The sequence below is a fragment of the Vigna angularis genome, chromosome 6 (genome assembly GCF_016808095.1).
Source record: "Vigna angularis cultivar LongXiaoDou No.4 chromosome 6, ASM1680809v1, whole genome shotgun sequence".
Taxonomy (NCBI): domain Eukaryota; kingdom Viridiplantae; phylum Streptophyta; class Magnoliopsida; order Fabales; family Fabaceae; genus Vigna; species Vigna angularis.
The window spans coordinates 684,978-829,156 of NC_068975.1; the positions used below are offsets into that span (position 1 = coordinate 684,978).

Below are 144,179 nucleotides of genomic sequence, written 5' to 3' on the forward strand. Positions count from 1 at the left end.
CCGTGAATTTAGGGTTTCTTCCCTCCACTCCTTTCTCCACCACGACACTCAGAGTCATGTGCCGCCGTCTCCTTCTTCCTCCCCTCTCCCTCTCCTCCCCACAAAACCCACCAGCTTTCCAAGCACGCCTCTCCCTCCCACTCCGATTCCGTCGGCTCCCACCTCCATTTCCACTCCAACTCCGATGATCTCTCTCCAAAATCTTATTTCTCTGGTTATTCCATAGCAAGATCAGATTAAATGATAAAGATTAGTGTTTCGTGTTTAATGGAATGGAGATAAAGCATTTTCTTTCATGGAATTGATTAAACTTGGGATTGTAGTTGGTAAATGAATCTTATCTGATATGTTAACTCTGTTTTGTTTCTGTTCTTTTTTCGATTTTGTTTCACCGGTCTTTATCCCCATTAAAGACCTTGCCAACTACAACGATCTCTCCATTGAGGCGTACCTCTGAGAACGTAGATCTTGATCCTGTATCAATTTGTTGCTCGCAATGTATGCAGAACTGCGAGCGAGAAGTAGCACAAATGTTGAAAGAAACTGAGAAATCAGATATTGAACTCAAATCAAAGGCAAGAAGAAAATCATGTACTGTTTGTGGGTCCTGACAGAATTGGCAAGAAGAAAATCCTCACTGCAAATGGTTTGCCAGAGGACCTCAGGTACCTCTCCAAGGATGTGAGAGAAGAAACCCTAAATTCAAGATTGGCGGAGGTGGAAGAAAAAGATGATGTGTCAAGCATTTTTTTTTTAAAATTCAAAATTGACACGTCACCATGCCACGTAAGAGAAAAATGAACAACTCATCAAGTTTAGTCCAGAGGAGCAGTTTCATCGTTAAATATTTAACGCCGTGACAAAAAAGGATTAAATTGGACACTTTTTTCACAACTTGGGATCATATTGAACTTTTTAAAAAAGGTAGGACGAACTTGAACATTTCCCTTATAAAGAGGGACAAAAAGAGGTATTAAGCCTATTGTATTTTGAAATACTCTTATGGGTGTTTAAAGTTTTAAATTATAGTCATTTTGGGATGAGTGTAACCTTAAGACTTTATTTGCAAGTGTTTTTCTAACTGTTCTATTATATTAAAATATGGACTACTATATTATATAATTTTTATATAATCTAGGATGTTACAACGACCTCACAAAAATTATGTGATTACAAAATAATACAAGAAAATATGAAAAATAATATAGGAGCACCTTTATCTCTAGAGGCAGACTTTGCCTTCATCATTCCTGTAACAAAAAACAAATTTACAAAGCCAAGCGCAAATATTTTAATTTGAACCATGGGCGTGTGGTGACCGACCATAAATCTCTCCATATGTGTTTCGTTTTGATCGACAAACGATAGAAACTGCAACTATATTTGTATAGGGTGCAAAACATTGATGCATGACTAAAAAAAAGGGTGCAAGAAGACAAAAACTTCATATCATCCGAAAGGGTTTCCTCCTACCTAGAAATTGTTTAGGGGGTAACAATAGTTGACAACCTACTACCACTCAACTGCTAATCTGAATTTGAGAAGCCAAAAGTAGTTCCCTCAATAGTAAAATTCCCAAATCCTTGAAATGCACTAAAATTATCTTCCATCACAACCACACCATATTTTGATGGCTCGTCCACCTACACAAGTAAATGAAAAAATTATGTTGGATTCTCCAATTTCAAATGTACAGTCTCTCATGTAAAAAATGATATTTACTTTTTGTCAAATATCTTACCTTTGTCCATATGAACTATAGTCTGAGTGATGTAAGTGGGTAAGAATTTGAAACAGATGTTCATATTCGTTTATGGATGTCGGTATCCGTTGAAGGCCAAACGAATATCCGACTTCCGTTATGCACGAACCACCATCGGATCGAACCACCACCGCCACGAATCGCCATGAATCACCAACGCACCACCAACACAGAGAATAAAGAATGAAAAAAAGTCGAAAATAGGGAATAGTGTTAATGGAAAATGGTGTTAACGGATGTGAAAATGAAGAGAAAGAGAGAAAGTGAAAGTAAAAGTGGGAATGGAGGGTGGTAGGTGCGGGCTTGCGAGAGAGAAAGAGTGAAAGTGAAAAGGGATTAAAGTTTTAAAAAATAAATTAAAATTTGGAAAAAATTAGAGAGGTATAGGGATAAAATGGAGTGGTAGAGGAAGTAACACTCAAGTTCATAAATTCATAATGATACAATCCCAAAGAAATTCATAGTCCTGTGGCAAGTGCGAATAAAATTATAGATTTTAGAAGATCTGAAATTTAATACAAATTCTACAAATAACTAGTTAATTAAAATTGTCTTGAATAAAAAAAAATGCATTTAAAACCTAATTACTATGGAATATTGGATAACTAATTTAATGCAGTCCGTAATAATTTTATTTTTTATACTTTTGGTCTGTATTAACAAAATTTTAAAATTGGTTTCTAAAAATATATATTTATATTTCGTCTCTATCATTATTTTTTAATTAATTATTTAATTATTTTTAGATCTGTTTTGGTTACTGGATTTCTTTTATTATAATAACGTATATGTTTTCGATCACATTGTGGCATATTATGTAAAAATACAAAGGACAAAAATTAAATACAAAATAAAAAAAATTAGAGATGCAAATCAACAAAATTTCATCGCCCCAAATAAAACACTTTTAAATTTTTTAACGACAAAAAACTATTATATATCTGTCCTTTCAAAACATATAAATAGGTAAATGTAATTTCAATAATACATAACTTATATATCATGAACTGATGAAGAAGAGTCAAAGTTGTTTGGTATTATTCTTGTGTTTAAGACTAGACACTCGTTAAAAGACAAAAGCTATGACAATTAAACATTGGTTGAAATCGAAAGAGACTCTTCAAACTTTAGTGAAAAGAACATGATTTAAGTTAAGGACTTAGAACAACATTAACCTCAGCCAATGGTTTTATCTCATCACCATAGCCATTGTTAAGGTCCATAGAGAAGTTATCATGTTGCATTGCCTCAACATGTATGACACTATTCACAAGGGAACTCATGGTTTCTCCTCCATTTTCAGCAATAGGTTTAACCTTGTGGGCTTGGCTTATGCTGATGTTGTTTTCTATTTTCTCCAAGTTTTGATCAATCAAGTTTGAAATATCATTAAGATCAATCATTCTTGAATTGTCAAAGTTGTTATTAGCATTGAGGTATTGAAACATGAGAAGGGTCACCTCTTTCTTCCTTATTTCATTCCTTAGTTTTCTCAGTTGTGCTTGTGCTTTGATGATCCTTTGCCTCAAAAAGCTCTCCTGACACAACCTTTTTTTGCCTTTCTCCAGTTCAGACACTGTCCTAAGCCTAGAAAGCACACTTTGGACTGCCCTATCAGATGGCCAAACCTCTGGTTGAGGATTATCTGGAGTATAAATTATAGCACATGCTTCAATCCCACAAAGAATGTTGATTTCGTTAATCTTCTTCACTAAGCCTGTTTAGAAACATTTCAAAATCCATGATCACAAACAACAGAAGCTGATAAAAATTTCATTAAAAGGAAAAATAATACATCGTACGAGGGAATTTAGATTCTCAAGTACATTTTTTTTTGTATTATTCATCTACTCAGTCTTCAAAATACACATTTTTAATATACCAATGCTAGTGAATTTTGAAAACTCAATAGAAGAACAATAAAAAAAAAATTAGCCGATAATTATAAGATTAACAATACATAATTCAAAAGAATTAAAGAAAGAACATTTGCAAACCATTTTTCCTTTTGTTTAATGTTGTCTTCCTCTTTGAATCATTCTTTATGTATGTTAGATCCACCTTCTTCCTCGTCATGACAATGGCAAAAACAAAAAAGAAAGAATGAAATTTTGGAAATGTTAATTCAATGTGTGTCTTTCATTCTAAATGTTGTTTTATTTATACATATAAATTAGAGGTGTAACTTGATTGAATTTATGGAAAGTCTAGTAAAGAGATTTATTTTGTACTTACATGCCAAATTTGTGCATTGACTTAACAGAAAAATAAATAATTAAATCCATATATATATAATAATTAATTAGAAAGATTTACAATAAAATATTGTTTAAATGACTTACTATAAGAAGAACAGGAATTAAATATGAGATTTTTTTTATTGTCTTCTTGAGAAGATAACATATAAATTAAAAAATATAATTAATATGCTTTATATATATGTTGAAGGTTAAACAATCATTTAATCTTTGAAAGATGTATTGTCGTATTAATCTTGAAAGTAAGAAAATTGAAATAACTGCAATTCTGTAACTTTACTCCCTAATCTTAGCTACTTATAATTTAACTTTACTCCTTAAGAATTTAAATAAACATGATCATTTTTATACTCCCTAAATAAGCTAGTTTTATCGTATCATGTTTTTTTTTCTTTAATTTTAAATTAATGTTTTTTTATCGGCAAATTAAATTAATGTGATTATTAACTTTACACTTTGAAGGATTTTCCTTTTAGTTTTCTTCGATACAGAGACTAATGTCACAAAGCCATAAAAATTCGGGAACCTATTTGTTATTATCTCCCTCTCATCTGATGTGCTTGTATCTTAAATTAGCATTATTGTAAGTACAGAATGGAAGAGATAGTAATTATAACTATTATATTATTATTTATGAATTAGTTCCTATCATTTTTTAAATACCTAAAGCAAGTTTTGTGTTATATCTAATAAATAAATTTAATCAATAAAAGAAGGGAAAAGTGATTTAGTTTCTAAATTTGTAAAATAATACTATTTAGTCCAAAAATTTGCAGCTTAATGTTAAATTAGGCTTTAAAATTCAAATTATTGTCATTATTAATGGTTTCTGGAAATTTAACAACAGAAAATCATTTTTACACTTTTTTGCATATGCTAGGACTAAATAATAATTTTTTTTCATTTAGGAACTAAATTGTTTTAGGAATGAAAATGACCATTTACCTAAAATTAAATGTTGAAACATATACATTTTAGGATGGGAATTAAAATATATTTTTTTATTTAGTTTATATAATTGTGTTCAAAGAATTTAAATATACAATTAATGGACTATTATTTTACATATAATTTGACTGTTCTCTAAATATTTAATAAAAAATAATAATTAATTAATTAATAATTCATTATATAGAATTTGTGTTAATTGCATTAAAATAGCATTTTTAAATAGAAAAGTTTCTAATTGACCTCTAATGATGACAACGAGAATTCACAAACGATAACGGTGATTTTTTTTTTTGTCTATAAAGTGAGGCTATGTATGCATAAAGGTGTTATTTTGTGGAAGAGTGTTAAATTATTTCTTATAATCTCTTGATGTTGAGTTCATAATATTTTATGTGGCACTTAATTACATAAATTTTGCAGAAAACTAGGTATAATGAATGATGTAAAAAGAACACTTAAAGTTATTTTGTGATAATAAAACTGAAATAAAATATATTATATGATTTTTATCTACAATTTTAAACAGAGATATCACAACTAACTACGGTAAGAATATTTATAAGTTGTTCTTTAGATAAGATATTTAGCAATTTTAGAACGTTTTTACTTGGTTTTTTTTTTCTGGATGAAAAATTATCAAACTTCTCATGCTTGTACAATCATGTTGAAGAGGTTGTGAGTAATGTCACACACAACTATATATTATCACAATATAATTGAATGAGTTACATATGTGCATATTTTAAATATTGAAGTAGTGTAAGCCACAAACCTTGACAGAGTCTAGGAATCATTCTTCTAATTTCAATTTTTATACTAGATGTAGGTAATGTGTTACTTACTTGTCCATGTAACAAGATTTATTCCTACAAAATATAAAGTATTCAAAGGTTGATGTTTTATCATCATCAAGAGCACTTCTCCAATTTATATTAGTATAAACCATAATATCTTTGTAGATTGTGTTCTTCTCGAACAAAAAAGAGGAGCTTTTATATATTAATCTCCTTTTACAAGTTGATGAATCCATATTTATGCTCTCATTTATTCTTTAATATTAGATTCTTAATTGGTTTTTTACTTTAAAAGAATATTTTAATTATGATTTGTTATAATTGGATTTTTTAGCATGAGATGCAAAAAAATGATAAAAAATAGTTTTTCAGTTGCATAAATGTTCTTTGGATATTTTGAGGTGTGTTAGTACAGTTGCAACTAAGTTGAGCTCATAAAGGTGTATAAATAAATTGGTTAGAGTTTCAAATGAATTATGATTACTATCCACAACAATCACATGATTGATTTGGTTATCAACAAGTTATCACACCTACTATTGCACTTAATATAAGTAAGTTGACTATACATCAACTAAATGATCCCAATATAGATTTTTTTTAAGATATTGGTTTAGCAGAATATTGAAATAATGAGAATGATTAAGGACATGGATCAGAGGTTGCAGAATATGATAGTTGATGTGAACGAATTCATGTTTCAAAGATCAAATCAACAATTAACTATAGAATCACATCACACTGATATGTCTACTTATGGACATATAAATTTTACTAAAGGTTAAGATCAGAGTCAACTACTTCAGGTGTAGGTTTTTGCTCACAAGATGAGATTATGAGGATTACTGATGATCTTGTTAGTCATCATAATACACATGATGATGCTGAAATTGAGTTGAAGTCACACTCCACACATCAAATTTGTTGATGTGAACAATGGAAACAAAATTTCAGTGATGATCTTTGTTGACTTAGCTGCGAAAGAAAAAAATTGGTTGCTAAAACAGGACAACAAATTAGATTTAAATTCATATGATATCATTGTTGATAAAAATTTAAAGATGCGTGCATGTTTATTGTCAATTCTTAGCATAAATAAATTTTTGTATTAAAACTTTAAAATATATGTTTTTAATAAAAAAAATTTTAAAAATAATAAAATTGTACAAGGTGACTTGTACATCATAAAATTAAAGAAAATAAATTTTGACATATGGTCATATTGAGCAAAATGTCATAAAAGTTTTCTTACTCTTCCCAGAAGAAGTTTATAAAAAAGGAGGAGAAACATGATAAGTTTTAAAGCAATGAAATATTTCTAAAATTCATCTAATACTATTTTCTTGTCTAAAGCTTTGTATATGCATGTTATCACAAAAAACTTTAAATTGTATTTTGATCATCATAAAAAGTGGAAAGATAGTTAGCAACAAAGGAGGAATTGAAGTTAAGAATGTTTTGATGATGAATTCAACACATTACAATTGATATATTAGAATAATTTACTGTTCACTTTAAAGTTTTTTTGTAATAAGTCATTTATAGTTATACATTAGACTTAGTTTAGAAAGATACATAGCAAGTTGCATAGACTACTCAAGAAAAATCCTTATTTTAGAAATACTCTTCAATAATCGATTATCACAAGTGGTAGTTGATTATCCTGGTTAATTTCATAATTTCCAAAAAGCCTATAGAATAATCGATTACCACTTGTGTTACTTGATTATCATAGAGAGAAATATTTTTTTGAAAAAGTCTTTGGAATAATCGATTATCACTTATGATAATCGATTATTAATAGTAGTTGCAAAATGACTCTTCAATTTTCTGACCTAACTTTAAAATTTTGGGCCTATATATACTTTGCCTCCACAAATTTCGAACGATTAATTATTTTGGAGAAATTTAGTGTTGTTGCAAAGAAACTCTTTGTGCTTTAAGAAAAGAGCTTGTAAAACCTAGTATTAGTAGAAATAAGTGCTTTCACTGAGTGTGTCTAAGTGAGGGTGCACATCTGTTGTGGATAGGAAAAGTTGTTTATCCTTTGTTTGTCAAAGCAAGTGTTATTCATCTCTTGTATCTTCAAGAGAGGTGTTTTCTAACCTTTACTCTACTATTTGTTGTTGCAAGTTCTAGTTATTTTTAGTGATTAGTTAATCCCTCTTTAGACAGATTAATAACTGAACGTAAGATCTTTTGATTCGAATTAGTATAAAACTATTTGTGTAACTTTCTCTTTTCCTACACTTTTTAACTTTATTATTCTTGTTTAAAGTAATCTACTCTTGTTATAAAATCAATTTATAAACAAAGAATTTTTTCAAAGGCATAAATTTTATTATGTAAACCAATTCACCCTCTCATGATTTTGTTTATGCACAAACATAATATTTCTAATATTACTTGTTGAAGTAACTCAGTGTCTTGCCTAGAGGGTTTTGGATAATGTTACTTGTTGAAATAACTCAACCCTCGCTTGGAGGGCTCTTTGGATAATGTTAATTGTTGAAGTAACTTGGTGCCTCGCCTAAAAGGCTTTATTAATATTGTTACTTGTGGAAGTAACTTAGTGTCTTGCCTATAGGGCTTTATTGATGATGTTACTTGTTTAAGTAACTTGGTGTTTGCCTAGTACGCTTTGTGTAAACAATATACATGAATATGAGTTAAAATGAGGATTTTATTGGAAATTAGGTGTGCATAATTAAAACCTTTCCCAACAAAACATAACTTACAAATAAAATCTAGGAGAAGGAAAAAAAGTAACATATCCTCGACATACGTCTTTAAGTGAAAAATGGTGCATACATCCTTGAAATGTTTAATTGTAAAAGGTATGAGATCAAGCTCGCCCTGTAGGTTATGTGTTGTCGTCTCTAGGAAGTCTCGTCAAGCTCTACTAGATGTTTTATGTCGAGCTAGCTAAGGAATTGTTGAGGACATGGAGTGATGTGTTTGAAAGAACGTCGACTATCATATGGAAGCTTGGCCCTCAAGTCAATTTAGGTCAGCTTTAGTGACCTAGAAATGTTGGTTGACATGATTGCATTACTCCCCTAGGTTTGGCTCTATCTACAGCGAGACAGGTTGCTTGATTATTGTCGGCTCAAGTGGAGGGCTGGTGTTGACCAAATTACTTGGGGAAGTATACAGTGTCATCCTCTGGTTGAGGGCATAATAGGTCCTTGCCTCTTTCGGGTTCGTCTTGGTAGTGATGATTGTCAAATGGTCCTTGACCGGGAATTTCACTACCATGTGCGGGGTGAACACAACGACTTCGAGCTTGTTCAACGTTTTTGTACAACCAGGATGTTGTAGGATGTGCTTGTGTCAACTATGAGGTATTGTACCATCATAGCTCGATGGGCTTTAGGCATTACGAAGGTTGCTAGTTGGTCAATGTACCTTTTGGTATGGACTCATTCTCTAGCGAAATCGAACAAAGGTTTTGGATAGGGTTGAATTACGTTGGTGGGGATGTCCAACTTTGTAAAGGTGCGTTAGAATAGGACATCAACCAAGTTGCCTTGTCTCAGAAATTTTAGGCGTGTACTTGGGAAGCCTAACGTTATTCTCGATTTACGTGTCTATCAAGATGTCCTATGGAATCCTAGGACTTTGACAATGTTTTCCGTGTTGTGGTCCCGTTTTTAGTGGTGGGAACATCCACGAGTTCCTCCGTTTTGCACCAAGTTGACCTGCTCCAGTCTCTTTAAGTTCTAGTTTAAGGGAACCGGTCACAACTTTCACACAAACCTCACCATGTTGGCGAGTTGCACTCTTCTTCGGTATTATGCAAACCTTTTTCCTAGGAGTTAGGCCGAGTTCAGGGAGGTGATTTTTCGTTCTCCAAATCAGTCAACTTCTGTTGGAGTTCTTGAAGGTTCGCTTGATGTTGAGCGCATAGGGCTGCAATTTAGAATCATAACACTTGTGTTGTTCTTCGTTCTCGAAGTAACGTTTGCATATAATATTTAAGAGTTGTCACAGATTTCAGCTTGTTAGAAGTTAGGCTTGACTTCCGCTGGTGACCATGGGAAAGTGAGGCTAGGGAAAAGTTTTAACGAGACCCATACTGAGTGCCAAATATTCTTATGAGGATCCTAAGTGTGGTTCTTTGAATAGGTGGTATGGTCAAGGTGGCTTTGAGGTCTTTGACGAGTTCTTTTGAGGATTGGAATACGGGGAAATATCCATTTGTAAAAGACTCTTCGACGCTCAAGTTAGTAAAAAAGTTTTAGGATTTATAAAAATAGAGTAATAGGTATAAGTGTAATTATTAGAATGATTGAGTATTTCTTGAAGAATAATAGTTGTATTTATATGATTAACATTTGATCTATGTTGAGATAAAATAATATTATTAAAATAATACTTATCTCAAGTAGGTAATAATAACGAAGTGATACCTCAACATAAATAATAACCATAATATCAAATTGAAGAAATTAATTACAATTTCGTGAAAAAATTTAATAGATATATTTTGGATTATTTCAAAATGTATTTTGTACTATTTCAATATTAATTTTAGAAAATTCCAAAATAAAACCTTATTAAATTTAGTCTTTAATATATTTATTTGACAGGTAGAAATTCAATTTCCAGGCACTGAAATTTCTAAACCTATTTCTATCTACGCTTGATATTTGTGAGGAAAGGTACAAGTTGGATTTATGTTTTTTCAAAAGTTTTAGTTGGCGTGGCAATATCATCGAAGAAAAAAGAAAACAATATACAAGCTATCTACCACTTTTTTCTGTCATTTATGGCTTTCCATTAAATGTGAAGCGGAGCACGTGAGAGGATCTTGGTGACTCTATAAGAGGTGGCTATATCTTCCCAAATCACCGTTCCTATTTCCACAGTTGGCCATGGAAGATAACAACAAGGCTTCATCTCCTGCTTCAACAACCGAAGGAAAACCAATACGATGCAAAGGTATGTCATCTTCCGTCGATTTCTTAATGTTTACTTCTCACAAACTCTTCGATTGAGGTTTGATTATCATCAGAGCGTTTTCTGAATTTCTTTTCGTTGCGAAATTGCAGCTGCAGTTGCTAGAAAAGCTCGTGAGCCATTGGTGATTGAAGAGATAACTGTGGCGCCACCATTGCCCAGTGAGGTGCGGATTCGTGTTATCTGTTCCTCTCTCTGCCACAGTGACCTCACTTTTCGGAACCTCCAGGTTGTTTATTATTTCAATTTTAATTGTTTTATTCCAATATATTACATTTTAAATTTTTGTTTCAATAAAATATCTTAATTATTATTAAATAACATTTAATAATGATACTTTTTATCCGATTTCTTTTTTAACTTACGTTAATAATGATCTTTTTTAAAATTATTTTGGATTAATTTGGATTACGTTACAATAAAATTAAGTTGATATTTTAATCATAACTGATGATTTCTGATTACAGTGAAATTAAATCGATGATATTTTAATCATAAATGATTCGATTATATCGGTCAAAATTAATTTAACAATGATTTTTATAAGATTAAACTAATAATATCTTAGTTAAGATGGAGTGATGAGAAAATATGAAAAGAAAAAATAGATAAAACAAAAATAAGTATAGAACTTTTGAAATTCTTACTTTTACCTGAAAATAAAAATTTTATATTCATAAGATTTTAATATTTTAATTTATTTTAAAAAATTATCCATATCACCTATTTTATGTTAAAACATTCCAAAAGATTTTATAAGAGTGAATAATTCTCTATAAATTTTCATCCAAACACTATAAAACTTTGTGATTCCACCCATAAAAACTTATAGAAAATAAAATAAATGAGCTTCTCCATTAATTAAGATTAATTTATAAAAAAGTTTTAAAAAAATTTAAATAAACTATATGAAAGAGGTTCTATAAATAACTTATACATAAATTAATTTGTGAAGAAATTTATTTCAATTTTTTTTTATATTTTTATCTCTTAAATGTGCTTAAGAAGAAACTCGTTTTAACATGTCTAAGCAGATCAGACATTGCAGCTCCAAACTATATGATTTTTGTTTTGTACTTTTGTTTTCTTTTGAAGGTTCCTCCTGCCATTTTTCCAAGGATTCTGGGTCATGAGGCAACTGGGTAAGTTTCTGTAGTTTTTTCACTTTACTATAATGGTTTTATTTACTGAAATTTTATCTTATTTTCCTGAAGATTCAATATTCGTAAATTTTTGCATTGAAATAAACTACTTGAGCTTTATATAGGTGTTCAGTAATAGATTATTTCTGGGAAATAATTTTTTTCTTGAAAAACATGTTACTAAAATTAAAATAAATAATTACTTCTTAAAAAAGCTAACTAATAGGTATTTTGCATTTTGAATAGCAGTAGTTGTTGGTAGATTTGGGCCAACGGCATTCTGATATAGGCACTGGGGGGTTCCTTGTTGTCAGGCTCTGATTCTAACTTTAAGAAGTGGTTTAAATATAATATTAGGTTGTAAAATTGACATGTGAGATAAGTATTATTTGTATAATGTGATTCTATTTAAAGTAAAAATTTATCTTTATTTTCATCATATTTAATAGGTATTAAATATATATTAAATGTTTATCAAATAATGGATATATTTGTATCTACATTTATATTGTTTCACATATTAATTAAATTACTTTTTACAAAATAAAACAAACAAAATCATATCACAGAAAATATGATATTGTCAATACTTTAATGTTAAAAGGAAGCATATTGTACAGGTGTGATAAAACTGTATTGTTTGGCGGTTTTGGTTTGGTTCACGAAAAATGAGTGGATCGGGCTGATTCACCGATAGGAGCAGTTGGGTTGATGGGTCGATTATTTATTTAATTTTTTTTAAAATTTATTTATATGTAAATATTAAAAGTATATTTAATTATATAAATATTTTATAATATTTTTATTGATTAATTAATACTTCTAATAAGATTTATTAAAATAATTATTATATTTACATGTTAAATTATTTTATTATAATTAATATTTAAAATTTAATTTACAACTGTTAATGATTTAAATTACAATATAATTGTATATGTATATTAAATTATGTTTTAATTAAAAAAGTGATTAAAAAATTAGTTTATGTTGACCTATTTTTGACCTACCAATTTGGTAAGCTAGACGAGATGGATTAATGGGTCGACCTAACCCTAACTTGTTTTGCTACCTCTAATATTGTAATACATGTAGATATTTCTGTTCAAATTGAAACAAATTTGAAGAATAACTATAAAAACATATTTATCTATCATTCCTAATGTGTAGTTGGAAAAACTAGAATGAATAGATTTTGTTAAGAAAGTATATTGAAAAGAAAGAAACTAATAGGAAATGTGACAAACTCTCTATGTTTAAAAAACAAAGCATTCAATTGCAAACACAAAAATAACTTTTTTATTATACTAGGTCAATGTAGAGTATATAAATAGATGCATATTGAACCTTATAAGTCAATTTTGTAAGATTAAGCTACACTTAAAATTCATTTATTAACAAGGATAACAATTATTGGTGAGTGTGATAATGGTGAGCGATAAAAACTAGTTACGATTTTAGTCACAATTTTAACAACACTGCCTCTGATTTAAAAATAATTGGTCTCCAAGTCCACCTTGAACTCCCTTTGGTTTGTAGATTTGGCTGTGACTGACTTTGCTATCCCTAATATTATAAGAGTTTAATCAATTGAACACTTGAAATTGAGATATTCTTGTATGAAAAAAGAAACAATAAATAAAAGTATTGAAAAGGAATAAAATAATCAAATGTGTATGTTAGAAACTAATTGATTTAATGAAATTGAGGTTTAGGTATCTCAAATGCAATATTTCATTTGAATGAAGTCAAACAAAGAAAAGAAAATTATAATTGAAATTGTGGTAATAGGAAAAATGCCTTACGAATATGAAAGAATTTTATGAATATTCAATAAGTTAAAGAACACTTAAGAATGAAAATGAAGACTTATGTGACAAAATAAAGTAATAAGGATTACCGGAAAAGAATAAAAAAATAAATTTCTTAGATTACCTTGTAACTTAAAACGGGAGACAAATACGGAAGTGAGTACAAGGATGGAGACGAGATGGAAATTACCCATACTCATTTTTTAATTTTAAAAATTAAGTATTATCTATCTATCTATCTATATATATATATATATATATTCAATCAATATAGAGATTTTTTTTAAAAGTCGAGACAAATTTGAAAAATACCAAAGAAGACAAATTTATCGGTCATCCTAATGTGCAGATGGCACAACAGAATCTGATTTTGTAAAGAAAGTATATTGAAAAGAAAGAAAATAATAGCAGATTCTCATTGTTTAGAAAACATTCATTCAATTTATTAGAGGAGATACACGATTACAAAAGTATTTAATTACCCTATTTTAGACTAATAGATGAATATCAGTCTAGCGGCTCTAATATTATCAGTATGTATGTATATAATTCCTACATATCTACAAAATTCTAATAAGAATATATATAATTATGAAGGAAAGAATTACAGGTCTGATTTTGGTGGCCATCAAGCATGTTAATGGTTCAACAAAACAAGTGAAATACTGATTTACAATGAGTATTTTGTCACTATATATGTTTCTCCATTTGTCTTATGATGGCTGTAAATTAGTGGGTGATTCGATAAGGATCATATAGCGAGTAAAACAACATAGACTCTATCTGATATCATATATTTTAAGTCTAATTTAATTCTACAAAATTGACTTATAAGATGATATTTACATTCACTTATATATTATAAATTGGTATTATTTTTAGTTGATGTGAGATTTTCAAAACAACTCGAAGGCTTAGGAGATGATGATATGCTTAAACTGATTTTGATAAGTTTTTATATGATTACAGGGTTGTGGAAAGTGTAGGGAAGGATGTAACTGAAGTTAGAAAAGGTGATGTGGTTATTACAGTTTTCTTACCAGAATGTGGGGAATGCATAGATTGCAAATCAAGCAAGAGCAACCGTTGTTCTATTTTCCCTTTCAAGGTGTCTCCCTGGATGCCTCGACATGGTACCTCTAGATTCACCGACAAGAATGGAGACATCATAAGCCATTTTCTGTTTATTTCAAGCTTCAGTGAGTACACTGTGGTCGACATTGCCAATATTATCAAGATTGATCCACAAATTCCTCCTGACAGGGCATGCCTTCTTGGATGTGGTGTTTCAACAGGCAAGTTTCTTTCACAATTACTTTATACAAGAACATTTTTTCTTCTCAAAAATACTAACAAATATTTTAAACACATTCTTTATCGTTAGTTGAATTTTAGTCACTTTTATTAATTATTCAAGGGAAAATAACGGCTTTAGTAAAATTAATATTCACATATTTTATTTTTAGTATAATAAGAAAATATTATCATCTTAATATAATAAATTTAATTTTGTTAGTTTTCTTTAAACTTTATTGATGATTAATATAATTGAGTAGGTTTGATAATATAATTGAGTACATGATATATAATAGTTATTAGTGTGTTTATTAATATGAAAATTAATATTAATATATAATTAAGGGAGCTTTTTACCTTTTGTTTATTTTTTTGTAAATTTTAAAAAAGTCTTTTATTCTTTATTTTTAGTTTTTTTGGTTTTGTAAATTTAAAATCTTTACTAATTCCTTTAAGGTTTAATTGTATATTAATATTAATTTTCTTTATATTAAGTACAAGTGAAAATCCTTATGTTATGTGCACGTGGGTTTATTTATTTATAGATAGTAAAGAATAATAAAATTGTTATAACTATTATTGTTATTATTATAATTATAAAGTTAAATATGAATAATTTTTATAATTTTATTGTAATTAATTTTTATTTATTTTATATATAGTTTTATAATTAAAAAATAATTAAATTTTAAAAAACGGATAATTTAAAAAAAACGATTAAATTTAAGAAAAAAGTTAATTAAAAAGAAAAACAGTTTTATAATAAAACAGTAACTCCCAATCATAAGTATCATGATAAAAATAAAACAAAAGGATGAAAAGCCAAAAAAAAGAGAATCTGGGTTTATGATATTACGCATTACTAGCATGGAGTGTAAAGATAAGGTATAACAAAAATATAAATATATAAATATGTCGAGCATAAAGACTAAGCTACCCTTAAGCTGAAATTTAACGTACAACTTTGCCAATAAGCTGAAATGTAATCTCATATTAGCAAATCACACCGATGTTTTATTGAATGTTATAAAATGCTGCTTCCACATGTAGGGGTAGGTGCTGCTTGGAGAACCGCTGGTGTGGAAGCAGGGTCTACAGTAGCCATATTTGGGCTGGGGTCTATTGGATTAGCAGTATGAACTCTTTCAACAATGTTTACTTTTCTTTGTAACTTTGGTTATCTGTGCTAAAATGCTTGTTGCAATTCATTGCCTGCATAGGTTGCAGAGGGAGCAAGACTTTGTGGAGCAACTAAGATTATAGGTGTTGACGTCAATCCAGAAAAATTTGAAATTGGTAATGCACTGTTTGTTTAGTAACATCATAGTAACCATTTATTGTTAACCATGCTCCAATTATTAAGCTACAAAAAAGGAGAAAGAGATGTAAGGGTGCAAAGGATATTGTAGTGACTACTAAGGCTGACTCTTAATTTTTTGAGTCTCAATTTTTTAATTGAGTTATATATATTTATACTACTTTGGTTAATACCAAATGATTTTAAATCTGACAAGGGAAATCCTGGAATGGCTAATCCAAATTTAGTTTCTATCATATATGTTTTTTGTGATTTCTTTCGATGTTGTTCAAGCATGAATTCTGAATTTGATGGGTTTGTTCTTCTCTTTCTATCAGGAAAAAAGTTTGGAGTCACAGATTTTGTCCATGCCGGAGAATGTGGGGACAAACCTGTGAGCCAGGTCTAACCTTTATGCAAACACCAATCTTTATTTTTTGTTGAAATCCCTTTCTCTTTGCATGTGATGAAATGAAAAGATTAAAAGAATTTTCTAATATTGTACTTTATATATATATATATAAGTTCAATGTCTTCACTATTTGATTGCCATTGTATTCAAATGTGGCTGCTAAGCAGGTTATCATAGAGATGACTGGTGGGGGAGCAGATTATTGCTTCGAATGTGTTGGCACGGCATCAGTGGTGCATGAAGCATATGCTTCTTGTAGAAAGGTACATGTTACTTAATGAAAAAAGACTCCTTGGTTTGAAATTGCCAATAATACGAGCTCCACAAATATATACTTCGTGAAAGCATAAGTTGCAAGCTGATGATTTTGTCTTCAGGGTTGGGGAAAAACAATTGTTTTAGGAGTGGACAAGCCAGGAGCCAGGATAAATCTCAGTTCCCATGAGGTCCTTCATGATGGGAAGTGTCTCATGGGATCCTTGTTTGGAGGTCTCAAACCGAAGTCTCATGTACCAATTCTCCTTAAACGTTACGTGGACAAGGTAAAGTATGCAATTGCTTTTATTTCAATTTATAACAACGTTGTCTGTCCCATCAAGATTAATATATATATATATATATATATATATATATATATATATATATATATATATATATATATATATATATATATATATGTATGTATTAGATTAGTGGAAATAATTATGTAAAATTTGTAATGAAAAAATAATGAAATATCAAGCTTTTGGGACATTTCTAGTCTATTAAATTTCTCCCCATATATTGATAGGAATTGCAGTTGGATGAATTTGTCACTCATGAGGTGGAGTTTAAGGACATCAACAAAGCTTTTGATTTATTGAGTACAGGAAAGTGTCTTCGATGTGTGATTTGGATGGGTAAATGAGTACATTGTTAAGCATTCCTAGTCCTTGATGATGTTATGCAACATGCAACATTTATTCCCAGATTTTATGTATTTGATAAAACATATTCAATAAAACAGCTTCTATTTTACTGCACTGCAAATGCACTTGAAGCACCAGTGAAGTAACTAATAGGGGAGGTAATGGTGCTCCTTGTTGCTCCAAAGTGTCTTAGTCTGTATACTCCAGAAACAGAGCCAAATGGTATTTCCCATTCTATTGTAGCTAATCCATGCATGGAACTATTATCTACTTTCCACTTGAAAAACAAGCTTAAATCATCATCATCATATGTAGCAATCCATCTTTCCCCTTGCAGCCTCTCCACTGCAGCAAATGTGCCCTCTGTCAGAAGATCATATCTTGGATTAGAACTCCAGAATGTAGCACTTGGTGTATCTCCCTTCCTAAAATAGCCTCTTTCTGGAAAGGCTATGTCTTCTTTTATGTCACCAAATTCGATTCCTTCAGGAGGTGAGTCTTCAAACGGATCAAGTAATAGACTTATTTGTACAGATGAGAGATCTGGTGGAGAGGGACCTTTTGTAGTGATGTTCTGTCCTTCAGCCATTGCTTGTGCTAGTTTCTTAAATTCTTGGATGTATGCTGACAATGTGTGAGGACCATACAGTGTGGAAGCAGCCTGAGATTATATTATTAATTAGCAATAGTTTAGTTATAGTTTTTCTCAAAGATAAGCCTAAAAGCTATGGTAGTATGTGGTCGGAAAAACTTAAATTTAGGAGTTATTTGACAGTAATGATGAGCAATATTGTTTTAATGATTTAGGAGAGCAAAAGTCAGGAGTTTAGTCTATTATGTTATGGTATTAATGGTATTATTAGTGTCGTGTTTTGTAATAATTGGAGACATTATAGCTTAGAGATGAAAAGCCAAATGTTTGTCCTATAAATTATAATGTTCAGTTGACATGAAATAAGACACATAAAAGTAAATCAGTTTTATATATGAAAAGTGTGATTTGCTAACAAATTGGCATCAGAGCTTGAGAGCCTGAGTGTCTGAGTGAAAAGATTGAGTGTTTGAGAAAGAAATATTGAGATGACTAACCTTGCAAATAGTGTCTCCTTGCCCTAGTTCAACACTGAATGGTAACTGGAGTCTACAAATGAAGGCTCTTCTTTGTAGATGCGTGGGATGTAGTTGAGAATGGGTACCAAGAGCCAATAGACAATGAAGAACAAACAGTTTCCCAGGTTGCTGCATTGAGAAAAATGCGAGTAAAGGACAAAATAGCTATGTACATGTTGTACAGAGCTGTGGATGAGTCCGACTTTGAGAAGATAACAAACGCTACATCTTCAAGAGAAATGTGGGAGATACTAGAGAAGGCATATAAAGGGGATGATCAAGTAAAGCAAGTTCGACTTCAAACTTGTCAATGTTCTGGTGGAAGAGCTTGCTTGAGGCACACGAGCAGCGAAAAAGGAAAGAGAAGTGGGAGCCACTTGATTAAGCACTTCAAGCAAAACTTGATGTGCAGGAAGAAGCTTGGAACACTCAAGGCTGAGGTCCTAGTGAAAGAGGCCGAGAAAGTCAGGGACAAGGAGGTTGAGGCCAAGGTGATTATGAAGATGGCAAAGAGAAGTCCAGTCTGCAGAATTGGTATGGTCGAGGAGAAGGGAGAGGCCAAGGAGGTCAGTCAAACAGCTCAGGAGGTAAGTGCTTTAAATGTGGCAAGTACACCCACTATGCAAATGATTGTAGATCGATTAATTGCTATAATGATGGGAAGGTCGATCACTTAGTGAAGTACTATCAGTCTGAGAGAAAGAAGGAGACAAACTTCCTTATTGAAGAAGTTGAGGAAGAAATAGGGATATTGAGGATGTTGAGGAGATCAGATGTCGATCTTAGTCCGAGTTGTATGATCTCAAGGAGATCGGAAGCCAAGCAAGTTTGAGCTGATGAAACAACTCGGTTTGGTATCTTGATACAGGAGCGAGTAATCATATGTGCGGTGATGAGAATTTGTTCAAAGATCTCTCCAAAGTTGAGATCGGGCATGTATCATTTGGAGATGATTTCAAGGTGGCAGTAAAAGGGCGAGGTACAATCTGGTACCTGCAGAAGAATGGCCGAGTCAGAGCAATTAGAGACATTTACTATGTACCCGATCTCAAGAGCAATATACTAAGCATGGGTCAAATAATGGGGAACGACAACTCAGTCATGAGAAACACCGAGTATTATACTTAAAAGATAAATTTGGCCGCTTGATTGCTAGAACAGAAATAAAGAAGAACAGGATGTAGAAATTGGAGTTGAAGATAGTACGGGAGAAGTGCTTGAAACTCAACGTGAAGGATGAAGCCATGGTGTGACATTTTCATTTCGGCCATTTGCATTTTGGCAGGCTGGTCGAGCTGGCGAAGAAAGGATTGGTGCACGGATTACCAGGTATGGAATTTGACAAAAGGTTTTGTGAGAAGTGTGTACTCTGAAAGCATCCAAGGACAGAGTTTCCAAAGAGAGCCGAGTAGTAAGCAAATGTACAACTCGGATTGGTCTATACCAACCTGTGCGGGTTGATTACCCCTAAATCCTTCATTGGTAAGAGGTACTTTATTTCTTTTGTGGGTGACTTTTCCCGAAAGATGTGGGCATATTTCTTAAGGAAAAAATATGAGGTATTTAAGGTGTTTAAGAAGTTCAAAATGATGGTTGAAAATGAAATTGGTAAGCACATTGAAGTTGTTCGGTCTGACAGGGGAGGCTAGTTCACATCAGTCGAGTTCATGAAGTATTTTGAGGATCACAACATAAAGAGATACTTGACAACTCCGTACTTACCACAACAAAATAGTGTAGTCAAGAGGAAAAATCGAACCATTCTTGATATGGTTTGGACCTTGCTTTAGAGTAAAAGTATGCTAGAGAAGTTCTGGGCAGAAGCAATACAGTGTGCTTTTTATGTACAAAGTAGGTGCCCATATGCTAAGTGAAACGAGAAGACACCACAAGAAGCTTGGAGTAGAAAGAAGTCGAGTGTGACTCACCTTTAAATGTTCAACAACATGGGTCAAGGTCATGTTCCTGTTCAACATAGGACCAAACTTGAAGATAGTAGTAAGAAATATATTTTTATTGGGTATGATGAAAAAGCAAAAGCTTAGAAGCTGTGTAACCTAATAGCAACAAAGGTCATTGTAAGTTGAGATGTTAAAATTGACAAGGAGAATGAATGGAAATGGAATAGCTCGGAGGAGATGTCTACTAGAAGAGGAGCTTGAAAACTAGAAGAGAGAGCTTAGAAACTGAAAGAGGAAGCTTAGAAACTGGTGGTTTTGGGCCTAGAGGAGATGAGCCCTAAGGAGACATGGATTCAGGGTGAAAACTTAGCTTGGAGAGCAAACCTTCTAGAAGTTTGTGAGCCATTGGCTAGAGTGGTCTCCAAGTTGTTCTCTTTTATGAGACACATGCTCTTGCCATATGGAATGCTCCTAATGGAGAGAATTTCTCCTTAGTAGTGATCATGTGTCATATTCCTAATGGAGAAGATTTCTCCTTACTAGTGGTCATGTATCATCCTCCTAATGAAGAGGATTTTACTTTGGTCTCCAAGTTAGAGTATTAGGAATTTGCTTCTACAATTGGAAATACCTTCAAGGTTACCTAAGCTTATTTGACAGTTATTATGAGAAGTAATGTTTTAAGGTTTTAGGAGAGCAAAATCCAGGAGGTTAATGTGTTATGTTTTAGTATAAATGGTCATTATAGTGCTATGTTTGGTAATAATTGGAGACATTATGGCTTCGAGATGAAAAGCCAAATGTTTGTACTATAAATTGTAATGTTGAGTTGACATGAAATAAGACACATAGAAATAAATCAGTTTTATACACAAAAAGTATGATTTGCTAGCAGTATGTGCTGCTTTCTTATGCCTGATTATGGTATAATTCCAGGTTAATAAAGTACTTTGATTAAGTTGATATTATATAGGCTTAAGTAAGTTAGCTTGTTACCACTCATGAAATTTAAGATAGATATTCCTTCACCTCAATTGCTTCTGTTAAATATAATATCTAATAAGTGTTTTGTAACTTGATGAATTTCAATCCACCTGTATTCATCATACCTCGTACCGTTGGTGCTGATATTCTTCAAAAGTAGCAATGTATTGTGAGTAAGTATTTGTAAGTCCTGCTATAACCACATGTGTTTTGTCATTGAATTCTCCATTGCTGCTAGATATTAATGTCTCCTTCACTGCCTCCCTTAACCTTCTGCCAGCCATTGTTGTAAACTCTGTAATACTCAAGAGTTAGAGCGTGTACTTGTGTTTCATTATGTACTTAACAATTATGCAGATCATCTTGAAGCCTGTATTCATATAAAAGAGCAAAGCTTGTTTGGATTCATTTTTCCTAACCACCTACCAGGAAAAAATAGCAAGAAAAACTGAAACAAACTAAGTCGTTGCATAAGTTCAAATGAACTTTTGGAAGAGTTGTATTAGTTTTAGCCAATTAAAACCCAAATTTTGTTTCCTATTCAATCTCAGATTTCACAATTAAAGATTACAAACCTCCTGGTACAGAAAGAATGATCAACTTTCCCAATCTTAGGATTTGAATTGGAAGAATTGCTGGCTGTACCAACATCCAAAATATTCTTGATCAGTACTTTACTATGCAGATAGTTGTTACCCTTATTCACAAAAGTAGCTAACATGTAGTCTTACCGCCCAAGCATAAGGATCAAACATTTCGCCAGTGCTCAGCAAAACTGGCTTTGGGTTTTGGCAGTCCACTTGATATTGACTTGGTTCTTTCAGGGAATCCCTCAAATTCTTCCAAAATGGATTAATCTGAATGAACAAACGGTTCTTATTTAATAGCACATTGGCAAAAAATGAAGAAATAAAATAATCAAGAATAAACGGGGAGGTTTCTAAGTGCTGGCTAAATGTACTTGAAAAGTGAGTCAAATTATACAAGTTATTTGTATTCACGTTCACTTAAAAGTGTCATGTAACTTTAAAAACTTAACATTACTTTTTTGTGTTTTAATCTTAACTATGTATGGTAATATCAAATGGTTACTATTTGATTTTCATTCTTACATTTAAAAAAAGAATAATTCATCTGATATGTCACATTAGTATTTTAATTACCCATTTGAATTCACAACAAAATTATTTTAGCATTAAGTTGTTCATTTTAACTTCTTTAGTTCTTCAACAAGATTCAAAACAATTTTATGATAATTTGGTTGCTTCATAACAATGAACTGAAGAGAACTAATTGTCATGCCATAATTTTGCACTTCCTCAAAAATGTTCTTTGGTTGCAAATTTTCAAGAACCATATTCTCCTTCAATTTTTTTATTAAGTTTATTTTGCTCTATCTTATAGATTCATTGTCAACTAATTTTAAAGACCTTCAATTATTGTAACTCTGATCTCACTTATTTAAAAGTGAAATAATTTGAGTTGTCTACTTACTTGCAAAAACTTGCTCCTTTTTTTTTTCTTTTGTTCAACCGGAAAACTTTTATCTTTCACTAGAAGGTCATTAACTCACTTCCTAATGGATAAAATGTTTTATAGTTTAGTTTTTAAGAAATTAAAGAACAGTTCTTCTCTGTTATTTTTCCCACATTCAATTTACTAGGACTTAGTTCAATTAAAAATAAAACCTATATTTTGCATATGATGCCGTCTCAATGAACACAACTCATTTGCCTTCTATTGTTATGTATTTTCCATTGCCTATAATGACTTTGGATATGTATGTTTCGTCTAGTTCTTAGAAAACGCTATCAATTGTTAGAATTTGCGAGTGGAAGGAAAAGAACAAAGAAATTGTGGAGACAAATGTGAATTTGAATTTCTGAAAGAATCTAATTATTAGTTGTTCAATACAACACATGAGTCTATATTTAAAAGACTTTTAACAAACGAGACAACAATTATTAATAGTTACCAAATAAAGTGTTGGAATAAACTTAAATTTAGGAGTTATCAAATAATTATTAAGAGTGTATTGCATTACGAGAGGAAGAGTCATGAATTTACTCTGTTGTGTTTTACCGTCATTATAAAGTATTATTTGAAATAATTGGAAACATTATGGTCAGTAGATGAAAGACCTATGTTAGTCCTATATATTGTAAGGTTTAAGTGAAATGAAAATACACCAGAAGCATATTCAGAAATATCTAAGTGAGTGCCATTTTCTAACAAATTGGCATCAGAGTTGAGAGAGCTTGAGTGTCCGAGTGAGAAAGAGATAATGAGAGAAAGATGACCATCCTAGCAAACAATATGTCCTTGCTTCAGTTGAAAAAGAAAGTCAACTTTGACAATTGGAGTGTGTAGATGAGAGCCCTTCTTGGATCCCAAGACGTTTGGGATGTTGTAGCGAATGAGTATGAAGAGCTCGCGAAAGATGTAGAGCAGACAGCGGTCCAACTTGCTGCATTAAGAAAATCACGAGTGAATGATCAATCAACCCTACACATATTGTATCGAGTTGTTTATGAGTCTGACTTTGCGAAGATAGTGAGTGTTAAATATTCAAGAGAAGCGTGGAAAATTCTTGAGAAAATTTACAAAGGCGATAACCATGTACAACAAGTTAGACTTCAAACTCTTAGAGGCGAGTTTGAGAGTCTAAGAATGGAGAGTAGAGAACGAGTGGTCGAGTATATATCTCGAGTGGAGGCGATAGTGAATCAACTTAGAAGAAATGGAGAGGAGTTATTTACCAACCGTATTGTGTGGAAGATCCTAAGGTCACTGACTAAGGACTTCAAGAATATTGTGTGTGCAATTAAGGAGTCCAAGGACTTGACATTGCTCTCGGTTGAAGGGCTTACTGGGTCTTAAAAGGCACATGAGCAACGGAGGATAATGTTGTTTGAGCCACTTGATCAGGTACTTCAGGCAAAACTTGACCTGAAGGGAGGTGCTCGGAACACTCAAGGCCGAAGTATGTCTTATTAGGACACCTTTATACTCCCATCCATTATAAGAAACCATTAGTGTTCATTTGCTTGTAAAGATTATATGTTTCTTGGTGGCAAGAAACCTAAGACACACTTAGGTTAGCAAACCAAACACACACAACACTCAATGTCACAAGGGAACAAACTCGATAATTATTCTTATAACCAAGAATGATGTCTGTAAGCATCCAAGGAAGTATTTCTCCCCTCACACAAGATGTAATACTCCTATCAAAACAAAGATACAAAATAGACGTGTCCTGCCTAAGACACTCTTTCCTCCTTATATAGCTAACCCTTCACACATAACACATAACAACCACCCACCTAATTGCCCACCTAACAACTATGTCCTGTTTTTTTTTTTCCTTTCTCCTTACATAACTCCCAAGGTCATATCATTACTCGTCAACCATTGAACAACCTTGTCCTCAAGGTGAAAGTATAGAAATTATTCCCTTATGGTTACCTCGTCCTCCCATGTAGTAGCTTCCAATCCTCCTTCTTGCCACTCAATGAGAACTTGCGACACTAGTTCTTATTATAATTGATTTGTTATCATTTTCAACACTTTGACGGGACAAGAAATTGCCCCTCCCCCTTGTAGATCCTCCAATAATTCCCTTACCACTTGCTATCCCTATTTTATAGCTCTTGTGCCACTGCTTCCACTATTGTTTCTCCTAGCACAAAACGGGTTAGGGATAAAGGAGCTTTCCCACATACCACTTCAAAGGGAGTGCACTTGGTTGAACCTTGGAAGCTGGTGTTATACCAGTATTATGCCCATGGAAGAACATAACTCCAACTTTTAGGCTTTTTGAACTAAAACATCTTAAGTAAGTTTCTAAGGTCCTATTAAGAACCTCTATTTGGTCATCTATTTGTTAAGACAAAATCGTCTATAAAACTTATATGTCTAAATGCTTTCATATGTTTTGAAGTTTAAAAAATAACATTAAACGAAATGGGAAGTTCAAGATGCTATAACTAGAATATAAAGATAACAAAAACATAAGTGTTAGGCTCAAAATCCCTAATTATCTAGTAACATAGGAAAAACCTTAGAAAAACACTTAGGTCTAAACGAGATGATATGTTAAACAATTCCCAAATTAAAGCGTCTGTGAGATTTATGCTAAACACAAAAGCTATATTGTACCAAACAGAAATTTTTTAAACTCTTAAACAAATAAGGATGTTAAAGTGTTGAGAGTATGTTTATGGTAAAGCCTTAAGGGTCTCAAGCAAAATCCCAAAAACATGAAGAAAGTAGAACTACCAAATGCTCTACCTGAAGAAAGCAGAATATCAAAAGCGTTTACACTTCGTCCAATGATGACGTTCTTATATATTCAACGCTTGGTATCTTAGAGAAAAGCTTAAATGATAAAACGCTACCTCAATGGTGGAAAATGTAAAAAACAATTTGTTGTTCTAAACAAGCATTAAATGTCATTAAATGCTCATCGTTCAAAAAAAAAAAAAGTGATAAGAGAAAAGACATATTTTCTGCATGCATATCTACTCTATTTTCTGAAGATCACCTACTACACGCATCCACTTGCTTTATTCTAGATATCAGAAGTGTAAGTTAGAGACAAAGAAGACATTCACGAAATGTTCTCTGCATCAGAAGTCATACCAAGAAAATAGTACAACCTACTTCTAGCAAAGTACTAAGAAAGCAAGGCTCCTCTGACAAGTTGACTTTAACCAACGACTGTTTCACACAACAACACAAAGAAAAGACAAGATTCAAGGAAAAAGCTCAAGTCTAACAGATATCTTTTGAGAAGCCTTTAAATAGAAGAAGATTTGAAGAAAGAATCAAGAAAATAGCTTGAAAAAGAGAATATCAATATCGTCGAGATGGAAAAGTACAAAAAAGATTAAGATCAAAAGAAAATATTTGAGAAGAAGAGAAAAAGAAAAAGTCGAGAAACACTCTCAAGTTTTATTGTAATATTAGCTTACTATTTGTAAGAAGAGAGTAATGAGAGAAACAATTAGCGAGTTTGTAGATAGTATTGTATTGAACATATATCCTTTATGTGAGAGTAATTGTCTAAAAACTTGTAAGCAATCATATTGATTGCAAATTCTGAAGAGAATTCAAACACTTGTTGTGTAACTCAGGGGAGTTAAGGATTACTAGGCAGCATAAAGGGGGATACTAGATTTTCTAGTGGAAACCAAGAGTGGGTGAAACTCAATTAATCTAGGGTAACATGAGTTATTTGCTAACTAGGGATACCAAGAGTGGTAAAGAATACTGCGTAACTAGGAGTGAGTGAAACTGAACTAGGCAGCGTATCAGGGGATACTAGGATTGCCTAAGGATACCAAGAGTGATGAGAATACTCAGTTGTAATCTTGTTGAAGATTATAGTGGAACACTCTAAGGTTAGAGGAGACTGGACGTAGCTCAGTAAGAGTGAACCAGAATAAAAATATCTGTGGATTTACTAATTTACTCTCTCTCAATGCTTATCTTATTAAAACCCGTAGTTGCATTTTCGTTTTAAATACAAAAAGCTTCCTATACTAAACAATTGTTCATTAAAAATGAAGTTTCATCAATATTGCAACGAATATTCTGAATAACACTTGAAAAGAATTTATTGTTTAAAGCCTATCGTAAGGTCGAGCGTTTAACAACTTACGTAAAAATCTTTACACTCGAGGAAAGTGCTATATCAGAAGGATTGTGAAAAAGTTTTCCACTAACACTATTCAACTCTCCCTTTTAGTGTTTTCAAGTACTTCACTATTTCCAAATGGTAGGCAATGGTCATAAGTAATTTATTACCCTAGAGCCTAAACAACTCCTTCCAAAACAAGGTAAAGAAGTTTGGATATTTGTCACTGACTATAGAGGTATACAATGCAATTTTACTATGTCCCTCACAAAAAATTATGCTATAGACCGAGTATGGGAGCTTAATGGGTATAAAAGGACAATATTTACTAAGCATATCCACCATGACCAACACTACGTCATACCCATTGGATTTGGGTAAACTTACAATGAAGTCAATGTTGATTTCCTCCCATACAACTTGTGGAATATGTAGAGGCTGTAATGACCCTTGAGGTGAAGAAACTAAGTACTTATGCTGTTGGTAGACCATACAAGCAGCCACAAAATATGTTAATGCCTTTTTAATCCCTACCCAATATAAGAACTGAGTCACCTTTCTATACGCTCTGAAGACCTTGAAATGCCCTCTTGTGGTAGTCACATAAAACTCTACTATCAGCTTTAGGATCCATGCTGACTAGGCAGATAAGACCAAACTTTCTTTGTAACGAATGTGGTCATGTTCCAATGTGAAAGTTGAGTGAGAACCTGGTCTTCCACCAGATACTTCCTGATTTGTTTATAGAACCAGGTCTCCTTCTACCTCCTTCAAAACAACCTGGAACTCTTGCCAAAAGGGTCTAGAAATCACCCTAAGTTACTTATCCTCCTTCTCATTCTCTTCAACCTTCCTAGACAAGGCATCTACTACCCTGTTGGAGGTCGTAAACTTGTACTCTATCTTAAATTCATACCCCGATAGTTTAGCCAACCAATTTTGTTGGTTTTGGGTGGTACCTCTGTTCCAAAAGGTATCTGAGACTCCTCTGGTCTGTATGAACCAAAAACTTCTAGCCTAATAGGTACAATCTTCAATGTTAGATGGCTAACACCAAAGCCATAAACTCCTTCTCATAATTAGACTTGGAAAGAGAGGATTTTGACAATGATTTATTGAAATAAGCGATAAGCCTCTTATTCTATGATAACACAACTCCCATCCCTCTTTGGGATGCATCACACTCCACATGGAAAGTTTGAGAAAAGTCAGGCAACGCCAATATTGGAGTTGTAGTAATGGCTTCCTTAAGGCCTTGCATGGTCTCCGTGCTTTGTTGTGTCTAGTGAAACTTTCCTTTCTTTAGCAAGTTTGTTAAAGGCTTGACTATTCTTCCGTATAAACCTCCTATAATTCGATAAGGCCTGGGAATCCCCTTCGATCCTTGATGGTTCTAGGAATAGGCCATTCTAACACAACATCCACTTTCTCCATGTCCATCTCTACTCCCTGTCCAGATAGCACATGGCCCAAGTACCTGATTTGTCTCCTCCCAAACTAACATTTCTTCCTATTAGCGAAAAACTACTACTTCCATAGTGCGTGTAACACTTATTTGAGGTGCTCTCTATACTCCTCCCATGACTTACTGTATATTAGTATGTCATCAAAGAAGACCAAAATACAATTCCTTAAATAAGGCTTCAAGACTGTGTTCATCACACACTAAAAAGTAGTTGGGGTATTTGACTGGCCAAAGGGCATGACTAGGAATTCATAATGCCTTTGGTGTGTGCAGAAGGTCCTTTTTTTGGTTGTCCTCTTCTTTCATCCATATTTGATGGTACCCAACCCTTATATATACTTTTGAAAAGAAGTTTGCCCCATGTAGTGCATCCAGCAGCTCCTCTATAATGCATTTTAAGAATTTTTCCGGAATGATTGCCTTGTTTAAGGTCTTATAGTCAATGCAAAACCTCTAGGCTAGAGTAGGGGCAGTTGTTGGACCTATTTATTCCCATTCCCAGGATTTCAGCCACATGCTTCTCTATTTCAGATTTCAAGAGATAAGGATACTGATAAGGCCTCATGTTAATAGGGTTATTCCCGCCTTAATTGGGATTTTATGATCGATATATCTCTTAGGTGGCAATTTTGTGGGCTCTCTAAATATCTCTCCATATTTCCCCAAGACATCTTCAAGTTTTGTGGTTTGGCTGGAGATCAACTATTCCTTCCTTTTCTCCCTTTCTTCCACCTTAGTTTGTCCTAAACTCCAAACCAACGTGATTGAAATTACGAGAAAACACTAGAAGGAGGGGTTGAATAGTGTTTTCGAAAAAAATTTCACAAATGACATTTGACAACCTTGGTAGTGGCTAGATGATTTACACAAATTGTTAGACACTTCTTTTATAAGACGCTATTTAATTTGAATCGTTCAAAGCTAGAGTATTTTTCAAGCGTTTAGCAAGTTTACTATAGTGTTTAAGAAAAACCACTCTTAAGGAAATACAAGACCTTTTATCATTGGTGAACTTTGTACGCAACTGCAGTGTTAATAAATAACGTATTTTTAAAGCTAATGCAACAAACATACAATTGGTTTATACTGGTTCACTCAACTAAGCTATGTCTAGTTCTTCTTCAAGACCTCTTAGAGGGTTCCACTATATTTTCAATAAGGTTACACTTAAGTATTAACACCACTCCTGGTTTTCCTTATTCAATCTTGGTAACACTTGTTACGCTGACTAGAGCTGAGTATCACCCACTCCTGATTGTGTAGTATTCTTCAGCACTCCTGGTATCCTTAGACAATCCTGGTATCTTCCTGATATGTTGCCTAGTTGAGTTTCACCCACTCCTGGTTTCCACTAGACTATCTTGGTATCAACTTGATATGTTGCCTAGTTTATGTTTCACCCACTCATGGTTTCAACTAGACAATCTTGGTATCAAGCTGATACGCTGCCTAGTTTGAGTTTCACCCACTCTCGGTTTCCACTAGACAATACTGGTATCAACCTAGTACATTGCCTAATTTGAGTTCCACTCATTTCTAGTTTCCACTAGACAATTCTGGTATCAACCTGATACGTTGCATAATTTGAGTTTCACCTACTCGTGGTTTCCACTAGACAATCCTGGTAACATCTGTTACTCTACCTAGTAAGTGTTTAACTCAAATGAGTTAATTACCAAGTGTTTGAATTCTCTTCAGAATGTACAATTAACTAGATTGTTTACAAGTCTTAGACGGTAACACTCACAAAGAGGATGTGTTTGCAATACAACTTAATCTAATAGACCTTGTAGATTTTTCTCTCTCCTTACAAATGTAAGCTTATGATTCTATGAAGCTCAATAGTGTATTCTCGAGTATGAATAATATTTTCGTTGCTTTTGAGCTCATTACACATTCTCTTTTCTTCAAGTGATCTTTTCTTTATAGGCTTTATGGGAAAAGATTTGTTAGACAATGCTTGTCTTTGATCTTAAACTCTTTGTAGCCTTTTCATAGGTGGTAGCCATAGGTGGAAGTCAATGTGTTAGAGCAGGTATGTTTTTTGCAGTATTTAATCAAAAGTAGGTTGTACAAACTCTTCAGGACAACTTTTGATAGAGAGAACATTCCATGAATATCTCGTTTGTCTTTAACGTCCACTTTTGACTTGTTCATGATGAAGCAGGTGAATACTTGTAATAGGCATCAACATAATATAGATTAGAAATGCATGCTTGACAGATATGTCCTTTTTCTCATAAATTTCATTTTTTGTAAATGTTGTGCATTTAATGCATTATATTGCATGTTCAAAACAACTTTGTAAATCATTTAAGTGCTTTTGACAAGATACCAAGTATGATTTATAAGGTTTTCATCATTGGATCTTGTATCAAGGTATCATTTAGTCTTTACAAGACATTTAGCTACTAGCGCTTTGTTTAGTGATCTTCGTTTAGTATGAGAGCGCATTTAGGAAAATTATTTCCAACATATTGTTTTGGAGTGTTGTTTACAACTTTAACACGTTTACCAAAACTATTATGTAGCTCATTATTTTGCAAAGCATAGTGAGAGCTCGTTTAGCATTGTTTAGCAAGATATAGCAAGAACACATTTGGCAAGACTCTCATATAACATCTTGACACGTTTACGATGATATCATTTGATAGTGTGTCTATTTTCATAATAACATGTTTACTAAATACTTTTACTTAAACATTCAGATTTCACAACGCTTTTTCATATGACGTCTTTCATTCAACAATATTATTTTTACAGGTTTTATACTTTGCCAAATGCTGATTTCGTTTATCGTTGTTTGTTAAACTTCAAAACATGAAAGTGTTAGACAATCTTGTCTTACCAACGATGTTGAAGCCTGTTTCATTTGATAGATTTTTACGCCTATAATTTTGTTAAGGTTCGCTTAGGCACTTTTATACCCATCATTTCTTGAGTGTATATGTGATTTTAAACATAATGTCTTGACAAGTATATGTAGGCTTTTCCTATTGATCATATGCTTCTTCTCAAGGATACGTCATGTCATTTTAGTGTATCACTTTCGCTATTTAATATTTAAATGTCCGTTATTTGATGTTCATACACTTTTTGTAAGACCGAGAAAATTGTGGTATTAGGAAATAACGTGGTTGTGAGACTTGAGTATTATTGATTGGTAATTGGTGTTTAATACTTAGATGTTTTTAAGAATTATAATTGTTATGTTGATTATTTAAGGTTATTATTGATAAAGTGCAACACATGATTGGTAAGTTATTAAATTGGTGATTTGTGTGTGTTTGTGATATTACCAATATGATGTGTTGATTTGTTGGTGTAAATATTGTTTAGAATGAAACGGATGCGGGTTCAATTCCTAGGGAGAAAAGTTTAAGAGAAACTTAGATTTTAATTGTATTTTTGGGCCTAGGAATAAAAAAGACTTTTTACCTTTATTAAATGGTGCATAAATTATTTTAGGGGTGTGGAAAGTAAAGAATGAAATAAAATCTGAAACTTTAAAGGGTAATTTCGTGAATCTTAGAAGATTTAGTAGTTGTTGAAATTTTAAAAAGAGGTTAAAAGAAAATAAGAGAAGAAATCTTGGTGGTTTTATAGATTAAGTGAGAGATTTTATTTTACTAAAAAAGATAGAGATAGAATAGAAGAAGATAAAAAGAAGAGTAAAAGAGGTCTGGATATTGTTACCCTAGTTCTAAAAAAGAATTGAGAGAGATAAGGGAGAGAAACGATGTTTTATAGGAAAAAACTGGAAGAGCTGCAAAAACCCTTACTGTAGGAGAGGATTTGTGGTGTTTTGGGAGTATAGATAAAGCCCTAGTATTGACCAAGGTATGTAGAAGTTTATCTTTGTTTGTTTTCTTATTTGTTAGTATGATGAATAGGGTTTGCTTTTGATTATCTTGAAAGGTAATGTTATTTTGATGCATGTGGATGTATGTGAATATGTTCTGCATGGTAATATGGTTTATCATTGTTGTGTTGGGTTTTCCCTATGAATGTGTCTAAGGTTTTGTTGGGTTATACCATAATAGCGTTTGACGCCAAGGGAAACAAAGTTATGATAAATGGAGATTTTATCATGCAAATATATGTTATAAAGATGGTATGATAATCATATACAGAGTTTTTAGGTTGTTTGGGTTGAAATTTGCATGATGATGAGTTTTGGATGATTCAAGTGATGTAATGTATGTATTAGGATATATTTATAAAGGTATGTCAGACTTGAATGCGTACATGATGTTTTCGGGGAGTTTCCCTCATGATTTAGGGTTGTTGCATATGTGTTGCAAAATTGAATTTTGTCTAGGATGTGTTTCGATTCGGCAATAATCGATTATCATTAATTATAATCGATTATTTACGCATTGGTTGTGAATTGTGTTTTAGGAATAATCGGTTATTTGGGATGATAATTTATTATCCCTTCTTGCATGATGAATTCTGGTGATTTTTTGTGTAGAACCACTAAGACAATCAATTATCTTAAGTGATAATCGATTATCATAGGGTATTTTGTGTACATGTGTATGTTTCAAGAATAATCGATTATCACTTCAATTATCCTAGTGTATTTTTACTTGAAAAGTGCGTTTTGAAGAAGATTGGACGAGGACCAAGCTTGAGGAGCTGTAAAACGTGATGATAATCAGAGAATGAGATTAATGTTTATGTGTAGGGTCAACTTTCACTTATGATTGAGATTGGAACATGAGTGGGTGTTGGGGTGTACTTGAGTAGGTGATTGATGAACATGAGAGTGGAGGATAAGTCTACTACTTGTACCTAGTAAATCCTAGTGTTATCTGCGGATAGGTGCTTTCTTTTGCCTTGTGTGCACAGAAAGGGTTGTTCGGATATTGAACCTTCCTTGTATGGGGTTGATGGTGTGTTCTTTTTCCTTGTGTGACAGAGGATTACATGTTCCTTAGTTGGATTCCAGGACTACTCGAGCATATCTGCATGAGAACCTATAGATTGATTTGTAGGAGCGACTACAAGCAAGTGAGGTAAGGTACATGAGTGAGACTGATTCTTCCCACTATGGTGTTATGGTACGATGATGCTCATGATGTTTTTCATGCCTGAGATAGTCATGATGGTGATGCTTCATGTGATGCTATGTTGATAGCGATGTTACTGTAATGGTTATAGTAAGTAGTTAGCTTAGGTGCTAATGAATGGATAGACCAAGGGTCTACGTGTGAGATGTTAGTGATGACGTCAAGGTTCAAGGGTCAAGGATCTAAGATTGAAGGTCAAGGATCGAGAATTTAGTAATTCATTATGATTAAGTTGTTATGTTAGAGGATTGGGAATCTTGTTGTATTACAGTTGGGTGTGGGGTGGTTTGTTGGCTCTATCAAGGAGGGGGTTCACCAGGGAGACACAAACACCAATGAGATATGAGCCCAACCACATAAGGGATTGACACCACTCTCTACCCAAAACCTCAAGGAAATGAGTTAATGGGTCTTTCTCCTTTATATAGTGCTCTACTTTCTCATTTCTATCAAATGTGGGACTTGGACTCCACTTGGATTCCCAAAAAATCTCCCCGTCAAGGGTGAGTCCCTTCCAAATATTATATACTCCCATCCCCAGTAGAAGCATTCCGAACCAACCACAACCACGAGTAGTCCTTCGTACCGCCGTTCATCTTAACAGGACTCACTTACCCGAAACCCTTAGCTAGGAAGACTTTCGATATGGGAACCATTATACTCGTCTGAGCCGGTCACCAAGACAAACCATAGGCTTTGATACCACTGTTGGGTCTATCAAGGAAGGGGTTCATCGGGGAGACACAAACACCAATGAGATATGTGTCCAACCACATATGGGATTGACACCACACTCTACCTAAAACCTTAAGGCAATGGGTTAATGGGTCTTTCACCTTTATATAATGCTTTACTTTCTCATTTCTATCTAATGTGAAACTTAGACTCACACATAGATTCTCAATATGATTTATGGTTGATATATATCAATGTGATTATATCTTATTATTATATGATTGTTTTATCGATAGCTTACCCTATACGTGTTTGTGTTTATGTGTTGTGAATAAAATTATTGGTGATGATCATATAATATGTTATACGTGAGCATATGATGTAGCAGATGGTGCTGAGGCATGATAGATTCGAGAGGTGACGGGGGACAGACTTGAAATTTTTATTTAAAGTCACTATTTGATTTTTTTACAATGTAATTGGAGTTATTTTATTTCCTTCATTACTTCCATTGGACAAGTTTTTTTGGAACTATTATGTTTTGAATAAGTTATGCACGCTAAATGTTCAAGTTTTTGAAAGACGTTTTCACGCAATGATAAAGTTTTAACATTTATCAGTTTTTGCATAACTTGTGACACTCTGAAAATTGAGACATTACATTTTTTCTTATGGCCACTCGAGAAATATATCCATGTTCTTTCGGTATGATTACTCAAGATTATTTTGTTTAATTTCGTTTGTTAAACTTCAAAATTAGAGATGCTTTAGATGATATAGTCTAATAGTGATAGCCTCAATCTTTGTTTCTTTCAGTAGCATATCAGGTGTCACCATTTTTTTGGTTAGTGTGGGGTCTCCTCTAATCAGCACCTCCCTTTCGCCCTGACCAAAACTCATAGTTATGTTTTTCTAGTTGATCTTAACTTCCCCTAATGAGGCCAGCCATGTTATTCCCAAAATCAAATCCATACCTCCCAGCTCAAACAACAAGTAGAATCTCTCCTTCACCTTCAAACCTTCCAACAATAATGAGATGTTGCAACAACATCCACCAGTTGTCTTCTTATGTCCATCACCCAAGCAGACTTTGTAAGGAGGGGTTTCCTCTACTACCAGGCCTAACTCGGCCACTAGTTTAGGCGAAATAAAATTGTGGCTGGCTCCATTATATATTAACACCATCACTTGTTTCCCTTTCCCCATCCTTGTAACTTGATAGTATTGGATTGTGTCAAGCCCCCTACTGAAAAAACCGAGAGTTCCATCTTCCTCTGCTCCATTTCTTCCTCCTCTTCCCCTTCACCTTCTTCCTCATCTTACTTATGGCACCTTGAACGTTTCGATTATGGAAACAACACTAATTCCCCCTTGATACCTTCCGGAAGACTGACTATTTCTATTGGTCACTCCTCCTCTTAATCTTGGATCTTGTGTGACCTCCTCCACATCCTTGGCTATCTCCATAGCCCTTAACAACTCCTTAGGATTATGGGGCTTGATTTGGCTCTTAATATCATTATGCAAACCTACAAAGAAGTACTCCAGTAATTGTTCCTCTGTTGAATATATTCTTCCACTGCCCCATTTTGCCTTACAGTAGCCAACTTTTCAATAACAGAGCATCTGTCTCTTCCTCCAAACCTCCAAATCAAGGTTTCTGATAGTTCCTCCCAATAAGGGTTCTTGGTCTTCTTTTTTCAAAATCTGAACCAATGATTGGCTACCCCTAGTCTCATCTTCTCCTTCGTTGAAACATTATGCACTTCAAAGAACTTTTCAGCTCTTGATATCCACCCCACCAGATCTACTCCCTCAAAAATAGATAATTCTACTTTTTTTCATCTAGCTCTTCTGTATTTCTCCCTTTTCTTCCTCTAGATCCTCTTCAAGTTCTTCCTTCCTTCTCATTCTTACCCATTAACCAACCCTTTTCTGCCCTCAGAACTCCTATCCATATTCTTTGATTTCAACATAAGAGCTTTTATCATATCTTTAAGTTGTTGATGATTTTTCTTGGTCTCTTCCCTAATATTATCTATGGCTTTCCCTTGTTCGCTGACCAGCCTCTCCAGCATTCTGATTCTCCCCTCAATTTTCCTCCTTTTTTTTGTGATCCGATAGGTCAAACCAATTGATAAGTTTTTTGGCAGCAGGAAACCCACGACACACTCAGGTTAGCAGATCAACTATACACAACACTCAATCTCAAAAGGAAAAAAACTGTATTATTATTCTTGTAACAAAGAATGATGTTCGTAAGCATCCAAGGTAGCAATTCTCCCCTCACACATGATGTAATACTCTTGTCAAAACAAAGATACAAAACAGACGTGTCCTGTCTAAGACACTCTTCTTTCCTTATATAGCTAACCCCCCACACACAACACACAACAGCCACCCTCCTAACAACTGTTCTGTTTTTTGTTTCCTTTCTCCTTAAAAAAACTCTCAAGGTCATATCAAAAGCATTCATAGATTTTTTCATTGTTATCATGTAAAAAAACCTTGTTCTCTTCTAGATAGGATATTTTTTTTATTGAAATCATTCAGGTAGACAAACTAAGATTTTTTTTTCCACAATCACTCAGTTTTCTAGATTAAACAACATCATACATGTTACAACCTTTAAAAGTAGATTTGTGAAGTATCTAATACATTAACTTTCCTTCATTATAATTGCTTCAAACTCTCTTCAGAAATTTAAAACTAACATCATTTTTATTCTGTCACTTCCTTCAAACCTCATTAACCTAATCTCAAGCTTTCTTAGTAGTTTCGAGAGTAACAATCTTCAAGAATCTTAAGGAAAATATCATCATGTAAAGTTATTTGTATAATGGCAAATGCTCTTCTTTCCTCATTTTGACTTTCGAGTTTTGCTAAAATTATCTTTTCAAGCAACGGAGTTTGAGAACTAACATCTTCCCCTACATACTACAGCGTTAGAAGGTAACCCATTAAACCAGAAGAAACTTCTCAAATTCTAACATCCCCCTCCCCCTTTTGTTACCATTGCTAGAAACCTAGTAACCAATGATCATTGGATTGAAACATATCCTAGAATTATTTTTAATATATATACATATATAATAAAGACACTTACCTTTAAATCTCCTTGTTGAAACCCAAAAGCACCTGGCCCATCTGTAGTGCCTGCTGCAAAACCAGGACCTAGTGCTGCAGGACAAGTTTTAACCACCTTATTACTCTCCAATTCAACTTCAATGTCTGTGAAGTTAAGGTACACATGAAAGTACTCAATCTTCCCTTTCACTTCCTCTGAAGCTGACTGAAACAATTCCACAGCACTTTTGAATTGTCTTTCACCTATGATCTTAGTACTTAATATTTCATCTGGGTACCTGCCCATGCAAACTTATAAGCACAACATTTTCAACAAGGATAGGAACAATCACACAATAGATATCACAAATTTTGAAAGTTATTGGACACTAATTTTTCATGTTGAGTTTACATTAGATTCTTCAAGTCCTAGTAAAAATGTTGTATAATATAGCAAGAAATATTTGAAGTATAAGTGAATAGTCTAACATTGATGTGGTAAATTCATGGAAAGATATAATTCTATTTAAAAGTTGGTTTTCATGAAAAACAAACATTTGTAGATCCTATTTGAATAGATAGACTCATTACCCTGGTCCCCTGCCTACACAAAGTTGGTCATTGCCATTGCATGAAGAATGGTTGAAATCACAAGGCTTTCCAGTATCAATGCAAAATGCTCCTAAAACATTTGGTGACACATCTCCAACATTTGATTGGCAAAATGCTGCAACAAATAAGGATCCATCATTCTTCCTCACCTTGGATGCTTGGCTTGCTTGTTTGCTGCTGTTTTTTCCTCGTGTGGCCTTAATTGATTGTGCCATCTTTACTAGTTGCCCAACATCTGCGTCATGCATTAGTAACAATTCAAGCAACAACTCAAGGGACATTTTTATGAATCAACGCAGTAACCGTAGTTGAATTAATGCTATAAAATTTTAAAATATGTGTTGTTCATAACTCTATTCTTTTTCTATTTAAAACTACATTTTTAGAAAAACTATTTTTTCACATTCTAGTGACTTTAGCGTAATTTCAATCCCTGTATTTTACAAAAGTTCGTTGGTTTTACTTTTTTTCCCATAGTTTTAGTATCTTACTTTTAAATTATTAGAAATTTGATTCTTATATTTTATATAATCTACTATTTTGGTTTTTATATATATATATATATATATATATATATATATATATAAAAATTATTATTGTCACCTATTTTGACAATTTTTAATGGTTTTATAGGTTGAGTTAGTGTAGTTTATTAAGATACTTTGTAAAATCAACCTATATAAGACATGTACCACATAAAAAAATATAGGCTTAAATGCTTACTTCATCCTATGTTAAGAGGTGAATTTTTGTATAGTATCCGGTTTTAAAAATGAAGACATTGGGTTCTCATGTTATGAAAATTGTATGACTTCACTCCTATCCGTTAAGTTGGTAGGAACGACATTAAATATTAATTGATGTGGCAAATTACTTATCCAGCGTGGCAAAAGCACATTTTTTTAGCAATGACAGATATGAAAATATCCTTTAATTTGGATGGTTTATTTTTTAGCAACCACAAAGAAGTCATCTGCCCCCTCTATGCGATTCTAATAGGGATAGTTTGAAGAAATAAGTTGTATGGCACTTCTCATCATTCGTGGTGACTTGAAGGGTAAAGGGAGGCCATTTGGTGTCAAGTCACAAGTGGTGTATACAGGGGTATAAAACCAGTCAGCCTCTTCCGGATTAAGGGTTCGGATAGGGCTAGGGCTAGATAAGAGAAACCAGTGCATAAAGATTTCAGTAGCAAACATATATGGTTGAGGCATCTCGGATCTTTTTGCAGAATTTTCTTATTATACTTACTTGGAAGTTCATATACAAAAACTTTCAACCTTCCCACTAGATCATCTTCCAGCGCTGCTGGAAACAATATTTTACAATCGCACAAAGTGCCGTTAGGGATTTCGGTCGGCGTTCGCGACGACGTGAATCAGTATCACCGTCCTCAAAGGTCGGCGCGGAAACAACAACCACAGTCGGTTCCGTTGAAGAACTAGAAGATTCAGTTCCGGCGTCGCGGTCCACCGTTGGAATCAGATTCGAACAAGCGCGGCGCGTCATCGCCAGCTTCGAGCGACATTTTTCGCTCGGAGAGTTTCGAGCGAAAGAGGTCGTGGGTGATGAGTTCGAATGCAGGGAAAGGAAGCGAAGGAAGACAAAGGGCGAAGGGTTGGGGAAGCGCGGTGAGGGAACTGACGTAGGCGATTCTGAAATTTAGCGAGGTGTATGAACACGCAGAGAGCTCGAAGCTGCAGCAGGTGGTGGAGATGGAGAAGCAGAGGATGAAGTTCGTGAAGGATTAAGAGTTGCAGAGGATGCAGTTTTTCATGAAGACACAACTGGAGATTTCGCAACTCAAGCTTGGAAGAAAATCCCCAATTTATGACCTAAATTTCCTAATGTTTTTATTTCCATGATTAAAAACCTTAATTATTTAATTTTCTCAATTTAAAAACACTTAACATAATCTATTGGCTACCACGTCAACTAATTTAGTCCAACTCATTGCCACGACGACATTTTTTGCACACCTCACATCCACAGTCAATTCATCGTTATTAATTTTAACGTCATTAAATGGATAGGATTGAAGTCATACAATTTTTATAACATAGGGACCCAATGTCTTTATTTTTAAAACTCGATACTAAACTGAAAATCAATTCTTAACATGGGGACAAAGTAAGCATTTAAGCCAAAAATATAATATACATTATTTGTTTTTCTTGCTTTCCCTTTTGTTATATGTATCCGACTTTATCTCGTTATATTTTCCTATTTATAAATACATAACCATATGTGCTTTATTACACATTATGGATTCATTCAATGTTTTTATTCTTTTATTTGATACGGTATATAGAGAGTCATGATTAATCCCTGCCTTTACAATGAATTCACTATTAGTTAGTGTTAATTTTTCTTTTCTCAAACATTGTTTTTAAGTGTTTTTCCATCCTTTATTTCTACCACCACCTAATTTGTTCTCCTTGCCATGTTGTAGCTGTTGATACGGAAAGTTATACATAGCAAAACCCATCTCACATATAAGTTTTTGATGATGAACAAAAGCAATGTTTTATAATTTCTTGCACAACAAATGACAAAACAGTTTATTGATCTTTACTGTGTGTGTGTTTGAACTGATTGGTATATGCATTCATTGCTAACTGCACTGGTGTGATTAGAATGGAAAATGTTTTCAAATTTGCTTAAGTATGAAACTTAACCGATTACATTATTTTCCTAATCGGTTAAAATGTGTTTCTTGTGAAAATCATTTTCTTGAAAAGCCATAACTGCCTATAAAGGTCATATTTGTTTGTTTTTGGCTTATATGATTTACATAATCGATTGCATACGCCATTAAATCTGTTAAATCTGAAGCATATGTAAAACTGTTAAAGCAGAAGGAAAAGCGTAACAGATTACATTATGTGCTTAATCGATTAAACAACATCTAGTTTGACAAATTCTATAAATAGATGTGTTGCACGCTCCTTCAATACGAATTAATGATCTTACAATTTCATAACTGATTTGTTTGTTGAGTATTGAATTGTAGGAGCATGCTAGACTTCTTAGAGAATCAAGATTAAATTCATAAAGATTCTTGCAAGATAATTGTTCTTACACATTATTTATCATATTCTTCACTTGAGGTGTATTCTTGGAGATGTTTATCTACAATCAAGAGGATTGTGCGCCCTGTTGCTGTGAGCCAGGAAGAGAATGTGTATGTTCTGCTTATTAGAGTTGAGATTGCTTTAAGGTTACAGTAGCCATCACCGTCACTAGTGCAACTGCCACAATAGTCGCTACCATCATCGTCATCGACATTAATGTGACACAACCGTTTGGACTGACAACACCATGGTTCTATTAGCCTTAGCCAAGTGACTGTTGTGCTGCAAGAATCGCGACGATCAAAGCTTCGACAAACCTCCACACTCCATTTCATTACTCACCACTACCATCTGACTCATCTCAACACTCTTTTTCTATAGTTGCAGCTTTGTTATGATCGAGTATCATTGTAATATGTCACTATTTTCTAAGTTTTATTTTCTATCCTGGTAAATATTTTTCTCTATGTAGGTGCATATGGCCTCTTCTTTTGTTCCTATCTTGTCTAATCCATCAGAAATTAGAACAATCTATCATTAACGAATTTCTCAAATGGTATAAGGATCGCTAAATCTTCGGTTCCATTACTTTTGTTGCGCACATATGTACATTTTTTGTTAGCCTGACTCATTCCAACTTTCTTGACCCTTGGGTTTTGGACTCAAGTGTCATAGATCACATTACTGGTAATAAATATTTGTTCATTTTCATGTCCAGTTCAAGTTAATTACCTTCTATTACCATGTCCCATGGATCTAGAGTCTCCTCACATAATGTTCGTACTATTCATCTTCTTCTTTCTCTATCTATTGATAATATTTTTTATTTCCTTTACCAAAGATTTTGTTTGTTTATAAGAGTGGAGTTTAAATAAGATAATTGACACTGAATATGAGTCTCATGGTCTTTATCATGACATATGCACATGTTGGTTTAATAATGGATTCTCCCTCTCTTATTCATGCTCAACTAGATCATCCCAGGCTTGTCAAGATGAAAAAACTTGTGAGTCGTGTCAATTAAGAAAACATAATCATAGTTCTTTCCCTAGAAGTTTTTTACAATGTGCTTCATTCCTTTTGTCTTAGTTCATTATGACATTTGGGGGAAAAAGTCTGTTAAGACAAGACCGTTTAGAGAGATAGACCGTCTAGCAACCTAAGTTTTGAAGTTTAACTTTTTCCAACAATATATTCGTCCTAATGCTCTCCATGATTACATCGTTTGATGCTTCTCTAATCAAAGGAACAACCTCACTGAAGAGAAGAGTGAAAGAGGAAGCACAAGCATGAAGATTGAAGATCAATATTACTACTCATTAAGCTTACATCATTTGATGCTCTTCAGCAAAGGAAACAACCTCCAAGTTACAAGACAACACATCATTACACTTATCCTCTCTAGAAGAGTTAATAGAGTTTGTAACTATACAAGTGTCAGATTGTAAATATAATCTCTCTAAGAGAGTTAAACATTTGTACCTTGTAATATCCCATAGTGGATTTGTTGTATGTTCTTAAGAGAACTAAAACACTTACAACCAAAAGTGGGTAAACTCGGTCTAGACAGTTGTCTAAGGATATATCTTGGAGAGGATAAACTCATACTAGACATGTTGTCTATGGGTGCTAGGAAAGGCTAGAATACTCAACCAGGAGTGGGTAACTCGGTCTAGAAAATTGTCTAAGGATAAATCTTGGAGAGGCTAAACTCAGACTAGACGTGTTGTTTATGGGTGTCAGGAGGGGCATATAATACTCAACCAAGAGTGGATTATACTCAGAACCAGGAGTGGTGTAAGAATACTCGAACTAGTTAGGATAAACTAGAGAACTAAGAGTGGTGTAACAATACTTACAACCAGGAGTGGGATAAACTCATGTAATCTTGATAAGATTTTCGTTTATCATCTTCTAAAATCCAAAAAATATCCTTACCCATATTAAATAGATCCATATTAATCCAACTAATTTTTTATAGTTAATTATTTCTTAAATTTATCTTTCTAAAGAATTTCCGAAAGTATATGTTAAAATTTGGTTTACAAAATTTAATTTTGACTATTTTTTCACAAATTATTTTCAAAAAATTATTTTTTATTTTTTTAATAGTGATGGATTATATTCTATTTATAAAAAAAACTTATTATTAGATGAACTTTTATTAAATGAATCAAATTAAATCAAACTTTTAATTTTTCTTTCAATATCAAAATAGATTATTAAATTTCTTTTATATCGTATATTATAATCTGAAACAAAACTTATCTACTCTATTTAACTTGTAATTTGTAATCCCTAAATGATTTTCTTATACAAACAGAGAATTTGTTCACCATGTTTAATACGAGAAGTTTTGTTTAATAATTTTAATTATTGCCATTTTTTATTTAAGATACAAAACTAAAATTAAAATAATTAATATTTTGTTGTTCTGTTAAATAGGTAGTGTAAGGCCTGAAAATATGTGGCAGTTGGGCCTTAGGTTGAGGCAGCCGGGCCCATAAGACTAAGGGCATTATGGTCTTAGGAAGGAACCTTTCAAAATATGAGTTCATTATCTCAGTTTCCCATTCTCTCTCTAAAAAGCTTGCTCTCCCATTTCTCTCTGCCTGCTCTCTACCATTCCCTCACATTTAGTGGTTGCATGTTGGATTAGGTGGTGCTCCAGTGACCACGGCGTAGAGACCTTCGCAACCATCCAAATAGATTTTCATTCTTCAGCGGGTAAGTAGCTCTTCACTGTTCTCCGCTGTTTGGGACCTAGGGCAAGTTGCATGTGCGTAGTGTACCCTCCTTTACGTTTTCCTCATTTCATTCTAGCTCTAAGAGCTGTTCTTAATCACCGCATTGCGGGTTGTAGGGTGCTGTCTAGATTATTCGCGTGTGAGGTACTGTAGTTGCGGGTCTTTGAGCTGAGCAAAGAAGTTTCAAGGTAAGGGGAGCTAGAATACTTTTTTAAATTTCTTGCATGAAGTGTATGTATATTGGATTTTGACTTTGTGCACTGTTTGGAGTTGTATTTTTGCGTTTTGAGTATGTTGTATGGTATGTGTTGATATATGAAATCCATGAAACTGTGTTGAGCTGTTTGGAATTGATTTGGATGAGTTTGAATTGCTATAATTGACCAATTGGAAGTGATTTAAGTGTGAAAAGCTGGTATACTTTAGTTGGGTAGAAAATTTGGGGTTTTAGTAGTTTTTAGGTCATTTTGAGAGGAAGTGAGGTAGTGATTTTGAGTAAATGAGGGTTGCAGTGTTCTTGGACTGTTGGGGCAGCCTAGACAAGTCCATTGTGACTTGTTAGAAGCATAAAAGTGGTCTAAAACATGTGCCAAGTAGTAGAATCGGATTTGGGTCCATAAGTTGTTGAAATTAGTGTTTTAGAGTTAAAATTGAACTTTAATCACTTTAAAATGGTAGTAGGAATGTTTAGAATCATTTAGATAAGTTTAATTAAGTATAAAACAAGAATTAAGGGTGTTAGAAGTTAGTAAAAATGGTTAGGAATGGTTATGTTAGGTGTTGTTCATAATTCTACAGAAATTCTGCAGAATTATGCAGTTTCGCCGAAAGTGAACTGATAAGCGTTCGGCCATGCGCTGTTGAGCGTTCGGTCTCTTAGGTAGCGTTCGGTCTTGATGGTGCTCGGTCTCAGGTAGCGCTCGGTCATATGTAACGTTCGGTCTTAGTGGGTGGTCTTGGTAACGTTCCGTCTTAGTGGGTGGTCTTGGTAACGTTCGGTCTTAGTGGTGGTCTTGATAGCGTTCGGCCAGGGCTCTAGGTGTTCGGACAAGGCTCTAGGTGTTCGGCCAAGGCTCTAAGCGTTCGGCCAAGGCTCTAAGCGTTCGGTCAGGGCTCTAGGTGTTCGGCCAAGGCTCTAAGCGTTCGGCCAAGGCTCTAAGCGTTCGGCCAGGGCTCTAGGTGTTCGGCCAAGGCTCTAAGCATTCGGCCAAGGCTTTAAGCGTTCGGCCAGGGCTCTAGGTGTTCGGCCAAGCTTCTAAGCGTTCGGCCAAGGCTCTAGGTGTTCGGCCAAGGCTCTAAGCATTCGGCCAAGATTCTAAGTGTTCGGCCAAAGCTCATAGTGTTCGGTTCCAGTCTCTTTTGCTCTTGTTTTGGGTTGAATTAAGTGTGTGGGATGATTGGGATGCATAGTATGATCGTGGTAATGTTATTATACTGAAAGTATGTGAATGTATGAGACATGTTTGGTGGTTGAATGTAACAAGTATGTGTAATGGACGTAATTACATGGATCTCAAGGGAGGTCAGATGGTGGTGCCCTATGTGTAATGGACGTAATTCCATGGCCTCAAGGTGAGGATTCATGGTGGTGCCCTCAGTGTTTGGAATGAATGCATGGTAGCTCAGTTTTGGGGGTTTTCCTGACGCTCCAATGGTCTTTCATTCTCAACTAGAGAGGATTGATCCATGTGGTGAGGAGTAGCAGGAGGTCCTAGTCTTGGGTGCTTCCAGTGTGGCCCAAGGTGAGTGATAACGGACTAACCTCGTGAGTGTGGTAGGGTGAAACCCATTGGCAATGGCTTTGCAAAGTAGTAGAGGCCACCACGAGTGCATAACCCGCCATAGCTCGGCAATCATTCTAGTCCGGACGAGTCAAGTGTAAAGTGCAAGAAGTTATGTTGCGTGGTCTATCATATATGCCTTTAATTGCATATTGTGTGTGATTGGTATAACATGATTTTTGTATATCTAGCTCACCCTTGCTTGTGTGTTTGTGTTTGCTTGGGTATGCTTTCTTTTGCAATGATCATCCACTTGGATGTGAGCAGAGGCGGATGAGGTGCCTCTGGAGTAGGCTTTGGAGAAAGACAATGTTGTTGCTTAGTTAATTAGGAATTTAAGTGTTTCCTTATCTTTCAAAACACTCTAGTATGTTAAGTTTTAAATTCTGAAGACCTTTTGAGGATGACTGTAATCCCAATTACTCCTTACTACTTTCCTATATTATGCATGATGACGTCCTTATTATATATGTTTTCTATATAATCGGGATGTTACAAGTAGTCCTGATTTTTATGATTTTTTTATTTATTTTTGTTTATTAATTAAGACTATTATTATTAATAAATGAGTTTGTCTCTAATTTAACTTTATAAAATTAAGTTTTGAAAGATAAAGTTAGCATCTTACAAAAATATATTATGATTTGGTATAATTTATTTAATACTAACTACCATCAATTAAGTTAAGTTAGGAGAGATTACTATCCATATATAATTTTTTAAAAGGGTGTAACAAAATCAACCCAAAAGTGTAAGATACCTTGTACTAAGGAGTTGGTGGTTGAAGATGTGTTTTGAGAAGCAAACCAATCTTCAAAAAGTCTTGCTGCAACACCCTTGTTATCTCCAGTAATGAGCTTGTTTTTATTGCTCATGGAAGTTCCATGTGTTGCAAACCAAGTGAATGCTCCTACACTTTCACCACTTTCTCCATCCACAAACCTCAAAAGAGTCATTTCTGTATCAACATTGAAGGGATATCTTGCTCTCTCATTTGCAGGGTTCTGCAAATATGCACTTGGACTCCTGTTTATGCCCGCATCCTTCACTTCTCCTGTACAAAACAACCAAACCAACATGCAAGAATTTCAAGACACAACATATATATGTGGTTGATAGGGTCAAATCACAAGGCTTTGTAAGTTTGATACTACATGTAAAAGTTCCACACAGATATATTAGGATTCATTTGGTTTCCTTTGGAGATTGCATAATAGGACTTTGTTGCAATAAAAAATAAATTTCTGAACTTTGTAAGACCGAGAAAAATTAGAAGTGTTTATAAATAATATTTATATGAATATATCATAGTTTAAATATGTTGGGTGAGTGCATGTAATATTATATTAATGATTGTTAATTTTATAACGTGGAAGAGTTAGCAAAGGAGTTGAAAAATGGTGTATAATATAATATATGTGGGTATAATAAATGAATATTATATTGGTGTGTGATGTAATTCAAACTTGCTGGTGTTCGTTTTCTGTTATATACAATTACTGTTTTGTCAATAACTATATCCTTTTGTATATAAACATTGTTTACACTCATTACCAATAATGCAGTTTTTCCTCACTTATTATGCTCAGTGTGTGCTCTTTCTTTACCTTCTATTCTCTGTTCTAATAGTGGTATCCAGAGCATAGGTTACAGAGACTTGGGAGTGTGCGTTTTTAGTCCTTCTTCACGGTGACACTGTGGCTGAAGGGTGTGGTTGAGACGTTTGAAGGTGATCAAGAAGACAGTTCTTGGGCAAGAAAGAGAAGGTGTCATGGCTGATATTCCTGCTGCAAGCTTTCCTATTCTCACAGTCAAAACCTGGAGCAAGTGGAGTGCACAAATGAAGGTTTTGTTTCGTTATCAAGGCGTCAGTGCGATTATGGAAGAAAGGGGATATGAGTCTGGTCTTGGTAGTGACACAGAGGAGTGGAAGGAGGAGTTTATGAGGAAAGATGATAAGGCTTTGTTCATCATCCATTAATGCGTGGATGATATACATTTTGAGAAGATTCAAAATGTTGTCATGACGAGAGAGGCTTGGGGCATACTGGTGAGATGCCATGTTGAAGGAGAAAAGATTAAGAAGGTAAAGCTTCAAACGTTGAGGAGACAATACGAACTCTTGCATATGGATGATGGTGATAAGGTGAGTAAGTACTTTAACAAAGTGATGTTAATTGCTAATCAGATGAAAGGCTGCGGTGAAATGATTACTGATCTCATGGTAATTGAGAAGATTATGAGATCACTACCTCAGAAGTTTGATCATATTGTGGTAGCAATCGAGGAGTCAAAAGATCTTAAAAAACTAATGATAGAAGAACTCCAAAGTTCTTTGGAGGCACATGAGATGAAGATGCGTGAAAGAAATCCTATCAAACTTGGTGAGCAGGCTCTAAAAGTTCATCATTTCAAGAGCGATGAGAAAAAGAATATTAAGAAGTGGAAAGGGAAACCAGGAAAAGGAAAATGGAGGAAAGAAAGTAGTAGTGCAGATGAACCAGATGAAAGATTTGATTCAGCAAAGAATAAAAGTAGATTTGAGAAGAATTTGAAGAAGAAAGATAAAAGAAACATTGAGTGTTTCAACTGTCATAAACTCGGGCATTTTGCATATGAGTGTTTTTCAGGCAAAGGTAAGTAGAAGAAGAAGTTTCAAAGCAAAGAAGCTCACCTTGTGCAGGAAGAATCAGACTCGGAGCCATTGACATTAATGGTAATGACAACCACTGATTGTATGGAACCGATAACCAAGAATTGGTATCTTGATTCAGGCTGTTCAAATCACATGACATATAATAGAGATTGGCTGGTTAATTTTGATAGTACAAAGAAAAGTAGAGTCAAATTCGCAGATGGCAGTACCTTGATAGTTGAAGGAATGGGTGATATAATCATCAAACGAAAGAATGGTTCACAGGCAGTTATTTCCAATGTATTGTTTGTCCCTACAGTGAAGTGTAAATCTTCTTAGCATTGGGCAGCTAGTATAAAAGGGATATAATGTAATGATGGGAAACAATGATAGAGTGAAGCTTTTTGACAATCACAAGAAGTTGATTTTGAGAAGCAAAATCTCGAAAAACATAACATTTCAAGTCAGTTTGGAGGCAATTGAAAATCTGCAGTGTTTGGCTACTATAAAGGAAGAAGAGAGTTCGTTGTGGCACCTGCGCTTTGGTCATTTGAATTTCAGATATTTGCAAAGGCTTGTTGAGAAGGATATGGTATCAGGTATGCCAAATATTTCTTTGCCAGATAATGCATGCGATGTGTTTGACAAGCAAGCAAACCAGAAAGCCTTTTCAGACTCAGTTGAAGAAGAGATCAAAGGAGTGTCTTGAAGTAGTACATTCTGTTGTCTATGGTCCAATTGAGGTTCCCTCCTTGACAGGCAACAAGTATTTTCTTGCTTTTGTTGATGAGCATAGCAGAATGATGTGGGTGTATTTGATCAAAGCAAAGAGTGAAGTCTTGGAGTTGTTCAAAAGATATAAAGCTTGCGTAGAAAAGGAGAGTGGTAAGGTGTTGAAAATTCTCAGAACGGATTGAGGGGGAGAATACACCTCACATGCCTTTGAAAGCTATTGTCAAGGCAATGGCATCACGCATGAAGTCACTACACCGTATACACCGCAGCACAATGGCCTGGTGTAGAGAAGAAATCGCACCATCATGAATATGGCAAGATGTCTCATGAAAGAGAAGGAGTTGCCATAGAGTTTTTGGGCAGAAGCGGTGTCGACAGCTATGTATATACTAAACAAGTGTCCTACAGGGAAGGTGGAGGGCAAGGTTCCACTTGAGATCTGGACTGGGAAGAAGCCATCTGTAACGCACTTTAAGGTGTGTGGATCTTTATCATTCAAACATGTTGCGGGTCAAAAGCAGACCAAACTCGAAGGTAAGGGAGAACCGATGGTGTTTATGGGATATCATGTGACTGGAGCGTATAAGTTGTATGATCCAGTCAACAATAAAATAGTGTTGAGTAGAGACGTGGTCGTGTTAGAAAATGAATGTTGGGAATGGAAACACATGCACTCGAGTTTAAAGAACACAAGGTTGCATGGAATTACAGATGAGTCTACATTAAAGAGGATCGAAACAATTACTGAAGGCAGTCCTGATTCCAATGAAACATTGCAGAGACCTAGAAGACAAACGGTAAGGCCATCAAGATTTTCTAACTATGAGATATACTCAGGTGCAGGAATAAATGAAGAAGGAGATGTACTTCACATGGCACTTATGGCTAGCGTGGAACCCGTGGAGGTGGATGAAGCTTTAAAACAATCAGTCTGGAAGGAAGCTATGATTGATGAACTCAAATCAATCGAGAAGAACAAGACGTGGAAGCTTGTTTATTTGCCACCTGGAAAGCGGTGTATCGGTGTGAAGTGGGTTTTCAAGAGAAAACTAAATCCAGACCGCACTGTGTCGAAGTATAAAGCAAGGTTGGTAGCCAAAGGTTTTCTGCAGAAGCAAGGAGTGGATTTTACTGAAGTCTTTGCTCCGGTAGCCAGATTGGAGACCATACGTTTGGTAGTCGCGATTGCCTGTGAACGAAATTGAAAGTTGTTTCAATTGGATGTTAAGTCGACATTTTTGCATGGATCATTGGAGGAAGAAGTGTATGTTTGGCAGCCTCCTGGATTCAGTGAAAGAAACAAAGAGCATATGGTATACAGGCTGCACAAAGCTCTTTACGGTTTGAGACAGGCACCCAGAGCCTGGAATAAGAAGATCAATTCTTATTTGCTTGATCTCCGCTTTGAAAGGTGTATTGTAGAACACGGAGTATACGTTAAAGCCTCAGGTGGAGAATTGGTGATCATTTGCTTGTATGTAGATGATCTCTTAGTGACAGGTTCGAACCTAGAAGATATTTAAGAGTTCAAACGAATGATGTAGACTAAGTTTGAGATAACAGATCTTGACAAACTCAGTTACTTTCTAGGCATGGAATTTGTGCAAACTGTTACTGGTATGATCATGCATCAGCGTAAGTATGTGAAAGACCTGCTTGAGAGGTTTAAAATGAATCAGTGCAACGCTGTAAAGAGTCCATTGGAGGTGAATGTCAAATTAAGAGATGATGATGCAGAGGAGGTAGTAAATGAAACGATGTATAAACAGATGATTGGGTCATTGAGATTTTTGTGCAACAGCAGGCCTGATCTGGTTTTCTGTGTTGGTTTATTAAGCAGATTTATGAATCAGCCCAAGAAGAGTCATATGCTCGCTTTCAGGATACATCTTCTTTCTGAATGAGGCACCTATCTCGTGGTGTTCAAAGAAGCAATCCATAGTTGCATTGTCTAGTTGCGAGGCTGAATACATAGCATGATGCTATGGGGCTTGTCAAGGTGTTTGACTCAGAGAACTGTTGTCAGAATTGAAGGTTATGAGGAAGAATGTCGTGAAGCTGAAGATGGACAATACTTCTGCTATCCACTTAGCAAGGAATCCTGTAAGCCATGGAAGAACTAAACACATAGAAGTGAAATACCACTTCTTAAGGAATATGGTGAATAGGGGGAAAAATGAACTCTCCTATTGTAAAACTGAAGAACAATGGGCAGATTTGTTTACCAAAGTCTTGGCTGGTGACAGGTTTGAGTTTCTGAATAAAGGAGTTGGTGTTGTCTCACTTAATCAGTTTGAATTAAGAAAGAATATTGATGTGTGATGTAATTCAAATTTGTTGTTGTTCGTTTTCTGTTATATACCGTTACTATTTTATCAGTAAGTGTATCCTCTTGTATATAAATATTATTTTTATTCATTACCAATAATGCAGTTTTTTCTCACTTATTCTGTTCAAGGTGTGCTCTTTCTTTACCTTCTATTTTATGTTCTAATATATTATATTAGTGATTGTTAATTTTATAACGTGGAAGAGTTAAAAAGGAGTTGAAAAATGGTGTATATGTGGGTATAATAAATGAATGAAAAATTATATTTAAATGAAATAAAACATTTATAAGGATATAGGTTGAAATTAGAGATGCAGAAAGAAGGTGGCATAATGTGTAACCTATATTCAAATAGATGGAAGCAGGCTTGAGATTGTTGTGAGCTTGAATAATGCTTTGTTCAATTGCATCGGCTATCACATCAAAGGACTGTTTCACAAAACCAAGAGAAGTGACAGAGTAAACCAAATATTGCATGTAACCGCCAGGGCCACCATGTGTGTGAGTCCCACTTATTGCTACATTTTCTTCACTGTACAAATTTCCAAACCTTCAAAATAGTTAACAATGAACAAAAATTATTCATTTCGTTAAAAAAATTTAAAAAAATAAAAAATAAATTAAAAAATTAAAAAAATTAAAATTGTGATAAAAAGGACAGGGTATTTTGGAAGATTTGTAAGGTGTTTCTATAGTTATATTTGGTAGGATGGGGTTACAACTTTTATTTATTTATTATTATTTATATAGATTATATGGGATGGAATACCTTTAGTAATTTACATATAACATATTTTCCTTATTGATAAAAAATTAATTATTTTTCATTCAAACAATGCAGACCTCCTAAAACCGTACCACACAAAAAATTGAAGTAGTAATCTTTCGTTCATTATATAAAAAATAAAATTATGTCTTTTTCCTAATTACAAAAAATAATTACTAATTTTGAAATTCATTTATTGTTACTTGTTTATACCTTTAATTTACTATGAGCTTCATTTATTTTCAGTATAAAAGGTTTAATGGCAAGGGTTAGATCTTGACAAATTAACTAATTGTTTTTTATATATAGAGGGGGTAATAGCGTAACCTCATTTGGTTATACGATCATACAAAATAAATAGTGTATATTTGTGGCCAAAATTTTGTGGTCTCACCTTTGAACCGGTAGACCTAATCGAATCAATGACCTAGTTAAGGGTGTGTTCAATTGGGATTGATTGGGGGAGATGATTTGGGAAAGAGTGATTGAATGGATTTGAGGGAATTTGAGGGTAATTTTTGTTGTGTTTATTTGAGTGGATTTGAAGGTGATTGAGACTGGATTTAGGGGTAAAGTTTGTGAGAATTGGTGTAGGATTTGATTGATGTGACAGTTTTAAAAATTTTGTTTAATTGGTAGAAATTAAAGATTATCAAAATGCCCCTAGATATTAAGGTGATATAAAATGATATTTGTTTATGTTATATTTATTTGTAAAAATGTTTATTAAGAGGAAAAAAATAAAAATAATTATTAAAAATAATTTATAAAAATTAATTCAATTATAATTTAGTAAAATACCCCCAAGTGAACACAGCATTACATAAACCACTGTTATAACAATTTTATTAGACTCAAATATAAATTTCTCAATTATAAAAATGCATAATTTATAACAGTGAACGAAAAATAAGTTGAAGTATTATTTGGGGTTTGTTTTCTTCACTCCTAAACTAATGATTAAAAAAAGAGATTAATTGGATGATTTATGAGTGGTGAAAGAGGTGTATGAATATGTGATTTACTGGTGCTGTGCTGGAATACGTGTGGAGCAGTGAAGATTGAATGAGGACAAATGAGCAGTGGTTCTCGAAAAATTTAAAATGTGAGGGGCACATGGGTAATTCATGCTACTATCCCTCCAAATCTTCTCAACCTAACGGGTGACCAAAAAGAAGTGCATCTCGCAAATCAATCGCGTTACTTGCACGTAAATACCTTCAAGTGAACACGCAATGCATTGCTTTCCATGCTCGATGATATTAGTAAATAGTAAATACTCTTAAAGTGAACACAACCTAAGTGTTAGTTACTATGATGATGCAACTAATGAAGTAATGTATAAAGGGAGTCCAAATTAGTTGGTACCTTGAATTAAGTCTCTGAAGCAGCTTGATAGTTAGAAGCTGAGATGCCATGCAAGCATCAAGATTGACAAAAACAAACCTAGGGCCATCAGGGCTCTCACCCACAATGAAAGTTCTTGCCCTTAGCCTGAAATGAATACCAGCTGTGTTCTGCTCCAAGTTCGCATAACCCATCATGTTCACATCAGCAGCAGGACCAGTCATGTCATAGCTCCCAACCCCAATCAAGTACTCCCCATGCGTCCCTTCCACCCATGACCAACCACACACCAACAAACCCAATGCAACAATTACATGATTTTCAGCCATTTTACTACTACCAACTACTTCCATCGGCTTCATGTTAGTTTCCTTATATGAATCATTAGTAGGTATGAATTTCTTGGATTTAGAGTGCTCTAGCTATATATTTTTGTTTTTTTTGCTTATACTAAGTTTTTCTGTTGGCACTGAGTGTTACTACTTACATAACGACAAATACGGAAGTGAGATTCAAGGCATTCTTTGTCTCTTGCCATGGGATTTGTATGAACTAAGCCGGATGAGCATGCGTACAAGAAGCTATCGAGATAAATGCTTATAATTTTCACATTTTTCATACTTCATGCAAGTACAAGAAGCAACAACCAACCTAAAGAAGGGTATGACAACGTGACCTGTAAATGCACAGTTAAGGAATCTATATTATCTTAGTTAAATTCATTTACTACTTTATGATTAAGATGTGTACTATAACCAAAAGAAGAGAGAAACTAATTCTGCTATTTATAAAACTACTAATACAATAATCAATGAAGAACCAACTTGAATCTTTTAAAAAATACAAGAATACGATCCTCAACAATAGAAAGTTCTAAATCAATCTGTCACATTCTTCACGTATTCTAATAGTATACAAAATCAATTGACCATCTTTACTGAGTGCTATATAATCAAAACATTAGTTGTAACAACAGAATTCAGTGAAGAGTAATACTAAAGCTGAGCATGACTATGATCTAACAAGGAAGCCAAGAGTTAAAAGAGCACAAAATCAAATCATGGAATAACTTGTTCAAGCCACCAAACGCTAACATCATGCCAGCAGAGATAGTAAATTGATAGCTTGAGTGTGAATATCTTCCCTATCGGCATGGTCAGTTTATTGAAAAACTTCGAACAATAATTGAACATAACTGGAAACATCAGTATATGAGAAATTTTATTGCTGCTGTGACCCTGAAGTTGATGTTCCAGTTTCAGCTGGGGCAGTTGCGGCCTGTCCAGACCCTGGCTGTATAGAATGCTGATAAGGATGATTTCTTGCTGATGGCTGTGATGGAGGCCCTGCAGCATTGTATGGAGGTGGATACTGATGATGGTGATAAGGGGGAGCTGGAGGCATATAACCATATGGAGGATAATACTGATGATGATATTGACCAGGTGGAGGAGGCATCAATGAATGGGGATAATGTTGCATCTGCTGCTTTTCCAAACCAGGCTTGTTCTCCCCTGACCCAGAAGGCCCACCAGGAGGAGGACCATCTTGGGATGGAATAAGAGCACCCATTCTTTGAGGATCCATTGATGGGTAGTAGCTTCTTTCCTGCTGAGGAGGTGGAGGATTGTTATAGTAAACCACTCCTTGAGTTTGGTCCTGGTTCTGCTGCTGTGATATAACTGCCCGAGGCAACAATCCGCTGTGAGCTACAGATGCCTGCTGCCTTGCTTGATCAGAACTGTCAGACTCAGGTTTTGATGTCTGAGGCCTGCCCCACATCAGCTTTAACCTTAGGCCCTTAATAACCAATTTGTTGCAGAGTTCTTCTGCTGCTTTCTCTGCACCTTCCCTGGTTGTATATGTTACAAAAGCACAAGCCCGCTGGAGAACCATTTTGATGGATTCAATTTCTCCATGGGCATAGAAGTGATCCCTCAAATCCTGCTCAGTGACCCTAGCATCAAGTCCACCAACATAAAGAGTTTTAATGCTCTCATCCTCAGGAGCCTCCAGAGTGGTCATCTCTCCTGCCTTGCCAAGTAGCTTCAAAGCCACTGGATCATTCACTCTAAACATTTAAAAACAAAAATGGAAAATTAACAAAGTCAAAAGCATGAGGCGATATTTAAAATGTGAACAAATACACAACTATAACATGAGAGTCCGTAGTTACAAGGAAATCAAGCAGAGAAAACTAAGAATAAAATGAACAATAGGTTAACATGAGACTGAAAAAGAATGATCATGAAGGCGAGAATAGCCATTCCATTTCACTAAAAAACACACAACAAAATACATGAGTTTGGCCACATATAGAAGAAAGCTAAAATTCCAATAAATGGCAGTTGGTAATATAGTAATAAATAAAAGCCCCTCACTTACACTCAAATGTTAATGTCAAATAGCGGTTAACATAGCTCCTACAGGCAGAACTATCAAATGGCTTTTGCTGGAATAAAAGTAACATGCAAACTTGTTATCTTAGCTATGCAGCAGATCATCACACATAACCAACATAAAAGAACTAAGTGAATGCCTAATAAACTAACAGCATGAAAAATGCTTGAGTTGCTTCCCAGTGCAAAAGTGACAAACAAAAAAATAAATTGGAATAATAATTAAAAGAGAGACCAAGTAAGTAAGCAAAAAGCAAATAAAGTCATTTATAACCATGCATACCCATAATAACGATCTTTAATATTTTGTTGAGACAACTCCCCAGTAACTGGCATCTCATGTCGATAAGGGCACTCAGCTCCTCTGGTACATTCACCCCTTATGTAGAAACTGCAAATATGTGCTCGGTTCCTCTTGTAATATGGTGTTGTCCTTTGAAGCTTCATGATAGTATCATTTGGGCGTACTTTACCATAAGAGGATTCATAATCTATACCAGCTCTAGCCTGCACCATCCTTTCATTCTTAGTAAAAAGATACCAATCAAGTAATGATCAAAGAGAAGTAAAAAATAGTCAGACTCTTAAAACAATATCATGAAAATTTGAAATTTTCACAGCTGCTGTCAAATGAGTGTGAGAAAATCGGAGTTCTATGGTTGAAGAATTCTGCATTCGAAAAGATAAAAAAATGCCACAATATAACAAAAACCATGTGTTGAATATAGTAAAAAACTATATTTAAATTAATCCCTCTTGTGTAAAATACACATATAGGGTTCTCTATTTATAATAGAAGAAATATGGGCTAAGCCCAAAATACAAATGATAAATAATAACAAACCAACTAAAAGATAAAAGATAATATATCTAACACTCCCCCTCAAGCTGGAGCATACAAATTGTATGAACTAAGCTTGGAATAGATGAACTCAGTGTTAAACTAGATGATTTGTCTTCAAGAGTGTGAGGCAAACATAGATGAACTAACAGCAGCTTGTGAAACTTCAACTTCAAAAGTGGATGAAGGAAAGTAGTGGTGGACAATGACAATCTGCAAGGACTGATTCCCAATCAATGATGGATGAGTGACGGGATCAACAGTGGTAGCTGAAAGCTAAGAGCTACAAAACTGCAGGGACTACACTAAATTCTCATCAATGATGGATGGGTGACGGGATCAACAGTAGTAGCTGAAATCTTACAAAACTGCAGGGACTACACCCATATATATGTGACTTGACTTGCAATGTCTTGGAAACGTACTCCCCCTCAGTGTGAACGGCCCCTCAGCGTGAACGGCGGAAATGTGGAATATCACAGTTGCTGGACCACTAAAACAAAACAAAATATTAAGCTACAATGATGAAACAAAGACATCAAAGATCTAAAGATACGTTGGAGGTCCAAAATTCTTTGCTGGACAACTCCCAAGTGGTGATACTTAGCCGTGTATCACAAGAAGATCGGTCTAAACTCTAGCATCGAACAACGGCAAACAGTGCTAACTCTAGCACCAAACAGCAGCAAACAGTGCTAACTCTAGCACTGAACAGCGGCAAACAGGGCCAAACATCGGGCTAACTCTAGCACCGAAAAGTGGCAAACAGTGCCGAACAGCGGCAAACTAAATGGCGCCGGACAGCGGAAACGGCACCTGGACAGCGATCAATAGTGGCTGGACAGTGGTCAAACGGCGCGGGACAGCGGCAAACGGCATGGCCAGCGGCGATGGTCTGGTTGGCGAGACCGACTCCGATCATCAAGTTGGGCAGCCATGGTGAGGGAGAAACCTTAAAAATTCAAAGTACTCCGATTGATGCAACGACCACAGATCCAGAAAGAGGGCGAAGAGGCGATCACGGCAGTGCTGATCGGCGGCGGAAAGCTCCGGCGACGCGCCGGCACGCGCGACGGCAGCGGCGGCAGCGGCGAATCTTGCGGCGGCGCGTGGCGGCGCGTGGGTGCTCCGATCTCCGAGATCTTTGTGCGACGGTGGTCGCCCGGCCGAGACGATTCCGATGGTGTGGTCGCCGGTCGATTCTGGAACTCCGGCGGCGGCGGCGGCGACGACGGCGGTAGCGGTGGCCGGAGGCGGCGACGGACTGGCCGGAAAGAAGCGGCGGCGACGGTGGAGAGATCTGACTGCACGGTGCTGACTGTGGCACAGATTTAAGAGAAAAAGAAAGAGAGAAGGGTTGCCCACTGAAATTTTAGGGGCTGCCGGCGGCCATGGCGGCCAGCCGCCGGCAGACAGCAGAGACACCAGAAGAAGATCAGAGAACCTGCTCTGATACCATGTTGAATATAGTAAAAAACTATATTTAAATTAATCCCTCTTGTGTAAAATACACATATAGGGTTCTCTATTTATAATAGAAGAAATATGGGCTAAGCCCAAAATACAAATGATAAATAATAACAAACCAACTAAAAGATAAAAGATAATATATCTAACACCATGCAAGTCACAAAAACAACAATTCACGCACAACTACTTATAGATTGACCCTAAACTAATTACTCCTATGATTTTTTTTTAAGGAAAATCTTGACTGGGATCAGATAAGGTAGATAACTTCATGGAGAAACTACACAATTGGAATTCAAATAAACCAGCTCAGAGTTTAAAACTGTCAGAGTTGAACATATATATACACTAGTAAAGTCAATCAGATAAAAAGAGGTAGCTAAAAGGTTTCCGCATGACACAGAAGAGCACACCCAGATTATGAGAAATTTCAAGGATTAACTTAAATGAACAGAAGGTAATTTTTCATCCAAAACAACGATCAACATCTAGCATCTTGATTCTCAAACTAATTGTAGCATCAAAACACCATTATTTTCTAATCAATGATTAGATTCAACTTTAAATATGACCTAATTTAAGGAAAACACACCCTACGGTCATGCTCTTCAGCGAAATACTCCTTATTAACATCACTCTTTGGAATGGCATCATTGGAATCAATACTGAGAGCAGTGTCCCGAACTTGAACTGGTAGTCCATATTCAAGGTCCAGAAGGCACACTTGACAGACATTTTTCAATTTACTGCACGTCTGACAGATCTCAGATTTCTTATATCTTGCATCTCGACCAGGTCTCCATCTGAAAACAGTGAATGGCCGTGTACATATCTTGCACTCCTTGTCATAGTCTGCTTTGGTCTGCACCCAAAGATAAACATAAAAAACAATTAAATATACATATGGACTCCCACAATCTCATCTTCAATAAAAACATGCTGAAATCTGAAAATTATCAATTATGCACGTTCATCAACACTCTCAACATGATTTTTCATAGTAAATCAGGAAATTAACAATTTCACATAATGATAGTTTCGAACTACTCTGATTGAAAAAGTTAGCGTTCCATAGAACCCAATGAAAAAAATTAAAATAATTACTAAGTTTAAATTACCAAACAATGAGTGGACCATGAGAAAACATACTCGTAACTCAGTTTTATTTCTAAGGATCTCAAAATTCTACTAAATCTGAAAGCAGACACAGAAACATAAAATGGATCCTCCATCAAGAAAAAAAAAAGCCCAGTAAGAATTAATCTACAACAACTCAGGATATCAATCTCATAGTGTTGAAAACAGTTCTAGTCAAGGACATTAAGAGACCTAGTGATGGTATAGAGGTCTATTTATACACCTAGAAACCATTAATCTCTACCCCTTATAAGGATAGTGGGCCTTGACTGTCAAGACATGTAAGCTTGTGGGGTTAGACCTCAAACTACCTTCATGGAGATTGTTTCACCAAGGTACACAGACATGTTTTCCTCAAAAAGTGAGATCCAAATTACCATGTACTGAAGCCAACCCACCACATCGGCTGCAATCCGATTACTCCATCTAAGACATCATCCAATGTCAAAGTTGAAGAGAGTCCTAACGGTACAGAAACAAAACCATTGTCCTGGCTCACTATTAACAAAGGTTTAAACTTAACACTTGCCTCTAGAAATCCCCCATCCTCATAATAACAAAACTGCAAGGCGCAACCTAACCTATAACTATTCCACAAATCCACTACTCAATTCTTAATTGCTGATCACATGAGGATCGTCGATATACTAAATCAAACTCAGTTGTTCTTCAGCCTTTCAATAATCACAGTACCATAGCAAGGACAAGGAATTCATAATCATATAATCACCTAAAGGAAAATACCAGTGATGGCCACAATTGATAACCACATAACAATCACTAACCCATTCTATCCTACGAAAACAAAACAGAACCATTCGAATATTTAAAAAAAAAAAAGACAAGGAGATAAGGAAACAAACCATTCGAACGTATGGGCTGTCGCCGAGGCAGGATTCGCAGATAATAGGAAAATCGGAGCGCTCCCAACCGTCGGCTTCGTGGTCTCTGAGCAACCTGTGCGCCATGATTAGGTTAGGGTTTCACAATAACCCCTTCCTCCTTGTGCCAAAATCAAATCAAATACAAAGAAGAAACAAGTAGAAGGAGGAAAGAAGCAATTCAAAATCAAATGAGTATGCGTTTGGGGCCTGTCCACTCCACAGCAGCAAACAGCAAGTGGAGATAAACAGGGTGGATTATACTTCTTTATTTAACATTTGATTATTTGGTTAGCATAATTCATAAATTTGAGATGAGATATTTGATTTTGATATTGTTAGAGGTATTTTATAGGATTTTTTTAAGGAAAATCTCAAACATTTTCATAATAAGATATTATAGCTGACTTAATTAACTTGGTCCACCAAAATTTGAAAAGACTAGAAAATTTTATGTCGCGCAATTAAGTTCTTTAATTTTAAAAAATTATATAATTAAGTCATTTTTATATTAAGCGATAATGTTATGTTTCGGTCTTGATAATGTTTTATATTTAATTTAGTTTTAATATTTGAATTTTTGACTTAATTTAGTTTTTTTAGTGGAATAATGTGGTGATGAAAACTAATTTTAGTTTTTAAAGATATGGTATTAATGGTGAAAAAAATTTAAGGAAGATCCTCATTGCATATTAAGATAACTAAAATGTTATCTAAATGTGATGGTTCAATTTCAAAGAAGAGAAATTCAATTAAGGAAAATTAATAACAAAAGTATTGTAGCTTAATATAGAAAACATCATATGAACCAAAAGAGAAACAAAAATGCACTTAAAGATGACTAGAAGGGAGAGTGAATTAATGTGTTGACATGCCATCTGAAGGGGCATAAAACTCATCAAACTCAAGATAAATTGGATGTTGTTGCCACTTGAGTCCTAGACTAAAGATAAGACTTGAGAGAAGAGTACACTCTCAAGAGAGTTCTCACAAATGGTTAAATATAAGTGTATAATTCTTCAAATATTCAATCCTTTTACAAGTCTAAGAGACCTCCTTTTATAGGTAATGGAAGAGGTCTCTTAGCAAAAACAAAAATCTAAGAACACAAAAGCACATAAAAGAGAAGTGCTCCTAAAATTAGGTCATCTAAAAAGAAGACTCCTTTAGTATGGAGTGTGACCTAACTTGTTCTCCAAGTCTCTCCATGCGTCCTTAACCTTTTAGAAAGGAAGGTCAACTCTAAGCTCTCCAAGTCTTTCAAAGGCACCTCATGTGCATGGTCCAAGCCCAAGTCTATCCTCCACTCGAAGTAGTGTTATCCCTTCCAAAATGATTCTAGTTAATCCTACAAAACAAATATAAAATTCAACAAGTCAAGTCAATCTAATATTAGTCCACAAACTAAATTCAACATAAACAAATGCTAAATAAAGAAAAGGATGATGAATTAAAGGTCTCCATTATTGTCATGCTTCTAGTAATTCTCTTAGGAAGGTTGATGGAAACCCATCTAGGGAGCTAGACCATGAGACATGGCTAGGATAATGGAAAAAGAAGAAAGACTTCAAAGAGCTCTTTTTTATGGAAGATAGTGTTTTAGCTTGTCTTTCTCTTCTCTTAGCATTGTATTTTCTGATTTAATTGATTATGGGATTTACATAATCGATTAAACATAGACAACTTTCTATAGAAACGACAATTTTGACTTTTATAACTTGATTCTTAAGTAGTTATTTGGGGTTGCTTAGGCCCCACTCTTGAATAAGGTTCTTGAAGCTGTTAGATTGATTGCACTTTTCTTCACTTGGGTTAACTCCTCCATTCTATAAATCGAAGTACCCAAGCTTTCTAAATTCAACTTGGAAATAATATAGAGAAATTCTACCAATATTACAGTTCTTCCTTTTAAAGTTCACTAGGATAGTTTTCTTCTAGACTCTCCTAACCTTTTCTTGATGGTTGACACACCCTCCTTCAAGATACACATCCAAACCACTCTTCCAACATATTCCCATTTATCATTTCAAGCTTTCAAATCCAAATGCATCATATCCATGGAGTCTCCTTCAACTTTGTGAAGTGGGTTTCCATCATTTGGCTCCAAAGTTTGTTCCTTCACATGGTCTTGTTCTATCCTTTGGGTCATGTTTCAACATTGATGTTAACTTTTTCAATGAAAATTGCCTTGGTCCACTTTCATCATTTAATTTTAGAGCAAGCCTCTTTTCCATCAAAGGTCCTCCTTTATGCTCTCATGAAGAGTTATAGACTCATTATGTTGTCTCTCTCTAAAATGTAATCAAATTAGTAATTAAACTTAATTACAACTTATATATACATTTTAAAATATATTTTTTTAAAATTTATATAACAAATCACTCCACTTAATTATTGCAATTACTTTTATTTTATACACTTTTAATTTCAATAAAAAATTCCTATTTTTAACTTATAATTTTTTGGGTTAAATATGTGTTTAGTCCCTCAACTATCAAGCGTTTTTGGGTTTAGTCCCTCTACCGAACTTTGATTTATTTTCATCCCTCTCCTTAATGAAAATGTGAGATTTAGTCCTCCATAATCAACGACGTTTATTTTTTTCTTAGGTGGCTAACGGTGTGCCACATCACTTTTCCTTTTTCTAAAACGTGGCAATCCTTCCTTCATGCATCTTCACACTGTGAGGCTTCTCTCCCTCCCTTATTCATCTCCATCATCCCCTTCAATGTCGTCAACAATGTCGTCAACGACACTACCACCAGCACCACGATCACCTTCCTCCCCCACCCCTTAACGTACTCCTCGTCTCCCATGTTGCTTAGGCAGTGATAGCCATTCCTTTCTTCCTGGGTGTAACCTCCATATTTGATTCAAAATCACCACGTTAGCCAAAACTCTAAACCAATGCCCAAATTTAAACACTCAAATAATAATCAATTGATTATGCCGTCCCTAATTAATTAATTTATATATATAATGGGACGATAATCAACATGGTAAATGAGTTGTCGTCTGTGATAATTCAATTTCAGGTGTTTCAATCTAGAATGGATCCATGGTTCTGTCTATAGTTCCAGTGGACATTGGAAAGCCAACTACGAAATTGGAGAAAGCTACAGTTCGAGATGGAACTTGTAGATTAGACAATCCGGTATATGAAACTGTGAAATTTGTTCAGGAGTCTAAGACTGGGAAAATCAGTGATATATAAGTGAAACTTGTAATTTATAAGTTTTAATGAAACTTGTAATTTATAAGTCTAAGACTTGTAATTTTATGTAAATATAAAATGAAACTTGTAATTTATAAGTTTTAATACTTGAAATAATTTAGCTTATTTATAAATTTAATGTGAAAAATACGTTAATGTATAACTTAATATATAATATTTAAAAATTACCAGCGTCATTTTATATTTACATTTTTAATATTTTAAAATTTTTATAAGTTTAAAATAAGGATTTGTTTATTGAAATTAAAAATGTATAAAATAACATTAATTTCAATATTTAGATGGAATGGTTTGATACATAAATTTTAATATATATATATATATATATATATATATATATATATATATATATATATATATATATATATAAGTTGTAATTAAGTTTAATTTTTAATTAGTATCGTTTTGAAGAGGTACAACATTGTTACATTTAAGAAGAAAAAAAAGATTAAAATAGTTAAAATTTCAAATATAAGAACGAAATTGAATATAAAATTGTTATGTAGTACTAGTATTAACATGTGACATTATACGAACATGTAACACAGTTACTATCATGCTACAAAATAATGACCTAACACGTGGTAAAAAAATTAAAAGAAATTAAAGAAAAATACTACACATTGACATGTGAAATGTAAGATCTAGGAAAATAAGAGTTTTAAAAATAAAGTAGTTTTGAGACTTTTGCTTTTTGTTTGGAAATTAGGGTTCTTGAGTGTATATTTTTGTTAGAATATAATTGTTATGTTATTTTTTTATTTTTATATTTTTGTCTAGGAGCAAAATGGTCTTTTACCTTCATTTAATTGGTGTAGAAATTAATTAAGGGGTGGTTTGGTGTTTAGAAACTATAGAAACTCTAAATCAAAGAGACAAAATAGAGGAAGAGAGAAGATTGGCGTTTTGGGAGAAGAAGAGAGAGAGCGACGAGAAACTGTTAGTGTAAAGGAAAATTTGTGGTGTTTTAGGGTTGTAGATAAAGCCTTATGATTGGCAAAGGTATGGGGAAGCTTACCATTGTTTGTTTATGGTTGTATGTTATATGTGTTCTTGATTATCTTGATTGGTAATCCTTGTTTTGATACATGTGTATATGATTATGATTATTTTTTGTTATTGTTGGGTAAGAGTTTGTGTATGAATGAGCATAGAGTTTATGTAATATTTGTGATGAGTTTTCCCTATGAATATATTATGTATGTTTTTTTTTTGTTATCCCAACAAGGTTTTGGTTGCTAAGGGAGAACAAAGTTATGATGCTTGGTGGTCTCTAAATCAAATATATGTTGTAAGTGTTGGGTTATTAGTCTCCCTTCCTATGTGGAGAATAGGCCAAATAATGTGGACCATTATGTATCACTTTGTTTTAGTAGAGATGAGTCATATTAGTAGGGCACATTAAAGTCATTTGAAGAGAGGGAAAAACCAAGTGAGAGAGAAAGGAAGAGAAGAAGTCATTCCTGCATAACATAAAACCTGCACTGGTGTTTTCGTCGTTGTGAGAGGAAACAACCTCGCATCAGCAGCTCTATTTTGGAGAATTTTCATCTTCTTAGTTCTCATTTGTAAGCATTATGTTTAGTTAGTTTGGCTAATTGAAAACCTATTTGGTATTTTTATCGGAGACTATTTTGCACCCTATTATTGGGGGTATAACATGTCAATGATTGGATATGGATGATTCAAGTGATGTATTATATGTGTTTAAGTATGTTTACATGGGCATGTGATGCTTGAATGCATGTGTGATGTGCTAACTATGTTTCCACGTGATCTAGGATTGATGTATGTATGTTTGAATGCTTGAATCATGTCTAAGATGAGTTTTGATTCGGCAATAATCGATTATCATTAGTTATAATCGATTATTTGCACGTTGGGTTTGAGTGTGGTTTCGAGAATAATCGATTATCCCTTCTTGCGTGATGTTTCTGGATAAATTTCACTGAGATAATCGATTGTCTTAAGTGATAATTGATTATCACAGTCCATTTTGGTGAAAAATGGTGAATTTGATGAAGAATGGACGTGAACCAAGCCTGAGGAACTGTGGAACATGATGATAATAAGAGATTGAGGTTAATGGTTATGTTTTGGGTCAGTTTGACTTGTGGTTGAAAGTGGAGGATGAGTGGGTGTTGGGATGTACCTGGGTATGTGATTGATGAACATGAGGGACTTGTTGGGATGTACATGATACTCATGTTTGTCTTTTTATCAAACGAATAACTAAATCCATGTTCCTATTACCTATAGGTACTTATTAAGGTTATTCATTTAGTATTCGTGATCGAGGTCGTACCCGAATCAAAATTAATATGCAATTAAAGTGCAGTATACTAGGAAGTGACTCCTAGGTTGTCTCTCAAGGACCAAATGTGGTTCGAGACTTAGGTCAAACACATAGTGGGGGGGGGGGGGGGGTGTTGAAGGTGTTTAAGATGAGAATTAAACTAAATGAAAGCATGGAAATTAAACATAACCAAATAGAATTGAAAATGCTGGAAGAAATGTGGAAAACATAAAGACCAAACGGTCTCTAGAATGATTTTAACATTGAGACCGAACGGTCTCTAAGCCAAAAGTGGAAATTGAAATGCAGGAAAGAAAGGCTGGACACCGAACTATAAAAGTAAAACTGAACAGTACAACTTAAAGCCGAACAGAGTAAACAACATAGTGAACGAAAATAGTAAACTGAACAATACAATAGATAAATATCCCAACGCAATTAAAGCTATTAAAATGCAATGCTTGAGCTAAAAAGTGAAATGCAGCTAGAGTAAAAAAAAAAAAATGCAATGCTTGAAATAAGAGTAACACTAGCTAATAAAGGAATGAAACATTGCAACAACTTTCACTTTCAAGCAAAAATAAAAATCACCGTGCTTTCCCTCAAAGAAAAGAAAAATGGATTGACACCGTGTGCACATTCTCTAGAATCACCGCTTCCGCCAGCAAAAAGAAATGAAAATACGCACCCTTTATCTAAAAGAAAAAAAAGAAAAACAAAACATGTGCTTCTAAAATTAATTCCCTCATAAGTTGTAACGTTCTACCATTTTTAATCACTGTTTCTCGTCATGTTTAAAAGCAAAATAAACGTGTAAAAGAGAGCTGCTGTTGGACGCAATAATCCGTGCATTATCTAAAAAAAAGGTAATAAAAAACAACATGTGCTCATTGCAAAATGAAAATAAATGTGCCTTCCACAGCACCGTCCAACCCTTCAAAGCAAAGAGGAGAAAATGGGTTTAATGTCTCAATAGATCCCTATTTTCGTCTTGAATTTGAAATAGGTCCCTGTTTTTTTTTTGAAGTCTTAATTAGATCCTTATTTTTGATAATTTGATGCAAATAAATCCTTTCCTGTCAATTTCAGAAAACGGCGTTAATGAGTATCTAACGTGGCCTGTGTGAATGCAATTTTTTAATACTCAGAAATAAAGAATGTATTAAATATATCATAATCTATGCTGAAATTAATTAAAGAGAGGGCAAATATGGAAAGTGGTAATGTTTTTTTTGCTGACAAATCAAAATCAAATTGGAGATTTTTCTATTCTAGGGCTCCGTCTCAGAACCTCCCAACAATTGCTTCTGCAGAATAATTGCATTCCTCAAAGGGGCCAAGAATATTATCAAATCCGAAACTTCTACCGGCGAAGGCCCCGTGATGGAGAGGATGGTGTTACCACACCGTTTACTATAATCTAAACTCACTAACAACAAATCCACAAGCTCGGGAACAAAGGAAAAAACATCGCGAAGCGAAGTCCTCTTTTTCACACTCCCAAAATCATAGGAAACCCCAATTGTATTCAACAAATGCCCCAAAGTGTTTCTACACTTAAGATACAGATAATCATGGTCTCCATGCCCAAACTTTCTAAGCTGCTAGCAAAACTCCATCACCGCGCCAATGGAACCCCCCTGCCAATTCTTCGTGCTCACGCAACTCGTGAAATTGATTATGCAAGACGCAGCTAATTGCCCGGTTCAGTGTCACGTGACGAGTGGTAGATCGAAGCCAGCATGGTGGGGGCATTAGAGGCTGCGTAAAGCTCCACAAACCTAGAATAGAAAAATCCCCAATTTGATTTTGATTTCTCAGCAAAAAAACGTTACCACTTTTCATATTTGCCCTCTCTTTAATTAATTTCAGCATGGATTATGATATATTTAATACATTCTTTATTTCTGAGTATTAAAAAATTGCATTCACACAGGCCACGTCAGACACTCATTAACGCTGTTTTCTGAAATTGACGGAAAGGATTTATTTGCATCAAATTATCAAAAATAAGGATCTAATTAAGACTTCAAAAAAAACAGGGACCTATTTCAAATTCGGGACGAAAATAGGGATCTATTGAGACATTAAACCGTAGAAAATGCATAAATCACCGTTCCACTATTTCATATGCTTCCTAAATGAGAAAATAAGTGAATGCCCCTGTGGCGGCTGCACCAGCGTGATGAATCCTCTAGTTGTAACCCTCCATGTGCGTGGCCTCTTCTTCAATTCAATGTTCGTGTGCTTTTCTAATTGAAAGATGATTCCATTCTAGGGTGGCGGTTGTTGCTTTTATTCACACATGTGCCTAGAAAATCCATCACCTCCTCCTCCAAAGCTCTCATCCCTTTTTCCGTGTGCTTCCTCCCTGGACTTGCTTGCTGGACCGCTTCCTCCTTCTGGACCAGTTGGTGCCTCTACTGGATTTGCTCCTTCACGTTGCTGGACCTGCTTGCTGGACGTAGCAGCCTTCTCTATTCAATCATTGTGCATCCAAAGCTGCTCCAGCTGTCTGTGTGAAGGCTAGATGCTGGACCAGGCCCTGCTGCCCATTTCTCTCCCAGCACCTCCTCAAGCACGTTGCAGCTCACCTCCTAATTTGCTGGACCGCTTCTGATGTGGTGCCCTTTTTTTCTGCTTCACGTAGTGTTAGGTGCCAATTATCTCCAATAAAGAAGCCAAAATCCTTTTCATTTATGGGTCGTAACGTGCTGTTGTGTGCACCTCCAAAAGAAAGCCACCATTTTCTCTTTTCTCCAAAGCCCAAAATGAATCCAGCCAAATGATTGCAAAGAAAAGGAAATGCATAGCGTGGCCCACCTGTTGGGCGTGACTCTCCCGTGTACTGGAATAAATAAAAATCCCATGTAATAATTGTGCTCCCAAACAGCGTGTTCTCCTCTTCATGTCACAACCCTTGCATCTTTTAAATGAAATGTGCATGCTGCTTGCTTCCACTAAAAGAAATTAATCCCTCTTTTATACGTAACCGTGTGCTTCCACATTGAATCAGCGCTTCAAAATAGGTGCCACCTCCTATCTCATTTTAGCTTAAAATATAATTGATGTGAAATTTCTCTTTAAATCCCAAAATATTATCCAACAATTTCCCTACAATTAATAATGCAAATAATTAGTCCCAGATAATTCAAATTAATTAAAATAAGAATTTCTTGTCAAATTAAGCACAATTAACAAAAATGGGGAAATACTGGACATTCAAGCACAATTCCTTAATTAAATCTAGCACAATAAGCTAAGTGAAGTCAAGAAAATATTGACTCATCAATTCGTCATAATGAATTTTTTGGACCAAAGCACCTCGCCAACTCTACTTACGTAACTTAGCTTTTTCTTACCAATCTCTCTTGATCTCATACTTTACTTTTCACAAAATACCTATTTCTCAAATAATATATAAACCCTAAAATTAAGTTACCTACCTTTTGAAGTAACTGAAAAACACTAGAAGAGGGGTTGAATAGTGTTTTTATAAAACGTTTTTCGCAATCGTTCTGCTATAGCACGTTGTCAAGTGACTGAGATATTTTTTTAAAGTCTTAGAGGCTTGACTTAAAATATAAGCTTTATAAAGATCAACATGCTAATTAGAATAATTTCTACTACAGCTTTTGTAAGAACTTCCTTTAAAAATAAAGGATCATTTAGCTTGAAAGTTCTTATATTTTCAAATAAAAAGCTCAACTGTAGGTTTTCTAAGACGATCATTTAGCAAAGAGAAGAGAGAATAACACAAAAGATTTTATACTGGTTCACTCCAATTGAGTTACGTCCAGTCTCCTCCGCAGAGAGTTCGACTACACGATTACAAATGAGTATTAGCATCACTCCTAGTTAGGAATGACAACGGGTCAAGTCAGGCATGGATAGTGTGATACCCGAACCTGACCCGCATGTAAAAAATTGTACACGTATCCATCCCGCTACCTGTTGGGTATCCGCATAAAAAAAACCCGCGAATTTTTTCCAACCCGCAAATACCCGTTGGATACCCATTTTCCAATTATCCAAACCCAAATTCTGGTCCAAAGATTATTCTTCTTTCTTTTTCAAAAATCACCAACCCTAGATCTTCACTTCAAAGAGAAATCGGGACTCCAAAAATTGTTGAGTTCATTTTGTCCAAGCTCAGATCTGCACCAAAGCATATCAGATCTGCAACAAAGCATCTCAAATTTCCAACAAAGCATTTCAAACCTGCACCAAAGCATCTCAGGTCTGCATCTCAGATCTGCATCTCGTCACCGTCTCCTCACGTCGTCGACCACTCCCGATGCGGTTTAGTCTCTCAAGCTCCGCGAACGGTATCACCTGCTGTTGTTGGTACTGGTGGCTAGCTTTGTCGCTGGCCGCGGGCGGAGGTGTGGATGGCGGAAGAGGAAGCGACACCACCAAATTAGTGTTATGTTCCGGCAAAAGCAACGTGAGGTCCTTGCGGCCACTAGGGACGGTTATCCTTGTTGTTGGTAGGCAATGGAGATAAGGGAATTGCAGAGAAGGTTCGAGGAAGTTTGAGAGAGAAGAAGAAGAAAGAAGAAGAAACGAGCCCAAAGGAAAATCAATTTGGTTTGATTTGATTTCTTTCATTTAGTTCCTTTGCACCATAACAGAGGGGCAAAATTAAAAACAACTTTTTTAACTTATTTTTCTAATTTCATAAGAAAGTAAATTGAGATTTAGGTGTCCTATTTATTTGACGGTAGAGAATAAAGAAGCTAAAGATTGAAGAGATATAACCTAATGCGTAAAATTGTAATTTCATTTTTTAAACAGGTAGCGGATACCTGCGGGTACAGATAGTTTGACACCCGAACCTGACCCATTAACGAACGAATATTAAATTACCCGTTACACGCTACCCGCGGGTACCTCTTTCCCGCGGATACTAAATACCCGCAACGGATTTTACCCGCGGATACCCGCAGGTGTAGGTTTTTTTGCCATTCCTACTCCTGGTACTCAGCTACCTCGCCGAGATTTTCTTTGAGTATTCGCACCACTCCTAGTACTCATCACCTTGCCGAGATTTCCTTGAGTATTCGCACCACTCCTGGTACTAAAAAAACCGTCGAGATTTCCTTAAGTATTTGAACCACTCTTGGTACTAGACTATCGTGCCTAGATTCCTCAACTCAAAAGAGTTCAATTGTAAGTATTTTAATTCTTTTCATAATTGCAATCCAATATTGCTTACAAGTAGTTTAGACTAAATCTCTCCACGAGAGGGTATGAATACAATACAATACAGTTTAAACACTTGCAGGTGTTTCTCTCTATGATCTTACAAAAGTAAGAGATTTGACGTTTAAGCTCGAGAGTATCTATTTCTCTTTTTTCTTCTCTTCTCTTTTCTTCAGCCCAGATATAATCTTTTCTTCGAGATCTTTTCCTCTCTTCTACTCTGTAGGATGGATATGACGTTGTAAGCTTTTCGCACTTGTTATCCTTTATTCTATTCTTTTGATTTTCTTCGTGAGAGATCTTCTATTTATGGGCTTGATTAATATTTGTCTGTTAGACAACGTTTGTAGTTCATAGCCTTGAAACTTGTATTTTCTCTTTCTTTTTTTCACAACAGTCGTTGTGTAAGTCAACTTTGTCAAAGCAGACGTGCTTTTCCTATCCTTTGCTTGAAGTAGGTTGTATGATCATTTTAGACTTTGTTTCAAGAGAGGAACATTCCATGATTATCTCTTTTGTCTCTAACGTCCACATTTGATTTTTGATTTGTAGCACTGTGGATCCGTGTAGAATAGCTTATCTGTAAAATTAGAGTAAATTGTGCATGCACATATACTTTTCTTATCACTTTTGTTGTTTTTGAACATTGACATTTAATGTCATTTAATGCTTGCTCAGAACAACAAAGTTCTTTTTTATTTCCTACCGTTAGGTAACATTTTATAATTAAGCTCTTTTAATTTGAAGATACCAAACGTGTAGATACTTCATCAAAAGATGACGTGTCTGTTTCACTTGTGGTATCAACTGGATACAAGTAAACACTTCTTTGTATGTGTACCTTGTAGGCAGATAGTTTTTTAACTTTCTCAATCTTTCTTATATCTTTTAGTTAAGTTGGTTTAGTCGAAGACATTGTCTCGACCCATTTTCGTTTTCGAGAGAAGCCAAATACCAAGTTCAGGTATCTTAAGCATTGAACGTTTAACTCAGTTCTCTCTCAGAAACTTTTAGACAAGACATCATCTAGTCAAGCGTCTGATTGTTTTAGCCTAAATGTTTTTCTATTTCCTAGGGCCTAAGTGTTTTCCTATGCCTTCTAAGTTTTGGGTTTTAGGTTCTAGTTTTATTTGTTTGGGTTTTTGGCTCTACATTTTTATCCTAGGTTGCTTTCTGATATTTTAACATGTTTTAATGTTATTTGATTAAACTTCAAAACATGAGATCGTTTGTTCATATAGACGATGTTGTCTTTAACACTTTTAGTTCCAAGTATTCACGTGAGCTACTCATCTCATGGTGTCCTTTGATGTTGGTCGAGGTGCTATGGGTGGTTGTCAAGAGTATCTACCTTATTTGGGTATGTGTCCCAAGCTATTAGATGTTGTGGTGATGTGTAGTTGTTGTGTATCCTTGTTGTACTTCATAAATCTAGAGATGAATCTCTTTATTGGAGAGATGATATAAAAGATGAGTTTGAGTGTTGTCCTTTTGTCTTTCGAAGCAGTAAAAGAGAAAGATGTCTTGCCCGTAGGTTTTTGGGTCGTGTTGAGTATAGTGCCCGTTGTGAGCAGCAACAAAGATTTTACTCATAAGTCCTTAAGGAGCCAAGGAGATAGGTCCAAAGCTAGAGTAGAGGATGACTCAAACTATCATGTTTTGGTAAATATGTTTTGTACGATAGAATACAGAAGGATAAGTTTTGTACGGTAGAATACAGAAGGCGACGGTTGTTTTGGAATTTCTTTGTTGTGGCTTGTGGTTGGGGTGACTTACCTTTGAGATGACTTTCTTGGGTTTACCATGTTGACAATATTCATATGTTGACTAATAGTTGTTGTTATGCTATTTTATTGGATGATTAATCTAATAGCTCACCTTTATGGTTTGTATGTATCGTGATGATCATATTATTCATGTTGTTATATGGGAGTAAATGTTATTACAAATGTTTCAAGTGATGAGTAAAACATTGAAATGTTGTGGAGTGCTAGAGAAAATTTTTATTGTTTTATTTTTAAATATTTCTAGTTAGTTTGATGTAATTGTTTTGGATTATTATTTCGAATTTACAAGATTAGAATAAGTTTTCATTTATTTATTTGGTATTTTAATAAATTAAGATTTTTATTACATCAATTTTGGAATTATGGTTTTGGTAATTTTTCACTTATAAGAAAGTTTTATAATTATTCACAACCTCCTAAAACGGAATTTTACACAAACCACCACTTGGATCTTGTTATCTTTTTAAATATCCATGCTTCACATCTCGGTAAAAGTAATACTTGGATAACTATTTTGTATATTCAAAGATGGAAAATATTTTTTAATAACTTTTTTTAACAACTTTTTTACGACCGTGGTAGCTTGTAATTGGTTCATTTCAAATATACAGACCAATAAAATAGTGACACATAGTTTATTGTAAAAAAATTGTTAAAAAAAGTTAACATATCATAATCCTACAATAAATTTAACCTCTTTAGTGGAAAAAGTAGACAATAAATTTAACTTTGACATCGAACTCATGTAGTTTTTCTCATAATAACTGCAAACTTTGTTTTTCAACTCTTCGGACAAAATTACAAACAATATTGTCAAAATTTACAGTCTTTCATACAATTTTTGTGACGAAAAGTGCAAATTCGTTCATAGCACACAACAACATATAAGAGGTTTATTGAACAACTCTTAAATCCATTCTTCATTATTTCTACAGTAGTTTTCAACATTTTCCTTCTTCATATTACTCAAAGTAGAATTGTGGTAAATATATACTTCAGAATCAATGAATTTCGACTCAAATTCATCTTCTCCCAACCAGCTTCAACCCTGATTCTGAGCCATATATGGGAAAGATGCCAAACTCTTCTATGCTTGCTTCACTATTTTCAAAAATAAATGTTACGTTGCTGAAGAAATGGCCATGCCCTTCTTCAGTTATTGCATCAAATTCATTGATGTCATGATACATACATAGCACGTGATTCGAAGTTAAACTTTCGTATTCCAACAATCTCTGGAGCCAACCAACCCTTATGCCATCTTGATAAACAGAACACGAAATACCAGACTGCAAGAGTGATCCCTTAGAGAGAATGATGCAATAAATGAAACCATACAATTCAGTTTTCCAAAGATAAGGAATAGTTATTGAAGTCTCTGTTGTGTTAAACACACATTCATCAATCACATGGTTTCCTGGAAATAAATACTCTTCGTCATAACATCTTAGATCGTTCTTGCGTAAGTAGGGTATGCGACTCTGCAACATGTGTTGCAACACTAGACGTTGAGTCATGTATGAGTCTAGAGAAGTGCAGTTACAAGCACTCAACTTCTCAAGGGATGGTGGAAGCTTAGGCAAAGACACAAGTTTCTTACAATCATCTAACCAAAGCATTCTCAATGTTGAAAGGCTTTTGATGTTCTTCATGGAAAATCTCTCAGCATTAGATGCCAATTCTGTGAGGGAGTGCTTGTGAGAGCCATGAATTATTGGTTCATCAGTTAACTCGCCGAGATTGCGACAACCCGTTAGATAAAGAGCTTTGAGCTTCCTTTTGTGCCAAATTGATGATGGTATTGAACATATAGAAGTGAAAGCTAAGCTTAATCTTGTCAATTCCTCTGATGTCACTGAAAATTTTCTTAGTGATGAACAACCATAGAGGTTCAGTACACGAAGAGATTTTGAATGGACATGGACCTCATGCAAGCTTTCACAATAGCAAAGAGAAACATTTTCAAGTTTTTCTGCCAAGGATAAGTCTGGAATCTCAATCAAGTCTCGGGATCCCCACAGGTCAATAGTCTTCAAATTCACAAGGTTCTGTTAAAAAGTTGTTAAATTCAAAATGATGAGCCTCAACCATAAGAAAAATTTGACTGAGATCATAAATGTAGTACATATACCTGAACACCATCCCAAAGCTTTTTAAGCTTGCTACAACGCATGCAAAGCTCCACAAGTTTTTCAGCAGAGAAGTTAGCTGGCAAAGACTCAAGACAGAATCCATCCCAATGAAGGTACCTCATTTTATGAGACAGAGTATTAAGACCATTAGGAAGATACACATTAAATATGTTAAACTTGCTCCAACTATGGATTTTGAAAAATCTCACGTTAGTCATCTTTGCAAGGAAATCAGAACTCAAATAGAGATCCTCAATTAATTTGGACAAATCTAAAATTATGCCTTCAACAATATCAGTTCCCTAAACCAAACAAATCAAACATGGAATAGTCATTAGCAGGTACTAGCTAAATTCTTAAAGTATACTTAAATTAACATATAGAAGCAAAAATGTTTTTAATTTACCTTGTTGTATTTGAAGACTTCATGCACTTCCTCATGTTTCCACAACCGACTTCGTCTTCCAGGGTCTTTGACACATTCTTGATGAACAATTTGCCTACCCATTTCTTGTATCAAGTCATGCATTTCTAGTTGATTGCCCCCTGAAATTGTTATCAGAGCTCTATCCAGAAGCACTTCTATCCCAGATATTGCAGAAAAATCAAAAGCTTCCAACATGTTTGTTACATGATCTCTCTGGTCCCCTCTAAAGAAGCATGCAATGTCTAGAAATATGTCCTTCTGAGAGTGATCTAAGCCATCATAACTTAATTTTAAGACAGTGTGAATTTTCATATTTGGAAACTTTTGGAGTTTTCTCAATTCACATTCCCATGCTCCCTTACTTCTTGAACGAAGACTTGCACCAAGAACTTTCAAAGCCAAAGGAACACCTTTGCAATAGGAGGTTGCACTTCTTGATAGATCTTCGTATCCATATTTAGGTTGTTTTTCTCTAAAAACAGTCAAACTGAAAAGTTGAAGGGAGTGATGAAAGCTCAATTCCTTGACTTCACATATTTTATCAACTTGGCTAAATATTTGCTTGTTTCTACTTGTAACAACGACTCTACTTCCGAGTCCCATGAAATCAAAATCTTCAATTAGATTTTCTAATTGCTCTGAGGTAGCCACATCATCCAAGACTATGAAAACTTTTTTGCGTCCTAGCCTACTCAAAACAAACTTGGTTACTGAAAAGGCTACATCAAAACAATGATTTTTATTCCCTAACAACTCAGAAAAAAGCTTATTACGTAAGGCTTTGACTCCATACTTGTCTGATTCTTCCCTTACATTTTCAAGGAAGCAGTGACCTTCAAACTCGTGAGATAGTTTGTCATATAGAGCACAAGCAAGGGTGGTTTTACCTATTCCACCCATGCCCCATATTCCCAAGATTTTAACTTCATTTGACCCTACTTTTAGCAATGACTCAATCTTTTCATAGTTTTCCTCAATTCCAACCAATCCTTTGTGCCAGTTTGGGTATATAGGAGCCAATTTTTCCAAAACATCTTCAACAATATGCTTAAGGAGTTCAGATTCAACCCTTGCATGTGAAAAGAGAAACATAAATAAATGATGTGTAGATAGTCTAACAAATTCAAAACTAAAACAAGCAACTATAAAAGTACTACACATAATCCATGACCAACAATGGTAGTGCAGAAGAGTAACAAAAATGTGTTGAAGATCATGGTGATATGACCAAATTAAAGTTTGAACTAAACCCAAATAAAAGCCTTTGTTTTTTCTATGCAGCAAGCTTCTCAAGCAAACTAGTATGAAAGGTGTTTCTGCATGCTTAATTTAAGATCAAATTTGGATTCTGAAAACAGATTGTATGAAAGGTGTTTATGCTTGGTTAGAACTAGTATGAAAGCTTCTCAAGCTCTGATAGACAATTGTATGAATTCTTAATTTAAAATCAAATTTGGCATAATTTAAAACCAAATTTGGACAACTCAACTTCACTCACTCTCAAGTTAGTTTACCTGTAAGTCCGAGAGTCCCATGCAGCTAAATTGGCTGCTTCAGTGAGAGCAGCTTTCCATTTGTTGCACATGGGTTCTCCCTTATGTGTTACAAATAATTTCTCATAGCTTCCTGTCTGCTTCCTTACATGGGATGGATCTATGTCATAGAACACTGGTATCACAATCTGTCCTCTTTCTTTCTTACATTCCATAATCTTGCTGAGTTCACCCAAGCACCACTTTGAGGAAGCATAGTTCTCTGAGAAGATGACAATAGATATATGAGAATCTTCAATTACTTGGATTAGTGTTGTTGAGATCTCCTCTCCCTTTTCAAGACAATTGTCGATAAAGGTTTCAACCTTCTTTTGCTTCAAAGCATCATAAAGATGGCTTGTGAATTTCTTGCGGGTGTCCTCACCTCGAAAGCTTAGAAACACATCATATCTTTTAGAAGATAACACTGAAGGAGAGTAAGAGGATGAAGCAACAACACCGATAACTTTCTGCTCAACCATTATGAATTTCAAGTGTTGCACCCGCAATGATCATACCTCATACACTTTCTCACCAAGGGAAGAATAACGAAATATGTACCAAATTGATAGTTTGATTTTAGGTGTTTTTGTGACCCTTAGAAGTTTATTTTGCCTCGATTAGTAGCTTGCTTATCACTTGGGAAAACTTATGCTCCATTCTTTCAAACATAACATGTGGTTAACCTGACAAAATTCACATCAAATAGAGAAGAACATGAATATTCAAAATAAGTTCATCACAGCATACACAGTCATGCAGATGGCATCAAGACATATTCTTATTTTCTACTTTCTAACCATTTAAAACATGTTTAACACTTAAATTAAGAGATGGACAAGCACATCAATTACAACTCAAAATCTAATCAGATAACTGAAATTAGGTTTAAAGTAAAACAGAATTGTAGAAGACCAATCTGTTCTGGCTGTGCCCTTAGGACTATTGTCAGCTTAATTCAAAGAAAAACAACATCCAAAATGAGTTTGACCAATAATACAAAGAAAATAGGCGAATATATTTACGCATTTCAGCGAACAATTCATATTCACTACTCCTTTTGTTTTGCTTTTTTAGAAGTTACTTTTCAATTTAGACACCACAAAACCACTCTTCTCAGGAGGAATTTACATTCTTAACCGGGTTCTCTTTCAATTAAAACATGGGAAAACAATAATAAATCATATTAGTCAAACTTTTCATTTTTGGTTGTTCCTAAGTGATGGTAAAATTCAGAACAGAGAAAGAGTTTACCACTGACCCAATCCAACTGCTTGCAACAGAGAAGAATACACTGATTCTTTACATAAATACCAGAGCTTCTTGGGCGCAACAAAGATAACTACACCAGAATTTTATAGTTCATATGAATATATTAGATCAAAATGTTTAAATTCTTTGGCAAATATGAAAGAATTAGAGGGAAGTGTTGATGTTGAATAAGTCGGTGGTGTCTATGTCATGGATGTTCCCAAGTTTCCTACGCAATGTGCTCTTTTAGATTTTCACGCATTTAATTTCTCATGACTTCAGTGCTGACGGATGGATTTTAAGTAGTGAACATAGACCTTAGAGTCATTTTGAATCCATGAATCAAATCTACGGGAGTCAATTGCAGTGGTGGACCGAGCAGACTTGCTACGACAAGTCCCCTTAAGATGCTGACTGCTTCAACCTTATTGTTTGCAAGAGAAACTAACGGGTATTTCATGAGAAGTGTTACTATGGGCTTATAACTGACAGATCAGGTAAGGTGGCAAAATAGTTGGAAAGGACTCAAAGGACTGAGCGGTTGACATGCTAAAAAGCATTTCATGACGGCTCAGTCCCGACAATTGTTGAGTAGAATTAAGGTGCAATTAATGTCACAACGATTACTGTTAAGCGGTTAATGTTTGTATTAATGATAAAGAGGTAGATTAATTGGTTAGATTCTTTTAAACTTTATAAATAAGGGTTTAATTTCGAGGTAAAGACACTTTTAATCACTATTGAATTACACAAAGCCTACAGAGAAAAATTCTGACTTGAACGTCAGAGTCTATTCTGCAAGTCATCCCCCTACACCGATCGGTTATATGGAGCAAGGAGCAAGGAGGACGTTTGGCAGAGACAGGAACTCTTCAAGTGGTTATCCTCATCCCATTTCCATAGAAAGATTTTGGCGCCCACCATGGGGCCAATGATTTTTTGAAGACACCCTAACGAGACCATAAGGATGGCAACACAAGACCTAGTAGCGATGATGTAGGAGATGAGAAGACAAATGGAGGCCATGCAGGCGGAGATCGCGACTTTGAGAGCCGACCGGGATGCAACGCTAAGGGACCGCGATGTGGGGCAAAGGGACCGCGATGCGGGACAGAGGGCCCCGCCGAATCAGCAGTCGGCGGCACCCACTCGAACTCCCATAGTGGAATTTTCTGAAACTGATCATGAGGATTCTGATAAGGAGGAGAACAGTTCCAGAAGCCCCCCTTGTCCGACCAGCAAACGCCGCTCGGGAAAGGGCGCTTCACCCTTTTACAGTTGCAGTCATGGAGGAGCCAATGCCGAATAGGATGCTCTCAGCTCTTGAAAAATATGATGGATCAGGGGATCTAGAGGAGCATCTAAGGTCATTTGCAGATGTCATGGCTATCTAATCACCCAATGAGAGTGTGTGGTGCAGGGTTTTTTCCCTATCGGTTAAAGGGGAGGCTTTGGCATGGTTCCATTTTCTTCGGCCCAGGACCATTGACAATTTTGCGACCTTGAGACACTTGTTTGAGCAGCAGTTTGCCTCCAGTAAGATGCAAAGTCTTACATACATGGAGCTGACTAAAATCAAGCAGGAGAAAGCCGAAGGCCTAAGGGATTTTATGCACCGTTATAATCAGATCGTATGGCAGGTGAAGGGTGTGGGCAAGAAATTCATAATGAGCACCTTGTCTACTACTTTAAGACCTTGTTCTTTGGTGGAAAGCCTATTCGCACGGCCACCCATGACAATGGACGAATTGCAAGATAGGGCGCCTGAATTCATTCGGATTGAGGAAATGCGAGCTGTCCAAAAACGGCGGCACGAAGAGAATACTTCATCCTCAGGCCAAGAGAAGAAAGAGGGTAAGAAGAAGCTCGTTCCAAACGAACGGAAGAAAGGGAAAAAGTTCAAAGATAGTTCGAAAGGCCCATATTTGAGCGGTATACCCAACTGAATGCGCCAAGGGCGTGAATTTTGGAGGAAGCCTTGAGCGCGAATCTCCTTGCCCCATTGAATAAAAAACTGAAGCCTAAGAATGCGGATGGTACGAAGCATTGCCTCTATTACCAGAATATGGGGCATACCACTAAAGAATGCACCACTCTAAGAGACAAGGTTGAAGAATTGTTAAGGGCGGGGCATTTGAGAAGGTTCGTGAGGAGTGAGCGGGTGGAAAGAAGTCCACCAAGGAGAGGGAGATCCGAGTGGTCTGATCGCAGGGAGGATCGTCGTCGCAGCAGAAGTCGAAGTCATGATCAACCGTTGCATGACATCATTAACAATATTTCTGGAGGCTTTGTTGGAGGAGGGTCATTGGCATCTACGAGGAAGAGGAGTTTGAGGGAGATGAAAAGTGTGCATAGGGTGGACGTAAACAAACGCTCGATGCCACCGATTAGCTTTACTGATGAGGATTTTCATGCTCCTGATTAGCTTTACTACATAGGGTGGACGTAACCCTTAAGTTTCCTTTTGACAAGGGTACCATTTGCACCATCCGTGCGGATTAGAAGGTTGCTCGAGAGTCTTACGTTGCGGGCCTGAAGGTTGAACCCTCAACTTCTAGGCGAAATGTCAAACGGTCGGAGGTAGCAATGGTAGAGTTAGAGCCAATACTGACGACCGGATAGAGCCACTGGGACAAAGGAGACCATTCGATCTTGGGCGCAAGGAGGACCAGGTTACTTCCATTGGGAGTGAGTTGGGAGAGGAACAGGCCAAGCTGATAGGCAAGCAGCTAAAGAAAAACAGAGAGTTGTTTGCTTGGATTGGAGCCGACATGCCGGGAATTCACCCAAAAGTCATGTCGTATAAATTGGCATTGTTTAAGGAGGCCCGCCTGGTGACGCAGAAGAAGAGGAGGCTCGGGAAGGAGAAAAGGTTGGCGGTGGAGGTCGAGGTGAAGAAGCTCCTTGAGGAAAAATTCATTCGTGAAGTCAAGTATACTACTTGGATGACGAATGTTGTTATGGTGAAATAGTCGAATGGGTAGTGGAGGATGTGCACGGACTTAAACAAAGCATGCCCTAAAGACTCCTATCCTCTTCCGAGCATTGATGCTTTGGTAGATGGGGCGTCAGAGTTCCAAGTTTTAAGTTTTTTGGATGCCTATTCGGGCTATAATCATATCCCCATGTACCCTCCCTGATAGTGATAAAACAACTTTCATTATTGAGCGGTCAAATTACTGCTATGAAGTAATGTCATTCGGGTTGAAGAATGCAGGGGCTACATATCAACGTTTGATGGACAAAGTCTTTTGTCATTAAATTGGGCAGTGCATGGAGGTTTATGTGGACGACATGGTTGTGTGCAGCCGTTCGGTGGAGGATCATGTGAAAGATGTTGAGGAAGTTTTCGACTAGGTGCGCAAGTATGGGATGCGTCTGAATCCGGCCAAGTGTACCTTCAGGGTGCCAATTGGAAAATTTTTAGGCTTTATGCTAACAGCCAGGGGAATAGAAGTAAATCCTGACAAGTGCAAGGTGGTGCTTGAAATGAGAAGCCCACAAAATCTTAAGGAGGTGCAACGCTTGGTGGGACGACTGACTTCATTGTCTCGTTTTATTCCAAAACTGGTGGAACGTATAAAGCCGATTATGAAGATAATGAAGAAGAGTGTCAAGACCAAGTGGGATGATCGGTGCGAGGAGGCCTTCAACGAGGTAAAGTGCATATTGGCTAGCTCGCCTGTTATGGGTCGACTTGATCCAAAGCACGACTGCAGTTATTCTTGGCAGTTTCAGAGGAAACGATTAGTGCGGCTTTGGTGTAGGAGAATCCAGAATTCAAACTCATTTACTTCATCAGCAAAACACTGCAGGATGCAGAAACAAGATATAAGAAAGTGGAGAAAATTGCTTTAGCGCTTGTGATAACCGCTCGGTGATTGAGGCCTTACTTCCAAGATCAATTAGTAGTAGTGAGAACTGACCATCCGATTGCCAAAATCATATGCAAATCAGATTTGGCGGGGAGAATAATAGGTTGGTCGGTGGAGTTAACTGAGTTTTGTTTGCGGTTTGAGTCGATCGGATATGTGTGAGGGCATCACTTAGCTGTTTTTGCAGTAGAGTTACCGTTACCGTTACGGGCAGGTAAAAGCAGCCAACAAGGTGATAGTGGCTGAACTGAAGAAATGATTGGGAAGCGCCAAAGGAGCTTGGGTGGACGAATTGCAAGAGGTTCTTTGGGGGTATCGTTTCACACCGCACGGTACCACTAGAGAAATCCCTTTCAACCTCACTTATGGCACTGATGTCATGTTGCCGGTAGAAGTGGGGGAACCAATGCTCAAGAGGCACATACAAGATCTGCAGGTAAACAATGATGACTTAAGGGCGGAATTGGATACCTTAGCAGAAGAAGAGAAATTGTTGTTGTTTGAGCGGAAGCTTAGAAAAGGCTCGTTGCTCGTCACTATAACACTAAGATAAAACTAAGGCAGTTTGCTGAGGGAGATCTAGTGTGGCGAAAGACTAGAGACGTTCGGTGCAATCGAACGGATGGAAAGTTGGCTGCAAATTGGGAAGGTTCGTTCAGGGTGGTTGAAAACCTAAAAATGGAGCTTACCTAAAAATGCAAGTTGGCTGCAACTGAAGACAATTAATTCTCCAACCACCCTGTCAGCACCTTAAACGTCCGATATGGGGGGCCGAACGTCTATAATATTATAGACGTCCGTCCCCCTCCCATGGACGTCTATAATATTATAGACGTCTGGCCCGACCCAGGACGGACGTCTAGAGTTTCACTTATTTACGAATATGCCATCGGTCAATTATTTACGTTGGGGCTTTTATGGACGGACGTCTATGGGGGGACGTTAAAAGCCAATTCTGCACTAGTGTTGGTATGGGTGGGGAAGGAGTAATGGGTGCACAGGATGAAGTCCCTTCACCAGACTTCTTCTTCAAATCACCCTCCTAAGGGCAAACAGGCGTGCAAAGGTGCTACTCTTGGAAGGATCCATCGATGACAGATAATCTGCACGACAAAAACAAATTTAGATAAGTTACAAACAACTGCTCGGAAAAATGGTCAAAAGTAGCTTACCAAAAACATTATTGTGAAGATTCTTATTGTTCAAAAAACTAATGAGCCTATGGGAGGAGGACTTGAGGGGCAGTTGACTTAATTGACTGACCAGATCGAACTCCTCTGGCGTCATTTTGGACTTGGCCCAGGAAACAACCCTCTTTGGACAGTCAGTCCAGTAGAAGGGAAATTTGGGCTGGCCATCCGGGAAGTAAAAGCTTGGACGCTCGGCCTCTAGAGGGACAACCTTGACAAAGTTCCCCTTAAAATCCTTATAGGAGGTGTTGAACAGCGTAAAATGTTGTCTATCCTGGATTGAATTAAGGGAAACCCAGGGCTTGTTCGGGTGAGACTACACGGGGAAAAAGTTGAGAAATGCGCAAGAGTGGGATAAAGAGCAAGAGCCGTGCAGGCAACGGAGAACGCCTGTATGAATGCCCAACTATTCGGGTGTAGTTGGGTGGGAGCCACACTAAGCTCTCGTAGAACGCCCATATGGAACTCAGAGAAAGGAAGAAGGACTTTTAAGTCCTTAAACAGTGTGGAGGTAAAAGAAGTTTGAGGCATAGCCCTCCCGACCATGACACGCTCGCTCGGTCATTTGGCAGATGGTTATTTTAAAATGGCTCACATCCTCGGCCGCTTTCACTAGGCTAATGTCGCTGATAAGCTCTTTGATGGGACGACAAGAATGGAAGAAGGAAGTGTTTTGCTTGACCTCGTGGGGAGCCTAATCGTAGCCGGTGACGGTGGGCCAGTTTTTAGGCTTTCCATCCCAAGCCCCGGTGAAATCCACGTGGATGGCAATTTGTTCAGCGTCGTTGTCTTCGAGAATACGTTAAGAATCCTCACTACCCGACATCCCGGTCTGGTTACCGGCGGGGGGATTTCTCTCGTCGACAACACCCAAGGTAGAGGAGGAAGACGTAGCAACCCTGTTGTCAGCATACCCCTCGCCTTCTCCTCCGGCGGAGTCAAAAGAAGCTTGAGAATACATGGTTACCTAAAGCAAAGAGTTTAAGGCTTTTTAGAAGGGAAGAGTAGGAAGAACGCTCGGTTTGCTAGAGAGCTCAAGGGGGAAAGTGAAAAAATGGGGTGACCCTACCACTATTTATAGATGGTAAAGGCGGTTCACCAAACCCATCTCGAGCGTTCAAAGGGAAAAGATCTGACGGTTCAAGTGTCGTGACGTTATGTTTTCACCTTTTCCTGCCTATTTTTTCAGTCGTGACTCTTCGACTCCCGCTCTTCCCGCCATTTTGTAGATACTGAAGGGACGTGACGATTGATGAGCTGTCACAACCCAAGAACCCTAAACCAATCGGTGAAGACTTCAAAACCCTACGCAAAATCTAAGATGTTGCTAGGGCTTGGGGGGCCTATGTTACTATGGGCTTATATCTGACCGATCAGGTAAGGTGGCAAAATAGTTGGAAAGGACCGAGCAGTTGACATGCGAGAAAGCATCTCATGACCGCTCGGTCCCGACAACCGTTGAGCAGAGTTAAAGCGCAATTAATGTCACAACGACTACTATTAAGCGGTTAAGATTTGCATTAATGATCATTAAGAGGTAAATTAATTGGTTAGATTCTTTTAAACTCTATAAATAAGGCTTTAATTTCGAGGTAAAGACATTTTTACTCACTATTGAATTACAAAAGGCCTACAGAGAAACATTTTGACTTGAGCGTTAGAGTGTATTCTGCAGGTCATCCCCCTACATTGATTGGTTATCTGGACCAAGGAGCAAGGAGGACGTTCAGCAGAGACATGAACTCTTCAGGCGGTAATATATCCTCGTCCCATTTTACTAGGAACAAGAAGGAAGGTCGTCCCAAGTACTTTTTCTTCATGTACCCTTATTTATCTGTTTGAAGACTTGCTCATTCGCCTTCCCTTCAAAAAATTTCATATTAGCGTGTTGAGGGAGCTTAACTTGGCACCTACTTAACTTCACCTAATTAGTTGAGTCTTTATACAAGCGTTCGTGATGTTGTGCATCACTATCGGCATCACTCCCGCTCCCTCATCTCTCTACATTATTTCCTCACACGACCTAATGTCCAAAAGGGGCGGGTTTCCCTCATATCCAAGAAGAGGAGGTGGTTGTTTACCCTATACATCGTCTCTTTCAAGGGGTTCAAGACCAAATATTTTATAGTTGAATAACAGAGGTCAGCTGATCCAAGTTTTTTTATGAGGTCGGTCGGTCCAAGTTTCCCTTTTATTAGACTGAGAATCTGAGGAAAATAACTTCATGGCACAAGGCGACAATGTCACCGGTCGAGGTGGAAACATTGGAGATGATCGACAAGCTACCTCATCGCCTCCCTTCCTTAACTATTGTCAATTGCCTTAGGATTGAAAACCACTTGTCAATAACAATTTTCGTCCGGATTGATTTTTGGCTTTATCGTATTCTATTGTCTTATGTTTTATTTTTTACCCAGTTTCTTTTATACTGTTATTTTCATTTTATTCTTAGTTTCTTTTTAGTATTCTATTTTTATTTTACTTTTCCTTTCGTAATTTCCATTTTTAAACTTTGTTTTTACTTCATATTTTTATTTTTATTTTAGTTTTGTTCTAATATAATTAATGTGGTTAAATGTAATTAACATAAAAAAAGGGAAAAAGGTTTGGAACATTCTATTTTGTCTTTAGTAAAAAAAAAAATGTGTTTTGTCGAGGGAAGGACAACGCGTGTGTTGGAGGGGTAGGGGGAAAAAACGGCTTTTGCAGGTAAGGATTTGGAGATTTTGGTAAGGATTTGGAGATTTGGTCAGGACATCAACACAGAAAAGCAGAGAGCAAATATACACACAGTGGGGGGTTGTTTGGTTTTGATCCATCATCTTCGAACATTGGTGAGGGCTTCTGGAGGGCATTCACCATTTTTGGTACCTGCAAAGAGACGCGGAAGCCAGCTTGGAAGAAGAGGAGGAGTCACCGGATTCACATAGCTAACAGCGGCCAATGAAGCTCCAAGAGGTAAGCACGCCTTATTCCCTCGTTCACTTGCGTAGTCATACTGCATTATACTGTGATGTTGCTCTGTTTAAGTGTGTTTGGATGTATGAATATTCCCGTCCGTCGTCATCCTTCCACGTACAATCACCCTCCCATATTCACCATGTGACTTCCCATGTACTACTTTGCCACTAATATCATCAGTTTCATCCTCCTGACTACCTTGTTCCTGATCCTCGTTGTATTAAAAAAAATAAGCAAACAAAAGAGACCAAATCAATATCCAGCCAAACCCCTCGCCCTTCCCTAGTGATTTCAACACCATCCCCAATCCACCACTGAACCTTTGCATTGTCATCCCTTTTCATATCCTCTCGGGCATTTTAACCAAACCACAACCAAAAGCATAAACACATTACAATATCATATTAAAATCTCAAACCCCCCAAGCATGGTCTCGGTAAGCTTCCACGGTTGTCTTCACTGATAACTCATCTTCATCTCCAAACACCCGCATAAAGTCGAGTCTTTAACCGTTTTTTTTTTCACCATCTCCACGCCTTCATCTTCTTCCTCACCAAACAGCACACACGCGCATAGCCCGTTATACAAATTAAAGAGATAACGACTGAAAACGAGAGAGGAAGAGTTGGAGCGGCGGCTGGCGAGGGTCTCGGCGGTGAGCAGAGGCGCTTGTGACGCCTTGGGTCGCTACTCGCGGTGGCCGGTTTTTGCTGGAGGTGAGGCGTGGTGGCTGCTCTGGCCGAGATGGATGGCGGGCTCGCGGGAGAAGCGGGGAATCTCGGGTCTCTAGGGAGTGCTTGATCTGAGTAGGGTGAGGAATGAGGGAAGGTGTTGAACCCCTAGGGGATTCTAGGCTAGAAACCACCCGGGTAGGTCAAGCCCAGAAATAAACGCACGACGGGAACCTTAAGCCTTTTTCGAGCGCTCGTTATTCATCCTCCTTTCCCAACGTCCGTTCGGCCACTTCTTGGACGGACCGTTTGGTGACCATCTCCCCAACGAACTCTATTTATTCGACCTCCTTTCCCAACGTCCGTTCGTCATCTCTCCAACGAGCGCTCGTCATTCAGCCTCCTTTCCCAACGTCCGTTCGTCCACTTCTTGGACAGACCGTTTGGTGACCATCTCCCCAACGAACGCTCGTTATTCTAAATCCATTCCCAACGTCCGTTCGGCCACTTCCACGGACTGCACGGTAGCCTGCGACGGACCGTTCGGCACCCCCTTTCTCATTTAGGCCCCCCATTATTTGCTTTATTTTTATTTATTTATTTTATTTTTATTTATTTTTATTTTATTTTTTATTGTCTTATTTTATCTATTTATTCTAGATATCTACTTATCCTAAAATATATATTTAATAATACAATATTTATAGCTTAAATAAAAGAATTTACAAAAATACGGTTTAAAGGTTAAGCACACGTGTGACCGCTCGCGTCGTCCTTGTGCTAAAAACCTTTTCTTCTTTTTTAAAATAAAATTACAAAAAATATAGGTTTTGAGGGTTAAGCACACGTGTGACCGCTCGCGTCGTCCTTGTGCTAAAAACCTTTTCTTCTTTCTTTTTTTAAAATAAAATTACAAAAAATATACGTTTTAAGGGTTAAGCACACGTATGACCGCTCGCGTCGTCCTTGTGCTAAAAACCTTTTCTTCTTTTTTAAGAAAAAATTACAAAAAATATACGTTTTGAGGGTTAAGCACACGTGTGACCGCTCGCGTCGTACTTGTGCTAAAAACCTTTTCTTCTTTCTTAAATAAATTTACAAAATATGTTTTAAAGGTCGAACACTCGTGAGATCATCCGCATCGTCCTAGTGTTCGATACCTTTCTCTCCTATTTACATAAATTTAAATAATGGTATGAGTGCTCGTGTGACCGTCCGCGTCGGCCTAGTGCTCATTACCTTCTTTTCTCGAAAATATTAAAAAGCATAAAATCTTCAAGAAATTAAAAACATCTGCTTTTTCAAGCAACGAACAATCTTTTAAAACCCAGAACTACGTGATCCTGGATTCTCCATCAAGAGTGGAGATACGTAGGAGCAAGGATAGTCCTTGTCAGGTTCACTTCCCAAAAATCCAAAATCATTTCCAAACAAAATTTTAAAACAATTTCCTAAACGAAATTTTCAACATAGTTTCCAAAAGAACTACGTAACCCTGATTTCTCATTTTGAATGAGAATACGTAGGAGCAAGGTCAATCCTTGTCGGGCCCAAAAAACAAAAAAAAATATATTTTGTTTCTTTAGAGTTTTATTTTAGGGGATAGTTAAACATTTTGAAAACCATATCACATTCGCGTATTTAATTAAAGGTACTGCCTCAGGGCAGGCGTTGTAGGGTGCTAATACCTTCCCTACACGTAACCGACTCCCGAACCCAGAATCTGGTTTTCGTGGACCGTGTCTTATCGTTTTATGGTTTTTCCGTAGTTTTCCATAATAAACTATGGTGGCGACTCCAAATCTCTTTTTCTAAAATCCGTTTCTTTTTGGATCGTCATCCCGTCGTGATTTCGGTTGCGACAGATGGCGACTTCACTGGGGACTTTTAGAGAGTCAAGCCATTTAATTAGATATGCGAATTTGATGTGGTTTTTCTTTATGTTTTCCTTTCCTTTTTCTTTATCTATGTTTGATATTTATAATAATTGCATGTGAGTTGTTTTGCTTATTCTTTGAAAAAGTTGTTGTATGTTGAACCCCAGGGTAGAAACCATGTTTATATCTGCTTGGGAATTTTTCTGGTTGTTTTGCAGGTGAGGGTTTGGGTATGCATTGCATTCTCCCTTCACACACACACATTATGCATATCATGAGTGGGGCCCTCAGCTAGAGTTTGGGACATACTTCCTGTTTGGCTATCGTGAGAACCTCAGCTAGAGTTTGTTCTCTTCACTTGTGTCTCCGCATCTAGTTGATTACTCGACTGTTGTGGAGATGCCATGAAGGGGGCCATAGCTCCAGTGACCATCGACCTTTAGGCTCAGGGAACCATCCTTGTGAGATTGCATATACTTAACCTTGAATCTTAAGTGTCGGACCCTCTCTAGGGCACAAAGGGAGATGTGTGCAATTTCATAACCCTCATGTTTGCTCAATAAAATCACGCACCTTGTACATATCATCATATCTCTTTATACATCTTTTTATTTTCTTTCTTTCATTGTTGCTCATTGTTTTTATGGTCTTGTTACATTTTGTGTATTCTAGTCGAGAAATTATAAATTTTGATTAAGTCCTTTAGGTAAAGATGGAAATTAACATGGGATTTTGAGTCGGGGGTATTCGAGTTCAGACATTTTAATATACATCATAGCAAAGGAGGGTATTACGGGTGGATCAAGGGATCTGGTGAGAAAAAGATAGCTCTGAAAGATGCATTCAAGAAGTGGTATAAGAATTTGATGAGCCTGTCAGAGGTGAAGAGTTTGGGCAAATCTTAAATACACCTCCCGAGGGAAAAACTCTATGCAACTATCTTGGGTAGTATACCCATGTCTTGCAGCGAGTGAGAATTATAAAAGTACCCCTATGAAGTTGGAGAGTGAATTCACACTTAAGGGTAAGGCGAAGGGCCTTTGTCAAGGATACCTAGAGTGGTACTTGCATCGAAAAGTGGGAAACATTTACGAATGTACTTGCTCTTATCCTATATGGTGTCATTCTCTTTCCTAATACCATGGTTTTGATGACTACGCTGCCATGAATGCATTTGTGGGATACAAAGTTCACTCTGAGAATCCAATCACTATTGTCCTAGAAGCTTAATTAGTGTTATGAGCTAAAGGGAGGACAAATGTTATATTGTCTACCAGTGTTGTATGTGTGGTTCGTCTATCGGGTGAATGAGAGCGCCTTGAATGCCACATGTCCCGTGGATGAGCTACTGCAGTGTAAACCGGATATGAAAGGGGCAAATGGATGAGCGCAACTCTGTGCAGGCTCAAAGAAGGAAAGGTTTAAATGACGTATTTTCTGGGCAGCAAAGACCGCACATCATATATCATTGCGGGAAGTACCCTAATGTACCCCCATGGGTATTCGATGTTGTACTAATCACAATACTATGTTAGCACAAAAGCAATCTGGGTACCGCCCACGCCTGCATCTCTGGCCATATCGAAAATCTTAAGAGGAAGGAACCTTTGCTGAATCGCTTCATCAGGTTAGAGACGCTTGGGGCAATGTTCGGAGGGAGGCTCAAGATTATGGATCATTAATGAAAGTTTCCCTTAGGAAATGGAACGTAGAAAGGGTTAAGACAATCAAGTTGTAATTCACGTTAATTTCGCCTACCCAAATTGTGAAAAACAATTTCAAAATGACGAGCAATGGATAAAAGCAGTAATGACAAAACTGAATAAGGAATGTTGACATCAAGCTAAAAAGGAGACATAAAGAATTGATAATTCAGATGAAGAAGCGTATTGTTGAGCAAGGGGGAATTGAAAGAGAAGTCTCTCATAACTAGCTTCCCTCGCCAATGAAGCCATTGAAGGTCTTCTAAAGTTATTAGCTGATGCTGAGTCTGCAATGCCGATCTCTAACCCGCCCAAGGGGATTGAAAATTTCCTCAGTTGTTGCAAGAATCTGATGGATGAGGCCCGAGTCAGTTGACCAAGACTTCCTATGACTCACTTTTTTGGAACTTTTGAATGATGAGCCACCCTATTGACTCTGTTTCGTGTTAATTTCCAAACTATGCTAGGGCAATGTTTTCACAGCTTTATAATTTCCGACTAGAGTATTTGAACTACATTGTCTCTTCTTTTTCTTTTCTTTTTCATTGTCTTTTTCTTAATTTGTTTCATCTAACAAAAAAAAACTTAAAAATACGGCTAAACATCCAAGATACCCTAAAGGACTCGAACCAGTTATCAAATCTTGGAGAACCAAGGAGAAGTTCAAGAAGGAATGAAAGTTAATATCCAACAATTGAATGAGCAGATGAGCTTAAGCCTATTCTGAATGCCTTACAAAAAGCCTAGTAGATTCGCACACATCACGAGCGCAACAAAGAGTTCCAGGAGCACAAACTTTCCCTCCTTATGGTCTCCCCTAGAATTACACTTCAACCTTAGAAGTGGCCACAGGACAAGTTTGCACTCAAGAGGCCAAAAGTAATAAAGTAAAGGAGGAAACAAGCTTAGGGCAACCACTTTCATGGTCTCTACAGAAATGATTCAGCCCAGTGTAGTGAGCAAGACAATGACAAAGCAACCCGAGTTGAAATCTTCTCCTCATGTCGTTGCACCAGTGGATGTTGAGCCTGACAAGTGTAAATGTCGCACGACTATGCTTAGTCCCAGGTGTGGTTATACCCACAAAGTCTAAATTACCCAGATGTGAGAAACATGGGGGAACCGTTTCTCCTAAGACTCATCTCATGTCATATGGGAAGAAAATGTTTGTTCATGCATGTGATGAAAAGTTGCTAATTCATTCTTCCAAAATAGTTTGGTTGGCATGGCACTAAACTGGGGCACTCATCTTGAATCTTCGTGCATCCGGTCTTGGGGAGATTTGGTGGATGCTCTCTTAAGGTAGTACAAATACAACATGGACGTGGCATCTCATTGATTACAACTACGAAGCATGGTGAAGAAGAAGTATGAATTATACAAAGGATACGCCCAAAGGTGGAAAGAGATTGTTGCTCAAGGAAAGTCTCTTATGAGTGATAACGAGATGGTTGACACATTCCTAAATACTCTACAATCACCCTTCTATGAGACCATGGTGAGCAGTGTTTCCCTAAACTTCTCAAACTTGGTGACAATCCAAGAAAGAATTGAAATTGGTGTGAAGACTGAAAAAATCGCACAAGGTCCTACCATGACAACAAATGTGAACAAGTCTGGTCTAAGCCTGGGATAAGGAGAGAAGAAAGAGCTCAATCGCATCCCACTGCTCAAATACTGTTGGCCTACCCTTTGAAACTCCTCTGAGACAAAATTGGACTCGACCCAAACTCAACTTCCCACCAAGTTGTCAGGTAGAAAAATGTTTGATCAAGAGAAAAGGCCTACGAGTTTCAATCCTATCCATATGACTTATGCAACATTTCTTCCAAGTCTTCTGCATAAAAATGCTATGAAGCCTTTAAAGCCTCAATTCCTCAAGACTCGTGATGCATCATATACAAAAGGTGACTACAATGGAGGGGCTATCGATGATTCCACCAAAAGTGTTGGGTGTTCAAGCACAAAGGCAAACTTTGATTGATTCAGGATAGTTAAAGTTTGAAGAAAGTCAACCCAACACTGAGGCAAGGCTTGAGAATGTCTCTACAGACGCCATAAAGGAATGAAGTGGGCTTTAGGACCACATAAGAAAACATAAGTCATTATAGAAGTGAATTTGATGTTGTGAAGTGTCTTGCTACCAGGGAGGTATGTGCATTAATATCGCACTTTCATCCATGACTTTCAATGTGAACATTCACTACAGGGTTTCTCCAAGCAGTGCTAGAAATCGAGTCCTGAAAGGGTATTGCGGAAAAAAAGAAAACGAAATTGAAAAAACTAAAAAATGAAGGAAATCTTGAGTCACTTGTCTTTCTTGTGAATCGTCAAACTCTTGTTTTTCGAAAATAGAAAAAAGGAAAAATGATGAATAATCAAAAAGAAAATTGGAATGTCAAGTTTTTCTGAGGTCAAGTGTCTAAAAATAACAATTAGATATTTCCTTTCGAGATGTTTTTGCACGTGTTGCTTAAAAGCCTTCACCCTTCACTTTCTCTAAAATAAAGGATTTTCCCCAACAAACACTGTCACTGCCCTCAATAACAAAAACCTTTACACTGGGGCAGATTGGCCTGGCCAAAATTTTCCTCGCTTGCGCTAGTTGGGTGATCCCTGAATCCATTGAGACAAATAGAAGAACTTTCAAAAAGAGAATAAGCCCACTAGATTGAAAACCCGAAAGGGCAATCTAGAAACGAAAAGAAAGGAAAAAAAAGAACTCATGTTGAGGTCATCTAGTCGTAGAATTAATCTTTTGAAAATAAAGCAATCAGAATTTGAAATGATGTGTGGCCATCTTTTCTTTATCTAAAAAGCAAAAAATATATATCCATTGTCACCCCGTTTGAGCCAAAAATAAACTCTTTTTCAAAATTATCCCCAAGCAAGGGTTGTCATCAGGTAGGAGTCAACTCATGATGCAAATGAAGAGCACTCAATGATCAAACAAAGAAATTTCATCAAGAAGAGTGAACAAAGAAAAAACAAAAAGAACAAAAAAATCACAAAGTGATGATGAAAAAAAATGAAAAATGGAGTTCAACAAAAACAAAGTGCTCAAAAGGTCAAATAGTTGACACAATGCTAGATGACAACCCTTGTTTCAAAAAATGTATCCGACAAGCATTCATTTGGGCCTTTAACCCTTTCTTTCAATACCTTCTAGCCCTAGCCACATTACAAGCCTAATAAAGTCCACACAGATTGAATAATGTTTGCTCAAATTTTCATAAAGCTTAATTTTGCGATAAGACGAAATGACTTGCAATGTGTCCAAAAAAAATAAAATAAAACAAAAAGAACAAAAAAATTTGAAAATGAATGAAAAAAAAGAGAGAAAAAGTAATGTCTCAGGAAGAGGGGATCTCCCTGCCAACTAGCCAGAAGCATGCGAAAAAATCAAACCAATTGGGGGCTATCCTTTTAGCTTATCCTTTTCATGCCCACTACTTCTTCTAGACAAGAACTCTTACTCGAAAAAAAACTGGGGCAGATTTGTGAATCTCACACGAATTCTTCGCCTTGCAACTCATTGACCCATAATCCCAAGACTGGAACAGCTTTGCGGGTCTCACCTGAACTATCATAGATCCAAACCCAATGCGCATTTTTCCAAACACCAAACTGGGGCAGCTTTGGGGTGTCTCGTTTCCTTTAAGCAATGTATAAGGAATGATGGGCTTATGTGGCTATCCCAGACTTCTCCAAACCATTCTAAACAGCTCTTATTCTTCACTTGCCAGTAAATTCGAGCATGCGTGCATTGATGTCACGAAAGAAAAAGTCAAAATGTAATCATATCAAACATTAGACCTCGAATGTATGACATTTCTCACTTTCACAAAAGATTGAAAATAAAGATCAGTTTGATGATGATTGCAAGTAAGATGAATGACTCAAGCAAAAAAAAAAGAGACGACACACAAAACAAAGCAAATGTTTTCCATATGTGTGCATCCATCCATCAAAAGAAATTCTTTCAGATCGAAACCCTCTTCATTCATATGAATGGTTGTCGAATCCTTCTTCAAAAATACACAAAAAAATAACATTATGGTTTTCTCTTTCAAGTCATGTTGGTTCTTATTGATCTTATTTCTTTTGTTTTCTCTCATTCTGGGGTTTTTGACACACACATCTTTACACCCTGTTCACCACCTTTAAGTTAGAGTTTCAATACTCTACCATGGTCTTTACACCTTGTTTCTTTTACCCCCATATCAGGATCCTTTCTTTGGGAATAATCACTGACACCTTTCTAAAAATCAAATTTCTGTAAAAAATTACAAAAAAAAAAACATTTCACAAAATTACAAATTTCAAGAATTTCAAGAATTTCAAAATTTGAAAGCCCAGATTGCCTGGCCCCAAAGCCCAGTTTCTGCACTGGCCCACAAAGCCGAGTTTTTACACTGGCCCCCAAAGCCCAATTTTCACATTGGCCCCAAGCCCAGTTTTCACACTGGCCCCAAAGCCTAGTTTCCATACTGGCCCCCAAGCCCAGTTTTCACACTGGCCCCAAAGCCCAGTTCCCACACTGGCCCCAAAGCCCAGTTTCCACACTGGCCCCAAAGCCTAGTTTTCACACTGGCCCCAAGCCCAGTTTTCACACTGACCCCAAAGCCCAGTTTTCACACTGGCCCCAAAGCCCAGTTTCCATACTAGCCCCCAAGCCCAGTTTCCACACTGGCCCCAAAGCCCAGTTTCCATGCTGGCCCCAAAGCCCAGTTTTCACACTGGCCCCAAGCCCAGTTTTCACACTAGCCCCCAAGCCCAGTCTCACACTGGCCCACAAAGCCCAGTTTCTACACTGGCCCCCAAGCCCAGTCTTCACACTGGCCCACAAAGCCCAGTTTCCACACTGGCCCCAAGCCCAGTTTCCACACCGGCCCCAAAGCCCAGTTTCCACACCGGCCCCAAAGCCCAGTTTCCACACTGGCCCCCAAAGCCTAGTTTTCACACTGGCCTCAAGCCCAGTTTTCACACTGGCCCCAAAGCCCAGTTTTCACACTGGCCCCAAAGCCCAGTTTCCATACTGGCCCCCAAGCCCAGTTTCCACATTGGCCCCAAAGCCCAGTTTCCACGCTGGCCCCAAGCCCAGTTTTCACACTGGCCCCCAAGCCTAGTTTCACACTAGCCCACAAAGCCTAGTTTCTACACTGGCCCCCAAGCCTAGTCTTCACACTGGCCCACAAAGCCCAGTTTCCACACTGGCCCCAAGCCCAGTTTCCACACTGGCCCCAAAGCCCAGTTTCCACACCGGCCCCAAAGCCCAGTTTCCACACTGGCCCCCAAAGCCCAGTTTTCACATTGGCCCCCAAGCCCAGTTTCCACACTGGCCCCCAAAGCCCAGTTCCCATACTGGCCCCCAAGCCCAGTTTCGCCTGGCACCCTAAACTCAAGTGTTTTCTTTTTGTAACGGCCCTCTACTTGGCAATGGTCAAATTTAAGTTTTCTTCTACGATATTGGCTCTCTACAAGGCAATGGTCAAATCCAGGTTGTTGTTCTGCGATATTGGCCCTCTGCAAGGCAATGGTCAAGTCCATATTTTAGTTTTTCTAACGACCCTCTGCTCAGCAATGGTCGAATTCAGCTGGTTATTCTATGTGTTGACCCTCTGCTAGGCCATGGTCAAATCCTATTTTTTGTTTTATAATGTTGACCCTCTGCTCGACAATGGTCGAATTCAGCTTGTTATTCTATGTGTTGGCCCCCTGCTAAGCAATGGTCAATTTCAGTTTTTTGTTCTACGATATCGACCCTCTGCTAGGCAATGGTCGAATCCAATTTTAAGTTTCGTGTTGTTGACCCTCTGCTAGGCAATGGTCGAACCCAGTTTTCTTCTATGTTTTGACCCTCTGTTAGGCAATGGTCGAATCCAGTTTTCGTTTTTCGTTGTAGGCCCTCTGCTAAGCAATGGTCTAATCCCATCTCGTTATTGTATTACTGACCCTCTGCTTGGCAATGGTCAAATTCAGCTTGTTATTCTATATGTTGACCCTCTACTAGGCCATGGTCAAATCCAAATTTTCGTTGTTGACCCTCTGCTCGGCAATGGTCAAATCCAACTTGTTGTTCTGTGCTACCGGCCCTCTGCTAGACAATGGTCGAATCCAGTTTTTGTTGTCATGCTACCGGCCCTCTGCTAAGCAATGATCGAGTCTAGATTTTCATTTTTTGTGCTACCGACACTCTGCTTGGCAGTGGTCGTCTTCTTTTATTGCAACCTTTTTTTATGGATTCGGCTAATCTTATGTCTTATATTCATCCTCCTTCATTTCGTTTTCTTAGAATATCCAGACGAAATTAGTATTTCTATCTTTACCTATCTTTTACTATATAATATGAAAACATCACTTTGTCATATTATCTAGTAAAATCTAAGTAAAGAGGGGCAGCTGTCAATACCAATTTTCGTCCGGATTGATTTTTGGCTTTATCGTATTCTATTGTCTTATGTTTTATTTTTTACCCATTTTCATTTACACTGTTATTTTCATTTTATTCTTAGTTTCTTTTTAGTATTCTATTTTTATTTTACTTTTCCTTTCGTAATTTCCATTTTTAAACTTTGTTTTTACTTCATAATTTTAATTTTTTTTTAGTTTTGTTCTAATATAATTAATGTGGTTAAATGTAATTAACATAAAAAAAAGGGAAAAAGGTTTGGAACATTCTATTTTGTCTTTAGTAAAAAAAAATGTGTTTTGTCGAGGGAAGGACAACGCGTGTGTTGGAGGGGTAGGGGGCAAAAAACACGGCTTTTGCAGGTAAGGATTTGGAGATTTGGTCAGGGCATCAACACAGAAAAGCAGAGAGCAAATATACACACAGCGGGGGGTTGTTTGGTTTTGATCCATCATCTTCGAACATTGGTGAGGGCTTCTGGAGGGCATTCACCATTTTTGGCACCTGCAAAGAGACGCGGAAGCCAGCTTGGAAGAAGAGGAGGAGTCACCGGATTCACATAGCTAACAGCGGCCAGTGAAGCTCCAAGAGGTAAGCACGCCTTATTCCCTCGTTCACTTGCATAGTCATACTACATTATACTGTGATGTTGCTCTGTTTAAGTGTGTTTGGATGTATGAATATTTCCGTCCGTCGTCATCCTTCCACATACAATCACCCTCCCATATTCACCATGTGACTTCCCATGTACGACTTTGCCACTAATATCATCAGTTTCATCCTCCTGACTACCTTGTTCCTGATCCTCCTTATATTAAAATAAATAAGCAAACAAAAGAGACCAAATCAATATCCAGCCAAACCCCTCGCCCTTCCCTAGTGATTTCAACACCATCCCCAATCCACCACTGAACCTTTGCATTGTCATCCCCTTTCATATCCTCTCGAGCATTTTAACCAAACCACAACCAAAAGCATAAACACATTACAATATCATATTAAAATCTCAAACCCCCCAAGCATGGTCTCGGTAAGCTTCCACGGTTGTCTTCACTGATAACTCATCTTCATCTCCAAACACCTGCATAAAGTCGAGCCTTTAACCGTTTTTTTTTTTCACCATCTCCACGCCTTCATCTTCTTCCTCACCAAACAGCACACACGCACATAGCTCGTTATACAAATTAAAGAGATAATGACTGAAAACGAGAGAGGAAGAGTTGGAGCGACGGCCGGCGAGGGTCTCGACGGTGAGCAGAGGCGCTTGCGACGCCTTGGGCCGCTACTCGCGGTGGCCGGTTTTTGCTGGAGGTGAGGCGTGGTGGCTGCTCTGGCCGAGATGGATGGCGGGAGAAGCGGGGAACCTCGGGTCTCTAGGGAGTACTTGATCTGAGTAGGGTGAGGAATGAGGGAAGGTGCTGAACCCCTAGGGAATTCTAGGCTAGAAACCACCCGGGTGGGCCAAGCCTAGAAATAAACGCACGACGGGAACCTTAAGCCTTTTTCGAGCACTCGTTATTCAGCCTCCTTTCCCAACGTCCGTTCGGCCACTTCTTGGACGGACCGTTTGGTGACCATCTCCCCAACGAACGCTCGTTATTCGGCCTCCTTTCCCAACGTCCGTTCATCATCTCTCCAACGAGCGCTCGTCATTCAGCCTCCTTTCCCAACGTCTGTTCGTCCACTTCTTGGACAGACCGTTTGGTGACCATCTCCCCAACGAACGCTCGTTATTCTAAATCCTTTCCCAACGTCCGTTCGGCCACTTCCACGAACTGCACGGTAGCCTGCGACGGACCGTTCGGCACCCCCTTTCTGATTTAGGCCCCCCATTATTTACTTTATTTTTATTTATTTTTATTTTATTTTTTATTGTCTTATTTTATCTATTTATTCTAGATATCTACTTATCCTAAAATATATATTTAATAATACAATATTTATAGCTTAAATAAAAGAATTTACAAAAATACGGTTTAAAGGTTAAGCACACGTGTGACCGCTCGCGTCGTCCTTGTGCTAAAAACCTTTTCTTCTTTTTTAAAATAAAATTACAAAAAATATACGTTTTGAGGGTTAAGCACACGTGTGACCGCTCGTGTCGTCCTTGTGCTAAAAACCTTTTCTTCTTTTTTCTTTTTTTTTAAAATAAAATTACAAAAAATATACGTTTTGAGGGTTAAGCACACGTGTGACCGCTCGCGTCGTCCTTGTGCTAAAAACCTTTTCTTCTTTCTTTTTTTAAAATAAAATTACAAAAAATATACGTTTTAAGGGTTAAGCACACGTGTGACCGCTCGCGTCGTCCTTGTGCTAAAAACCTTTTCTTCTTTTTTAAAATAAAATTACAAAAAAATATACGTTTTGAGGGTTAAGCACACGTGTGACCGCTCGCGTCGTCCTTGTGCTAAAAACCTTTTCTTCTTTCTTAAATAAATTTACAAAAATATGTTTTAAAGGTCGAACACTCGTGAGATCATCCGCATCGTCCTAGTGTTCAATACCTTTCTCTCCTATTTACATAAATTTAAATAATGGTATGAGTGCTCGTGTGACCATCCGCGTCGGCCTAGTGCTCATTACCTTCTTTTCTCGAAAATATTAAAAAGCATAAAATCTTCAAGAAATTAAAAACATCTGTTTTTTCAAGCAACGAACAATCTTTTGAAACCCAGAACTACGTGATCTTGGATTCTCCATCAAGAGTGGAGATACGTAGGAGCAACGCTAGTCCTTGTCAGGTTCACTTCCCAAAAATCCAAAATCATTTCCAAACAAAATTTTAAAACAATTTCCTAAACGAAATTTTCAACACAGTTTCCAAAAGAACTACGTAACCCTGATTTCTCATTTTGAATGAGAATACGTAGGAGCAAGGTCAATCCTTGTCGGGCCCAAAAAACAAAAAAAATATATTTTGTTTCTTTAGAGTTTTATTTTAGAGGATAGTTAAACATTTTGAAAACCATATCACATTCGCGTATTTAATTAAAGGTATTGCCTCAGGGCAGGCGTTGTAGGGTGCTAATACCTTCCCTACACGTAACCGACTCCCGAACCCAGAATCTGGTTTTCATGGACCGTGTCTTATCATTTTATGGTTTTTCCGTAGTTTTCCATAATAAACTATGGTGGCGACTCCAAATCTCTTTTTCTAAAATCCGTTTCTTTTTGGATCGTCGTTCCGTCGTGATTCCGGTTGCGACACCACTGTAACGAGATGTTTGGTAAGATGTCTTATTTACCTGCACTTATGGGGCGATCGATGTTAACTTAGTTAAATTCTTTGTTTTCTTTCAAATCTCATGGCTCCCTCAATCCAAAAAAAGGGTATTTTCAAGAAGATCGTCGCTCAACATGGAATCAAAGGGATGGAAACATCCAGTCGCCCAGGTGCTGACATCGCTACCGTAGGCCACAAAGCCCGTTGCCATATAGGAGGCTCAACGAGCCACCAAACGTCCTTCCTAAGAGAGGCAGTTCGAGCATCATCCTCCCTCCTAGCCTGCTCCAACTCCTTAATCCATCTTTGATTGTTGTCCCCCCTTGTCCTCAAGTAGATAAGGGGAAAAAGAACACCCTGCATGCATGAGGGAGAGAAGTCCACCTCCTCCTACCAAAGAAGCTGTAAAGAGGGAAACTCTTCAAGATCCTTAACCAGGGGTTGTCGAGATCGTCTAGAGAGACTAGACTATCCAACAACTCCAGTTTTGAAGTTTAACAAACAACATTAAACTAAATATTGATCACAAGATATAATGTCTAACGTTTACATATACCAAAGGATAATACTAAATGAAATAAGTGTCTATCAGATATAAATATGTCCAATGTATTGAAGAAGATTTATAAAGAATACAATGTTCGAAGCAAAATCTTTCTAAACACAAATAATGTCTGATGTAAAGGAAACATATTTCATGTAAACGTTGAACTATACGCTGGTGCTTAAGAGTTAATAACAAAATGTGTTGAACTACTATGCGTCTGACAAGATGAATTATATAGGATATCAATATAACATGTTAAACGTTATCAAAACATATATAATTATCTTATATCTCATACGTGCCCAAGGCATAAGACATAAAAAGTGCCAAATGACGTAGAACTCCTAACAGAATGTCTAATCACCATAACGCTTGAACAAAATGATAAAGCGTCTGAACGTCAATCTTTAATGAGTATAACTATATGATGAAAGCTTACTCAACCTTATGAAACAAACATTTAAAGTATCATATCATCTAAGCATAACACATAAATTGCTTTACCTTTAAATGATGCTTTTATCAAATAATGGTGACATGTGCCAAAATGTTTTAAACATGCAGCGTGCTTAATAATCATCAACGTTTTAAAACATTTAATTTTTTATGAAAAAATGTCTCTTTTCTTGCATGCTCAGTTCTCATTGTCTGTGCAGGTAATGTCAACAATAAGCTTTATTCAGAAGCAATACACAAAGGACAGAAAGATGTTGAGAGATAAAAAGTCATTCCTAGAATGTTTCCTCAAAGCTTTAACACTAAAAGGCCATACAAGCTACATATGAAAGAAAGCTTTGATAAAGCATTGTCAGCCTACAATGTAGACCTAATTCTAACTATCTACCTAAAAATGGCTCTAAAGTATATCTGTAGTCAATTGTGCGTCCAACGGTCATCTCACAAGAAGGTTATATAAAGAAGTCTCACATATGAGAAGAAATGATTGTTGAAGTTGAAGAATGTGAAAATAGAAGAGAGAAGAGGAGAGAAAGAAAGAAAACATGTACAAGAAAGATCATTGAATATTAGCTCTACTCTACCTCAAAGCATATATCATCTGATGAAATACACAAGAAAACACTAGAGGGGGAAAGAGGTGAATAGTGTTTTCTAAATCTTTTACAAAAGGTGTCTGATGATTTTTTAAAGGTTTCCAAATGAGGGTATGCTTCAAACGATGACGTAGAGAACTTAACAAAAGCTTTTAAAGAATGAAAACAATAAAGCACAATTGTTATATTGGTTCACTCAACCTAAGTTACGTCTAGTTCTCCCTTAAGAACTTTTAAAGTGTTCCACTAATCTTTAACAAGATTACAACGAGTTTAACCTCTCTAGGTTTACAATGCGTATTAGCTCTACTCTTGGTGCACCTTTTCAACATAACTAGTTTGAGTATTATAAACCACTCCTGGTTCACCTAATAAATCTTGTCTAGTTTGAGTATTATAAATCACTCCTAGTTTACAAGTATCCAACCATTTTTGGTCCCCTAGTCAATCCTGACTATATTGAGTATTATAAACCACTCTTGGGCACGTCTGAGTTCTTGTAATTTCTCTCTCTCACTCTTTATGGATAAAAGCTTTAGAGGATGTAATTTCGGAACAAAGCACTTGATTTATGCTGACTCTCTAGTTTTCTCTCTTCTCTTCTTTGAGCATTTGCGTATAGACGCTATGAGCACGGAGACAAACGTTAGAGTGGATATTCAACAAAGGCTCTCTTTTCTTTTCTTTTCTAAGTTTGTATGATATGACAAAGTACAAGGCTTCAAGATAAACATTCCTAGAATGTTCTTCTTCTCTCACAATGTCTTTTTCTTTAGTGTAGTGATTCTGATAATATCTTTATGCTTTTTGTGATCTCCACAAATATGAAGAACAAAGTATACAAGTATCAAAACACTTTATTGTACATGCATTAAATGTTTTAAACGTTGATAAGCGTTAGACTGTATTGCGTGTTCAAATCATCTTATCATTTGTCATGTCATTCTGATACATTATCATTGACGCTATCAAATTAATACCTCTAAACAAGGCAATTTCAGTATTGTCAAATTAGTAGTTAACAAACTAGATAAGATTAAAGTAATCCTGAGTCATTTTCCAACGAATACATAATTGATTTTCAAATACTTGACTCTTATGAAGACTTTGAAAGGTTAGTAAAATGCAATGCAATGCTTAAAAATAAAAGTGAAAATCTATCCTAATGAAATTAATATTGAGGAATGTTATGAGTTTAAATGAAGAACAAATACGAGACTTTAAAATAATTATAATAATATAGGTCAATTCCACTACTTTTCCAAGATAAATTCATCATCGATTATTCACAAATTATTGTTCAATTGATTATTTTTTGAGTTTCAAATTAATTAAAGTATATTCTTAATTAATTTAAGGGTGATGTTCAATTAATCAAAGTAGATTATCAATCAAAAGCAAGACTTTTCTAGATTATTCACAACAAATTCAACCAAAGTACATTCTGAATTAAATCCTATTGTGTTTAATCATGTCTATGCTTTAATTTCCTAACCAAATTAAAAGTTAATTAATCAAAGTAAATTCTCAATTAATTATTGTTAAAGTTTTTACCACTAATCAAAGTACATTCTCAATTGATAGCAAAAACTCATTCAATCATATGAAAGTTCCGAAATTCAATCAAAGTACATTCTCAAAACCCTTGAACTCATATGATCAATATGTATATAGATTCAAACACCTTATAATGTACAAACCATTACTTTTAACGTGATTGAGAGATGAAAGACAAAAAAAAGATAACCCAAATCAATAACAAAAAAACCAAAAACATATATTCAATTAACCTTACAATCCATAATGAAATTAGAGTGGAATAACCCTAAAAGCTTAGCCCTCCATGAATGGAGTGAAATACATAGTAAAAATAAAAGTGAGAAGAATGGTGGAGTTGTTGAATGTAGAGTGTTGAGTTCCTCTTCTACTTCCCCTTGGTCTCTTTATATAGAACTTGATTGGGCTTGGATTCTGATTTTTCTGTTGATAAAATATCTTATCTTGTACTGCAATATCTTCTAAATAATTGACAGATTTTAGATAATTATATAGATATTTCGAAGATATTTTCTGTTGATCTTTCCATATTTAATTATCTCATAAAATATCTAATAGATTTTCCACACTTATTCTTTCAAAAAATTTGAATTTAACCTTTCTGATTTTATTCAAAATTGCATAAAGATCCAGAAGATTTCTTTAATTGCACTTTAGCCCATTGGTTTGACCATATTTGGGACTCTTTCACCTGATGAGAGAAATCTAATGGGGACTGCCACGTGGCAGATCCCTTTTTCACCCAAATCAGGGTATTTGCAAAACACATTTGTCTAGACCGCGCATGAGAGGGGTTTTTGGTGATTGTTGGTAGTCATAGTGGCGCGTTGCCATAGTTGGGTTTTTTGGTTCTTGTTTCATAGCTGCGTGGTGGCGAAGACGAAGCTTGCGAGGAGGGCAAATCTAGTTCGCGTGACGGCTTTCTGATTTGCCTTTATAGAGTAGATGATGGATGAAGGTTCTTGCGAGGAAGAAGATGAATGTTGTTGCGATTAGGGTGAGGAGCAATGAAGGTTGGACGAACGTGGAGAAGACAAGGGTTTCGCATTTTGCGATTCACAGTGGCGATGGAAAATGGTTGTTGGTGCCTCACGGTGGCTCATAGATAAAAGAAAAATTCAAAAATGCCAAATAAAAAAACCGTACACATGGAATTAATATGAAATGATTGCCCTTAAATGGTTTACGGTTACCATTCCAAGAAAGCATTTTTATCCCTCGAACACATAACCGTAAAAAACCTCAAACATTTTTGTGCATCCTAAGTCATCTCAAATTATCTCTCAAGCGCTTGTCTTTTTAAAACCCTAAACTCGCCAAAACTCTCATCCAAAGAAGATCTTTAACCACTACCATGGTTGTTGCACAAGAAGTTATTGTCTCCATCGACGAGGTATATGAAGCTGCAACATGTGTCTTGGTTATTCACGCCACTGAAGAAAAACTCATAAGGCTCTATCTTGAGCACATGTACTTTCATGATGTGCACAGATAAAGAGAATAAAACATACAAGCAAATAGGTACTTTTTGTATATACAATAAATTTTTTAAACGTTAGTAAATGTTTAGGCATATTGCATGTTTAAAACAATTTAACACATGTCAGCTCGTTGATAGAAACATCGTTTAAGAAGCGAAGCATTTAATATATAAACTTTAGATGATATAACATGTTAAATGCTTATTTTATAAAAAAATTTGTAAGTTTTATTATATCGTTTAACGAGATTTTCTTAGACGATTATTTTCTTTAAATGTTTATATGTTCAATATTGTTTAGATATAAAATTTTAAACTTCAGTGTTTTGTTAAGCGTACACTTAGACATTTCCTTTTGTTAGACGATATTTGTTAAACATTGTCTATTAGAGGATTATTGCTAGACAAACGCTATTTTCGCAAAACATTATTTAATAGACAATTTATATTGATAAACACTTATTTTGTTCAATGTTGTTTGTTAAACTTTAAAACAGGAAATGTTAGACGATCTCCTTGTGATTAGGTTTCTTGTTGTGATTAATTATCCTTAATCCTTTTTATCCAATTTAGGTTATGACTTATAGTAATATTGTCAACGTGTACATCTAAAGGCATGTTAGTCCACATCGATGTGTTGGCCGAGGTGACACCTTTTCGACCTCTTAATACATAAATGTTAGAATAGGAGGTATATATTTATATATTATACCTTATAGTTCCTCGTAGGAATGTAATATTTATAATTCTTTTGAAATTTTTTTAAACACTTTTTGGAAGACTAAATAAATAGTAGTGATGTGAAAACGAGTTACCTTGCCTAGTCCATGTAAGAACTAAGAAATTCAGAGAAAGTGGGAAGACAGGTGTATGCAATTGAGTGGACCAATCGGTTTTTGACGGTAGTATATAAATGAAAGTTTCAAAATTTTGCTCCTTTCTTTGAAAGCACTCTCTTTCTCTCTCCAAAGTTCTGATATCTTCTTTTCTCCTCCTTCTCTCTAAAAATCTCTCATATTACTTCATCTACTTTCTAATCAGACCAAGCTTAAGTCATCTTGGAGTCCAAAACAACATTTTCCACCGATCAAAGTCTTATTTAGAGCTGGTAAGTCTCGATTTCTTGAGTTCTTGTGAAATTCCAAAACTTTTTGACACATGCAAGTCAATTTTCTAGTTGCATGTGTTCATCCACTTCCTCTTCCCATTTCTGATCATAAATATGATCTTTTGGTTGGTTTATCCTTATCAATCAGTGAATTTTAGGTTCTTAGGAATTCTGGTTGTGATCGAGTTCTACAATTGTTTAGAGTTCGGTTCAGTCAAAAAGGTAAGGGAAGCTAGTTAATTTAGTTGCTTAGTTTATGATGTATGAAAATGTTATGTGTTGGAGATGCATGTGTGTGAAACTGAATGATTGTGTGCTTGATATGGTTATTGAAGAATATTATATGCTATATTCATGTTGATTGTGATTCTGCATATTACTGGCTCAGTGACCGAGTGGTATTGGAAGGAATTGTGGTAGTAAAAGTGGAGAATTTGGGTTCGGTGTGAGTTTGGTCTGTATGAGGAATGTTTAGATGTTCTTTACAAATGTATAGGTTTGTATAATAAAATTGGGAGGATTAGAAGTTAAGAAGAATGAAAGAAATTGGTAAAGATTGGGGTTGATCATAATTCTACAATCATTCTGCAGAATTATGCAGTTTGCTGAGGGTTCTTTGTTAACCGTTCGGCCTTCTTCTTATGTTCGGTTTTACCTAGGTTCTGCTTATGGAAAACTTTAGTTAATAATCGATCGGTCTAGTACTGGTAGTTGATTTTAAAATAGTGTTCAGTCAAGTACTAGTATTATCTTAACTGTGTTCGGTCTCTTATGGAGATTACTAGTTAATGATCGTTCGGTTATGAGTTGGTATTCATTTTTAGTATATCGTTCGGTCCTACTGTTGGTCCGTTCGGTTCTACACTAGAGTTCGGTCCCTTAGTGGAGCTCGGTCTTCTTTTAGAATTCGGTTTACATTAGTACTCGGTTTTGTTGGGGTGTTTGGTTTAATAGTATTTCTTTTGGCCCTGCTGTAGAATTGGAATATTATAGTATTAGATCTCACTTCTAGTAGTCGGTCAGTAATAATGTTCGACCACTTCTTCAACATTATCTAGTAAGGACCGTTCGGTCCTGTTCTAGGGACAGTGAAAGACCGTTCGGTCTCACACTAAGTGTTTGGTTTTAGTTATAAGCATTCGATCTAAACTCTAAGTGATCGATTGATCTAGTGTTTGACCCTCAAACAGTATTTGGCTCATGTTTGAGTATTATTCTTCCAATTGACCGTTCGGTCATATTCATGGGTGGTAGTCGTCATCGTTCGGTCATATTCATGGGTGGTAGTCGTCATCGTTCGATTCGATATTACTAATAAGTTTTTGGTCTGTAAAAGATTATGGTTATATTGTATTGTGAGTGTTTATTTCAGTGTTTAAATGTGTTATTCATGGGATATAATGTTGATATTGTAATCGGTCATGAGATTTCTAAAGGTAGATATGAAAGAGAATTCCAAGGAGGAATGTCTCGATGGTTGGTTTTCAAGGTAATAGTATGGTATGAATATGGATAGTGGAATCCACTGCGTTCATCCTGACATTCTAATGGTTATCAAATCTCAAGTAGAGATGTGTAATTCATGTCGTGAGAATAGTAGGAGGTCCAAGTTTAAGGGAGAAGACCTTAGGTGAGGTATAACAGGCTAACCTTGTGTGACAACTGATGGGTTTCCAGTTACTACACCCACGAGTGCATGAACGGCCAAAGCTACATATTCATACCAGTCCGGACAGTCAAAGTAGAATGGTTGGTCATATGTTTGTATGTGTTTTATTTGTTTGTTGAATTGTATGTTAACCTGATTGTTAAATTACACTAGCTTACCCTACTTTTCTGTTTTGCCATGGTTGCCCGTTCGGTTTATCCTTTGCAATGATCATCCGATGGATGTGAGCAGAAGTAGAAGAGGTCTCGGTGGAGCAAGCTCCGGAAGGAGAAGATCCACTAGTTTAGTACAAACTGTTCGGTTTTGTACATAGTTTTATGTAAAATAGGTCTCTGATTCAAAGTTTTAAATTTTATAGTTATTTGGGATAACTGTATTAGTAACTCCTTATTACTAGGTGGCTAACTAGTCTAACATATCAATTTATGTAAATATTTTATTATGCAGTTTATACTATATTTTGGGATGTTACAGTCCACCACGGGTTGGTGAGTGAAATTGGTTGACTTACTAACTTACTTTACTTATAAAGTGCAATCCAAATGATGTTAATAATATAACTAAAAAATAACAAGTTGGTTGGATTGGTGAACCAACTTAGTTTACCATAGGTTGGTAATCCAAAAAAATAACAAATTTTGTAATATAATAATATAACTTAAAAAAATTGGATGGGTTGATAAGACAACCCAACTTATCATAGGTTCAACATTAGTGAACCGAGTTTTTAGTGAATTCGACTCAAAATTGTCCTATATTAAAATTTTAATTTCTTTTAAAGTCAATCCAAACTAAAGCCTAAGTAAATTGTGTTGACTCGAATTCATTTTCATAAATTATATATTTCATCGTGTTATTAACTATAATAAATTATATATTTCATAGTATTATTAACTATTATTAATCATATTATGAACAAATTGGTAGTATGATATTCTGCTAATTATTTTTGAGTTGTTACTTCATAAGAATCTTAACAAGAAATTACAATGATTTAGAATTTCGTTATATTTAGTTTTTTTTAAATAGTTATTACTTTTACTTTTAATATTTATTATATTTAAATAAATATATTTTAAATGCTAATTGATAAGCATTGTAAATGTTAGGTGAGTAAATTGCGAGATAAGTGTTGTTTTGTAAGGCATGTAAAAGGCTTTATTAAAAAAATGAGGAGCTAATAATGCAAGGAAGAAGCTATTAAAGTGTGTGGTTCAATACAAACAATAATGACAGTAATAATTAGAAGAGTGCATTAAATTACAACAAAAAGTTCAGTGAAAGTGGCTCACAAAATACACAAATAATGAGGAAATAAAAGAACCAACCACTAAAATAATGACACGGAGAATAAATGTGTATAAAATCAGAAGAATGAAGAGGCAAAGACAGTAGAGAGGCCAAAAATGAAGTTTGTCAAAGCAGACGCTTTAATGGCTGAAACTCCATTTATGCTTCCAGCAGGCCTTGTAGAAGTATCTGAAGAAGAAGGTGCTGGACCACCTGCTTGATCTTTATATACATAAAAATTATAAGAAAATTTAAATTTAATATTTATTATAAGTGAAACTTTAAAACTAACTCAATCCTATAAATTAAATTATAAGATAAAGTCTGTAGTTAAATTGGTAAACCTAAATTAATTTTGGCTGTATTTTATTTGTATTATCAAAGTTTAAATCCAGTGTGTGAGAATGTTATTTCACTTAAATATAATTTTGGCTATATTTTATTTGTTTTTTTCTATTTTCAAATCAACTTTCACTAGATGAATATAAGAACTGAAGATAAGATGCATATAACATTTAAAAAACTTACCAGGACTAGAAGCAGGATTATTTGAAGGACTAGGGGCTTCTGGTGCCATACCTTCATTATATTGTCGAGAAATAAAATAAGTCATGACTAATAAAATTAAGCAATTTTGATGTTAACGTGTCGTTCAATTGTTAAAAGAAAGAATTACATGATTAATAATAAACTTTAGCAAATATTATATTAAAAGATACATTAACGTTTTCTACTTATAATCAAATAAATTATTAACATCAAATTTCACATTGTTAAAACTATATAGTCACATGTTACTTAAACCAAAATAAATAATATAACTGAAGAAAATTAATGATGAGTTTGAAAATTTATAATGGAAATAAACTTTTAATAATGTATAACACAATTATATTTTTCATTTTGTTACTTCAATCTATGGAAAAGAATATAAAAAAGTGATGGAAAACTTACTTGGTGAAAGAGAACCTTCACTACTTGATGGAGGCAAGGACACCGGGACTCCCACAGCTGCCAATTAAGAAAGAAAGTCCAAAATTAAATATCTTCAATATACAAATACAAAATAAATTCTTTGTAAACTGTAATGAAATAAATTTATAAAAATAAAAAATATTTTAAATGTTGTTAATATTTAAGTTTTAAAATATTTTAAATGTCTTTCTATTTTATTTTTTTTAATTCTAAATGAAATATTTATTTTATATATTAATAAAGATTATAATATACCACTTCAAGTATACACAAAAATAAATCTTTTATTTTTTAAATTTTAATTTATATTAAACGATGATATATAATATTCACCATAATCACATTAAATTACTGGCAAAAGAAAAAAAGAAAGCTGAACCATATAAAAAAGAACTACAAATTTTGAGTCATAATTTAATTTCTGAAGTTTCCTGAACCGATAAAAAATAAAAGAAAAAATTTGTTTCAAATAAAACTGAAGTTGATTTAACTAAATAATGAAACCTTTTGAAATGCTTTAAATTTTTTAATTTTTAATGACTGAAATTTTTTAATTTAAATCACTATTAAATTAAACTGATTCAAACTGAACTAATTTATAATATAATTTTAATATATTATTTATTATTATTATTATTATTATAAGTTATAATTTTAACCTGATTTCTTTGCAAAAGAATTTACTTCATTATCTGTTCACGAAGAGTTTCTTTTTAGTTTTAACATTATAATAATATATTATTTTAGTTTTAAATTATTTTAAATATTTAGTCTTGTATTTTTATTAACTTATTGTTCATTACATATTAATTATTTTTTATGCAGTAAGTTTTATTATTATATTTTATAATTTAAAATGGAAAAATAAAAAGAAAGATATTTCTACCACGGACACATTTAATGATCTGAGATATACAACTGTTCCTAATTTAATTAAAATGATATGAATCTAAAATTTAGATTATTTTTTTCAAATGATATAGAAAAGAATATGTAAAGTTTCATAAAAGCTGTTATGGTAATAAATATGGGTCCCACAGTACTAAATTACAAAGTCTGTTATGGTTGGGTAGCTCCAGTGGCTATTTATTGTGAATGTGGGGGTACCCAACACAAACAACGCTACTGCAGAGGTGGACAATAACTATTTCAATAAAAGATAAAGTGAAAAACTTAAATTGGGTACCATTAATTCACTTCTCAAAAATAATGCTATAGAGCTCTTTCAATATTTCTATAATTCTACCCAACCAACTACAAAAATATTTAGGGTCTTGGTAATAAGCTATTGATCAAGGATATAATGAAAAAATTATTTGAAACATGTCCAAAATACATTAAATTAAGGCGTTTGTATACTGAAAATGCTAATCTTAGATAAACGCTAATTTAATTTTCATCTAAAAGAAAAAAATTAAATTTTTTATTAGATATATAAATTATTGTAATTATTTTTATTTTATTTAATGATATTTTCTTTTCAAAGGATTTAACTTTGTAATTAATAGTCAAACTTTCCTTTGCATTATAATATAAAAATTTTATTTTGCCAATGATATTTTAAAAATAGTACCATCCCTATTCAAGTTGGCCTTCTTCAATATTAAAAGTGCTGTAGCTTCTTCACGTGCCCTCTCTAGGTGGCGTCGGTGACATTATTAATACACAATCTCTATCGCTATGGCGAACACTTCATACAACATCACACCAAACTTAACGGATCTATACTAGAAGGAATTTGAAATTCTTAACTCATAATTAGGTTAAGAGAAAGCAATTTGAGCTGAGTAACTCCCATGATTTACAAGATCAAAACAAACATAAATGTAAGTAAGAAGCATTGAGAAATTACCTGCACAGGCGCTAACAGGAGGAGTAGAAACCTTACAAATTGAAGGTAGCTTCAAGGCTCTGTTCAAATCAATCTGTAATCCAATAGCGTCAGGTTTACCAAGCAAATCACACAAACAAATGGGGTTGGTATCGATCAACCCTGCCAACCCAGGGCAGCACCCTTGCTCCGGCATTGTCAAATTACTCCCAACTTCCACAAAGGTAAGGCAATCTGACATGTTTGTAAGTGCCAAGAAGCAGCTATCGACTCCCGGCGCCGGAGCCGCGGCGGTTTCCGGTGCCGGAGATGGCGCAGATGTGGCAGAAGAAGCCAGTGCAAGGAGTAAAGCGATGGTGAGAGTGGTGGCAGTGGTTGGAATCATTTTGTTGGTGTGAAGCATTTTGGTCTTGCAGAGTGTGAAAATGAAGGGTTAATTTTGGCATGTGAAGAGACAGGTAAGAAGATGAAGTTAAATAGAGGAGAGGATGAGCTTCCTAACTTTTGGTGGCTGAAATTAATGAATTTAACAGCTAACCAACTCTCTCTTTCTCTCTCTCTCTTCCTAATGCAACTTCTTTTCTCTCAAAATTAATGTCCTGCTTTACTTGTTGCTGAAATCTGTGTGAACCAAATTATGAGCCATTTCCACAACTGTGTGATTAAAACGGTTAGAAATAGCTACTACTTTGATCAATGTTGTCTTACCAGAAAAAGTCTTACACAATTATTACTCATCTATTATTCGGAAAGAATTCCAAGAGATGTTATTATCATCACTTCTTATGTTTTTCTTTTTCTTTTATGTTTTTATACTATTTTATTAAATTATAAATATTTTAATTATATTTATAATATTTTTATTATTATTAATTTTTTTTACATAATATTATTTTGATCTTATCATTAATTGTACATTAATATATAATTTATATATTAATATAAATTATATATATATATATAATATGATATACTAATTATATGTTAATAATAAGAATCATGTATATGTATATATGTAAATATTAATTATACAATTAACTGCATATTAAAAATTCATATGTATAATTAATATCATAGGAATATTAAATGTTATATATTAATTGTACTATTTTATATATCATAGGAATAGTTAATGTACAATTATATATATCTTATCATTAATTGTGCGTTTGTCTATACAATTTATATATTAATATACATTAAATATATATTATGATATACTAATTGTATGTTAATAATAAGAATTGTCTATATGTATATATTAATTATTTAATTTGTAATGTCAAGTTTCGAGGAAGTTATAAGTTATTTAAAAATCGATAAAATTTAAAACTTTATCATAGTGTGGAAATATATTTTCAAAAACCTTAACCTTTAAATGATATAATATATTCAAAAAATAATAATTAAAAAAACATTTGTTCAAACGAAGAAAATAAAACAGTTTCAATTACATTATTTTAACATTCAAATGCAATAACCTTGAATAAAACTTTAAGTTTATCTTCTGTCATCTCTCGAATCAATTATGTCTCAACATCATCTGCAAAATCATCTACTCACGTATAATGCATTATACGATCATTGTCAATAATTTCATTCACAAACACACAAACATGTATGAGGTAAGCTACTACTAAAACCATCAAAATAATAAAATATAAACATAATGATTATATCAACAATAATCAAACACCACATACATAATAGTAATAACAAAAGAATTCCTAATCCTCTAACATAACAATTCAATCACTAGGAATTACTCAATCTCAATCATCGATCATCGATCCTTGATCTTAACCCTTGATGTCATGACTAACATCTCACGTATAGACCCTTGGTCTATCCATTCATTAACATTATTCAACCCCCCTTCTAATGTTTTTCCAGGTACTTGAAGGTTAGGTCATATGAGTGAGAAAGGGATGAGGATCATGCATTCAAAGGAGAAACTACCAAGTCTTCGGTCAATAGAAATTGTCATGTGTGAAGACTGTATACTTGGAAACCAAAAACGAGTTAGCTTTCAAACAAGTGAAAGAACCCTGAAGAAAAAGAGCTTGAGCCTGTTCACTCTAATGTTTGGGGTCCAACAATTATCTCATCTATTGGCGGTAAACGATACTTTGTGACTTTTATTGATGACCACTATAGGAAGGTATGGACATAATTTCTTAAAAGTAAGTCTGAAGTATTTGTGGCTTTCAAAATTTGGAAAGTCATGTGGTAAAAAATAAAACAGGATTAAAGATCAAAAAGCTTAGATTAAATAATGGTGGTGAATATGAAGACACTAGATTTAAATAGTTTTGCTATGAGCATGAAATCAGAATGAAGAGGATCATGCCAAGTACGCCTCAACACAATGGTGTGGCAGAGCATTTGAATTGAATGTTGACAGAGTGAGCCAGCAACTTGCGTTTGCAATCAGGCTTACTAAAGTAGTTTTGGGTATAAGCAATCAACACAACAACTTACTTAAACAACCCAGTTCCGTCGGTTCTATTGGAGCACAAAATACCAGAAGAGGTATGCAGTGGTAAAAAGATAAAACTTTCATATCTTAGAGTTTTTGGTTGTGTAGCATAGATGCACGTTAGTGATCAAGGTAGAAATAAGCTTGATCTTAAATCGAAAAAGTGCACTTTCATCGGTTATGGGGAAGATGAGTTTGGCTACAGGTTATGGGATAATGAAAATAGAAAGATGATCCATAGTAGAGATGTGATATTTAATGAAAAGGTGATGTATAAGGACAAGGATAACACATTCAATAACAATTCATATAAGAGTAGGCCAATGTATGTGGAGGTGGACGATGTCCTAGAAACTCCTGTAATTGAGACTCCTCGGTCAGAGGAATTAATTGAAAATAATAATGATGAAGAACTTGACACACTAGAACTTTCTATTTCAGCTCCTATTTTGCAAAGGTCTTCTCGGCCTCATGTATCTAATATAAGATATCTTAATTATTTATTGCTAACTAATGGAGGAGAGCCTAAAAATTATGAGGAAGCATGTTAGATGACAAATGTTAGTAAGTGGGGACTTGCCATGAAAGATGAGATGGAGACTTTAATGTCTAATCAGACATGGGAACTAGTAGAGTTACCTATCGAGAAAAAGGATTGTTAGCAAAATCATGAAACATAGAAGTTTTCATGATGCCCAAATCAAGTCTCAAGTGCTCCCTTTGCAAGAAGACTTTCATGAATACTTGTTTATGTGTTAAAAATTTTGTACTTAAGTAGTTTATGTACAGGGCTTAATGTTTTGTTTGATTCCTTGTAATTTATGCTTTAAAATTTTCTTTGGAGTAAAACATAATCTACAATAATCAATTAGCTACTTAAGATAATCGATTATCATAGAGAGGTTTTCAAAAATGCTAAAAACTCTATTTTGGCCTCTAGAATAATCGATTACCAGAGAATGACAATCGATTATCCATAATTGATTTTGACTTACCATAATTTATTATCCATAATTGATTATGACTTATAATAATCGATTATCACGACTACCCGTTGGAGTTTTTGAGCATTTTTTTTACCTTTGTGCATTCATTAAATGCGTAATGGATTACCTAAATGAGATCATTCATTATCATGCGAGAAAAGGTTGACAACAAATTTTTGGAGGTGTCCTTAAGTGAGGTCTTTATAAAGATGTTTTAGACTCACATTCTAATACACAACTGCATATTTTAAACTGAGTAAAGTGGACTTAGGGTTTTTGTATTTCTTGTACTTTGGCTTTGAGACCTTGGTGTTGGAAAGAGCGAGAACTTTCATTAGGAGTGTGATTGAGTGTTGTTATTGCTGCTAAGTGAAGCCTATCATCCTTTGTAAAAAGTCAAAGGAAGTGTTCATCCTTCGTAAAGCATTCAAAAGAGGTGTTCATCCTTTGTGGTCATCAGGAAAAGTGAGTATCATCTCTTGGGGTAACAAGAGAAGTGTGTCTAAACTCTTAAACTTGTTTTTCTGTGTGATTCTAATAGTTTATTGGTTTTATGATAGTGAAACGTTAATCTCCATTTGGGATTAACAACTTGATGTAGGATCCTTGTGATCTGAACCAGTATAAAATCATATGTGCAATTTCTCTCATCCCTTACTCTATTTTAAGTGTTAAATTTATCTGCCAAGTAAGATAAAATTAAGAGAAAGTTATAAAAGGCACATATTTGGGAAAGGAAACCAATTCACCCCCTTCTTGGTTTATTTGTTCATGTTAATCATTCTACCGTACCGCTTTGATAAGCCATTTCACAACAAATGGTGTATCGAGTGAAGAAGGATCATGATGGGTCTAAGAGATACAAAACTTGACTAGTTGTCAAAGGATTCCAGCAAAATGAAGGAGTTAACTACACTGGAATCTTTGCTCCAGTTGTAAAGCTCAATACTATTAGATTTGTTTTAGGTATTATTGCCAGTGAAGGATTGTACCTTAAACAACTAGATGTGAAAAATGCATTTCTTCATAGAGACTTAGATGAGGAAATTACATGCATCAACCTGAAGGCTTCTTAGAAGAAAGAAAAAAGAGCATGGTGTGCGATTAAAGAAAAGCTTGTATGATTTGAAAAAAACTCCAAGACATTGGTATAAGAAGTATGAAAGCTTCATGCACAAGGAAGGTTTCCATAAGTGTAATGTTGACCGTTGTTGTTTCTTCAAGAGATATACGTCTAGTTATATCATTTTGGTACTTTAGGTTGATGATATGTCAATAGCTGGTTTATATATGAACGAGATTAGAAGCTTGAAGCAACAATTATCGAAGGAATTTGACATGAAGGATTTGGGTCCAGCAAAAAGGATCCTTGGAATGAAAATCACAAGAAATAAACAAAAAGGTATTTTGCAGTTATCTCAAGCAGAGTACATTAATCGTGATTTGTAGAGATTCAACATGAGTGACACCAAAGGAGTTAGCACACCTTTAGCTAGTCATTTTCGCCTGTCTAAAGAATAGTCCCCTTAGACGGAGAAAGAAAAGGAGTTCATGTATAAAATTCCATATGCTTCAGTTATTGTAAGTTTGATATACATGATGGTTTGTACAAGACCAGACATTGGTCATGTAGTGGGAGTTGTTAGCATGTTTATGTCAAATCCAGGTAAAGCTCATTAGGAATTTGTTAAATGGATTTTGAGATATCTACGATGCACTACAGAGAAGTATTTGTACTTTAGCAAAGGAGAGTTAAGCATACAAGGTTACATAGATGCAGACTTTGGAGGTGAAGTAGATCATCGAAGAAGTACCACTGGTTACATTTTTATTGTTGGTATGACAATTGTTAGTTGGATGTCACAGGTACAAAAGATTGTTGTTTTATCCACTATAGAGGTTAAGTATGTAGCAGTAACAAAAGGTAGTAAAGAATTAATATGGCTTCAAGGATTGTTACTAGAGTTAGGATTCATCCAAAAGATGTGTTTTTCTCATAGTGATAGTTAGAGTGCAATACATCTGGCAAAGAGTTAAGCATTTCACACTAGGACAAAACATATTGATGTTCGTTATAACTTCATTAGATATTTGCTTGAAGATGAGGTGCTAACATTGAGAAAGATTCTTGGGAATAAGAATCCAGCAGACATGTTAACAAAAGTGGCAACCATTGACAAATTGAAATTGTGCTCAACTTTAGTTGGCTTGCTACAATAATATATTATAGAAGATTGTTGTAATGATCGGGGTATGAAGACAGATTGAAATCATTCTTCAAATGGGAGATTGTTAGAATTGGTCAAAAAATGTTTTATCTAATAAAAATCAATGAAGAGGAAAAGATTAAGGAAATCAACAAATTAAATAGAAAATAAGTTAATATATATAAAAAAGAAATAGATAACAAAAGGTGTAGAGAAGAAAAATAAATTGAGAAGAAATTTCAATGTAGGGAAGAATAAAAAAAAGGAGAGAAAGTGATATTATAATTTTTATTTTTTATCAATAATATATTTGTAGTAGAGAAGAAATAAGAAAAGAGAAAGAAAAATAATATTATAATTTTTATATTTTTATCAATAATACTTTTGTAGTATAATTTAAAGAATTCTATTTTAAGTGTTATTATTTTGCATTTATATTTTTTTTCTCGTAAATCTTATAAAGAGAAATTCTATTAAATTTTCGAATAGGTTAAAAAATAAAAGAAAGTAGAAAAGTTTGGTATAATTAAATGCGCATAAAGAATAACCAAAACCAAAGCTCACACTATTACCTGGTTCTCCTTTATGAAAACAAAACAATCCAAAAATCATGAAAGTAAGGAAAGCAAGAAAACCTAGAAAATGGAAGATACATTAAATGAAATAGAAGTAAAACATGGCTAAAGAAAACACTAACTTTAGGCTTCGAAAAAGAAAAAAAACTTTTCTTCTCAAGATTTTACGCTACACAGTAAAAATCTATGGTAGAGAATATGCGTTGATTTGGGTTTTGATAATTGAAATGCACATTTCTTTTTGTCATAAATTAATACAATTTTTTAATAAAAACAAAAACAACAAATGACATACATGAATGAATAGTTTTTACCCGCAACTTGTCATAAATTAATACAACTTTTTAATAAAAACAAAAACAACAAATGACATCGGGTCGAACACGAATAATGTTTATCAGCAACTTGACCAAACAAAAAAAATATACCTGCTACCAATACGAATATTTATTTAAAAAAAATTTACTTGCTATCCGCACGAATATCTATTTAAAAAATATCCGCAGATATTTTAAAATTCGTAGATACTCATGGATACCCACAAATATTTAAAAAAATATATTTTTATAAATTATTAAAATAAAATTACAAAAAATATATAAAATATAATATAAATTAAAATTTTATTTTAATTAAATATAATCTTATAAAATATAAATTAATATTAATTTTAATTAAATTTAACTTAATAAAATATAAATTAAATTTTTATTTTTATTTTTTGTAGGTAACAAATATTCGTGATACGAATAATATAATGTCCATACCCGACCCGTTTAAAAACAGATATTAAAATACTCGTTATTCGCAAATTTAGATAATAAATATCCATGAATACCTATCCGTTTCAGATTTTATTTGCCTCCAGACGCAAATTTTTTTCTCATCCTAGATAAAATACATCAAACTCTGAATCTCACACTTACTTCTTCTCCGTAATCAAAAGCAAAACATCTCCTAAGTTCTCTCTCGCCTTCATCTTTTACATAACGAGGATTTGAGAAGTAAAAGAATTCTAAAATATAACGTTTCTAATTTCTTCAATTTAAATATTTAAAAATAAATTATAAATGTATAAGTTTAAAACAAAAATACTCATTAACAATTGTATAAAATAAAATAAAAATTATATAAAATATTACATAATTATGTATAAATAAAATTTCATAGAACATTTATTAAATTTGCAAGTTGAATGATGATAAATAAATTTTATGATAATAATATTAAATTATTATGTTATCAATGATCTTGATGATAAATTACATTGATAAAAATGAGTTTAAAATGTAGAAACGATTATATGTCATCAAGAGAGTACTCTTACCGTGGTACTTATTTTATGATCAAATTAAAAAAAAACTATAAATTGAAAATGTTATAGATTATTAAAAGTAAAGGAATATAATTACAGAAAAACAAAATTAAAAACCAAAGTTATGGGATTGTGTAAATTGTAGAACGAAAATTAGAATTAAGCCTCTAACTTATTAAACATTATATCAAATCTTCAAACTTATATACTTTTAATAAAAGATATATTAAAAATTGTGTTACATTTTTTAATAAAAGATACTCTTTATATTTTTGAAATAATACTTTTGTGAAAAATATTAAACAATGTTCCAATTATTCTTGTCAATTAAAATGTGTTTTCTTTTTGTAATTTTTCTTATTACGTTTTCTGTAATTTCTTAACAAGTTTTGTAAGATATTATGCAATCAATATATTTAGAAATAAAATATGTCCCTTGTTTCCTTAATCACTGCCCTTGTTTTCTTAATCACCTAAGAGTTTGTTGCACGCATCAATCAAACCATGTCCTTCATGACACTCTTCTATGTGGTCCCCAACAATGTTGTCTACTACTACTTTGGGGAAGTGAGAGAGTTAAGTTTAATTTAGGGTTAAGTTTGATTTGACATCCTTTTCTCTCTCGGAAGTTGGAGATACCTTGGAAGAATAAGAAAGCATTTATGATGCTAACCATTTCAACAGATTTTGTCCATTCTGTTGATGGGCATCACATGTTCACTTGTTTAACTTGTGGTGGTTTCTATTCCCGTTTTCATTTATTTTTATTTTGTTGCTTTACTATAATTTATTTATTTTTGTAATTTTGTGGAAATTGGGTGAGTTCGAGTTAAACGCTAAAGCTTTCGAAAGTGTTTATTTTCCAAACTCATTTTTTTTTAACTCTTTACATTTTATAAGCATCTCGTTCTGTGAATAGTCAGTTTCTTCATTTTTTTAGGTGTTACTTGATTCGGTGTTTTTCGTCTTTGTGTTCTGGATTTTATATTCTGACATATTTTTCACAATCATCATTGTCTTCGTATTTGTTATATGTTTTGGTGTTTTCAAACCCTTTCGAGAAAATTAAGTTTTTCGAAAAACCTTGACATTGATTGTTGGTAGTTGATAACGTTTTGACACGATCAAGTTAATACTATTACACTATAGCAATTAGTATTGTTAAGATAGTAGTCAACAAAATAGAAAGAATATATTCAATTCTAATGGAACTGATTCTTAACAAATTAGTTCTTATAATAAGTATATAAAAGGGTTAGTAAAAGAAAAATGATAAAGATAAGGAAAAGATTAAAGAATGAAGTTACAAAAATAAAAAAAAATTATAAAGAGATTTAAAGAGATAAAATCAATGTCAAAGAAAATAGGTTGATTTAACTCCTTTTCCAAAATAGGATTCATCATTGGTTATCTAAAGATTATTGTTCAACTAATTATTGTCTTAGATTTTCAAATTAATCAGTGTAAATTCTCAATTAATTTGTTCGCGTTCTCACTCTTAATCAAAGTATATTCTCAATTAAAAGCAAGAACTTTATAGATAAATCATAGTAAATTTAACCAAAGTAGATTCTCAATTAAATATTATTATATGCTTAATCAAATCTATTCTTTTACCTCTTATATCAAGTAAAAAGCTAATTAACCAAAATACATTCCTGATTAATTCTTGTTAAAGTTTTTACCACTAATCAAAGTACATTCTCAATTATTTGGCAAAAACTCATTCTATCACATGAAAGTTTCTAACTTTAATCAAAGTAAATTCTCAATTAAAAATAAAAGCCCTTGGACTCATATGATTGATATGTTATGCAGACTTAACATCATGCTAAATTGTTATAATGTAAAAATCATTACTTTTACTTAATTAAGAAGCAAAAGACATAGATAAAAATAAATCACAACAAGAATAAAAAAGAACAAACAAATTTATTTATTTAACCTTAGAATCCAATTAAGAAATTACAGTAGAATCAACCCCAGAAGCTTAGCACTCAATGGAATGTTCAAATAACATGAAAATATAAGAAGAGAGTGGAAAACATGAGAGAAGAGAGGTTGGACGAAATTTGAACCCCTAAAGGGTTCCTAGGCTCCCCTAATGTGTTTTCCTAAGACTCTTTATATAGAAATGGGATTGGGCTTTGTTTCAGACTTTTTTGTTGTTGTAATCTTCTTTATGATAATGTAATCTCCTTCAATTATCTTCTAAATAATCTAATATTTTCAAAATATTTTTTATTGTTGTGGAGATTTAAAAATATTTGAGAAAATATATGCTCGATTAAAAAGGATTTGGTAAATATTATCTTTTGATATATATTGATATAGTTAAATAAGGTAATTATTTAACAATATCAAGTAAAATATCTTAAGACATATTTTCCCAAAATGATCTTTAATCATAAAGATTTATCAATTATTAAATCCCTTTTAGTAGAAAAAATAAAGAAAACCGCAAGATCTAATTTTTGTTGCGTGTTCCCTCTTCTTGGCATTAGCCAAATTTCTTTACTTTTTAATGCTATGCTTGGATTGACTTCTTATGGTCTTGATTATTTGTCATTCTTGGATTTATCTTTAAGGTGTCATGAAACTTTAATAATTTATTTTCACATCTCAATGAGCTCAACTTAGTTATAACTGCACAAGCACACATGAAATTATCCAAAGAACATTTATGCAACTAAAAAGTTATTTTTAACATGTTTTGTATCTAATGCTAAATTAACCCATTTATAACAAATCCTAATTAAAATATTCTATTGAAGTACAAAAACCAATTAAGAATTCAATATTAAAGGCTAAATGAGGGTATAAATCTACATTCATTAGTAGTCTTGTATGTGTTTGTTGTTTTCTTTGGTCGCCCTATTTCGTTTGTTTGACTCTGTTTGTAGAGTTGACTCTTTTTGTTGTTGGGATTTTGTTATTCGATGATTTTCCCTTTTCTTTTTTCGTGTCTTGGAGTTATCATTTTCTCTGTTTACAACAACGAAATCACTTATAAAACCATTACTGAAGGAGATTATGAGTCATTGGGTGAGGGCCAATGAATCCTTCCGTGTGATGCAAAGAATGGTACCATTTACTATGGTGGATGTATGTATGTGTTTAGGATTAGGTGTAGGTGGATTGAAGGTTAATTTTGATGAAAATTTGTGTGGTCTTGATAGTCAATTATTTAGTTCTAATTCAAAAAGTCTAAAAGACATTGTAAATAGGATTAAATTATTTATAGAAAATAAAGAAAACGACGTAGATAATGTATGTCGTTTGTATATATTTGTGTGTTTTAGTGTATTTTATTTTTCAAGGAAATCTAGGTTAGTTAGTAACATACCTTGTAAAGTGTTAGATGATATAAATAAGTTGTTTAATTATGATTGGACAATTATTGTGCATAATTTTTCCGTAAACAATTTAGATAGGGGATCTTTGATCATACGAGAGCGAAATATTTTGGACTCCCTTACTATTAGTGGCAATGTTGCAGGTAAGATTGTTATGAATTTAGTTTTAAATGTTGTGTTTAAATTATAAATAAATTTGTAATAAGGTAGCAGTCGTAGGTTAATGTCAACTTGTGAGACTAGACATGTTTTTTCAGTAGTTTCTTAAAAGTAGGTGGTACGAACTTTTGGCATGAATTTTGGTGGAAGAAACATTCCGTGAATGTCGTCTTTTTCTCTAACGTCCACTACTGATTTATATATGGTAGAGTAGGTGGATGCTTGACATAAGTGATCTGATCAGAGTAGAGTAGATATGCATGCAGGAAGATATATCATTTTTCTTATAACTTTTGTTGTTTTTAAACATTATGCATTTAATATCATTTAATGCGCGTTCAAAGCAATTGTAAGTTTTTCAAATTTTCTATTGCTTCAGCAAGATTTGATCATTTAAGCATTCTTGGAAAGATACCAAGTAGTTCATGAGAGTTTCATCGTTGCTTGAAAACTTTGTTTAGCATAGGTATTGTTTAGCCTTTGCAAGGCTTTTCCTAATAATGCATTGTTTAGTAATTTATCGCTTAGTTCAAGAGTGTGTTTAGTAAAATATCTTCCAACATATGTTTTTGGAATAATGTTTGTATCTTTTAGCACTTTTACTAAAAACATCATTTTATACCTTATAGTGAGAGTTCTTCTAGCATTGTTTATCAAAGCATTAGCACGAGTGCGTTTAGCAAGACTCTTAATGACACATATGTGAGGAAATCATTTTGTAGTGTGTAACTACTAAAGCTTTTCTCAAATCATTTAGATTTCACAAATCTTCTTAATAAAACATGTCTTTTAACTATGTTATTTTTCCAAAGATAACACTTTGTTGTACGCTCATTTCATTTAAAGTTGTTTGTTAAACTTCAAAACATATGAAGATGTTTAGACAATTCAGTCTCATAGAAGATCTTATCTTAATATTTCAGTCGAGAAATATTTATTTAGATCAGATTGATCATTGTATACATTTGTATATTGTTGTAAAAAGAGCTAACCCATTTTATTTTTCTATTATTTTTTTGTTTTATGGTTACTGTTTTATTGATTTTAATCATTATTTCTACATAAATTTGGTGTTGTAAAGTTACTCACTACTGTTTCTAGTTGTTGTGCATGCAAAGAAGAAGAGAAAAACAAGTTTTGTTGTTTGATCTAGAGGTAGAACAAATATTTAGAAGGCACAACAACAAAATCAAAAAATAGAGAAAAATCCTGACATTATTGCTTAACTCGTAGATTGAAGTCGTGAACGTTGATTAAGATTTGGAGCCAAAGCTTGATCTGGAAACAAGTTGTTCAAATCAAATGGCTGCTGGAAACAATAAGAGAAGATTACTTGGAGATTACACTAAACAAAGAGGGCCAATTTCTCAAGCATAGTAAGATCATCAAAAGGAGCGAATATGAAGCTTGATTTATTTTATGTTATCACAACAAATCAATTTGTTGGATTAGATCAAGAAGACACATTCAATCACTTGGCCACATTCTATGAATTGTGTGAAACCTTGGGAACAAATCTTGATGATGAGGAAGTTGTTTACCTTAGGTTATTTCCATTCTCATTTATAGGCAAGGCCAAAGTTTGGTAACTATCTCACCTAAAGAAAAGCTTGACGAGTTGCGAAGATGTGAAAAGGAAGTTTCTAGCTAGATTCTTTCCCCCATCTAAATATAGCAATGTTAAGGCAAGAATTGCAACCTTTTCTCAAGGCATGGATTAACACTTCTTTGAAGCTTGAGAAAGATACAAGGTCTTACTAAAGAAATGTCCCAACCATGGATTTAATGAAATAGCTCAACTCAACATGTTCTCACACTCTCATTTAACGCTAAAAATCTCATGAAATCTTTAGCAATCCCACTAGAGAACACAAATAGTCAAATCCTGAATAAACTATAGAAAACGTAAAAACATTGATTGTTTTGAACAAGCATTAAATGCTCAACATTTAAAAACAACAAGAAAAGGACATATCTACTGTATAGACATATGTTCTACACTATGCATGTTATCTACTACAAGCATTCGCCTGCAAGTTAGAGATGAATGTTAGAAAGAAGAAGAAAATATAAGCAGAATGTTCCGTTCATTAAAAGTCGTGTCACATGAATAGACTAATCTGCTTCTGATAAAGTTATAAAAAGCAAGTTTGCTCTGACAACAAGACATATGAGTGACACCTACGACAATAGCCATAAAATATTGGATCTCAAGACAAGCTTTGACCAACGAATATATTATCACTAAATCTAAAGACAAGCATCGCCTAAATGACTATATCATTAAATGTGTATAAATAGAAGATCAGAAAAAGAATATAATGAAATAGCATCATCAAAGTTGAGCAAGGAAGTCTCTTTGAGCTATTAGAGTCAAATCCTTCTACACAAGGGTAGAGAGAAAAAGAGAAAAACTCAAGAAAAGGAAACACTCTCAAGCTTCAGTGTTATAAACTTACCTCTTTAAGGAGAGAAAAAGAAAGGAGAGTGAGTGAAACATTAAGGAATACTCTCAAGCTTTATTGTAATATATTATCTTACTATTTGTAAGATAAGTGAAAAGAGAGAAACACTTAGTGAGTCAGTAGACAATATTGTATTGAACATATATCCTCTCTGTGAGAGTAATCGTCTAAAGACTTGTATGCAATCAGTTTGATTTCACATTTTGAAGAGAATTAAAACACTTATTGATTAACTTAGGAGAGTTAAGGATTACTAGGCAGCATATCAGGGGATACTAAGATTGTCTAGTAGAAACCAAGAGTGAGTGAAACTCAACTAGGATAAGGTAATAAATGTTATTCGTCGACTAGGGATACCAGGAGTGGAGAAGAATACTACATAACCAAGAATGGATGAAACTCAGTTGAGGTCACAATAACAGGTGGTTACTGGATTGATAGGGACAACCAAGAGTGGGTAAAAATCAATTAGGCAACGTATCAGGGGATACTAGGATTGTTTAGGGATACCAATAGTGGTGAAGAATATTGCATAGCCAAGAGTGGGTGAAACTCAGTCAAGGTCACATTAACAGGTGGTTACTTGGTTGACAAGGACAACCAAGAGTGGGTAAAACTCAACTAGGCAGCGTATTAGGGGATATCAGAATTGTCTAGGGATACTAGGAGTGGTGAAGAATACTACATAAGCAAGAGTGGGTGAAAACCAATAACTTCAATATGTGATTTGATAAACTAGGGACCTGTTTAAATTATCAAATTGGTAATTCTGACTTAGTGCTTAGTTCAAAAACAATTTTCAAGGTCGTGCATACCAAGTTGATCAAATGGTCATATTCTAAGTTTCCTCAATTACTACAATTCAAACACAAAGAAAACATTTAATTCAATCAACTAACCATATCATTCAATTCAGCACAAACAATAATCATATTCAACATACCAATTTCAATCATCAATATCCAACTCATTCACACTAAAGCATCTAACTACCTGATAGATGACCAAACAGCTCTAGAGGTCCTATGATAGCTCCATATGCACAAGAAACTCTATTTATTCCTACTAACAACAGAAACATAATCAAGATACACCGTTAGGACCAATGATCAGCAAAGAATCTTATAGAAGACTCAGACCTCACATGCAAGCTAGAACCATTCACATGCATAGAAAAACTCACAGACAAAGGAATAGAGTAGAAACCAACTTACTCTTTTGCAAAAATTGATATGATAAAGCTGATGATCTTCAAATAGATGAACATAAGGTTAGAATCTTTAGAGAAAGGGTAGAGAGCTATGGAGAAAAGAAGTTTAGAGAGATGGTGTGATTTCTGATAATGAAACTCGTTTATAGAAATTCTATTAATACTTTAAACTTTTAATATTAAAATAAGAAAGCTCATTATTTAAAACATGATATCATATCTAAGACACGGCTTTCTAGGCTCTTACACTTATGGTAAGTAGTTTTTGGTTTAATCATTCTGATAATCCCTATTTACGTTGGGTTTTCTTAAATAGATTTCTTTCTCTTTTTTTCTCAATTGGGTTCCTAAAAATACAAAATCAATGCAATTGAATACTTGCCATTAAATTGGATTAATGGAGTTAAAATGAAAGTGAGTTGTCAATGTGAGGTGGAATCATTAATTGACGTGGTAGATGCAGAATCATCACATTAAGTTGAGTTGTCACCACATTTTACCACGTCATCATCTTCAACCTTTTCCTAGATCAAAAACCGTAGCAGTCCATGATAGCCACCAAAAAATACCACCACTAACCTCCATGCACCGCCATGTTCTAATACTAAGATTAATTCTTTCTTTTACAAATTTGTTCCACTTGCATGAATTGAGATGAATAAGGCACTTTTTCTGTTTTTATTGAAGCTACTAGCCATATTTGCCTAATTAATGATAATTCACTTCTTTCCTTTGAGTCTATGAATCCTTTTCTTGTTTTTAAGCTCATTACAAACTTTAAAAGTGAAAAATCATTGTTGTCCTTACCTTAGAGGATAAAGGAGCTTTGGATCATCTTAGGAATGTGTTTGTGAATAAGTGTAGGAGTGTACCTCATTGTCTTAGATTATCCCCTCATGTGAATAATTCGCAAAGAAAAAATGACAACGATATACTTTTGCATAATTTGTCATAGAAATGACAACGATCAATACTAGTATAGAACTTTTGTTTCATCCAATCAGATAATAGGTACACTCGTATCTACACTAGTACCCACTCCCTTACCGTTTTAAAATATTAATTAAATAATTTCTTTACAAAATGTAAAAATTACAATCAACAAAGTTAATAATATCAATCATTCAATGTGAAAAGATTCACCATAAAAGGGTTTACATGATTTAACACATAAAATTGATATATTATTATGTGAATAAAATAAATAATACATAAAATATTGAAAAGAAGTGAAATTTATCACTTGTATGTCTCAAAAGTAATTTGATTTAATGAAATTGAGTTTTTGTGTTTTCTTAAATACAATAAATAACTTAAAAAAATAAAATATATAATCAAGATTGTAGTAAGAAGAAAAATCTTTTAGAAATCTGACGTAAACTTGATAACTAGTATGTCCCTACCCACATTAATATATATATATATATATATATATATATATATATATATATATATATATATATATATATATATAAATCATAATGAAGAAAGTATAATATTCTCAATGATTTAATATGAAAAGACACACATTGTAACAGCATATAGAGAGTGAACATTTTAAATTGACATATTCTCATAAAAATACATAAATAATTCTTAAAAATATTAAAAAAGTGTAAAGATAATTAAATGTGTTCTAATAACTGTTTGATTTAATAAAATTGAAGTTTATGTTTTCTCAAATGTAATACATAATTTCAACAAAACTAAAAAGAAAAAACAACCTTATAATCAAAATTATAATAAAACAGAAAGTACATTTGAAAATTGAGTATAACTTTTGTCTCCTATCCTGTAAAAGATATACCTATCTCCACAACACCTATACATGACCCCTACTCTTTCAAAATATTGGTTAAATAATTTTTTTGCATAAAAAAATTAAAATCATAACAAAGAAAATATGATATTTTCGATTATTCAAGGTTAAAAAGATGTATATTAAAATTTACATCGAATATTTGAAATTAAGATATTCTCATATATATATAAAAAATTAAAATATTAAAAATAGAAATAATTAAATGTATCTTTAAAACTATTTGATTTAATAAAATTGAAATTTTTGTTTCTTTAAAATACAAAACATAAGTTGAATGAAATCGTAAAAAGAAATTATGTATAATCCAAGTTGTGATAAAAATGAGTAACTTTGGTAAATATTGAAAAAGTCAAATAAGAGTGAAGAGAGAATGAAGAATTATGTGAAACAAGGTTTGTCGAATGAATTGAAACTAAAGACAAAAAGGAAGAATGAAAATAAATTTGTTAAATTTATAAAACATGGTATTATCTATCACATACCATATACAGAAATTATTCATCAAAATTAAGATAAGTTCGACATAAGGATGGCAATTTTAATCTCTCATCCCCATCCTTGAAGTTCAAAGTCATCTCTATCCACACATTCATATCCTCATTCTATATCCAACAAGTATGAAATTTGTTTTACCCTCATTAATTAATATTTAAAAATAAAAATAAAATCTTTTCAATTTGCCATCTTTGAATTAGTATTGTGTTATTCAAACTAATAATCAAAATTCTCCAATAGTCATGATACTTTTCCTTTTAAGACAAAGAAAATGCAAACTCAATTTCATCTGTATATGGTTCAGCATTATGAACCCACATTTGCAGCAGTTTTCCAGGGCAAATCAGTAGCAGTTATACCTTCTACTTTCTCTAATCAGAATAGAAAAATTTTTCCTTTCAAGAAAATAAATCTTGAAGATCCACGATATCAGCAAGAACACCCGCAGCAGTGGTGTCATTTCCGGCTCCAGCACCTTGAATAACCAGTGGTTGTTTACTATAGCATCGAGTGTATATTTCCAACTGTTATTTGTATCAACACAATATACGATGAGTACATGAATAATAATAAAAAAAGTTTGAGTTTGTGTATTCTTGAACGGTTGCAATGTAGCAAAGCTAAGATTCAGGATGAAAGCATAAAGTGTCAGGAAACATTTAGAAAAGAATCCTATTTAAAAATGCACAACACAACATCAAGAAAATAAAAGAAGCTTACCACGTTATCACTTCCCCTTAGTCTTCCCAAGGGAGAATTTTTTGGTAGCTCCTGAATACCAACTTCACACCTACGAAATAGTAGAAAAGGAAACACGATATTGAATGTGAATAATTGCAAACAATGAACACTATAGAAGCCTATACAAAGAGTGAATTGAAAAATGGAGAAAAAATGTGAAAAAGGTGTGAAATGAATGCTTGATTGAAGACACAATACGAAGGGAGGATTAAAAAAGATGCCTTGAACCCTCGATCACACAGACATAGCGCAGAACATTTCCATTTGAAGCTGCCTTCTCAACTCTAGCTTGAATATCTTTATCTAGCAACGAGAGTCCTCGGTCCAAGAAGTCTTCAACAGTCATTATATCAGGTCCCATTTCTTTGGGATACAAACTCTCAATCTGTTAAATGCATATAGAAAAAATATAACAAACTTATAATATAGGGAGAAAAGCTGATACAGAAACAGAAAAGCAAGGGACAGGAAAGTTGAATATACTAATGCAAATCCAAACCTGAATGCTATCTAGATTAATTTGATGGCCAAGTATTCGAGCAAGAATTAAAGCCTGTCTTAATATTGGCCCAAACAAAGAAAGTTAGCATTACCAAATTATATCATTCATAATTCAAAAACAACAAACAACCAACAGTATTGTAATATCATTGTGAAATTAACATTCATTTCTCCTGCACCAGCTGCACAAAGTGTATACACTTTTATAATACAACTATTTTTCATAACCAAAATCATCAAATGGACACGCATGAATTTTACAAATCTAGGCAAGTGAAAACTTATTTCTTTTTACAAGAATTAATTGATATGCCTACTATCAGCTTTATTAAATGGTTGTCATGGCACAAGCAGTGGCAAAAATCCCTTTGGCCACCACTCAAGGTGGTGGCAAGGTGAAATTTTTATGGTGGGCCATGCTGGCCGCAAATTATGTCACAGTTATAGCTTCACAACCAGATTATGGCAAAGAACAAAGTTGGCGAAAGAAGCCAAGGGAAGGGAAGCAACAAAAATTGTCCTTATGCCTCCAATTTGGAATCATGTTTTCTTACTCTCAAAGCCATGACTACTCTTTGTTCAAGAATTTTGCCTTATTCATGGGGAAAGAAAAGCAGCTATGGACTATATGAAGCAATGGAAAAAGCAAAAAGAAACAATAAGAATGAGTATAAAGATATGTTAGCACTTATTGATATAGATGAAATTTTTCAGCTTCATCAACAATTGCATGCGGCTGTTCACCTATTAAACCCTTATGTCAACCTAAAATTAAATTACGATTTGGAGGTTATTAATGGATGTCTTGTAGATCCCACATTGATTAGGGTTATAGTCAAATTATAGACTTAAGACTAAAAATATGAGAAAAATAGCTTAAGAGGTTGATTATCTCTCAGCTGAACATGTTATTTATAGAAGAAAATTACATAGGGACTATCTAGGTAATTAATGCTAACATCTCTAGGTAATTAATGCTAACAGTCAGTGTTCTCAAATTTCGGCCATGGCAAAAACCGGTAGCGGTTTTCTGACCTGCTGCCATAACAAGGTGGTGGCAAAAAGGATTTCCCCGGTCCATGGAGGAACGGCAATGGCAGAAGAATCAAGGGTGGAGAAGAAAGATGATAGCTGCATGGAGAAAAGTAACAGCAAAGTGGGAGAAGGTAGGGGCTCCACTGCACATGATAGGAAACCCTAATTGCACCAACCTTATTTGTTATCTATGTTTTAAACCCAGTTAAAAATTAGGCCAGGCCCAATAAAAATTTAAAACCCAATCAATAAACTTTAAAACATTTTTTCTTTTATTCCACCGGAATTAAATTAAACTTCAAGTCCACTTTTTAACAGATAACACTGCTAACCGTTCATAAGTACAACTACTAGCCACTTACATTAAATACCTATTTTAACAACTAACTATATTTAACACATATTCTAACACCCCCTCATTGGAGTATACAAATTGAATTTACCAAGCATGGAACAAATAGATTCAATCCAAGATTCCCTTAAGGATTTTGTTAATACATCTATCCGTTGATCATTAGATTCGACAAACTCAGTACAAATTTCCTTGGACAACAACTTTTCTTGAACAAAGTATCAATCAATCTTTGTGTTTAGTCCTTTTATCGAAAACTGGATTGGAAATAATGTGGAGAGCAACTTGGTTATCACAATATATCTTCATTGGTTGAATCTCACATAAATCTAATTCTTGGAGGAATTGTTTTACCCATACAAGCTCACAAGTGAGGGATGTCATTGCCCTATACTCAGCTTTAGCAGTTGATTGTGCCACAACATTTTGTTTCTTACTCTCCCAAGTGATAATATTTCCTCCAAAGAAACACTATCCTATAGTAGAGCATATGTCCATAGGAGAGCTAGCTCAATCAACATCACAATATCCAAAGACTTAGGTATTTCCTTTATTTTCATAAAGTAATCCTTGTCTTGGAGCCTTTTTAAGATATATTAGAAGCTAGATGACAGTATTCCAATGATCAATACAAGGATTTTGCATGATTTGACTCACAACTCCCATTGCAAAAGACAAATCTTGTCTAATAATGGTAAGATAAATAAGTTTTCCAATTAGTCTTCTATATCTTTCTGGGTCAAAGAAAGCTTTGCCTAGTTTTGCCATTAATTTTTTATTTGGATCCATAGGAAAATCTACTGGTTTACAATCAATCATGCCCTCTCTTAAGATGTCAAGAGCATAATTCTTTTGACAAATTAAAACCCTTTCCTTTGATTGAGCTACTTTTATGCCCAAGAAATATTTATGTTACATATTGATAAGATATTGTTATTTACAATATCTTTGAGAGTTACAATACTATGTGTATTTAGGCTTGGCCTATATTTTTCCTATATGATTCTTCATTATAAATACATTGTCCTATGTGTATGTTCTATACAATGGAATAAATCCTATACCTAGTTCTTAATTACTTTTGTTGAATATAGTAAAAATTATGTATGAGATTAATCTCCCTTGTGTTGAATATACACATGAGGTTCTCTATTTATAATAGAAGAAATATGGGTTAAATCTAAAATACAAATAAGAAATAATAACAAACTAACTAAAGAGAAAGATAAGATAAAGATAATATATATAACACTCCCCTTAAGCTAGTGTATACAAATCCTATGTACCAAGCTTATCTAATATAATCCATACAGACTAAATGAAAATATCTGCTTTTATACTCGAATGACAACAAATTGTTAAGGATTTTTCGACATAAAAGACAAAATATCAACCTAGAAGACTCTCCTGAGTAACAAATCTGGAAGGGTAGTGTGCTAGTCTAGTATCTAGAGTAGCATCTAGGTCTGCACCAAGGTGTCTGAGATAAAAATAGAAATTAAAAAATAAAACAGTAAAGAATCCTAGAACGAATAAATCCCTATAATTATGGAATTTTATTCTTGCTACAATCTCCTAATATTAAATTCAGAATCAAATCTGACCAAACAAACAGAATAAAAGATAAATATAATTTTTCCTAAATAAAAAGATAAATATAATTTTTCCTAAATAAAACCTAAATTCACGGTGTGCTTCTTGACAAAAATAATATTGTATTTGGTTTTAGCATGCCAATGCCTTCCACCATAATTGGCAATGGCATCTGCTATATTTGTACGGTGTACTTTTTGGCATGCTGCTATAAATCAGCAATCCGATATTGATAACACTGCCTATTAAAAAAGAATGGACATCATTCATTGGTGACCAAAATGGACATTATTTATATGCAGGCTGCAGTAATGTACAGTATCGTTGCGAGTCCAAAAACCATTTTTTGTTGATTGTAAGACATTATAAGCTTTTACACAGATCAGAAATAGCTACAAAATTAATCTTCAAGGTAAAGCAAACTACAAGAACCTTTCTAGCAACATCCATTCCACCAAGGTCATCACGTGGATCTGCAACAAGATAGCATGTATAGATAAATAATTATTAACTATTTAAAACAATGAAAGTCAAATTATTATTAACTAACTATTTTGCAATTACCAAACAGAGCCCAGGAGGAAACGAGCAAAAACATGAAGATTAATCATGACAATAACCTAAGAATATACTTCATAATGTCGATAGATATTTTCACACAAAAACGATGTTAATAACCTAAAACTTGAAAAAGAGAATGGCTTTCATTCATATCAATTACATTCTCTTTATACCTCTATTTGTAGCGATCTAATCTCCTAAAAAAGGAAAATAAGGAAACAATATACTGAAAAATAATCTAAAAGATCCTACAAATATTTTCTCTAATTAGAAAGATTCTACAGATATTTTCTCTAATTAAGAAAATTCTATAGATATTTCTTCTAATTACAATACTCCCCCTCAAGTTGATAAATGAATATTAATCATTCCCAACTTGCCTACAAGATCTTGAAATCTACCCGAAGGGCGCCCTTTTGTAAAAATACATGCTATCTGAAGAAGAACATAAGTTGTAATCACAAAGCCTCTGTCTAGATTATTTTTGATGAAATGTCTATTAATCTCATTGTGTTTGGTCCTACCATGTTGTACTGGATTATGGGCTATGTGCATGGTAGACTTATTGTCATAGTGTGTAGTTGCACAGGGTTGTCCACCGTGACTTTAAGGTCATCCAAAATGGTTTTCATCCAAAGTCTTTCACACATTCCTTGAGCAAGAGCTCAGAATTCAGCTTCTACACTAGAACAAGATACTCTATCTTGTTTTTTGCTCCTCCACAATACTAGACTATCCCTAAGAAACACACAATACCCAGAAGTAGATTTTTTGTCAGTAATAGAACCTGCATAGTTAGTATCAGTATATATTTTCATAGTTAATGTGTCTTCCGTCTTGAATAATAGCCCTTTCTTGGACATGACATCAAGTATTGGACAATTTTGTCAACTGTTTGCATGTCTCTCTCTTGAATCATGCATAAATTGGCTCACTACACTAACTGTATAAGCAATGTCTGGTCTTGTGTGTGATAGATAAATCAATTTTCATACCAATCTCTGATATTGGGCCTTCTTTACAGGAGCACTTTTCTCACTTCCAATTTTGTGATTTTGTTCACTTAAAGAGTTGAGAGAAGATGAAAAGTCTTATATTTCACTAAGAAAACCTGATACAACTTACTACTGTATTTATAGGAGACAGTAGTTCTAAAAAGTAAAAGGGCTAGAAGCCCCTAACAAAACCCTAACATAAATATTAATAATAATAAAGACATTATACTTCAACACTCCCCTCAAGTTGGAGCATATAGATCATATGCACCAAGCTTGGAACATATAAATTGAATTCTAGGCCTCCTTAGAGATTTGGTCAGAGTTGGCAAACTCAGTAACAAGATCTTTTGAAAATAACTTCTCTCTAATAAAATGACAATCAATCTCTATGTGTTTTGTTCTTTCATGAAACACTGGATTTGAGGCAATGTGAAGGGCGGCTTGATTGTCACTGTACAACTTTATCTGCTCATTTTCACAAAATTTCAACTCTTGAAGGAGTTGTCTAATCCATACAAGTTCACATGTAGTTAGAGCCATAGATCGATACTCAGCTTCAGCACTAGATCGAGCAACAACACTTTGTTTCTTACTTTTCCAAGATACAAGGTTCCCTCCAAGTAAAACACAATATCATGTGGTAGATCTTCTGTCAATTGGACAACCAGCCCAATTTGCATCACAATATCCCTCAACTCGAGTGTTTCCCTTGTTCTCATACAACAATCCCTGTCCTGGGTTCCCTTTTACATATCTGAGAATGCGAATCACTGCATTCCAATGATCAACATCTGGGCTTGCAATTTGTTAGGCCTGTTTCCTCCAAAATATCAAGAGCATATTTTCTTTGATTGTGCCACTTCAATACCAAGGAAATATTTTAGCCGACCCAGATCTTTGGTCTGAAAGTGGTTGAACAAATGATTCTTTAATTGAGCAATTCTAGTGGCGTCATTTCCTATAATGACAATATCATCAACATAGACCATAAGATAAACACATTTATCAGGAGAAGAGTGACTATAAAATACTGAATGATCCGCCTCACATCGTTTCAATCCAAAATTCTGTACAACCGGACTAAATTTACTAAACCAAGCTCGAGGTGATCGCTTCAAGCCATAGAGGGAACAATGTAATTTACAAACTAACCCAGACTCCCCCTGAGCAACAAACCTAGGAGGTTGCTCCATGTATATCTCTTCTTCTAGATCACCATGAAGAAAGGCATTTTTAATGTCCAATTGGTTAAGGGGCCATTAACGAATGGTAGCCATAGCAAGCAAAATACGAACAGTATTGGTTTTAGCCACAGGAGAAAAGGTATCACCATAGTCGAGGCCATAGACTTGAGTATATCCCTTAGTTACCAGATGAGCTTTGAGACGATCGATTGCACCAGTAGGACCAACCTTAATAGCATAGACCCATCTACAACAACCAAGCTTTTTACCAGGAGAAAGAGGAACAAGGTCTCAAGTGCCATTGTGTTCAAGTGCCTGCATTTCATCAATCATGGCTTGTCGCCATCTAGGATGACCAAGTGCCTCATGAACATTATTAGGAACCTTAATGGAAGATAAGGAAGAAACAAAAGAGAAATATGGAGGAGACAAACAACGATAACTTAAAAAATTATAAACAGGATAAGGATTACGAGTAGAGCGAATACCTTTCCGAATGAAGGATCCATGGTTTGGGAATCTGATGAAGGAGGATCTGAGTCTCGAGGATCTTCAGTGTTCTGAGTTTGAGATTGTGTCCGACGCTGATATGTGAGAAGAGGTGGAGGAACAATGTCATTTGCATTTTGAGTTTGAGGTAAAGAAGCAGGAGTAACCAAGGGATCACATGATGGTAGAGGAAACATTTGTTGAACAGATAAACGGTCCTCCTTGGAGGACAAGAAAAAAGGTGTATCCTTAAAGAATGTGACATCAAAAGACATATAATATCTCTTGGTTGAGGGAGAATACCATTTATACCCTTTCTGAAGGCGAGAGTATCTCACAAAGACACACTTAATAACTTTTGCAGAGAGTTTATCAAGACCTGGAGAAACATTATGAACAAAACAAGTACACCCAAATATACGAGGAGAGACATGGTAAAGAGGGTCATTGGGAAAAATGATAGAGTGAGGGACTTTATTCTCAAGAGAGGAAGAAGGCATCCTATTGATCAGAAAACAGGCAGTAAGGACTGCATCACCTCAATGATGATCAAGAACATTAGTATTCAACATCAGGGAGCGTGTAGTTTCAATGAGATGTCTATTCTTTCTCTTTGCAATGCCATTTTGTTGTGGAGTGTGAGGACATGTTGACTGGTGTAAAATTCTTTGGGAAGATAAGAATGAAGAAAATGTTGCAGAAAAGTATTCCTTAGCATTATTACTTCTGAGGATTTTAATTGTCTTCCCAAATTAGTTCTTAATTTCATTAAAAAAACACAAATATTGCCAAAAGTTCAGATCTCTCTTTCTTTAAATAAACCCAAGTACATCGAGAAAATTCATCAATGAAGGTTACAAAATAATTAAAACCAAAAGAAGTAACACGACTTGGTCCCCAAATATCGAAGTGAATAATTGAAAAGGAAAAATTACATCACGTCTCAGACTTTTTAGGATAGGAAGATCTAACATGTTTTCCTAACTGGCAAGACTCACAATCTAAGACTTGAATGTGTTTGAGACTTGGAACCATCATCTTCAACTTGGATAAGCTTGGGTGGCCCAACCCATCATGCAAAAGTTTGGGGGATGAAGTTGCGAAATAGGAAACTGAGGAGTTAGGTTTTAAGAAATAAAGTCCTGTGACTCATGTCCTTCTCTAATCAGACGACTCGTACCATGTTCCTGTATAACAAAGGAATTAGAACAATCTAAGGAACGAGTCAATTGACTCAAAGAGATTAAATTGTAAGAACAATGAGGAATATACAAAACAGAATTCTATTTTAGTGAAGGAGATAGGAAAACTTTGCCAATCCCCTCAGATGCAACTTTGGATCCATTGGCAACAGAAATGAAATGAGGAGTTTTCAGAGAGGACATGGAAGAAAATGAAGGGATGTTACTAGAGATATGATCTGAGGCACCTGAGTCAAGAATCCATGGACTATGATCTTCCACAGATTGAGAGATGCAGGCAGTTGACACATTTGACATTGAGGAGGATTGGCCAAGATTAGAAGATTTTCAGACTTGTACCTCAAAAACTCTTGGTACTCTTCATCAAAATTTAGAACATGAGCAGCTTTGTCTGGAAAGCCATGCAAGGAATAACATTTTTCTTGGGTATGACCCATTCTCTTACAATATGAGCATTGAGGATGTCCACTTCGACCACCACGTCCTCCTCGGTTGCTCCTACCTCCTCCTCTTCCTCGTGGTGTCACCATTGCTGATGTTTCAATAGATTCACTTAAATTCTCGTCTTTAACCAATCTAGGTACCCGAAGGAGTCGAGTAGCTAAGCCATCCATCGACGGGATTTGATCACCAGCTAAAACTTGATCACGTACATGATCAAAATCAGAGTGTAAACTTTTCAAAATTAGGACCACGTAAAACTTGTCAAGCATTTTGTTGATATTTTCTAATGAATCAACTACAAAGAAGTTCTTTAACTCTTCTACCGCAGCCCAAGCTTTTGCTATATGGGAAACCATATCATGGTTAACTTGTTTGAGAGAAGTTGTTCTTTGGGTTGCATTGAAAAGACGTTGTACATCATTAGCAAAAATATATTGGGCCCTTTTCCAAAAAGAGGAACATGTCTTATAGGGTCTCAAGATATCTAGAACCCTTGCTCAATCGATTGCCACAAAACAGCACATAACTGAAAGTCTAATTTCTGCCACTGAGATTTTTCTTAATCTGGGACCATAGAAATATATTGTTCAAGGTGATTATGGTGTCCTTGATCAAGAAACCACAATTCCACAGTAGACGACCATGATAAATAATTTTTCCAATTCAGTTTTGCAGATGTAATGATAGGGGTAGCAGATAAAAAGGAATTAATTCCAATAGAAGAGCCCATTTTAGAACTGTGAGAAGAAATGGGACTTAGGGTTTCAAAAAACGTGAGGGAGGAAGTCCTAAGTATGAGTCCAAGCCAACGAAACGGAGAAACAAGAACCAAAACACACTCAAGAAGCCCCGACGAGACGCAGTGTAACTCCGACACCGGGAAGGCGACGCGTGCGGAACACGCGGCCGAGACTGGCCGAAAAGCAACATTGGCTGCAGCGACGGCGGCGGACCGCGGCGGCGAACAGCGGCGGCGACGACGGACGGCAGAGCGAATGGCGAAAATGACAGAGACGATGCCACCGACGATAGACGAGGAAGACACAAAGGTTTGGCTCTTAATACCAACTTGAAGAGTTGCGAGAAGATGAAAAATCTTATATTTCACTAAGAAAACCTGATACAACTTACTACTGCATTTATAGGAGACAGTAGTTCTGAAAGGTAAAAGGGTTGGAAGCCCCTAACAAAACCCTAACATAAATATTAATGATAATAAAGACATTATACTTCAACATGTTCTATAGGAACGGTTGAGATTCTACATCCCAGTTTTCCGGTTTCATTAAGGAGAACAAGTACATATTTCCTTTGGAAGATAGAAATTTCGTTCTTGGAGTAACCAACCTCAGTTCGAAGGAAATATTTGAGTTTTCCTAAATCTTTCATTTCAAATTGGGCTGCCAATTTTCTTTTAATGTCAATTTTTCTATTTCATCATCTCCTGCAATAATCATATCATCCACATAAACAAGCAATAAAGTGAGTTTACATATAGAAGAGTGCTTTATGAATAGAGTATAATCTCCTTGGCTTTGTCTATATCCCAAGGAAATCATTGCTTTTGTAAACCTTCCAAACCATGCTCTAAGGGATTCCTTAAGACCATACAATGCTTTGTTTAGGAGACATACCTTATTTCTTTCATTTTTTACTTCAAAACCTAGGAGAATCTCCATGTACACTTCCTCTTCTAGATTTCCACGAAGAAAGGCATTCTTCACATCCAACTAGTGTAAGTCCCATCCAAAATGAGCAGCCAAAGCGAGAACAACTTGAACTATATTCATCTTTGCCACTGGGGAAAATGTCTCCTCATAGTCAATCTCATAAGTTTAGGTATATCCTTTTGCCACCAATCTAGCGTTATATCTTTCTATTTTCCCATCTGCCTTATGTTTCACCGTGAATATCCATCTACACCCTACTGCCTTCTTGTCTCTTGGCTTATCAACAATCTTCCAAGTTGAATTTTTTTTCTAATGCATTCATCTCTTCTTTCGTGGCTTGATTCCAGTGTTCAAGTTTTATGGCCTTTAGGATTGAGGTAGGAATTTTTGCGGCATTAATGGCAACAATAAAGCTTTTGTGCTTATCAAAGAGATTGTTAGTGCAAACATAGTGAGAAATAGGATATTTAGCACATGATCTTCTTTTCTTTCTCAATGCAATGGGTAAATGCTCAATAATACGTACTTCCTCACAGTTATCTTCAAGGATCGACACCTCCGAATTAGATAATTTTTCTTGCTCGAGAGTCGAAGTGGGTTGTTTTCTTGTTTCATACTTTTTGCCAAAACATTTGTCTTCTTCCTCTTCTTCCTCACAATGGACTATGATAGCTTCATTGCTCATATCTTTGGCATCCTGCAAAGACAAACATGGTAATGACAAGAAGGAGAGTTCATCCACTTCAAGTGCTTTTTTCCCTTAAGTGGTGGACTGACATAAAAGGATTGTGTTTCATAAAAGGTGACATCCATGGTGATAAAAATGCGACGACTCTGAGGATCATAACATTTGTATCATTTTCTATTAAAAGGATACCCAATAAAGAAACATTTAAGAGCTCTAGGATCTAATTTACTACGGTTAAGATGATGAGAGTGAACATAAACAATATATCCAATGACTCGACTAGGTAGACTCGTTATTAGGGGGGAAGAAGGAACAAAAGACAATAGAGACTCTATAGGACTAATGTAATTTAAGATACGAGTGGAAAACCTGTTGATGAGATATGTGGCAGTTAACATAGCTTCTCCCCAATAATTTTTTGGAACAAACATTTGGAAAAGAAGAGCTCTAGTTACTTCAAGAAGATGACGGCTCTTTCTTTCTGCAACCTCGTTTTGTTGACGGGTGTTTACACATGTTAGCTCATGAACAATACCATTATGAGACAAAAAATTGAGAAATTCATTATACACATATTCAGTACCATTATCAAATGTGATTCTTTTGATATTTTTTCCAAATTGATTTTGGAGAAGACAGAAAAAATTAACAAAGATTTGAAAAACTTCTGACTTATTTTTCATGAGGTATGTCCTCGTGACACAGTTACAATTGTCAATAAAGGTAACAAACCATTTTGCTTCTGAAATAGATTCTATACAGGTCTCCAAACGCCATAGTGAATTAAATCAAATGAAGAAATACTCTTTTTATTACTAATAGGATAAGATGGACAATGGTGCTTTGACATCTGACAAATATCACAATTAAAAGACTCCGGACACTACTTGGTAAACAAATGGGAAAGGGAGTCCTATTTTGTATTAAATATCTTGCTTTCAATGTCATAGCATGCGGCAAAATCCTTTTTTAATATAAAAGTACTATGTAAATCATCTCATATCTCTTTGGTAGAAGAATGAAACATAATTTCGACTTATCTCAGGAATAATGGAATACCACATCTAGCATGGCTGACGGTAATGGGACAAGCTCCCAAGGTTCACTATTATGAAGAGCACATAATTCATCTATCATAGCCTGACGCCAACAAGGATGGGCTAAGGCATCCCTAACAGATTTAGGAATGGACACAGAAGAAATAAACGAAAGGCATGTATAAAAAGGTGAAAACAATCTATTGTAACTCAAAGCTATACAATGTGGAGAGGGATTCCAAGTAGAACGTATATCTTTACAGAGGGTAATTGGAAGGTCAAACTCAATTGTAAAAGTCAAAGGAAACAAAATAGTTGACACTTGAATTGAGTCACTTGGTGGTTGTTGGGAACGATGTCTTCGACTATACACTTCAAGTAGAGGTGGTAGGAAAAACTGGAGGATCACAGAAAACAGGAATATTAACTATAGTAGACTACATACAAATCCAGAAGACTCCCCCTAAACAACAAATCTGAGAGGTTGCTTCATATAAATTTCTTCCTGCAAATCTCCATTGAGAAAAATATTTTTGACACCGAGTTGACAAAGAGGTCATAGTATCAGAGTTATGGTTAGAACCTATTCTAGCAAGATTCATAGTTTGTTGGGCATATTGTTCCACTTGCTATTGTGCCTTTATCAAACTATCCATTAATGTCTAGTCCCACGCACGAGATTTATATACCTCGTCATGACGGGGTGTGTTAGAAGTCTCACATCGATTAAAGATAAGGTCAATTTAGAATATATAAGTAGGTGAAAACCTCACCTTACAAGATGGTTTTATGGGGTTGAGTTAAGCTTAAAGTTCATATCCCACTGGTCCCACGATCAGAACTTGGCTCTGATACCATATTAAATATAGTAAAACTAGGTGTAGAATTAATCTCTCTTATGTCTAAAACACACATAGGGTAATATATTTATAATGAAGAATGATAAAAGTATATATGGCAACCAAACATAAATATGGTAAATAGAAGATATTGTTAAAAATAATATCTACCAATATCTAACAATAGCAAAAAGTCTATGTTTCCCTAATTAACATAAAACACAATTCTAACAACTAGTTTCCAAGTATTGTTCTTCTTCAATGCCTCCATTTCTAAATCTTGGCTTTTCCATTTTTTGTCAATTAATGCCTTCAATATAGAAGAAAGCATAGTTGTGGTATTTAGGCTTATGAGAAAGGTTCTATGGGTAGATGAGAATTTTTCATAGATAGTTTGCTAGAGGGTAATGTGGTTTAGTGTAGGTTGTGGTTCCTTTTCTAGTGGCAATTGGGAGATCTAAATTCTGATCTACTTGTGCAAATGGTTCTACGGAAGGAAGTAGTTCATCTAAATTAGTAGAATCAGAATTTATACGTCAGACACATTTACCTCGTGTCAAAATATAGGGCTGAACTCTAGAACTTGAGTAGATTTTGGAATGTCCTTTGTTCAGCTGTACACCAGATTTTTCCCAAATTTAGTATCATCATGTGGTCTAATAACAGGTCTAGCATTTATTTTTTGTGTTCATTGACATATTCTAGTAAGTTTCCATTTTCTGTTGAATTTAATATATCAAATACACTCTTTACTTACTATTGGATTTTAGACTTTGGAGATTTAAACCATATGACAATCCTCCCTATGTACTTATCCACATATTCCCTATGTTCGGGCAGCAAGAAAATTTCTCCAGCTGATGGAAACATGATACATTCAAATGTTATAAAAGCATTGGAATTATAAGATTTAGGTGGGGAAAAAGAAATGTGAGAATAATATTTAGATTGATATGGTGTGTTGATGATGCAATACAAAAAATTCGGACCCAAGTCCTATTTATATTAATAATTTGGTCAAACACTAGTATAGTGTTACAAGTACAAGCCAAAGCAAGTAATAATACTGACAACATCCCCATATTCATATGGTTCACGGGTAGAAATTAGCTATTACATAGATTAACCAATTTCACATATCAATGACAAATTTCAAAGCACTAACCTGGTTCAGTATACCCCAGACTTTTAGCATCTTTAACAACTTGGCTGAGTGGCTTTCCATCTTCAACCTCACTCATTACATACCCCAATGTCCCTAATAAGAGCAAGTAACATAGAATGTATCAAAAAAGTTAATTTTGTACTAAGAATGCATGTTGGAAAACCAAAAAATAATATGTAACTATAGGATCGTAAAAGATATATACCACTCAAACTACCAATAATTTGATGAACAGGATCACCAGAACAGATTATGCGATTCAAGGATGCTATTACAGGAAGACCAGCTCCTACCTTTAAAAACATAATTACCAGTTCAGTAGTAATTCATCAATATAATTCAATTGCATCAAATAAGAATATGACAGGCACCCTCCAAATCTATGTTGTGTCGACTTAAGGGATTAATTTGAAAGAAAGAAGATTCTTATTTTTGTTAATTGATTTGGATCAGTACATCAACTCATATATATATAGAGAGAACTCAAACCCTAAAGTAAAAATTACAAGAGATCTAAAGAATCTTCTAACAACCTCTAACAACTTATAGTAATACATTTAATATCCTACCAACAACTTTTAGTATTGCATTTAATATCCAACTAACAACACTCCCCCTCAAACTGGTGAAAGGATATCTATCATTCTCAGCCTGCATAAGAGATCATGAAATAGCTTAGTGGGAAGACCTTTTGTGAACAGGTCTACTAATTGAAGTCCAGATGGGATGTAGGAAGTAGTGATAAGACCCTTATCCAATTTCTTTATAGCAAAGTGTAGACCTTGCAACAACATTTTGTTTCTTACTACTCAAAGTACAAAATTTCCATCCAAGGACATGCAACATCCTGAAGTGGATTTCCTATCTATGATAGACACTGCATAATTTGCATCAGTATACACTCCTATTTTTAATTTTTCATTCCTCTTAAACAGTAATCCCCTTTCTGGACTTGTCTTCGAATATTAAAAGATCTTGTTTACAGCTTGTAAATGTCTCTCCCTTGGATAAGCATGATTTGACTAACGACACTCACACCATAGGCTATGTTTGGTCTACTG

At 34.9% G+C, this 144,179-nt stretch overlaps 7 protein-coding genes across 8 annotated transcripts in view; 1 reads left to right on the forward strand and 6 right to left on the reverse strand.

Moving 5' to 3' along the window:
* The window catches only part of LOC108319985 (agamous-like MADS-box protein AGL80), a 3,858-nt gene extending 20 nt beyond the window's left edge, over nucleotides 1-3,838 (reverse strand). Inside the window, exons 1-4 of the mRNA XM_017551323.1 lie at nucleotides 3,760-3,838; nucleotides 2,938-3,479; nucleotides 416-607; nucleotides 1-211 (exon numbers count right to left, since the gene is read on the reverse strand). The exon at nucleotides 1-211 is cut by the window's left edge and continues 20 nt beyond it. Of these exons, the coding sequence (XP_017406812.1) occupies nucleotides 1-211; nucleotides 416-607; nucleotides 2,938-3,479; nucleotides 3,760-3,838 (1,024 nt within the window). The remainder of the gene's footprint in view (nucleotides 212-415; nucleotides 608-2,937; nucleotides 3,480-3,759) is intronic.
* Nucleotides 3,839-10,427: 6,589 nt separating this feature from the next.
* LOC108319979 (alcohol dehydrogenase-like 7) lies at nucleotides 10,428-17,707 on the forward strand. Its single transcript, XM_052879674.1, has 10 exons — nucleotides 10,428-10,709; nucleotides 10,820-10,956; nucleotides 11,823-11,869; nucleotides 14,650-14,975; nucleotides 16,027-16,109; nucleotides 16,197-16,272; nucleotides 16,612-16,676; nucleotides 16,853-16,948; nucleotides 17,063-17,227; nucleotides 17,476-17,707. Exons 1-10 carry the CDS (start codon nucleotides 10,643-10,645, stop codon nucleotides 17,590-17,592), a joined length of 1,179 nt encoding a protein of 392 aa, XP_052735634.1. The 5' UTR covers nucleotides 10,428-10,642; the 3' UTR covers nucleotides 17,593-17,707.
* On the reverse strand, nucleotides 17,700-53,865 carry LOC108319978 (neutral ceramidase 2). Its single transcript, XM_017551312.2, has 10 exons — nucleotides 53,558-53,865; nucleotides 51,765-51,973; nucleotides 46,492-46,778; nucleotides 41,553-41,565; nucleotides 38,102-38,357; nucleotides 37,551-37,809; nucleotides 22,320-22,445; nucleotides 22,164-22,227; nucleotides 21,714-21,883; nucleotides 17,700-18,254 (listed from the first exon to the last, which is right to left on the reverse strand). Exons 1-10 carry the CDS (start codon nucleotides 53,863-53,865, stop codon nucleotides 17,700-17,702), a joined length of 2,247 nt encoding a protein of 748 aa, XP_017406801.1.
* A 584-nt stretch (nucleotides 53,866-54,449) lies between these two features.
* Nucleotides 54,450-60,549, reverse strand: LOC108320004 (zinc finger CCCH domain-containing protein 49). The gene is made up of 4 exons (XM_017551343.2): nucleotides 60,247-60,549; nucleotides 58,839-59,108; nucleotides 56,219-56,442; nucleotides 54,450-55,607 (listed from the first exon to the last, which is right to left on the reverse strand). Exons 1-4 carry the CDS (start codon nucleotides 60,349-60,351, stop codon nucleotides 54,758-54,760), a joined length of 1,449 nt encoding a protein of 482 aa, XP_017406832.2. The 5' UTR covers nucleotides 60,352-60,549; the 3' UTR covers nucleotides 54,450-54,757.
* A 12,987-nt stretch (nucleotides 60,550-73,536) lies between these two features.
* Nucleotides 73,537-78,561, reverse strand: LOC108319984 (disease resistance protein RPV1). Of its 2 annotated transcripts, none has more exons than XM_017551322.2 (5): nucleotides 78,140-78,561; nucleotides 76,861-77,564; nucleotides 75,326-76,415; nucleotides 74,919-75,221; nucleotides 73,537-74,835 (listed from the first exon to the last, which is right to left on the reverse strand). In XM_017551322.2, the coding sequence occupies exons 2-5, from the start codon at nucleotides 77,358-77,360 to the stop codon at nucleotides 73,810-73,812; spliced, it is 2,919 nt and encodes a 972-aa protein (XP_017406811.1). In that variant the 5' UTR covers nucleotides 77,361-77,564; nucleotides 78,140-78,561; the 3' UTR covers nucleotides 73,537-73,809. The 2 variants fall into 2 exon arrangements, with proteins under 2 accessions (XP_017406811.1, XP_052735406.1); XM_052879446.1 differs by having other exon boundaries at nucleotides 78,133-78,561.
* Nucleotides 78,562-108,667: 30,106 nt separating this feature from the next.
* LOC108319994 (non-specific lipid transfer protein GPI-anchored 12) lies at nucleotides 108,668-112,129 on the reverse strand. Its single transcript, XM_017551332.2, has 4 exons — nucleotides 111,572-112,129; nucleotides 109,699-109,755; nucleotides 109,273-109,323; nucleotides 108,668-108,966 (listed from the first exon to the last, which is right to left on the reverse strand). Exons 1-4 carry the CDS (start codon nucleotides 111,951-111,953, stop codon nucleotides 108,821-108,823), a joined length of 636 nt encoding a protein of 211 aa, XP_017406821.1. The 5' UTR covers nucleotides 111,954-112,129; the 3' UTR covers nucleotides 108,668-108,820.
* A 16,657-nt stretch (nucleotides 112,130-128,786) lies between these two features.
* The window catches only part of LOC108320000 (homoserine dehydrogenase), a 22,694-nt gene continuing 7,301 nt past the window's right edge, over nucleotides 128,787-144,179 (reverse strand). The window contains exons 6-12 of the mRNA XM_017551339.2: nucleotides 143,324-143,411; nucleotides 143,119-143,211; nucleotides 133,274-133,314; nucleotides 129,860-129,913; nucleotides 129,582-129,745; nucleotides 129,340-129,409; nucleotides 128,787-129,143 (exon numbers count right to left, since the gene is read on the reverse strand). Coding sequence (XP_017406828.1) covers nucleotides 129,018-129,143; nucleotides 129,340-129,409; nucleotides 129,582-129,745; nucleotides 129,860-129,913; nucleotides 133,274-133,314; nucleotides 143,119-143,211; nucleotides 143,324-143,411 — 636 coding nt within the window. The 3' untranslated portion in view covers nucleotides 128,787-129,017. The remainder of the gene's footprint in view (nucleotides 129,144-129,339; nucleotides 129,410-129,581; nucleotides 129,746-129,859; nucleotides 129,914-133,273; nucleotides 133,315-143,118; nucleotides 143,212-143,323; nucleotides 143,412-144,179) is intronic.

What these genes read in the sequence shown, in the direction of transcription:
- LOC108319994 (XM_017551332.2), bottom strand. Translation starts at nt 111,953, where the DNA reads ATGCTTCACACCAACAAAATGATTCCAACCACTGCCACCACTCTCACC. An exon ending in TGAAGGTTCTCTTTCACCAA is followed by an intron (nt 109,324 to 109,698) that starts GTAAGTTTTCCA and finishes AATATAATGAAG; the next exon opens with GTATGGCACCAGAAGCCCCT. An exon ending in TAATCCTGCTTCTAGTCCTG is followed by an intron (nt 108,967 to 109,272) that starts GTAAGTTTTTTA and finishes ATGTATATAAAG; the next exon opens with ATCAAGCAGGTGGTCCAGCA.
- LOC108319984 (XM_017551322.2), bottom strand. Translation starts at nt 77,360, where the DNA reads ATGGTTGAGCAGAAAGTTATCGGTGTTGTTGCTTCATCCTCTTACTCT. An exon ending in TGGGACTCTCGGACTTACAG is followed by an intron (nt 76,416 to 76,860) that starts GTAAACTAACTT and finishes TTCACATGCAAG; the next exon opens with GGTTGAATCTGAACTCCTTA. An exon ending in AAGTCTTCAAATACAACAAG is followed by an intron (nt 75,222 to 75,325) that starts GTAAATTAAAAA and finishes TGTTTGGTTTAG; the next exon opens with GGAACTGATATTGTTGAAGG.
- LOC108319979 (XM_052879674.1), top strand. Translation starts at nt 10,643, where the DNA reads ATGGAAGATAACAACAAGGCTTCATCTCCTGCTTCAACAACCGAAGGA. An exon ending in TCACTTTTCGGAACCTCCAG is followed by an intron (nt 10,957 to 11,822) that starts GTTGTTTATTAT and finishes TTTCTTTTGAAG; the next exon opens with GTTCCTCCTGCCATTTTTCC. An exon ending in CTGGGTCATGAGGCAACTGG is followed by an intron (nt 11,870 to 14,649) that starts GTAAGTTTCTGT and finishes ATATGATTACAG; the next exon opens with GGTTGTGGAAAGTGTAGGGA.
- LOC108320004 (XM_017551343.2), bottom strand. Translation starts at nt 60,351, where the DNA reads ATGGCGCACAGGTTGCTCAGAGACCACGAAGCCGACGGTTGGGAGCGC. An exon ending in CTGAAGAGCATGACCGTAGG is followed by an intron (nt 56,443 to 58,838) that starts GTGTGTTTTCCT and finishes AGGATGGTGCAG; the next exon opens with GCTAGAGCTGGTATAGATTA. An exon ending in ATTAAAGATCGTTATTATGG is followed by an intron (nt 55,608 to 56,218) that starts GTATGCATGGTT and finishes TTAAATGTTTAG; the next exon opens with AGTGAATGATCCAGTGGCTT.
- LOC108319978 (XM_017551312.2), bottom strand. Translation starts at nt 53,865, where the DNA reads ATGGCTGAAAATCATGTAATTGTTGCATTGGGTTTGTTGGTGTGTGGT. An exon ending in TTCCATCTATTTGAATATAG is followed by an intron (nt 46,779 to 51,764) that starts GTTACACATTAT and finishes TGTTTTGTACAG; the next exon opens with GAGAAGTGAAGGATGCGGGC. An exon ending in TGTGTAGGCAGGGGACCAGG is followed by an intron (nt 37,810 to 38,101) that starts GTAATGAGTCTA and finishes TTGCATGGGCAG; the next exon opens with GTACCCAGATGAAATATTAA.